This window comes from Pezoporus wallicus, unplaced genomic scaffold, assembly GCF_028554395.1.
Source record: "Pezoporus wallicus isolate ANWC-B61680 ecotype Strahan unplaced genomic scaffold, APGP_CSIRO_Pwel_v1 contig_7201, whole genome shotgun sequence".
Taxonomy (NCBI): domain Eukaryota; kingdom Metazoa; phylum Chordata; class Aves; order Psittaciformes; family Psittacidae; genus Pezoporus; species Pezoporus wallicus.
This window is the reverse complement of record NW_026637693.1, coordinates 301,025-445,203: the sequence shown is the minus strand read 5'-3', so window position 1 is coordinate 445,203 and position 144,179 is coordinate 301,025. Positions and strand designations below refer to the sequence as shown.

At 38.2% G+C, this 144,179-nt stretch overlaps 1 protein-coding gene across 1 annotated transcript; it reads right to left on the bottom strand.

Annotated features, from left to right (window-relative positions):
- Positions 1-38,159: 38,159 nt before the first annotated feature.
- LOC130598107 (T-cell activation Rho GTPase-activating protein-like) lies at positions 38,160-39,600 on the bottom strand. The gene is made up of 4 exons (XM_057407213.1): positions 39,558-39,600; positions 39,274-39,383; positions 38,635-38,824; positions 38,160-38,411 (listed from the first exon to the last, which is right to left on the bottom strand). The coding sequence occupies exons 2-4, from the start codon at positions 39,324-39,326 to the stop codon at positions 38,160-38,162; spliced, it is 495 nt and encodes a 164-aa protein (XP_057263196.1). The 5' UTR covers positions 39,327-39,383; positions 39,558-39,600.
- Positions 39,601-144,179: the final 104,579 nt, after the last annotated feature.

Below are 144,179 nucleotides of genomic sequence, written 5' to 3'. Positions count from 1 at the left end.
GCAGACTGTGAAGGATCCCAGGCTGGAGCAGGTGGATATATACTGAAGGAACCATGGACTGTGCAGAGCCCAAGCTGGAGCAGAGGAAAAGCATAAGGAGGAAGGAGGGGGAGGTAAAAACTGTAATGAACAGATCATAACTACCCCAATTCCATAACCCTGTGCACCATTTGTGGGGAGGAGGCAGAGCAGTCAGGAATGAAGAGTGAAGGTGAGCCTTGGAAGAAGGTGGTGAATGGAGTGAAAGTGATATTTTGATTTATCCTTGTTTCTCATTATGCAAATATATTTTTATTAGCGATAAATGAATCTGGGTGGGGGTCTGACAGCCAGCCAAGGTCAACTCACCACAATGCATTATATTTAATATTCTATTTAGATTCCTGTTTATGAATGCTTAAAATATTAACTTTTGTTCTACTAGTACTGATTGTCTTATATATGATTTTCTAACTTTTCTAGAGTTTTGACTGTGATTTGGCCACTTTGACGCTGATATTAAACAGTTGTTTCTAGGAACAGTAATTTGGTTTGTTTTGGGAAAAAAAATAATCAAACTCCATATTTTCTTCAAAACACTGCAGGTGAGAATATGTAACTAAGAAAAGACTGAAGTTTTCAGATTTATGTGTGTAGATTAAGTTCTGTATGACTTTTTCCTAGGCATTTATGCTGTAAGCACAATAATTAGGATTTTCAAAGTCACTGAATCAATTAATTCTGGGGAAGCTGATTTCTGAAAGACATCTATGAGCCTTTCATTAAAGGTTTTTTAAAAATTCAGATTTTAGTACCTGCTTGGAAGGGACCTCAAAAGATCGTGAGGGCCAAGCTGTTGTGAGATTATCTAGCACCCTTTCCAAACATATCTTGAAAATCTTCAGTGATGGGACTCTACCGTATCTCTGGGGAAGCAGTTATGCTGAATTATTGCTCTCTCTGTTAAAAGTACCATTTTCAGTTTGTAGTGCTGTCCTGAACAGTCACGATAAGGTTCATGACATTAGATAGTCATGAGCTGTCTAGTCAGACCAGATGGTGTATTATGACAAAATCCCTGTTTCCTCATCTTTCCACCGAGAGGGCTCTAAGCCAATGAAAGCTCCCAATCGTAAACACTCAAAGAAAAAATAGGTAGAATTTAGCCCATTTAAATCAGGATATGTCTGAGATTATGTCATTAACATGGAGCTACTTGATCTTCTTTTAAACTACTGTGCAAAAATATCAGTAGTTACTGGGATTTTTGTGGAAACATCATTCATGGTGCCGTAAATAGTGACAACTGAAACATACTGATTTGGAGAAAGCTCCAGGAACAAACTTGCCTATAAAGTTTTCAAGCTGACACGCAGGTATTCTTTATTGCAGCGCTGGGAGACATGGGGGATAGCTCCTCCTAACGTGTGTCCCTCAATTGCCACACAAGCCATCCTTTTATAGTCACTGGGCATGCATACATACATATTCATGAGGCTATGTATGGATTGCATAATTTTCCAGAAAGTTCCCCACATGCGTACAGAATTGTGGTGGTGGTCTCTGGGGGTCATTTACTTCTTCCAGCAATCTTCATCACTTCTGGCAGCCTTTAAAGCATGCACAGTAGATGCTCATACCAGTTTAATTGGTTTGTTAACACCAGAGACATAATAATCCTCCTATCCTCCTACTTATCAGTTAGTTTAACTGTAGCCCATCCTGGACACCTGCGGTTCCCAGATACTCCTTATCCCTGTGTCCTGTTCTTATCCCTGTGTCCTGTTCTTCTAGGCTGTTTTTCTTAAACTATGTCAACTATAACGATTTATCTTGTGAAAATTCTCAGTATGTTCTCTAGCTGTACTCTATTTTTTTTTTTCTCTATGTATCATGGACCTCAGTAATTTTCCATTGCTACTGTTACAAAGCCATCAAACTTAACATTACTTAAAACTAATTCTAAAGGTTTCTATATTCCATTTTGTGATTTTGTGCCCCCTTATCTCAATACACACCAGATTTTATTATTCTAGTCACTATTAGGGAAGAGATTGTATCCCATATGCAGTTTTTATCATCCACAAAAAGCTGTTAGCAATGCTAAAACTTTTATTTCCTTTGACTTTTCTTTTTTTCATTTCTAATGTAAATCTATGTTTTCCTTGGAACAGTGTTCTATAATACTTATTTTTAAGCCCCTTTATGGATGAAGAATTTGTCTCGTTTTTCTACTATGTGATGTTGTCATTTGCTCTTGTCCTGGGTTCAGCAGTAGCAGTCATGTTTCTCCTCCTTGGTAGCTGGTGCAGTGCAGTGTTTTGACTTTCGGCTCGGGAACAGAGCTGATAGAGATGTTTTGGTTTGGCCAAGGACTTTGTGAGCCTCATGCTCTGCCAGGGAGGAGGGGAAGCTGGGAGGAAGCAGAGACAGGACACCTGACCCAAACTGACCAAAGAGGAATTCCATACCACAGCACGTCATGCCCAGGATGTAACGGGGAGTTAGCCGGAAGGGCTGGGAGACTGCAGGGTTGGAGGAGGTATCGGTCGGTGCTTGATCGGGCTGAGGGGGGGCAAGTTATCGGTCTGCTGGTGCTGAGGTGTTGTATTCTCTTCCCTTGTTATTTCCTTTATCATTATTATCATTGGTGTTAGCAGTAGTGATTTGTGTTATACCTTAGTTACTAAACTGTTCTTATCTCAACCCGTGGGAGTTACATTCTTTTGATTCTCCTCTCCATCCCTCCGAGAGCAGGGGGAGGGCAAGAAGGGGGGGAAGTGAGCGAACGAATTACCTGACTGGGTTTAAACCACGACAGCTCTCAACTTTGTCTTATCTTTACTCAATAATGTCTTAATTTCTATTTTGCTGTAGTAGGAGTAATGCCTTATAGATTTATAGCTACAGTTATATTAACCTTTGAAATTTAAGCGTTATAATCTATTTAATGATTCAAAGACTTATCAATAAACAGAACTAATTAATTTTCCTACAGAGGTGCTGAAAAAAAGTTTTTACAACACAGTTAAGGATTCACTTCCATACCTATTATTTCCTGATAGTAGCACTAATTTCAAATGGGAGTGCTCTGCCAACATTGCCCTTGAAAACATTTGCAATGTTCTTCATCTTCAGGCTGCTAACAGTGTCCTTTGATGGCTCATTTTACACAGTTTAACGTCTTTTCCAGATACCATTGACCCTGGCATCATTATACATTATCTTAAGCACCATGTAAGTCTCACTGCCACTGTTATAGCCTGGCCAATATCTTTATTTAACTTGACCACAGCAGTATAAATTAATTACTATATGTATCTTCCCCCCACCTACCCACCCCCTCCTGAGCTTGTTTTTGCTTGCTTCAGGGATCTAGACTTCGTACTGTATTTTTTGTTACCAATATATTCTACTTCCTAATATTTTTTAATAGTTAAAACTATATTAAAAGAAAAAAAACTTGTTTTCTGAATGTAGTTTTGATTCTTCTTAATTGTTTTACTGTCTTTGAAAAATGGAAAATTATGTAAGTCAGGTGTTTATAAAATGGCATGGAATTTACTATTTAGCAATTTTATAGAATCATAGAATCATAGAATAGTTAGGGTTGGAAAGGACCTTAAGGTCATCTAGTTCCAACACCCCTGCCGTGGGCATAGACACCTCACACTAAATCGTATCACCCAAAGCCTCATCCAACATGGTCTTGAACACTGCCAGGGATGGAGCATTCACAGCCTCCCTGGGCAACCTATTCCAGTGCCTCACCACCCTAACAGGAAAGGATTTCCTCCTTATATCCAACCTAAACTTCCCCTGTTTAAGTTTTAACCCGTTACCCCTTGTCCTATCACTGCAGTCTCTAATGAAGAATCCCTCTACAGCATCCCTATAGGCCCCCTTCAGATACTGGAAGGCTGCTAGGAGGTCTCCACGCAGCCTTCTCTTCTCCAGGCTGAACAGACCCAACTTCCTCAGCCTGTCTTCCTACGGGAGGTGCTCCAGTCCCCTGATCATCCTTGTGGCCCTTCTCTGGACTTTTTCCAACAGTTCCATGTCCTTTTTATGTTGAGGACACCAGAACTGCACACAATGCTCCAGGTGAGGTCTCACCAGAGCAGAGTAGAGAGGCAGGATCACCTCCTTCGACCTGCTGGTTATGCTCCTTTTAATGCAGCCCAGGATACGGTTGGCTTTCTGGGCTGCGAGCACACACTGAAGCCGGCTCATGTTCATTTTCTTATCAATCAACACCGCCAAGTCCTTCTCCACAGGGCTGCTCTGAATCTCTTCTCTGCCCAACCTGTAGCTGTGCCTGGGATTGCTCCGACCCAGGTGTAGGACCTTGCACTTGGCATGGTTAAACTTCATGAGGTTGGCACCAGGCCACCTCACAAGCGTGTCGAGGTCCCTCTGGATGGCATTCCTTCCCTCCAGCGTATCAACCAAACCACACAGCTTGGTGTCATTGGCAAACTTGCTGATTTTCACTTAGGCCTGCTTCTTTAAGTGACATCTGCAATCAGAAGTACACAATAACCAAAAGGAGGACAATATATCCCACTAGGAACATTTCAGGGCATGATTTGATACTTTCTATGAGTTGTTTCCAGAAGAAAAGCGTCTTTCTGGAATTTAATGGTTTTGTAGGGGTTCACTGAGTTTTGGACCTAGGTATGTTCCCATGCCATGATATTTTCCGCCACCCCAGAAGTCAGAACTCAGACGGCGTGATCGCGTGACCTAGTGTGTTGTCATGCACTTAGTCTTCCTGTTACATTAGGTCTTCATACCCTTATTCAGTAAGTGGTTCTTTGCGCACATCCCCTGATAACAGCTTCCACCTGCTGGTAGAATAAATTCCAAAATTTGACTAAGATTTGTCAAGGGCAAACAAGTTCAGTAGTAACAGTTGCCCATAGGATTCGGCTCTGCTTTTGCATTCTAGATAGAACTCTCAGATTTCTTTTTCCTACACTTGCAATTAAGGAGAATAAGCATTTTCCTTCTAGCCTTTTTCTGCACATTTGGTAGGCTGACTCTTGTAAGGTCTGACTTAAAACCATAGAGAGCAGTGGGAAGATTTGTTGATAGGGCTACCAGGTCACCAGAATGCCACTGATACGTTTGTATAGAAAGTTTAACCCCATTCACATCTTATGCACAGATTCTCCAGCTAATCAGGGTATAAGTGTGTATATTACATCACAGGTCTCTGAATTTCACTCCTGAAACTTTGTTAACTGGATAGTAAGACTGGATACAGTCTAATGCATGTCAACTGTCTTCTGTGATGACAAACAATGAGTGTATAAGAGGACACATCCTCAGATAGAATATTTGCACATTTTAAGGAGTCTGGATGCTCCTCTGGCTCATGAGTGGTAACAAGGGTACAGCTGATTTCATATAACTTCCTTTGATTTATTGAATTAAAAGATATACTAACTGAATGAAAAGAAATACAAACTCCCCTACTGGCTAGTTTAGGGAGGTTGCTGCTTTCAGTTCCCAAGGTTCCACACGTAGGATTTATTTTTTGTTTCACATAGCATACTGAATACGATGATATCATGCTTTTCGTGCCTGTCTTTAGGGCAAATTCTCCGTAATTTTAGATCTCTCTGTCTGTTTCAGCACCTTATTCTTTAATCTGTAATGCTAAGTCCTTGTCTCTAGGAATTCTAATTAATTCCTGAACATTTTTCAATATGAAATGGAGTATAGGAATGGAAGTTCTAATCAGCAGATTGAAGGAAGACTAGGACAAAGGAAGTGACAGATGAAAAGTAGAAGTGACTGGAGAGAAAGAATGGAACAAAGAAATTGGTATAGGAAAACATGGAATAAAAAAAAAAGAAAGACAAAGTTAAAATGGCCCCAACTGCAAAAAGGATGGTTAAAAAGAAATAAGAAATATTACGGAAAACCAAAGTAAAAACAAAAACCAAAAATTTGACTACCAAGAAAAAAAGATCACGTGCAACAAGTATAGTTTTTAAAAAACTTTATTTAGACAAAACACAAATTAACCATGCAATTAATAATAGTTTTTAATCGTGTTATGGCCTTAGCAGGACTTTTTGCATTAAATGAAATATTGGTATTATATAGGATTAACTTCTTTCTTACATTCTTCTAATACTCTCTTTTTAGCATATTCATGCTTGTATCAGATGTCAATTTCACTTTGCATACAATTATCTGGAAGCTCAGCTTCTTTTTTTTTGTTATGTATTTTTTCCCATTTCCATCTCTTGAAACTTCTTATGTTTCTTCTTTTGACAGTTAACCCATTTGCCTCTCTGTCTTCCTCTGTGAGAGAGTGGAGGGAACATGGCAAGAAACACTCTGGTAGGCAGGGGAAATGTTAAGGAAGACTGCAGAAATAGTAGTTACTATAATTCCTCCCTTACCTAAATTTCACAATGAAGAACCGGCTCAAGTATTCCTGCACAATGCTACCGCTGCTGAGTGCTGCTGAGTATGATGAAGGGCAAAGAAGAAGAGTATAATCTGAACAAGCTCATAGCATTTTGAGTATATGTGTATTCATTTAGGAACGGCAGGAATGAGTGTTTACACTGTTTAATAAAGGAGCTACAACACATTGTCCATTTATTATGCCTTATAAGTTTATTACTTCCAGAGATAGCTCAGGTCTAAAAGCCACTGATCCCACTCAACTGTGTTTCTAGAATGGGGAGCATGAAGGAGAATGGCAGAAACAGATCCAAACACACCATCAGTTTCAAAGTTGCACAGCTTATTAGCTCTGGTTCAGTGTTAGCTGTGCTTGTCCATGGTCTCCAGAGCACCAAATTCTGAGCAAGCTTATTAGGTCAGTTGCAGTACTAAGACGGGGAAGAGCTGTCTGTGCGTTTTTCTTATGTCCCAGCTAATGAGCCCTTCTAACTCTGTGGAGCTTAGGAGGAAGGGCTGAGTTGCTCTGCAAGAAGCTGTCTGAGCCCTACAAAGCTGGAACTGAAGCAGAGCTGACAATCCTTGTTAAAATGAAGCTGACTGTATGTATTGGGATGTCCCTACACCTGACTTCACAGTTCTTTTGGGTCTGGGAATATAATAAATTTGTCTTTTGTATGGTGATGGATGGTTTTATTCTCTGCGTGTGGCTTATTACATGCTCATTGCCAGCACATTTTCTTACAACAGGAATAGCTGGGTGGTAGATAATAGGATTGTGTTTTGTTCCACCTGTGACTACAAAACTACTAGCTGTGTTGTTTCACAGTTGGTTAGCACCTATGTTGCTAAGAAGTGGCTCTTTTCTCTTCTCCTTAAGTCCCTGATAGCTCTCTTTGGGCACTAATATTTCTGTGGCTGCAAGGTAGCTGAATCAGATCTGGCTGAAAAGAAATATATATTTTTTTTATTTTCTTGCCCTTTTTTGAGGGCTGTGTTTCAGTTGGGTCAGTTCTTGGGTGTCATGACTGTGTAAGTGCTGGTGACAGTGCAAGGGAGGCTGATAGCAAAGTACAGAAGCACAGACTTTGCATGGCTTGATTATGAAACTGCATTTTTGGCTAACTGAACCCCTCTAGTTCAACTGAAAGTAGTTGTGCATGTTAGGCTTCAGGAATCTCTGGGGATTCTGGACAGGCTGAAAGGTAATGAATAAGATAGCAGGAAAGACGACTGCAACAGAAGCAGCATTCAGCCACTTCTTGAAAGTGCCCACTTGCCTGCTTGCATTATGAAGTAAACCCAGAGCTAAGAAATTGTGTCTTGAACATAACAGTAAAAAAGATCCAATGACCTGGAAAAGAATATGTGGCGTTTAGACAGCCTTAAAGAAACCATGAAGACTGTTGGACTAAGGAGAGTATTGATAAGAACTCATCCTGAGAAGACATAGTGGGAAGAAGGAATCCCTTTTTTCAACTATTGTTTTGTCTCATTTGGAAGATGAGTAGTCTCAATTTTGATGAGTTCCTTTGTAGTCAAATATATCTGACAACTATAAATTAAAAATGCACTAATCAGTATATAATTCACCTTGTGCTAAGAACAAATATAGACAAACTAAAATAAAGCCACCAATGTTATGTTTTTCACAGCACTAAATTGCTGTACCAGACAAAATCCATAAGCATTTTACGTAAGTATGTGTGCAATGCAACCACAAAAAAGGCAAGGAATGAAGTGTGTAGTTGCATGTGGGAGATATACAAGTAACAAAAGTTGCAATACAGAACACAGCATACAAACCTATGACTGCAAACACTCTGGACATCATGCTGAAAGCTCAAGGACAAGAGCAAAACCAAAAGCAATACAAGCAGTACAACAAGCAGTCAAGATGTTTCTTTTAGGGAGGGGAGAGGGGGGTAAGAAGCATAAATCACTAAGGATAGCCCAGAGAAAATGGAAATTAAAAAAGACAAGTCTGTTTCAGTTTTAAATTACCTCATTAAAGAGTTCTCAGGTCTGATCACCTTGACTGCTGCTACTAAGACCCACCTTGTACTATAGCCATCAATGCTAACTATGACATCAGCTCCATGGTATTGCATACTCACAGGTAATTTGGGATATATGCCTGTTAAAAACTAACAGCCTTGTATCTGTAGCAATGATGATTAATAATGCATAAGAACAAACCAATAACATGAAGTGTGTTGTTAATGAGGGAATTTAAAACTTACCTGGATCATTGTCTTCTAGAGATTCCCATAAGAATGATTTCCACTTCCTTCACAGGTATGTGTATTCGCAGACATATGTTCAGCTGCAGCTGAATTAAGTTCCAACTTAAGTTCAGTAACAGAATAATTATTTTATAACCATATCACAAATATGAAATTTTATATAAATCTCTTGCAAATGAAAACATGTATTATTTTATATATCTCCTAGCTATGGAGGCTTTAAGGTCTTTGGCATCTCTTGGCATAATAGTTTTAAATAAAAGGTTTAGCAAATATACTGCAATTCTATATTCCCATTTTTGGGAGCTGTAATTGCACCCAGTGCATGTACTAGCTGAGAAACATGCATTCCTTGAGGCCAGGCTTTTAAATTTTCTTCCATGGCTATACCTATCCTCTGAATTACTACAGTTGATCAGCTCTGATTTAAAGAGAATTTGAGCTCAGCCCTTCTGGAAAGGTTGGGAAAAAAAAAAAAAAAAGGAAGTTAAAAATATAGCAAAAATAAAAAATAAACAGAACCACAGAATCATAGGATGGTTGAGGTTGAAAGAGACCTTCAGAGCTCATGTGGTCCAACCCACCTGCTCAAGCAGGGCCACTTACAGCTGCTTTACCAGGACCATTTCAGATTCTGAATATTGCCAGGGATGGAGACTCCAGAACCTCTCTGGGCAACCTGTGTCAATGCTCAGTCACCCTCACAGTGCAAATGTGTTTCCTGATGTTCAGAGGAAACATCCCGTTTTCAGTTTGTGCCCATTGGATCTGTTTTTTTTCATTAGGCACCACTGTAAGGAGCCTGGCTCTGTCTTCAGGCACTTGTACACATTGATGAGATTCCCCCTGATCCTTCTTCAGGCTGAACAGTCCCAGATCTCTTACCTTTGACTCATTGAAGAAATTCTTCAGTCTTTTAATAATCTTTGTGGCCCATAACTGGACTGTCTCCAATAGCTCCATACTCCTTTTGTCCTGGGGAGCCCAAAACAAGGCACAGTACTTCTTCAGGTGTGGTCTCTCCAGTGCTGGGACAAGACAGTGTTGTTGTCTATTTTATTTTTGTGTCTCCATCACATCATATAGTATCTGCCCAACAAGAATTTTCTATTTGTTCTGTATCAGCTGGTATTACTATTACAGCTCCCCACAAATTTCCTTTCTAGATAATCTTATCATAGAAGCAAAAGATCCAGGTTATAAACCTACATTTTGCCCTTAGTCACTTCTTCAATGGTAGAAGTGTAAACTGTGTTACAGCAAACTGTTCCTAACCTCCTGACAAAGGAATGTTTTCCTTTCCCTTAAAATCAGTTTCCACAGTCAGCTATGATCAGGCAACATATATTAACAAGAAAGGCCAGAGGAAAACATTTTAAAAGAGTGAGAAAAAAGGTTTCTCCCTCAAGCACTGATTGTAAATGTGAAGATTCTAGACAGTTCTAGAACAAATTTTTGTGTCTTGTCTTTGATAGACAGTGTCCCAGGTAAATCTGAGGTGAGCTGGATAGAAACATATCTTGGTTAGCGTCCAGGGTTCAGCAGTAGCAATCATTTTTCTCCTTCTTAGTAGCTGGTGCAGTGCTGTGGTTTTGACTTTCAGCCTGGGAACAGCTCTGATAACACCAGTGTTTTTAGCTGTTGCTCAGTAATGTTTACTCTGACCAAGGACTTTCTGAGTCTTATGCTCTGCCAGGGAGGAGGGGAAGCCGGGAGGAAGTAGAGGCAGGACACCTGACCCAAACTAACCAAAGAGGTATTCCATACCACAGCATGTCATGCCCACTATATGAACTGGGGGCAGTTATCCAGAAGGGCTCGATCACTGCCAGGGTCGGGTTGGGTATCTGTCTGCAGGTGGTGAGCGGTTGTATTCTCTTCTCTTGTTATTTCCTTTATCATTACTATTATTGGTGGTAGCAGTAGTGGTTTGTGTTATACCGTAGTTACTGGACTGTTCTTATCTCAACCTGTTGGAGTTAAATTCTTTTGATTCTCCTCCCCATCCCTCAAGGAGTGGAGGGAGGAAAAGGGGGTTAGTGAGAGAGCAGTTTCATGGTTCTGGGTTGCTGGCTCGGTTTAAACCATGACAGTTGGTGATGAATTTTTTCTCTCTTTTCCTAGTAGCATTACTCATTACAGAAAACAACTGACAAAGAATCAAACAGAGAATCAAAGCCTTATTCCAATATTGTTGAAGTTGCATTGTTAAACTTGGAAAGAAAAAGTTTGGCTATTAAACCAAAAGACTAAGAAGATGGGGAAGAAATTATTTTCTTTTTTGAAAAGGAGAGTTACAGAACAAAAATAAAGCCAGATAAAAAAAACGTAAATCCATTTGGATTATTCTATGGAAATAACTAAGCCGAAATGTTTTTTTTGGTTAGCTTTCATTTGGTTTATTTTTTCTTGCTCTCACCTTCTTCTCCTAAAGAACTAGGTCAATTTCAAATGAAAGTATGTGGCTTTTTAATTTTAGAGTTGTGAATATATAAACTGAATTGTGCAACTACTCTAACAGTACACCAGGAAACTGATGGAGCTCTTGTTCTACATAGGAGTAATTTTCAGGAATCATGATAAAGCTATCTAGAAGTTGGGGGGGCAGGAAAGAATCAGTGGGCCCTGCTGAGAAAGCCTTGGCTATTGGCTGCCAAAGAAGGAAAAGGAAAATGTAAGAGCAAATCAACCAGACATAGTTGGTTAGACTTAGGGTACTTCCAGTGGAAGAACAGAAGATCTTAAGACTGTGTTTGAAAGTGCCTACATATTTTGTAAGATTTAGGCTTCAGGTTTCATACCGAATTTCACTGCATGATGTTGTTTTCATTTTAACTTAAAATTTTATTGATTCCTAAGTGGCTCATGCCAAATTCAGGAGATTTGAAGTCTATTTGCTCTTGGTCCTGAGCTATTGGATGTTCTATTGCTTCTGTCATTGTGTAACCATCAGTTCCATTAAGCTTTCTTCTTTGCAATTGTGTTTAAGTAGCAGGTAATCCAGAAAATTATTCAACAGTATGTCAGCAAGATGGTGTTTTCATGTTTGCTGCAAAAAAAAAAAAATAAATGTGGTATTCATTGTTAGAACTTTGCTCTAACCTCAATGTACCATATTACATAGAAGGTTACATCTATGCTGATAGCACCTATGCTGCTACATCTATTCTGGTAAAGAGGGATCAATTATTGACTGCAAAGCCAAAAATGTTCAGACTGAATACTAGGTCCTTGTACAGCAGATGAGTTTCATTCACACTTCATAACAGTTAGCCCTAGGTCTTTTCTAGGTGCCAAATGGCCGTAATCATTACCTATCAGTATTTTTTCATTGCAAGTATTGAAAAAAGTGTTAAGACTACTGAAACCTATTGCAGTGTGAAACAAAGAATATGTGCTATGTATCCTGAGGGTAGGATGGCACATAAAAGCACATAAGAGCAGAAAGCCTGCTGAGTCAGTGTGTGAGGACAATTTAGGAGCAGTCCTGATGAAAGCTTATCTCTGCAGTTGTAGGGAGCAGTTCCTGTGGTGAATGATTCCACAAAGCATGTTGAGCTATTGCGTGGGGCAAAAAACTTAACCTAAACCAGACAAGGACTAACAGCTATGAGCATGATAGGGGTCTAGCGACCAAACATGCTCCCTGGCTCACATGTTATTAATAATACAGACATTACTGTGTTTGTGAAAGGGTTTGCTAAGTATTATAAACTAACTACATGAGACTCACAACCACAAATAACTCTAGCTTTGCTTAGTTAACTGTAGAAAGTAGAAATGCTCAAAAGTAAAATAAAAAATGGTGAGATCACCATAATTTTTAGCTAACATGACTTACTCCACACATACAAAAAAAAAAAAATTAATGTAAAATATTTTTTTTTCTTCCCAATCACATTCAATGATTTAATCAAAATCAAACTGCTATCATAGTCTTTGTTTTCTTTAACATACTGAAATAGATTTGGCTAAAACATTACAACAGGCTATGGGTTTCATTCATAATAGAAAGTCAACACCACCACATCAGTGTATTAGTGCTTCACTTTCTACCTCTCAAAAATATTATCTAGAATTTAAATGCTGCTACCTATGTGTCTTATTCAGAGAGTTTTGTGTCTCAGACTGGGTCAAGTAATGTACTAAACATTAGCTAGATTAGAGGTAGCTGAGAAAAGAATATTAAGCATGCAGGTGTGTTTGAAATCCTGCTTATCCTGAGAGGTTAGGTATTTAAACTATTTGGGACAATATACCCTAAATCTTGTTATTATGATGAATATTTATATCCATTTTTGCAGGGAAAGGAAGAGTTTTCTTCCCACTTTCAAAAAAAAAAAAGCAATGCATACCTCTATTCTTTTCATTCTCTAGTACCAGTGTGAGCATGAAGTGCAAGGCCTGGTTAAATTGCTCCATTTCCTGCGTATTGGAAAAAGGAGAATTCAAGGTTATGCATGTAGCCTCCTTGTTTAGACTGAAGAAATCATCAAGAACAGACTGAGAACTGTCTATACTTTTTCTTTTGTACATGAGCATAAAAAATTGATGGGACCATGAAGAGAGAACTAAAAAAATCGTGTTCAAAACCTAGAAAGTAAAGAATTAACCTGAAAACCAGGTACTCTTGTATTTGCTCCAAGTTTTCTTTTTTTTATTTTTAATTGGAATCTGCATAAAAAGATAAAGTTTGAGACTCTCAAAGAGATCAAAACAACAATACTTAAAATGAAAATCCCATGTAATGTTCCATTTTGTAATGCATTTTTTTCTCATATTTTGACTCTTCTGGAAAAAATAAAAGTGACCGACCAGGAAAACCACCTAAGTTACACTTGTATGACAGTAAACAACATCCTAGCATACAAATATTGACTAAAGTGACTTAACAGTTCTGGGAGGCTTTGTTCTAGGATTTTATTTTTTTTTAGGTGACATAATTAAAAATAAATCTGGGATAGAGGAGCCCAAATACATTCACTTTCAAGAAAAGACTTAACTTAGACCTAGAGAGATTAGAGAAAGAAATTGTAAACAGTGTAAAATCAAGTAAGTGGGCTGTGTACCAGCAGCGTCTGTCATAAAGAGTGCAAAGTAGCAATGTGATATTCTGTTAATAACTAATCCTGTTCAAAAACAACAGGCAAATATTTACAGCTATGTGTTAGAGGCACAAGAAGGTATGCCGAAGGCAACTAAAGTGCAAAGCCATTTAAAAATGTAAACAAACACTTGCATATTTCTCACAGATTTTTATTTTGTAAGGTTCTACTGAGAAGCAACACTCAGTCCTGTCCAGGCTAGTAAGCTGTGTGCTAGATCTTACAGAAGGCTCCTGTAATAACTGCTTAGAAGATATAATCATAATTTTGAAAAAATATGCAACTGGAATATATCCGAGCATTGCAGATAGAAAAAAATAAGAAAAAATCTGTTTTTAAGAGTTAACAAACACATATATGAGATAGCTGCGAAGGGTAGATTTTCTTATCTGTGGTTTTATTTTTCCCCATTTAAAAAATAACTATGGTGAAGAATGTTCCTTACCCTTAAACAGCTGCAAAACTGCCTTTTTCTTTTTTTATTTTTAGAATTTATAAACTATTCTATTTCTGCCAAATCTTAAAAAGTTACTTTATGTACTTGTTTTGGTTTAAGCCCAGCTGACAACTCAGAACCACACAGTCGTTTGCTCACTTCTCGCCTTCTTCCGCTACACTTCTTTTGGGATGGAGAGGAGAATCTAATATAAATCCCATTGAGACCCACCCCATTGATGGGTTGAGATAAGAACAGTCCAATAATTAAAGCATAATACAAACCCACTACTACTACCACTAATAATAATGATGAGAAGGGAAATAACAAGGGGAGAGAATATAAAACCAAAAAGAGAAGGGGAAAAAAAACCAACAATAAACAGCAGTGATGCACAATACAATTGCTCACCACCCACCAACCCATACCCTGACCTGAGCTGAGACCTGGGACTTCGAGGTGACTCCCCCCCAGTTTATATACTCGAAATAGCCCTTTGGCTAGTTCGGGTCAGGTGTCCCTTCTCTGCTTCCTCTCGTCTTCTTGTGCCCCCTCCATACTGGCAGAGCATGATACTGAAAAGTCCCTGATTGGAGTAAACATTATTTTACTTACAGTAAACACTGGTGTGTTATCAGCATTGCTCTTAGACTGAAGCAGAAACAGCACTGCACCAACTACTAAGAAGGAGACAAATAACTGTTACAGCTCAGCCCAGAACAGTACTGTTCCAGCTATTCTGGAACTGTAGGAAATAAGAGATAAGAGCCTGTTCAGATGTATCACCAAAGAAATACAAACTGCACCTGATTTCAAAGAGAAAATGGACATGTATGGCTCAGAAGCAAGCTTGGATCAGTTATGTTTCATATGCAAGGTAAGTCTGTTTTATGTCCTGTTCATTAATATCCATGTTTAGATTAGGAGGTCTTCATGCTGGGCTAGAAAACTTAACAAATTATGGAGTATTTGTAAGAGTTGCTTTTCTCTTTTCCTTAATAATGAACTGTCAGCTTTTGGTGACCACACCAATTGGCAGAAAAGGTGTTCCTTAACCAGTCTTTACTTATTTTATATGTTGAACTACATTTCTTGCTGAAACTGAATATTGCAAAACAAAATGAATTATATATAAATATAGATCTATTTTGTTTTACAAAAATATTTTAGTGGTTTACTATTTTTTGAAAAAAAATATATAGACAATAGAAGGAAGATACTACTGATTTTGATCTTCTGTTTATAAAAATCCATCTGAAGGTAAAAATCTCCAAGAATTCCATTCATGTATTAGTAACTGAAGTGAATAATTTGGAATTGCCCATGTAATGAAGCCTTCTTATAATTTCATCATTTATAAATGATGAAAATTTGCAAGAATATTAATGATTATGAAAGTAATTGTTAATCAAAGCATAAGGAATTAATTAAGACAAAAAAGCTTCTTCCTGCCTATATTTTTTGTCACTAATAATTTGCACCAGATATCCTGTCACTTGAAGTTTGAGTAGCCACCTATTACTCCTTCTGCCTAAGTACTACCATCAAGAAAGAAGGAACAGAAAACCACCAGTATTTTAAAAATGTTGAAATGGCATGTGTAGGTTTAATTGTAAATAACATACATATTAATTACATTTGCTAACACATTCACTGGTAATAGAGGAAAAAAATATAATTTTTTTTTCTTATATTTTCACACTGGAATTTTATTTTTCATTGATTTCTCAATGAAATCAATCTTGCATTGCTTGCAGCCTAATGGTTTCACTTCTTTTATCAATTCGTACAGGTCTATGGTGATTTCAGGTCTCTATTATAGAAGACATTGACTATTCTTAATTTTCCTTTAAACAGCAGAATATGTGACCTTAACTAACATAAATATCGTGCATTACAATAGGCTTCTTCTGTCTGCACAGAAATCTTATCACATGTATCTTGCTGAATTGGAGACAGAATTTGGTGGTCCTTGCTGAAATTTAGTGATCTGCACCTTAACAATGTCAACTAAGAGTGAGAAATATACTTGTATTCTTTCTGAATATAGGTGGGATTGTAAGCACGCTGAATTGATGATAAATTCATATATACATGGAACAGTAATTTTTTAAATTAAAATATGCTGCTTATACTTTTGTTAAAATATTATTTGAATTATGATATTAACATTCAACTTATGCTAAAATTTTACTCATAAAAGAATGCCTTGTTCAAAGGTTTCTCAATCACCTACTGACTGGGGTTCTTTAGTTTTTATTTGGCAAATATAATGCAATAAAAGAACAGGAATTCTAAAGAGCATGTTTCTTCTGAAAAGAAGAAAGGCCTCTTGAATATAGATCAAATTCAACAGTGGATGATATTTACCTCAGTGTATAACCCCGAGGTCCATACTGGGGCAAGTACTGTTCATATACATATACATCTTCATATACAGCTAGGATGTTGGGATGGAGTACACCTTCAGCAAGTTCTCACAGATGATACACAGCTGTGAGGAGTCGCTGATAGGTGGTGATGCTGCCGTTCAGAGGAACCTTGACAAGCTGGAGAAATGGGCTAAGAGGAATCTCATGAAGTTCAAAAAAGGGAAATGCAAATTTCTGCACCTCAGGGGAACAACCCAAGGGGCTGGGACACACTGAGTACATATTGTCTGTAGAGCAGCTCTGCAGGCAGCTTTGGGGTCTCAGTGAACAGCAGCTGAACATGAGTCAGAAATAATTTCTCATAGCAAACAAGGCCAAAAGTGTCTTGGACTTTTAAGCAGAGTGTTACCACCAGTTCAGGGTAGGCAATCCTTCTTTTTCACTCAGCCCTGATGAGATTGCTTCCAGAATATCATATCCAGTTCTGGACTCCTTCATAGGAGAAATTTACAGACAAGCAAGTCAAACAGAAACCCACAGAGATGGGTAAGGGACTGAAGCATCTTTCATATGGGGTGAGCCCAAAAACTTGGATTGTTCAGCCGGGAGAAGGGAAAGCTCGGGGGAAGATCTTAATGTGTGTGAATACCTGATGGAAGGGGATGAAGATGTGGGAGTTCGACTCTTCTCAGCAAAAGGTGTACCCTAGCTGAATGGGTAAGTTGGACAAAATAACTTCAAGATGTCCCTTTGAATCTAAATGATACATGATTCTGTAATTCTTGAACCTTATGAGATTTATATTGGCCCAGTCCTCTACTTTCTGAGGTCACTCTGAATTGACACTTTGCCACTTGGTGCACCAACCATTCCACAAAGTTTAGTGCCATTAAAAGCTTTCCTGATGTTGCACTCCATCTTATTGTCCGGTTCATTGATAAAGATGATGGAAAAAATAGTTCCCAGTGGACTATCCAATGACCTCATGATACTCTGTGCCATCAGCTGCCATCTTGACCTTATGATACTGGTCATGTTCTTTGCACATGGCTCTCTAACAGGTTTTCTGCATCAGTTCATTCAGCCATTACAGCTTTCTTCCACTTCTGTTTTTCTGTATACACAGCAAAAGACTCAGTGTATAGAGATTAAATGCCTTGGGCTATGAACACTGTTTTCCTTATGAGAATAACAAAACACAGGGAAGTTAAAATATTATCAATGATTTCTTAGTGACTTTTTTTTTTAAAAAAAAGAAACCTATATACTTTCTGATGCCAAAAGTCTATGTATTGATTTTATGAAGCCTGTAAGATAGTTTGAGTATGGTTTAGCATACTTGCTTATAGAAAATATCATTATTTCCATGGAATATTATAATCAATATTAGAATCTTTGAATGGCATTTTAATTAGATGAGAATCAGGCCACAAGGGGTCTCCCTTGCTTTACTTTTCTGTATTTTCTGTACATTACTGATATCTTAAAAAACATGGCTTTCCTTGGAATTATTCGGGATATTTTTAAAAAATATATAATGTCGACTAAAAGGTAAGTTATTCTGCTCTGAGGGAGAGAAATGTCATATTACCATTTTTTTTTTGTTCAAAATAAATCATTTTTCTTAAATTCATCTTGCCACAAAATAATTACAAAAATGTAACCGTGCTAACTAATGCGTATTAAATCTGATATGTATGAAGACATTCATTTCACAAATACTTTTTAACCAGATGGATGAGATTATCCCAATCTTTGCAAACATGCTCTTTTAGATGTATGGACAATTTAAGACTTATTACGAAGAATTTCACATTTGGAAAGCACTAATAGCTTTCATCAAAAGAAATAGAATGGGTTAAATAAAGCATTTCATGATTAATTGAACAAGACTGATTCTTCCTTTGTTTTAGAGGAATAAAACCATTGCCCTTGTCATGATGTAATAGCTTTGCCAGAAGAAATAAGCCAGCCACTTCCTGTATTTCCTCTGATTGCCTGTGTATACACTGAGGATGATGACTTCTTCACAAAAGGATCAGCTGAGGGTTTTTCTTGCATGGATCTGTTTTAAACATGCAGTCCCTTTGCCTCTTTAACCTCTAGTATGGAAAAAACCCTTGTTTTTCAATGCTTTCTTCTAGTTCATATTCTCCTGTGCTTTTATTCAGGGCAGAATAGATCACATATTTTTCAGTCGTATTATTTTGTACCCTTATATCACTATGAAAAAGACAGAATAAATTTCCTCCCTAAATGTTTCAACTTAATTTCTTCCTCAGGAGGAAGAAAACCCATCAAGAAAAATAACCTGTTTTTCCTTTTACGCTCTTGAAACACTAGTTGACTAATATTTTCACAGATATATCCTGACATTTTCAATGATGCTAAGGAAAAGCAAGGATGTACATGTATAGAGAAGTGCTTCTGAAACTTATGCAATCAAAACAATTGTATCCATTTTAGGTATATTAGGTATGCAGTAAAACCAATATTTTTTATAAATGGAAAAAGATGAAATAAACAAAATATATTTGCAAGACTCTCAGATCAAAAGCAAGATCAAATTTATCCCAGGTTTACAGAGATGTTAGAGAATTTATGAATTTGAGTTTTATGATGAACTCATAACATGCTTCTAAAATGTTGGCTCACCTTGAAAGATGAACTTCTCTTTGAGAGAAACTGACTTCAAATAACTTACCTGTTGAGGTGCTGTTTGGTTTGAGGCATCTATTTTTGAAAAAGCTCTTCGAAGTTTTAGGTCCCTCTGGGCTCTTAAAGCTTGTGGTGAGCTGGATAAATTATTTTAAAGTGAGAAAAAAATTACAGTCTAATAACACTAGTTACTAGGCAAAGCCATGTTTCACCCAAGGAATGTAAGATGTGCACAAACTGTGACTCCTTTACAAAAATAAAGGTAAGCTATTGTATTACCTATCCCTGCCCCATCCTCCTGCCTAAATGAATTGAATTCTATCAATAGAAAGTAGACATGTTATGAACACTATCTTTGTGATTTACTTTTTCCATAGCAGTAAAACTCTTCAAAGGAATTATTTTTGTTTTCTGCTGTATGTAGCATTTTTTTCCTTAGACATTTTCATTAGATTCATAAGGCATTTTGCCAGAAGGAGGAGTTCAGCCTCCTGCACAATGTTTTCTTTTTTTTATTTTTAATGCATCATATGGATTTTGAAAAGTCCATTGGCAAAAAATTACACTTTAAAATATAATCTGGATTGAGGACCAAATGATGAAACTCTTACTCATGTTAATTATCTCAGCTCAGACATTGAGAACTTTCTTTTTAAAGCTTCCAGATTATAAAAAGACGATTAATCTACACTGAAATGGTGTAGCTGTAACCATATTTACTCTGTTTTTAAAGCAGTCTGTGACTTCTCACTGCAGTTTCTTTGGTTCAGGAAATGCTATTTATGTCCTGTCAGAAAATGACTGTCAAAAACAAAGCAGCATTTAGCTGATTGCATTCATACGTTTGAGCATGTCAAATGTCTGATGGTAAAAAAGCAATAGCATAACAGATTCAGTTCAAGTACCTTGTAGAATTAAAGTAGGTAATGATAGGAGTTTTAACTAAGCCTGTGGGACTTCCTTGCCACATGTCATCATAGATCATTAGATTCTTTAATGATACATAAAAATATCTTTAGCTTTCTGTAGACAACCATAAAGTGTTCCATAAATTATTTAGTAGAAATAAGATATACGTGCTGTAAAAGAAGGATAAAATTAAAGTGTTCAAGCCTTCACTTTTTCTGGGTACCTACTTAGCACACAATCTGACACAGAGATGACAGTGTAGGTAATTGTCCTGTGGTGATTTAACCCCAAGTGGGCAACTAAGCACCATACAGCTCACTCCCTCCTGGTGACTTGGGGGAGGAAATCAGGGTGTAAAAGTGGGAAAACTCATAGGGTGAGATAAAGGGAGTTTAATAGGTAAAACAAAAAATGCTTGCACAAGCAAAGCAAAACAAAGAAGTCATTCACCATCTCCCGTCGACAGGCAGGTGCTCAGACATCTCCAGGAAAGAAGGGCTCCACTAACCAAATAGAGGTTACTTGGGAAAGAAAATGCCGTAACCTTGAACTTCCTCTTCTTTCTTCTGCCAGCTTTACATGTTGAGCATAGCATCATATGGTATAGTATATCCCCTTGGTCAGTTGGGGTCAACTGTCACAGCTGTGTCCTTTCCCAAGTTCTTGTGCTCCCCCAGTCTTCTCACTGATGGGGTGGTGTGAGGAGCAGAAAAGGCCTTACTCTGTTGTAAGCACTGCTCAGCAATAACTAAAACATCCCTGAATTCATAACACTGTTTCCAGCATAACTCCAAAGCATAGTCCCATACTAGGTGTTGTGAAGAAAATTAACTCTACGTCAGCCAGAATCAGCAGTCAAGATAATAATAATAAAAAAAATAAATAAATTTGCAGTGAGGATTGATTTTATGTATTCCATTACTGTGCTCTTGTCTCCACAATCTTAGGCTCAGGTAAAATATACAGATTGGATTAATCCATCTACATCCACCTGCCAGCTGAAGAAATTGCCTAGGTTAGAGGTGGTAATAAGAATCTGTCATGTTTGCTTGCATTCGTACCATTTGTTTACAGTGTATGTACTTGGTGAGCTAAAAGAGCTCTTGCATTGCAGTCAAGCAGCCAAGCAGATCTGTGTTCAGATTTTCTTTCTAGATGGCCAATTCATAGGTCAAATGTCTTGGCTGTTTCTGTGCACAATCAGGCATGAGCTGTTCAAGCACCAACGGCTCATCAGAATGCCAGGTTTCTGGAACAAAAGCAGCTTCCCACTCAAGCCTTTTTGCCTGAAGCTTACCCTCCTTCCCCCATTATACAGTTAATTTTTTCTTATTTTCTCTCAGCCTTCTCTGTGATTACTCAGAACCAGGAGTCACTGTTGTATAGTTACTTAGAAGAACTAGCAATCTGGCAGCATCAGGACACGAGAACAGCAGGGTACTTGACTGGTCTGTTGACTTTCATTACTGAGCTAAATAAATTCTCATGAATTAAGAGAATATAATTAGGCACAATTAAAAAAAAAATAAAAATGCTTGTCACAGTTTGCCTGTGAATGATGTGCATAGGCATGATCAGAGGAGTTTTTAAGAACTGTCAGCCAGATTTAAAGAAATTGAGGTACCTCAAGGTTTATCTTTAACAATCTTAACAGTTATCTCTCTGTGACTGTAGGCATTTCTATTTTTTTCTTGAAAACTGGCTCTCAATTCTTTGCTACCAGAGGCATTGTTTTTCTTGCATATCAATCTATTTTAAATCATTAAAACTACGCAAAAAAAAAACTTTTTCAGAAATTTACCATGTTCCACTTTTGGAGCCTGTAATTCCCCAAAATGTACTGTAGTAAAGCACATAATGTTAGTAAAAAACACTAATGAACTGTTTCTAATTTTTGATTCCTAAGCAAAATATCCCTTGTTTATTGTAACGCAAATGAAGATGAACCCTCAGATAGGCTTTTCAGCCAGTGAATGACAGAACTCAATCGTTACAGCTCTGTTCAAATCCAAGGGGTTACTTATGTGACACAAGGACATCACCTTTGCAAGCATTTCAGATCATATTAGCTTTCTTATTCCTCTGGTCAATTTAGAATGATGTCACAAGACATGTCTGCACAGTGAAATATAGTAGAAAAATTTCTGAGTCAGCAAAGACCTGATATGTGTTAATGGCATTGTACAGTAACATCTGTATCAACTCCTGCCTGAAATCAGTTTATGTACCATTATTCATTGTCCTGGGTTCAGCAGTAGCAGTCATTTTTTCTCCTTAATAGCTGGTGCAGTGTTGTGGTTTTGACTTTCAGCCTGGGAACAGCTCTGATAACACCAGTGTTTTTAGCTGTTGCTCAGTAATGTTTACTCTGACCAAGGACTTTCTGAGTCTCATGCTCTGTCAGGGAAGAGGAGAAAACGGGAGGAAGCAGAGACAGGACACCTGACCCAAACTGACCAAAGAGGTATTCCATACCACAGCATGTCATGCCCACTATATGAACTGGGGGCAGTTATCCAGAAGGGCTCGATCACTGCCAGGGTCGGGCTGGGTATCTGTCGGCAGGTGGTGAGCGGTTGTATTCTCTTCCCTTGTTATTTCCCTTATCATTATTATTATTGGTGGTAGCAGCAGTGGTTTGTGTTATACCTCAGCTACTGGACTGTTCTTATCTCAACCTGTGGGAGTTACATTCTTTTGATTCTCCTCCCCACCCCTCTGGGAGAGGGGGGAGGGGAAGGGGGAGGGAGTGAGCGAGCGGCTGCATGGTTCTGAGTTACCTGCTGGGCTTAAACCACAACATTCATATTGAATATGAAATTGTACTGTATTCTTGCTTTCCCCCTAGATTAGATTTACAGACTTTAGCACATTGCTATTCCAACGTAGCTACAGTATTTACAGGACTAAGTTGTCACATACTTTAGGTATTTTGGAATAATTGAAAATTTCTTTGTACTCAGTTGTACAGATGTGCCTAAATTGTGCATAGATTGAATTTTAGTGCTATTTTTATATACCTTCACATAATGAAGAGTATCATGGCTGCATAACTGCTAATGAAATTTTTTTGTTTGAAAAGAAATATTAGAACATCTAGGAAAGATCAAACTCCTATGCCAGATGGTGAAATCTATGTCATATAATTCTCTATTTTACCGTGGGCTGTATTGCAGCTTTGAATAATTTAGCATGCATGCGGCTGGCTGAAACACATCGTCTAGAAACACATAAGTAGATATTATTGGGAAGTGGTATGGGAAGAGCTACTGAATGTTTCTAAAATCATAAAGGTTAAATCTGTCAGTTATATGCAACAGGTTGACAGTGTCACTGGAATTCTTTAGTGATGCCTCAGAGAAATTTCAACAGTATATCAGAGAGTGAAGGAATAGTGATTGAACATGCAGATTTTGGAAAACCCTGTCTAAAGCCTAAGCTGTTGTACTGCAAACAAACTTCTACCTTCCTGTCAGGATTTAAAAAAGAAATATTTTGGAAAGCTGATCTGCAGTCATTGATGACATAGTCTAAAGTAATTACAGGGTATTACAAAATTGCAGAGTGAATCTGTGTCATTTTTGGATTTTATATTCCATAGTTGCAATGGATATCAAATAGAGTGTTACAACAAAGTAAAGATGACAGACCGTAGATTATATGAACTTCAAAATGGTGTTGACTTGTTGGGAACAAGTTGCCTAAAAGTCTTAAATGCTCCATCCCTGGCAGTGTTCAAGACCAGGCTGGACAGAGCCTTGGGTGACATGGTCTAGTTTATGGTGTCCCTTCCCATGGCAGGGGGTAGTAACTAGATGATCTTAAGGTCACTTCCAACCCTAAATAATCTATGATTCTACGATTCTATGACTTCTTATCTGATTTTCCGGGCTCCATCCTCTGAAATACTCAGGGGAGGACGGGAACTGTCCATTTCTGTTCACCAGAGAGACATATATGCATCTGTTACATAGTTCATCTGACAAAATGTAGTTGCCTCCCTTGGAATAAGTTGTACTGTAGAAGTTGCAATTGCTTCCCATTTTCTGTATGGGGATTCTAGACAGAAGATCTGAAATACAAGTCTACACTAAAGTGTAAACAGTAACCTTCCTCCCCCCATGAACCTGCAAAGCTGATGAGTTTGTTCTTTCATCTCACAAAAAAAGAGAAGCACTGTCCTTCAGTTCAGGCTTCCTTCATCCCACAGACCTTCACTACTTCAAAAGCACAACTTGAAAACTCATTCATAAATCAAGATGATAATATTTCAACAATGCACATGCCTTCCAGATCTGTTTTTAGGCTTTGACCTGTGTTTGATATGCATGGATATTTCTGCACCTGTTGGTGCTACAGCGGTGGTAGAGAAGAACAACAGTTTTTAAAGTGCATGTCTAGGCTTTAAGGATGGACTGTGATTGATCTGTCAGTATGAGCTGTTGAGCCCCAACAGTATGTGAGCCATTAGCATTTTAGTCCACAGAACATCTGCCATTTCTATTCATGTGCTGATGTCATGGAAGCTGATTACACACAACCTTTTCTTTTTCTTATTAGGGAACTGTCCTGGGTCTGGGAGGGATGGAGTTATTTTCCTCATAGAAGCCTCATAGTGTATTTGTAGTCAGAACAGCGGTGATAGCACATTAACCTTTTGGCTACTGGTGAGCAGTGCTCACACAGCATTAAGGCTGAAACTTTAAACCTGGCCTCCAAAGTCTGGGGATGTGCAAAAGGCTGGAAAAAACCATAGCCAGAACAGCTGCCAAGAGAGATACCCCATACCATATGACCTTGTGCTCAGCAATAAAAGTTAAAAGTAAGAAGGAGGGCCAGTGGCATTCATTATTAAGGTGTTCGTCTTCTGAAGCAACCGCTGCACTTACTGAGGCTCTGCTTCCCAGGAATTGGCTGGACAATGCTTAATGATGGGAAGTAGAGAATAGATCTTTTTGTTTTCATTTGCTTCTGTGCATAGACTTTGCTTTTCTTTATTAAACTGTCTTTATCTGACCCAGGAGTTTTATTCATGTTACTTTAACCCCTGTGTCCTGCTGAGGAGGGAAGCAATACAGTGGCTTGGTGGGCACCTGGCATCCAGGCAGGGTCAACCCACCACAGGAACTTTTGTATTGTTATTCATTTTTTAAACAGAAGAAAAGGATGGTTTCAGTAGGAAAAAAAATTATTAGCTTCAAACAGTTCATTCAGTTTTAATTATAAGCCAAAGCTAGTATAAATCATTTAGTAAAGCTGTCATAACTGTTCAGCTGCCTTGAAGCTGTGGACACTTAAATTGTTTCTCTTTGTAATTGTCTATGTTTAATTAATAAACATATCTTACATGTATGCCCTAAATGGCTGGCTTCCTTTTATTTGACACTGTGCCCAAAGTTTATTACTTTCTAGGGCAAAAGTGAAAGATTATCACTCATAAGTTAAAATAAACAGAAAATGATGACCCTGAGACATGCAATATAAATGGAAGCAGGACAGAAAACCTAATTCTGAAAGTTGTTTCATAAATAATTCATGATTTTTCTAGAAATAGACCATGAGCTTTTTATGACATTTTGTAAGCCCTAAAGTTTTTATTACTATGAGTTCTATACTGCTGCAGTTGTAAGCAAGTTTTACAAATATATAAAGCATAGAGTTGGAAGAGCAGTAAAACCAGGCATCTTTGCCCCACAGTGCACGTTGTCTTAATTTAGGTTATATTCTCAGGCATTTTTAATTAGCAGACATATTGAACATGGAACTTAGTAGCTGATATGTTCATTAACTAACTAAGAAAAAAACCCAAACAACAACAAAAAAAGTAGATAAAAATATAAAGCTGCATCTGGAGAAAAGCTTAGAGCTGATAGAGTTGCACTAAGAAATTAGTTTTCAGGCTCTTTCTCCCAATGTAACATATCTAAGACCAGAGTATGACTTTGGGGATTTACTCTTCACTTCATGTTTATTGGGAATTCTACTTAATGAAGGTATTGAATTTAAACTCAAAGATACTGGGACACGTGGCGAGTCACATAAGGATTCATGAAGAATACTTCAATGTCTTTCCAAACATGCTTAACTTGGGAATCCATCTTTTGCATGTTCAAACTCTGAAAACTTCACACAGTTTCAGAGAGAAAGTTATAAAAGCTTTCCTTTTTTTCTTTATAGTCTTGTAGAGAGCAAGCTAAACTTCCCACTCAAAAAGATTAATATGAAATTGTATAAGTCCTATGGAAAGATAGTATTCCATTCCATATTTTTGTACATGCTGTGACCTAGATCTCAGTCAGTCTCCACTAATTTATGTAGCGGCAGCCTTGCTTTTACAGTGTCGCTTTTTTATTATTTCAACAAAAATTTATCTTCCCTTTACCCTATCTATTCTGCTTTGACAATTCTTCACTTCAGAACATTCAGATGATTTTTTCTGTTTAACATACACATAGAGACAGCTGATACATGCACAGTTATCAAAATAATGCCTACTATTTTAAGAGTCAGTGAGGCTCTTCAGACACTAGGAGAATATTGTGAATCAAGCCCTAGACCTCAGCTAAATCGTATCTTTTAGGCATATTTTAAAATTCTTATTTATTATGCAAAACACAATAACCAATGATTTCACACTCCAACACAAAAGGAAAAAAAAATGCTACAACTTCTGAACTGAGTTATTAACAAAGATGGTAGTTCAATTTTGTATGTAGGTCACTGGTAGGTGAGTGCTACAGATGTGTTTTTTGTTCATCTCTGTTATTTTCCTTACAATGCAACTTTCACACTGGGCTGCTAGTTGCTACCTAATTTCCTGCTAATTTCTATTTTTTTCAAATACACTAGAGAGCTAGGTGCAGTAATGTTGTCTGACTTGCAAGCCCTTTAACTACTTGTCATGTTATAGCAACAAAGAACAGAAATAAGTGCATTCTCCATGTTCCGTTCTCCACCCATAGGCATGGCTGCAGACAAATAAATCTATCTATAGGGCTAGTACTCTTAAAAAAAAAAAAATCTTTTCACATGATCATATGCTGTGTGTTTTAGTAATAGGGTAGTTTCTTCTGTTTGGAAGGAAAAACAAAGTACTGTGTGAAATTACTTAAATATATATATGCCTTAATGTGCTTTCTGGGCACATAACACGATCTCTGTTTTATTTTGTTTTGTATGGAGCAAGAGTTATCATGTACGACAGATGGAGAAAGATACAGTGAGAGAGATGGGAGGTGACAAGCATGGGAACCAGCATGTAAGTAATCCAGGCTGACAGACAGATTTTTCAAAAAGATATGGAAAACAAAGAGTGAAAATTGTAGTGAAATCTGTAAATGAGAAAGATAAAAATCAAAATAATATCAAAGCAATATGAGCCTTCAACTATAGAAGCATATAGAGCGCGTAGTGTTGCAGTCAGAAATAATGGGAAGTGGGTATAAAGGGAAGATGGAAAGCTCTTCATGGAATGACTAAACTAAAACAGTATTGAAATACCTGCATATTTGTCAATGCCTTCATCTGGCAGTCAAGGCTCAACAAAGCAAAGCACAAAAATATCCGCACTTGCAGAAAACATTACTACCAAGGTGTGACTCAGAACTACATGGTTTAATTCCATACTGTCAGATGTGAAGAATTGTCAGATTACTTTGTATGTTGTCTCCTTTGCCTTTTTATTAATTCTTCAGACTAAACCTTTATGCCTTTTTGTCATATTCAGTATAAGAGCAGGTGATGGGGAACATCCAGAGACACCTCACTGCTCTCCTAAAAGAAGCATGGAATCATTAAGCTCTCCTTTACAATACATAAATATATATACACATATATATACACACACATAGACAGCTTGATTTTTTTTTTCAGATACAAAAAAAGCAAGGGTTTCTCATGTTCATTATTATTATTAAAGTGATTAATTGTGCTTCCCTTTTGGTTTGTTACATTCATTATTACCTTTATCAACAAAAAGCTTTATTCTCATTCCTTCTCCATCTTCTCCTGTTTCTTAACACCATGTTGAAAATGGCAACACTCTCTCATCAGTGATGTATATAATGATAAAATTGGTACTTTTTTCTCACTGCTTTAAAATAAGTATTACATTAAATCACATGGCTATGGCATTACCTCAGCAATTAATGCTTAATTGCATGGCTAACTAGGGATTTCCAGAATATATACTTCATTAGCTTGCATTAGTTGTTCCTAAATATATTGTTTTTCACCTGAACTTCTAGAATTAATTTTGTTAGAATAGTTAAATTTGTTCAAACTTATTCAGTCTGACTTTTCTGTTCTTTTTGCTCTTTACCTTTCTCTCAGTATTTTGGCATTAGTAAATTCTTTGTTATTGTATTTTCTTCTCAGACAGTTCTGAAAACGTATTTATTGCTCTGGAACCCAGGGACACCACCCACTGATGATGATTTCTCACTTCTGACTATTTGGCAGATATAAGTCACTTCTCAAATCTGTTTAACCAAATAAATACTACATTTTTACTTTGAGGGAGTTTTTAAATAAGTCTGTTCCAATATACTTCATCATGCCTTTAAAATCATAAGTCTACCTATGTTTAGGTGAGCTGTTTTTGATGCTCCTGAAGAAAGCAACATCAAGGGAAGCCCTCCAAAAATATATACTAAAAATTATTGGAGATGAGAGAGAAATCTTTGGACATGAGGGAGTGAGAAAGAATAATAACTGGCAGTAAAGATAGGCTGAATATGAAAAAGACTGTAGTTGAAAGCTTTGTTTGTCTTTTATGGTCAGCTAGAGAGGAAAGGGTAAAATATTGTTCAGGGAGAAGACATGGGCAGTATGTCAAGTAAATATATTATGGTGTATATCATGGTATATATCAGGTAATTTACAGGCCAGTTTGAAAATATGAAAGGTCTTTTGGAACATATTTCAGTTACCCTTTGGAATATGTGTCCAAGTTTCCCTCTGTGAAAACTAGGGTCCAGAAGGAGCTGCAAGGACCCATGTCTTTTCCTGTTGTGAAGTCAGTATCTGTATGGGATAAACATTAAAGGACTAAAAACCACTGCTATTTTTTGGGGTACAGATGTTTATGTTTCCAAAATAGAGAAGAGCAGACAAATGCTCATGCGAAAGGAGAAAAAGTAAAATATTAAACAAGAAATAGTTTCCATCCAAATGCTTTTAATGAAGCAGGACTTTCCAAACATTAATATTTTAATTGTCACAATTTTAAATAGAATGCATTACAAAGTTTTCCAGGAGGCTTCAGCTTTGATTATAGAAATAGATGGAAAGAGCTTAAATGAAATGCATATCAGAGAAGTCTGAAGAAATAAAAGAACGACAGAGGCAAATTTAGATCAGGAATATAAAAAATAATATCAAGCTGCAGACTCCTAAAATATAAAGCACTATGCAAGTGGGAAAGATTAACACAGAAATAAAAATAAATCAAAGCTTGTTCCAAATCACAAAGAAGAATTAAAGCCTCTTTGGAAAATATTGTATGTCAAGTAGTTGTGGATTTTTCAAATATATATACAGTAAAGAGAGTATGTGATATTTTCCCTTATTCTAGGTGTCGACAAAATGCTAAGCGGGAGAAAAGACAAAGAACTGGCAGATCTGTCAACTACCTGTGTACATTTCACAGAATAAGAAAGTAGCAAATCTCACTGCTAAGAAGCATGTTATTTTCTCATGCTGTGGATCTCCTATTAAGGTGATCTTTCTTGTAGCTGCCACAGAAAATATTTAAATGATGCTTTATGTGCACATCAGCAGTTAGATCCTGGAACAACCAAAGATCAGGAATGTACAGATGACATGCAATTCATAGTCTCCTGCCCTTTGTCTAGTCTCAGCTGGTAGTTCTTGGAGGAACATTATACGATCTCCTCTGATTCACTGCTGAGAAATTGAGTTGGGTTTGACATAGAACATGTTTATAAAAGTTTGTTGAGAATTTCAGAAACATTTCAAATGTCAGTGAAACAGCAATGCAATTCAAAAAAACCCAGAAGATTAGAAATGAAAGCAACATAAGACTTTTTACAGAAAACAAGACATTAAGACATAATTATCTGTTCTAAACCACTGATACTCAGTATGAACATAAGAAAAATCCAGAATTAAGAAACATGGAAAAAGTCTTCAATGTCTGTACAAGTAATGTACAGACATTTGGGTTAGGAAAAGGACAGCATGCTTTTGGTCTTTTATAAATCTATGGAGTCACTGAATCACAGAATGATGGAGGTCCGAAGGTGTGTCTGGAGATCAGCTGGCTCCTCTCAGCTTTTCTTCATCTGAGATATGCTGCAGCCCCTCAGTCATGCTGGTGGCTCTTTGTGGGATTATTTCTGACATAGAACTAAAATCATCTCCTCCAGCTAAAATATTCTTTTTTGGTTATTAGGATCACTTTCTAGAATGATATTGACAATTTAGACAGAGTTCAGAGTACAAGAAACCAATCATTTTCAGAAGAATACAAACAATGACATCTGAGGAGTTAACTTTAAGAAAAGAGTAAGATTTCATAGCATTGTCATAAAAAGATCAAGAAATAGTTGCTGTAACACCTCAGAACTGGTAAGGTAGCATACTGTTAAACAGAAAGAAAATAATTTCATCAGTAATATCCACTGTACCTAGTTTCCTACAGATTCCTGTTCTTTGTTCTCTAGAAACAAACATTTTAGTGTCTTCAGGCCCCTCTACTTGCAACAGTCCCTCTTCAATGTCTATAATTACTTGCTTGTCTTTTTTAACCTTGATTGCTTCCTGCCTACTCCTTCTGCCTACCTGTATGACATCTGGTCCAGCTATTCTGTGATCATGTTCCTCAGGTTCCTGGTTTGTCTTCTATTCCTTGCCACTGGCCCTGTAAAAACAATAAGCTCTCTTCCATGTTCACTTTCACCTCCCATTATGTCATTATGTTAACTAGAGATTTGCTCTTTTGAGTAGACAAAAAGCTGTACAGAATGTAGGCATTTTGCAGATTTGCAAATTTTACTTGGGTAGCTGCAAAAAAGGTATTTTACTTCATCATTTGCATTCAATCGAATGCAACAGGTAACGATTGAATTTTACATTCCTTTCAATGGGATAATAAGTAATGACTTTGAACATCACATTATTACTGCTATTGTAGATCTTTCTATTGGTACTTGCTAGGGACATGGATCATGAAAAATGCATTTTATGTGAAAGCACATACTACAGGCACACATTTCTGTACGAATTTCAACATAATGCAGCATCAGATGTTCCATTAGATTGAAATATTTTTTTCAATCTTATGTTGCTTGTGGTTGCCTCGTGTTGCCTAAAGACAGATGAAAAGTGCTCTGTTTGCTTAAAGAAGTACTTAATAATTAATGAATAAAATTGTAAACTTCTAATGCAATGAAATATTTTTTCTAGTCGTATTATACTGAGTCTCTTCTAACAAAGAGTTTGTGATGACTATTATCCTACAAACTGCCACTGGTGAAGGCAAATATAGAATTACTTGCGTAAACAACTGCTGGAAGAGTAGGCTTGTGAGAGGTTTTCTAGATACAACAACTACAAAAGGGAAATTTTTTCATTTGTTTCAAACTGAATGTCGAACTCTACAAGAATAATTCCTATTAAAAAAATGTCATCAATTTAAAACTGTATTGTCTTTTGCGACAGTCTTTTCCTTTTCAAGTCTTTCCTCTGTGTTTTTACATGTAAACAGTATTTTAATTTCCCTATGACAAACAAACAGAACTTTTTTTTTCTGGATTATATTGGATCTTCCCAGAAGATGTGAGTCTAAAGGAATTGATTAGTATTGCTCAATTTAAGTACCTTTAAGTTTCTATGCTTTTGTCTGGCACTATGCTTCTTACCTATGCCTTATCAGAAGCAGCACAAATTTTTCATATACAATTTACTAGTTCTGCAGATTCCCTAGAGGTTCTGTTGGTGGTTTTGGTCTTAAGAAGTTAGCAATGAGGAAGCCATAAAGAAGAAATATCTGCAGTGCCCAGAGAACCTCTTCCTTGACTCCATGAAAGGTAGCTGAGTTGGTCATATTGAAAGGTATGCTGTTTAAGAGCCATGTTTCCTCATTGTTCTTTTTGGCAAATACTTTTTCTCTAAGGATGTGCTTTTAGTTAGTTACTTCTGGTATTACCCACAGGAAGGTAAGTTATTTCTGCTTGGAGTGAAGATGTTTGGCTCACTAAAATTTTTTTTCCCATCTTTGCACTGTGTTTGCCATACCGCAAGCAGTGTCCCATAATGAATATTACAGGCTTTTTCTCCTTTCTTTTTTATTACTGCCAAGGGTTTCATTTCTATCTATTCTCATATTTCTGCTTTGATTTCTCTTCACTAAGCTGCAGTATAATTATTCTCATTGCTCTAAGGGTTAAGAAATTACTGAAGAAATGACCAAGGGTATTGTTTGAGCAGACACATTTTGCGCCAATGTCAGGATAGTACTGAATATGAAACTAATATTTACATTATTGCCTGGTGTAAGGGTGATACTACTTATTAACAGGCTAGTTCTCTGAGCTGTAACATGACTACAGCATACAGCAATAATCACTTCAATAAGCAACCCAGCAAACAGGGTTGCGTAGTTTTCTTTTTCGTAAAATTATGCTTGCTCAGGGAGGATGCCAGCATCCCTGAAAATAAAAACAAACGAACACCACTGTAACATAAAAAATGTCTTTACATTCTTGGAAATGCATCTTCATGAACATTTCACTCAAAGTTATTACACTTCATTTTGTTTTTTTTTTCTGCTTTCAATTTTATACTTAGCAATGACCATTTTTCAGATTAAATTAACAGTCATTTTTGATTCTATGAAAAGATTAAAAAAATATTAAAAGGAAGCTTTTTCTCCGATTGAAATTTTCTTATCATTTTCCATTTCCAATGCCTACAGCCTCCTTTTTGTCACAGAATCTCAAGGCCTTCAGGTAATTTTATTTTAAAAGGATTTTATTTTTCTTCAGAAGGATAATTTTGAGACATTGTCTCCTTTCAAAAATAACCTGAAAAGCAGACTAAAAAAGAGTAGGTTTATTGTAAATTGCTTCTCAGGAATAGGGTGGGATGAAAGGTCAGAAATTTGAGATGCTCTTGTATTTAAACTGGAAAGGATAATGTTAGTGAATTAAAAGTCAAGACAAAAACTCTGTAAGAAAGCAAAGCCTGTGAAACATATTTATGAAAAGTTAATTCTGTTTCTGATAATATTTCTCTTGTGTTTCCTTACATAGTGCCTTATAGGAATTCAGCTTAGAGAAGAAAATGGCTTAGTGTTGTCACCACCCTTTTAGATAATTCTTTTTGTGCACAGAATCCTAGAGTGCTTTGTGTTCGCGAGGACCTTTGAAGAACCTCCTTGCCATGGACAGGGACATTTTTCACCAGCTCAGGTTGCTTAAAACCCCATCCAACCTGACCTTGAATACTTCCCATGACAGGTCATCTACAAATGCTCTGGGCAATTCCAGGGTAATTGTAAAAAATTTCTTCATATCCAATCTAAATCTAATGTCTTTCAGTTTAAAACTGTTGTCCCTTGTCCTGCAGACCTTGATTAAAAAAATATCTATCTGTCTTAAAAGCCCCCTTTAGATATTAAAAGACCACCACAACAAAGTGTCCTCAGAGCCTTCTCCAGGCTGAACAACTCCAGCTCCATTGCAGAAGGCCACTAGATTAGTCTTGTTTTGCCCATTGGTGAAGGCATGTTGGCTGTCTCCAATCACCTTACTGCCTTCCGTATGTTTTGACATGTGTTCCAGGAAAATCTGCTTCATGATCTTACTAGGCACAGAGGTGAGGCTGTTTTGCTGGTAGTTCCCATGGTCCTTATTTTACCCATTTAAGAAATGGGTGCTTCTTTTTTTTTTCCAGTCATCAGTATTTTGCCTGACTGTCATGACTTTGCAAATATGATGGAGAGTGGCTCAACAGCCACATCAGCCAATTCGCTCAGGATGCTTGGATGCATATTGTCAGTTCCTACGGAGTAGTGTACGTTCAGTTTCCTCAGGTGGTCTCAGACATGATCTTCACTTAATATAGTAAAGAATGCATTCCCAGAGTCCCTTCCTTGAGGCTCAACGACCTGAGAGATATGGGAAGAGCGATTACTAGGGAAAACCAAAGCAAAAAAGTTGGTGGGTACCTCAGTCTTTTCCATGCTTGTTGTCACTAGTTCCCCTGTCTTATTTACCAACGGGAGTACATTTTCTTTAATCTTCCTTTTCTAGCCAACATACTTCTAGAAGTCCTTATTCTTTGCATCCCCTGTCAAATTCACCTCAAACTGTGCCTTGCCTCTCCTGATCCCATCCCTACACATCTGTGCAGCATTCCCAGGTTCTTCCTATTATACATGTCCCTGGTTCCACTGCCTGTACATTTCCTTCTTAAACTTTAGTTTGATCAGTAAGCTCTTACTGAGCCATGATGGTCTCCTGCCTTCCTACACATTGGAATCAAGAGATCTTGTGTTTTAAGAAAAACATCCTTAAAGAACTGACAGCTCTACTCAGTTCCTTTATCCCTCAGGCATCTTTGTGCACTGCAATAGGGTGCAGACAGTTAAAAATGTAAATCAAATATTTATTTAGGAGCACAAAGAAAAGTAAACAGGATTTGGGCATTTCTGTGCTCATCACCCCTGATAAGACAGCCAAGAAAATTTGCTGGCAGTGCTGGCGTAAATCCAGAGCAGTTCCACTGCTCCCTGGAAGAATGCTTAGCATTGCTGTTTTCCCATCTTGCACTAAGTCTTTTGGCACTAATAGAACTGATGACACTGATCAGTGACTGACTGCCCTGATGTTTTCTTGTTTCTTTCTTTTTTCTTTTTTTTTTCTTTTATTTTTCTTTTTTTTTTTTTAATTTCCACTGACACTATTTTATTTCAGTTAATTTTTCTGAAATTCTCTCATGGGGCACATGGGTCACGAGACCTCTCTGAGGAGGCACAGCACATTACAATGGCAAGAAGGTCTCCTGACATACTGGAACGGACAGGGCAGGAATAAGAAGGCTGAATGGACTTCCATAACCAGTACCTAGGGTCTTTGTTGATGTTGGGTTTGATACTCACTTGAAGTATTGTGTACAGTTCTGGTGTCCTCAACATAAGAAGGACATGGAACTGTTGGAGCAACTTCGGAGGAGGGCCACAAGGATGATAAGGGTGCTTGAGCACCTCTTGTATGAAGACAGGCTGAGAAAGTTGGGACTGTTCAGCCTTGAGAAGAAAAGGTTGCATGGAAACCTCATAGCAGCCTTCCAGCATCTGAAGGGTGACTAAAAGAATGCTGGGGAGGGACTTTTCATCAGGGACTGCAGTGACAGAACAAGGGGTAATAGGTCATATGATAGCCTGAAGGTCAATATAGACATACATCTCCACAGGAGTATCTGAAGACACAGAGTATTCTGGAGAATCCCCTAGCCTGAATCTAATTCTGCCTCTGCAAACTTCTTACTTTTTGAAATATTTACTTAAGATCTTTAGCAAAAAAACATAACAACTGGTATTAAAGGTTTATCATTGGGCAGAGTTGGGCAGAGAAGAGATTCAGAGCGTCTCTGTGGGGAAGGACTTGGGGGTGTTGGTTGACGACAAAATGAACATGAGGTGGCAGTGTGCGCTCGCAGCCCAGAAAGCCAACCGTATCCTGGGCTACATCAAAAGGAGTGTGACCAGCAGGTCAAAGGAGTTGATCCTGCCCCTCTACTCTGCTCTCGTGAGACCCCACCAGGAGTATTGTGTGCAGTTCTGGGGTCCTCAACATAGAAAGGACGTGGAACTGTTGGAACAAGTCCAGAGGAGGGCCACGAGGATGAACAGGGGACCGGGGCACCTCCTGTATGAAGACAGGCTGAGAAAGTTGGGGCTGTTCATCCTTGAGAAGAGAAGGCTGCATGGAGACCTCATAGCAGCCTTCCAGTATCTGAAAGGGGCCTACAGGGGTGCTGGGGAGGGATTTTTCTTCAGGGACTGCAGTGATAGAACAAGGGGTATTAGGTTCAAACTTAAACAGGGGAAGTTTAGGTTGGATATAAGGAAGAAGTTCTTTACTTGAGGGTGGCGAAGCACTGGAACAGGTTGCCCAAGGAAGCTGTGAATGTTCCATCCCTGGCGGTGTTCAAGGCCAGTTTGGATAGAGTCTTGAGTGACATGGTTTAGTGAGGGGTCTTCCTGTCCATGGCAGGGGGCTTGGAACTAGATGATCTTAAGGTCCTTTCCAACCCTAACTGTTTTACAATTCTGTGATACTATGAGCATCCATTTCCCAGCTATTCCTCCTCTCCCAGTACATGGGAAGCAAATACAGATTGCAAGACAGCAGAAAGAGCAGCGAGTCATGTTTACCCAGTAGGTACTTGTTTTTAGAAATAAAATCAGAATTGCATATTTTTTTGAGTGCCTACATAAGGCACATAGTTCATAATTCAGTCATCCCAGCATATTGTAATTTGGAATGACAACCTAGAGGGCATTAGTCAACTTGGGTGCTTTAGATCATTCCAGTTTGCTCCAGTTTGCTCCAGTAGGTAAAAACCATCCATAGGGATGAGGGAACATGTTCCAACTCCCTTGCTACTCATCTTGCTGCCCCTTACTGGAGTAAGGGCATGGGAACTTTAGTTTTCATTCAACCCTTTGTTCTCAATATCCTGTATGGGTCTGGAGTTTTATTTTTCCCTGAGGAAGATGAGGAGTCTTTCCTACCATTGCCAGCTAATAAGGAATAGCTTTTAATTCATCAGCTAGTTTTTAGATGAGGTAGATTTGAAGTGGCTGTCCCCTTGTAACTTACCAGTTCTTTCTAACTTTTCCAGGTGACAAGATACAATCTCCTTTCCATAAACAGAAGTTCCTTACACTCTTTAAATTATTCTCTTCCTAAGAGAGTCTGTGGTATGGCAACATGGCCAAGAGATGTGGGGCTTTGGTACTAAATGTGAAGAAGGATGGAATGAAAGCATAGCAAGATCACAGAAATACTGACCAATGGCCTTCTGGGCAAAAGTAGTGCTTTTTTTTTTTCTCCTCAGATTTTTCTCAGGCAGCAGAGCTCATGTGGGGAATCGAAGCAGTAAATGGGCACCTACAAGGGCAGAGTCAGAAAGCGCTGATGAAGCCATGAGGGCAGGAGCAGGCAGGACTTGGCTCCTGGGTTTTTCAGAGCTATGCTGTAAAAAGAGTCATTGCTAGCACAGGAGAGAGGCCCCTTTCTGGCAACTACAGTGTTGCTTTGGTCCCTTCTCAACACATGTGATACCCTCAGAGCATGGGACATTGACAGAGAGGTGCAGTGCCCCCTTGCCAGGCAGCAGGACTCGGCAGGGAGCCTGGGAAGCTGAGATATGGTGCTTTCCAAAACCCAAGCAGCAGCATCCCTCACTTTGCCATACAAAAACCACAGGTTGGCAGGCAATGCTGGGGTAGCATGTTCCTCCTAACATACATGTTCCTCGAGGCAGGACCATCCTGTGCACCTCAGGAATGTTTCCTATACTCAGAGCTTGGCAAAAAGATGGAACACAGGCTCTGCTACACACCTGGGTGACTCGTTCTTCCCCTGCTTGAATTTCGTCAGTTGCCCATCCCTGAGAGCTCAGTTTTGCTCTTCTTCTGGGATGGTGGCCCGTCGCTGCCCTCTTCCCAGGTTGCTCTTTGCTTCCTGGTGTTCCGCAAAGAGCCAGGGAACCTTTCCATTCAACAGTATTGCTAGACAGGCGAAGCCATGATCAGCTTGAACCAATCAAAGCCAGGCAGTTTTACCTTTTCTCCCCAGAAAAGCTCCTCTGCTGCTCTCTCTCAGGAGCGATGGGAGGCACCTGCAATGGCAATGTGTAGGTTAGCAGGGGGCAAGGGCCTCCCTGCACAATTGCTACCCTGGCTCTAAAAGGCACATTCCTTGGATGGGTTTGCTCAGCTCAGCTGAGCCAGTTGTGGTGGGATCACCTCACAAAGTGGGATGGCCAACCTGCATTAGCCTTGCTCTGCACTTTGGCAGAGCTGTAGGCTGATGGATGACCGTGCTTGTCCTTGCAGCAGCAGCCCCACCTTCTGAGAGGGGAGGCTTTTGTTGTCACACTGCTTGTGCACTTCACTTACCTCTGCTGTTTCCAGCTCTGCTTGTGGTGCTGGTGTCTCCTCGTCTCCCTTGCTGGCCAACCCGGCCACCTGCTCTCCAAGGAGCTCCTCATGGTGGTCGATGAGGAACTCAACAAGCTTTGTCACCTGCACACAGCAAACCACTGGTTTCACTGAGGGGGCTGATGAGGGCTCAAACAGCCTTTCCCAGCCTGACCCGCACTTCTGTGCAGGAACGTGCAGCTGTGGGGCTGCTCTTCCTGGCTGCCGCCCCGTGGCTTTGCTGATAGGAGGAGGCAGCCAGGACCCTCCGAGCAGCAAAGCTGGGCTGGGCTTGGAATGCTGTAGCCGGGTGGTGAACACAGCGTACCTTCCCTGTCTCCAGAGCCAGGACATCCAGGGGCACCTCCTGGGGTGGGCTCAGGAGGTTTGGTGCCAGGCAGATGGCCAGGTTTCCAGCCGTCATCTTGGTTGTGGCCACGTTCCTGCTGATGCTGCTAAGCAGCGACAGCAAGTGCCGGAGCAGGAGCAGGTTGGCCCCCGGTAACTTGCTGACCATCCTGAGGGAACAGAAGCACAGTGTTAATGAAGCCGGTGTGGCCAAGCTCATCTTGCCACGTGCTGATGCCATCCTTGGCCCCCGGTAACTTGCTGACCATCCTGAGGGAACAGAAGCACAGTGTTAATGAAGCCGGTGTTGACAACACAGGCCTCTGAGGCTGATCTCACCCAAGGCCACTGCTTGCTCTACAGCAGAGGGACTGCCTTTGCTGAGATGCGGCCACCTCCTTCCCTCCCTGCCCTTCTGAAAAGGGCTCTTGTTGGAACCAGCCCCAATGCCTGGGGGAAGTGCTCCCTGGAGAAAAAAGCCTTTTGGTGCCTCTGTCCCCCCAAACATAAACCCCACAGCAACAGGAGGTGGCTTGCAGGAGCCATGGCTATTTCAGGCAGGCCACTGCTTTGCATTGGAGTCCCAGCCTGTGCCAGTCCCTGCTGGCTGCTGCCACACTCTTTCAGTGCTGCCAGCCTCTCCTGCCTGCAGGTCTTCTCCATAGCATTCATCCACTCCTCAAACAGCTGGACACTGAGGAGCTTGGAAGGGATATTCCGGAGGAGGTCCTGTAGTGCCAAGGGCTCCATGTGAGGCTTTGGCCAGTGCCCCCAGGAGCATCCGCAGCATCCCCAGCCCTCTGGCTCATGAGCAGGTGGCTGGGTTTCTGCTTGTGCTCCCGCAGGTGCCCATCATCACCAAGAGAGCCAGGAGCTGCAGGGCTCTGGGTCAGCAGGGCTCACCTTCAAGAGGACAGCCAGCAGCAGCACAGGCTGGTTTGCCAGCTGCACCAGCACCCTGCTGTCCAGGGCGTCCCTGACCTCACGGCAGGCGCGCTGGCTGACTGCCAGCCAGAAGATCCCCTCCGTGGATGGGCCATGCTCATTGAGCAGAGCCAGCAGGTCCTGAGGGCACAGAGGAGGAGAGTTGCTGAGCTGGAGACAGGTCCTGAGGTAGGTGCTGGGGACAGCCTCTTTATGGAGGAGCTGGCAGGATGGGATAGGATGGGATGGGATGGGATGGGATGGGATGGGATGGGATGGGATGGGATGGGATGAGATGAGATGGGATGGGATGAGATGAGATGAGATGTGATGGGGACCCCCCAGCCAGGCTGGCTTACCTGGATGGGCTGAGGCAGCATGCCATCCTGGCTGCACAGATCTGCCAGGGGCTGGCCAAACAGAGCTCCCACACGAGCAGGGCCCAATGGCCCCCGTGCCCCTACTGCAGCCAAGGTGCCTGGCCATGCAAATGGCCAGGGCAGCTTCCTCTTGCTCCTGCTCGTCCCGCCTGCTTCCAAAGGAAACAGAGCAAAGAGCCATGGAGGAGAAGCACCAGGACAGCATTCCCAGACTCCCTCAGTGTTGCCCCCTCACCACCGAGGGCACGAGAGAGGCAGCATCATTTGGGAGCGAGGGGCCCCAGGGCTCAGCTCTCTCCTGCCACAGAGTGATGGGGATGGACGTGTCCTGCAGGAAGGGCAGCGGCAGCTCCATCGCAGCACATGTGCCCGCCTGCAAGAGCAGGAGAGAAGGGCCATCCTGCCCCTGTCTTCTCCACACTCACCATCCACATGGCCATGTCTGCCTTCACTGGCGGAGGGGCCAGGAAGTGGCAGCTGCCTGGGACCAGCCTGCAAGAAATAGGCTGCACTCACCAAGGAGCCCCACAGCAGAAAGGGCCCCTGGAGAGCTGCATCAGCCTCTGGCTGTGTGTCAGAGGTTGGGATGAGTGAGATTGCTCCTCAAGTGACCCTGACCTTGGCCTGGCGCTGGAGCAGCTTCTCCAGGCTGCCGGCATCCAGTGTCGTCCCCTGGGCAAGGGGAAAGAGCAGAAGGTGAGGAGCGATGCAGCTGATGCTGGGCTGGAGGAGCCCCTGGGGACAGAGCAGAGGCAGGAGGGACACTCACAGCATGGCGGCCACTCAGCTCCTTCAGCAGCAGCCTTATCCGTTGCAGCTGGGTCACCCGGGCTATCTGAACTCCTTCGGGTGGTCTGTGCATGGGGAGGGGGGAGAGAAAGAGCTGTGTGAGACCCAAGCCAGCTCTTCCCTCTGCTGCCAGCCTGGGGAGTGCTTCCACACTGCCCGGAACAGCCAGGACTGCCTGGCAGTGGAGCGGGAACAGCAGCAGTGCCGAGGATGGGGCTGGGCAGGTGTTGTCTGGACACAGCTGGATGAAGCAGCTCTGCCAGCTGTGCCTGCTCAGCAGTGGTGACACCTCTGCCTGCAGCTGTGGGGGCACCTCTGCCTGCAGCTGTGAGCAAACCTCTGCCCAGCTCAAACAAGGTGTTTCAGCATTCATGCCAGACATGGAGCATCCCCCCCACGGTGGGTGCTCTGGCTGCCCAGGCTGTCCATGCTGCAGTGCCCGAGAGGGCTTACCCAAGGAGGGCGCTGACCCAGATCTCCTTCACTGCCCGGGAGCTGCCAAAAGAGAGGAGAAACAGCCTGAGCGCCTGCTGTGCCCCAGCAGATGATGCCCAGTGGGACAGAACAGAGGAGCTGCCCACCCCTCTGGTGCATCCAGCACCAGGGTGCCGGGGTCCTGGGGCTGCTTGTTGGCTGTCCCTGCTCTGGTGCCCTGGTGCCAGGGCCAGGGCTTGGGAGGAGTTCCAAGCTGCTCTTCTGCTGCACCTGCTTGACTCCCATTGACACCATTTTATTTCAGTTTCTTTTTCTGGAATTCTGTCATGGGGCGCACACGCTGCTTTCTCCACGAGACCTCTGTTGGGAAGCACGGGGTATATGGCAAGAAGGTCTCCTGAGATTATTATGATTATGTCTCTTTCCATGCTGTTTTTCATAGAATCGTAAGATAGGGTTGGAAAGGACCCTTTTTCTTCTTGAGTACTTGAGATAGAAATGATTGCTGTCTCTGTCCTGTTTCTGCCTGAGATTTTACCTTTCTTACTTTTCTATGGACTTTCTAACAACCTCTTCCTCCACACAATTAACAGTCTTCTAGTGTCTGAAGACAGCCCAAAAGGATGCCTACTGTAGGCCCCTTCAAGGGGGACCATTGAAGGGACTATTCATTCCATCAGCAGATGGAAGCTGGGGGAATTTACAAAGGAGCAGGGGGAATTTACAAAGGAGCAGCAAGGAGATAAGCTTACAGTGATAATCAGAAGTCAAATATGTTAAATTCTCACATCCAGGCAGTGAATTCTTCTGAGAAGATTAGATTCACCAGCTAGACCTAAATGTGAAACCTTGTAAATTTGTGTATATACAGTTTATTTCTGTTTATTGAGAGGTATGACACCAGCATATAGGTTCATAACAGGAGACAAACTCTGTGGCATTTCTGTAACTATTTAAAAGTTTGATTTTCTCACTTTTAGGCTAGGTACATACCCTTTGCAAAACCAGTGCCAAAATGAAGGCAATGGATCTGTTGGAACTTGAATTCATTTAGCAATATATTCAGCTATCTGGGTTTCGGTGCTATCTGCATCATTGGGTATTACACTTTTAACTGATAGAGCTTCATATCAGAGAGAAGGCACTGACGAAAGGGTACTGCAGATGCATAAGTTCTGTTAGAGTAGTCAATACTGCCTGAATGCAAAGATAAAGCAGATCTCTGTCCAGCAACTTGAGCTGGAAGTGATTAAAGAACATGACACCCCTTTCCTCCAGTTCACAGCGGTGAAGGCAGGATTGTGCTCATGCAGTTTCTGAGTAAAAAAGGCACGGTATAGAAACAATTTTTTTTTTTTTTTTTTTTGTCAAGGATAAACTGAAGCACTTAGCTATTTGTCTTCATAAAAAAGAAAGAAAGTCCCTGAGAGAAAGAAACTATATTGGCTCCTTTCCAGCTATACTTCTGTGATGAGGGTGGCTATATTGTGGTCACTGAAGAGCTTAAAACTGGGATTTTAAAAACCCAGACACAATTATTGGATCAGGAGTTCAGATTGGCCTGTGCCTAAAATGATGCTCAACATCAGCTAGTTGATTTATGTGAGCACCTTTTACAATGAAAATTCATCCTTTTTGTACGGTGAAACCATGTCCAAATTATAAAGTTGGTAGTCCTTTATAAGCATTTTCCACATTTAGCTATAAACGGTTTTCCAGGTGAAAAGAGTAATTTTGTTCTACTGGCTGGACCAGAAACAAACAAACAAAAAGATGATCTTACACATATTTGAAAATAGAACATTGCGATTTGTAGCTGGTGTTTGTATATTGTAATACTGTTCAAAACTAGACTGAGCACCCTAAGGCAAGACAAGAAAGCAATTTATTTAGCTGACATAGTCTCTAAAAGGCCAAGGAAATTTTACATTTTTTGTGAAGTACTGATACCAGCCTAAATTAAAAATACATTTGAGAAAAGAAGGCCTTATCTAGAGTCTTCTTAAATTATTTTGCATGGGCAAAATGAGCCTTAAGTATCTGTTTAAAACAAGGAAACAAAATATGACCTATCAGCATTCAGTGAATATTTTGTCCTTTTCCAGGAGGGATGGGTATAAATATCCATTATTCTGTTGCTGAGGTTTTGCCTTGGGCTTTGTGTTTTGTTTTTTTTTTGTTTTCGTTTGGTTTTTTTTTTCAATTGAGGTTAGTCTCCATTGATTCTCAAAAATGGTAAGGATTCGTAGTAGATCTTCTAATGATTTTGTAAATGAATCATAGTAAAATTTTATATACATTTTTATAAAAGTTCAGAGCATTGGAATATTTGTTACATTTTTCAGGAGTGTCAAATATTCTATCTGCTGAAGCCTTCTCCATTTTCTTCTAAAGAAAAAGTAAGTAACCTAAATAAAGACAAATCCATAATCAAAATTTCTGCTGTGCACTCAACTACCGTTTGAATAACATACATCTGAAAGACAGGAATGCACTTTGAGAAATGATCTAATCCAAACCGAGCTATTAATTCTAAATCCTTACAGTCACAGTCAGAGACATTTGACTAATCTGTCTCTTTAAAATGTCTTGTAAAGAAGACTGAGATTGGCTTTCCCAGTACTTCAGTACCCTTTCCATCACAGTTTTCTCCTTCAGTTTTCCATAAGCCTTCATGGCTATTTGTTACCAGAACATAGGTGTTGTCAGCCTCTTCTTTGAAAGAGTATGACCGAACTCCTCATGCTCTAATATCTGATTTAAAACAGTATGAGCATGGGAATGAGATTTTCAGCCAGAATAATGGAGTTCATACCCAGACAGCCTCATGAGGAATTCACCTGCCTGAGCATGTCTGTTTAGCATCATTATTGATGCCCTAATAATTTCTGACACATCTGCAGGTGCTTGAAAGATAAACCGCAGAATTTAGGAAAGACCTGTGGCTTTCTTGGTGGCAGCTGGAGACTGGACAGGGTTTAATAAGGCAGAGAAAATGCAATAGAAATTAGGTTTTAGAGAACTAAGTCTTGCCTACAATATCTAAAATGTATCTACTTACAAGACTGGGAATCTAAATTCTGTCTAGAGTGGTTTCTACTTCCTCATGAGACTAGACTACATTGACTGTACTGGTGATCTCCAGTAATTATGGTAGAGATCTAGTTGCCTAGCTCACATGTAGATATGTGTATTGACTTTATTAAATTCAGGTGAAACAAATCCCACCCCATTTACCCTAACCACAGAGCCTTAGGTACATTACAGTGAGCATATGCAAGTCACCTGGGTTTTGACATACTGTCTGAGATTGCACTTCAGTGTAAATCCCAAAGCGCAGAATAGGATTCTCAAGCAAAGGAGTTTATTTTTCATGTTACCAGAGGCCTCACTGCTATATGAATGCCTTAAGGAAGATAAAGCTAGTTATAGCACACGTATTAGCAGCAATCAAAAATTATGATAGGTAACACCTCTAGTTATTCAGCTAGATCAAAGAAAGCCAATATTCAAAACCTGCTCTGCTTTGAAAGATTGTGAACATGGATGTAGGTCTTCTAAGTAAAGTACCTAAAAATTTTCAATGGGAAGTGCAACTATTCCAATCTGAAAAACAACAAAGTGCTTGGTTTTTACATGCCTTCAGATGTAAGAGATGTGAGTTTAAATGATTACTACAAATCACTTGAAATAAAAATATCACAGTTGAAAAATAATATTCTCCAGGCCTAGCCTGCTGGTCCAACTGAATAGCTGGTATTAAAAAAAAAAAAATTGAATTAAGGACAATAGGAGGTTACTTATTCTTTAATATGATGACTGCTACATGACTGTTCATAATGGCCAATAGTACAGCAATTCATAGAATCATTGAATCATAGAATCATAGTATAGCTAGGGTTGGAAAGGACCTTAAGATCATCTAGTTCCAACCCCCCTGCCATGGACAGGAACACCTCCCACTAAAGCATGCCACCCAAGGCTCTGTCTAGGCTGACCTTGAACAGTGCCAAGGATGGAGCATTAACAACCTCCCTGGACAACCCACTCCAGTGCCTCACCATCCTTACAGTAAAGAATTTCTTCCTTATATCCAATCTAATCTTCCCCTGTTTAAATTTGAACCCGCTACCCCTTGTCCTGTCACTACAGTCCCTAATGAATAGTTCATCCCTGGCATCCCTGTAGCCCCCCTTCAGATACTGGAAAGCTGCTATGAGATCTCCATGCAGCCTTTCCTTCTCCAGGCTGAACAGCCCCAACTTTCTCAGCCTGTCTTCATACAGGAGGTGCTCCAGTCCCCTGATCATCCTTGTGGTCCTCCTCTGAATGCCCAGGTTATGACTGGCTTTCTGGTCTGCAAGTGCACACTGAAGCTGACTCAATTGTCTCATTGACATCCCCAAATCCTTCTCCGCAGGGCTGCTCTGAATCTGTTCTCTGCCCAACCTGTAGCTGTGCCTGGGATTGCTACAACCCAGGTTTAGGACCTTGCACTTGGCATGCATCAGGTTTTCATCAGCCCACCTCACAAGCATGTCAAGGTCCTTCTGGATGGCATTCCTTCCCTCCAGCGTATCAACTGAACCACACAGCTTGGTGTCATCAGCAGACATGCTGAGGTTGCACTCAATTCCACTGTCCATGTCAGTGACAAAGATGTTAAACAAGACAGGTCCCAACACCAATCCCTGATGGACACCACCCATTACTGGTCTCCAGCCGGACATTGAGCCATTGACCACAATACTCTGCATGCGGCCATCCAGCCAGTTCTTTATCCATCCATCAAATTGATGTCTCTCCAATTTAGAGACTAGGATGTTGTGTGCGACAGTGTCGAGTGCTTTGCAGAAGTCCAGGTAGCTGATTTCAACTGCTCTACCCCTGTCCATTAGTTTCCATCAGATGTCCATCATATTCTCTCCATCTCTCCTAAGCAAAAGTAATACTTTTTGTGTGGTAGAAGCAATACCTAATGTAATGAGTAGGTGCTTATTTAGTGTCTTCTACAGTAAAAAATATATTAAAGACCTTTATCTTTCTCTGAATAATTTCTGGTTTAATAGAATTAGTTGCCCTTAAATTGCATGGAAGCCTGTATGGAACTGCTCTGCAGAAAACTTCTAATAGTTTAAAATATAATTGATATAAACTGTTTATGCTTGACTGATAAGCTAATAACCGGATTGATAAAAATTATAGAAGACACACCGTTTTAGTTAAAGATGACTGTGAATCTCATAGCTTATTGAAGAAAAAAGCCTTTATGCTCTAAACACAGCAATTACTAAGCCTATTAAAATAAGTCTTGCTCCACTACACAATGGGAAAACTTATAAACCCCCTTGTTAATCTACCTTTTTTGTATGTTTTTATTAATATAGTTATCCAAAGTATGAAGTGTCATTGTAGACTTAACTCCAGATATACACAACTATCCTCTGCCATGAATGTGTCTAGAGATGAAATGAAGCTGAGGCCTGAATGGGACACAGTGTACTTAACAACTATTAATTGTTAGCCTTCTCACCCATATATCATGACTGTAATATGCAGAGATAAAAAGTTGTAAGGAGGTCTTTAGTTCTAGAAGCTCCTGCTGTAATCATTCTCAAGTTTGAAATATTCATCACTATCTATATATGCAGTTCTATGAGGATGCAAGGTAATCTTTGATAACTATGAACTTTATGCTTCTCACACCATCATAGAATCATAGAATGGTTAGACTTGCAGAGGACCTTAAGATCATCTAGTTCCAACCCACCCTGCCCTGGGCAGGAACACCTCCCACTAAACCATGACACCCAAGGCTCTGTCCAGCCTTGCCTTGAACACTGCCAGTAATGGAGCATTCACAACATCCTTGGACAACCTATTCCAGTGACTTACCACCCTCACAGTAAAGAACTTCCTTATATCTAACTTGAACTTCTCCTGTTTAAGTTTGAACCTATTGCCCCTTGTCCTATTGCTACAGTCCCTAATGAAGAGTTCCTCTCCAGAATCCTTGTAGGCCCCTTCATATTTAAAGGATCATTAACTTCACACAACACAATTCAAGAATCTTAGGCATAACTGTTTTAAGGCTTAAAGAAATATTAGGTTTTATAAATCATTCAAATATATTACTTGATAGATAAAGCATTATGTTTGGTCTAAGAGGGGGAGAAAAAAAGAACTAAAGGTCTGGTTTCTTCCACTGCAAATTGTATGGACTTTCATTCATGTGAAAAAAAAAGTCTCCAGCTCAAATTGGCCAACCAAGTACACCAAGAATTTTATAGTTACATTTACAGGCATCTGAGAAGCAAAATAATGATAAAAAATATTTTGCAATTTCAGTAACAATTGCCAGTACATATCTGCTAGTATTGATGCATCAAATATATCCTTTATAAGGATGTTTATTTATATATATATAATTTTTTAATTGCCTTCAATTTTTCTCTTTAAAAGTCCTTTGAGAACAGTCTTAATTTTAGTACAGGATTTAGGAAACTTTCTGTTAAGTTTTTAAACTTTGACAAAAAAAATATTTAAAATATTAGTCATCAAATCTGGAAGAGTTTTTGGTAGCCTCATGAAGAATTTTAGTGGTAAATTGGCCAGGCCTGGAGGTGGACAGGCGTGGCATTTGTGGGGATAATGCAGTGTCACAGCATTTCTCATCATGCATTTCTCTTCCTGAAACAAAGTATGTATGTGGCATCCTTCAGGGAAGAACTGACACTAGAAAAGGAACTCTATAGCATTCCTCAGTAATTCTTCCTCTGTGCAAGTAACTATGTCTCTGCTATATGTGTATTACTCCACATTCAGTTTGCCTACAAATTACACATATAAATAATTATGAAAAAAAAATTATTAGATTGCCTCTGAATATTTGCTGACTGCAATTGTTAATGGGTAGAGCTTGCAGAAGTTTCAGCATTTTAGCCACACTTTTTATTCTTAGGGCTAACTATTTCTGATTGTACTTTATTTCAAAACTATGCATGATTTAATCACCACAAGAGGTATCTGCATAACACAGTTGCAGGTAGTAACAAAGGGGAGACAACTAAAAACTTCTCAAAGATTGCATTAACTAACAATAGGAAACATTTGTTGAACTAACAAAATTTTTCAAGTTGGTTAAGATATGTTAAGGTACAAGTAGTATAGTCATGAATTATAAAATTCAGTGAAGTAAATAATTCTGACAATATATGTCTGAAATAAATCTATCATCTAGTATCCAGATTTAGCAGTTTAAAATAAAGGGTTTACATTTGGGGTTTTTTACATTTCTGTAAGCATGCCTTTGAGAAGCATTAGAAAAATTTCTGAAAGCAAATTTTCCAGTTTTATAAAAAATCATCTTGAACTTGGTGTAGTGGTAGAAACCCAGACTGTTCTGTACTTAGATGTGTTACAAAATAAGTATGTCAGACAGCTTCAGAGAGAAATGTGGTGGTAAAAGTAGGGTGAAAGGAATCTATAAGGATGAGTAAATAAGCACAACATCCTTATAGCTAGTACTACTTTTCTGCTGCATGGAAGGGTGAGAACAAAGTGCTAGAAGCCGAGATGGGGTAGAGAAGGAAGGCTGTTCCTTCTTTTTCTTCCTAGATAATAGGTTAAATAATGAATGCTATGCTACATCTCAGCCTGACTGCAACTTCTTTATATGGTACTAATTAATTTAACCCGTGTTTCAGCTCGACTTCTAAAGTCATGGAGGTCTGGAGAAAATGAACAGACAAAAATTGCCCACTAAAATGTGCATAGAAGAAGGATAGCAGAATGAAAAGGGCAAAGCCTCTTCCTTAAACAAAGATCCTCTCACTCATTTCTAGCCTAAACTTATGTGCTATAAACTTTGCACAGAAGAGATTTTCTTGGCAATAGGCTTCATCAACAGTTATTAGGTTGCTGCAGATTAGGAAAACTATTTAATACAAAAACTGCACACAATTCCCATCTTCTCTGTGAGATAACTCTCTTGTCCAGTCTTCCTTATTTGAACATGTACGCTAGGGAAATATGTTTTTCTGTATAACAACATTGTGGTTTTAGATGTTTATGTATTCATAGATATTCATCATGCTAGCAATTTAGATTCATATCTTGCATTTTCCCTTTTGGGAATATTAAAAGTTTATTGTGCTTCATAGATCACAGTCATAATGAAGTTTGATAAAAATATTGCAAGAAGAATCTTTAGATTTAATTTTAAGTTTTGACACATGAAAAAGAGCTTCACCAGAGTCATCATCTGCAAGAGGTGCATCAGACATTAATCTTGTCCCTTTGAGACATGTAAGTATATAAAAGGCTTTCAAAATATAATTTTAGGGGAGAAAAGCTTTTCACGTTGACTAACATATATATAACATTTCTGTTGGGCTTTGAATATCAAGCATACTGTTAGAAGTTGAAAAGCTGAGTTCCAAAAAGAAAGAACAATTAAAAGAACACTACATATATATATGAAAGATTATCTGCATTTTTTAGGAGAATTAATGCATAACTGGTGTATTTCTTTGTTTGCAATTTTTATTTTAATAACCTGTATTTTAAAAAATAGTTTTGAATTTTGAGTCTTGAATATTGATTTAGGGATTTAAAGGAAAAAAAAAACCAAACCTTAACTTTCAAATTTCCAGCACCTCTCTGACAGCTGATTAACATACTGAGTCTATTTTTGTTTCTCAGCCTGAATGACTGAAATGGTAAGAAAAGTGCCCCCTATTTCCTTCAACAGCTTTTGAAGAATTATCAACATGAGAAATTAACCAAACTATTGTCTTAATAAGTGCAAGAAGAAATTCGATCTTCTATTAAAAACTGTTTTTTTTGCTTTCTTTTTTTTTTTTCTTTCCTATGCAGTGTTTTCTACTCTGTAGCCTCTTAATATCACCATACTTGACACAGACAGTTGTGATTCATCTGCACTGTCAAAAGCCTTTGATGGCTTCAGCAACATCTGTGGTTAGGCACTGACAAGCAAGTACCCCTAACCTATCAGGAGACTCTTCAACATTTAATCCTGTAATCTTTAAAATCATTAGCTGAAGTTCTAAGTTTTCAACTTGCAGAAAGTTATTGAAACTCCATCTCCTGTAGCCACTATTCTGCAACAGAACCAAGCTTTCTTTGTGTGTGGTTTTCTCTGAACTTTCCACCCCTGCTCAAGTCACTGTAAGCACACATATTTGTTTGTTTGGGGGGGGGTGGGGGGTGGGGGGTGGACAGACTATATGAATTATAACTCTGTTTGGCATGGACTTTTCATAGAGCAGAGCTTTTTCAGACATCTAAGACAGTTCAAAAGAAATTGTTGAACAATGGTCAACATTCACATACAATAATGTCTATGTTCAGCAGCAGGTGTTTATTGATCTGTACCATTTTATTATTTCTTCAATTTATGTTTGTCATTTCAGTATTACCAATACAAAGTCTTATGTGGTAAATATCAGTGTTGGGAACTGGGTTATTCTCTGACCCTAATTAAAACATAATTCAGGCATAATATCTTTAAGCCATGGTCTCGACATTCACTTTAACCTGGCTGTGTCTTTATTCATCCTACATGGCTGGGACTTTCCTGTGTCAAATATCACTAAATTGATCATACCTTGTTTTTCTGAAGACTTACAGTTAAGCAGAACTCCTGCAATTCATATTAGTTTTATGGAGTTTAAGGGATTAATTTAGGAAAGATATAATCAATCTGATAATTGGATTAATTTTGTAATTTGATATAATACTTTTTCTAAAAAAGTGATTGCATAACCCTCCTGCCAAGACTTGACAAACAGCAACAACAGCTAGAATAAAATTTAAGGGCTTGCTTCTAAAACACCAGCAGAAGCATCTATCAGCAAACCTAGGATAAATGTATTAAGCTTTTGGTACTCAAATAAATAAGTCTCTCATGTGCAGACATTAATTAAAGTTAAAGAAATCATATTTTTATTCAAGAGATTAAAAATACTAACAAAGGTATAAATAAATAAGCAGGGCAATAATAACTAATTCTTAGTATAAAATCATAATAGTTTTGTAATCCGTCTTCTGTGAAAACAAGCCAATAGATCACCTAGTTGACTTGCTCTTCCCACAGTAATCTTCATTTACATTTTAATGTTTTGAAAACCTTTAGTGGGAATTGCTTTTGTTAGCTGTACCTACGCATATATACTCTTTTACCAGAAGCTACTTGCTCTACTACTTGCTACCACTGTCAATCCTTTATGCTGCTCCTATGTCATCTAGGCAGGGCTATATCAACTCTATACTCTTACAGCCCCTCTAGAAAACTCAAAAATATGTATTAGCATTTTTAAGCAGTTAAAAATAAAAACTGTTACTGTTATACTTAAAACAGTATGCACAGAATTGGAAAACAAATTGAAACATAAATGCCTTTTCACATCACACAAAGAGGTGCATACACACATTCTTCCATTAGCTCCCAGCTTAAAGTAGGCTTGTGGAAAAGCTGCTGTTTTCGTTGCCTCTTGGACTTTACCATGTCAATACCATAAGCTATTTCCTTAGGCTGAATGATAATTCACCTTACTACGCTTAGGTAGTTAGGTGACTTCAATTTCTGTGCATTGGTAACATTGCAAACTGTGTTCTACTATAGCTGTTTTTCTAACAGGAATGCCATTCAAGCAGAATGATGTGATACAATCAAAGCAGCCACTTCTAAGGCCTATCCATTTGTGTTGCTTTGGTTTCACAAACCCACCTGTCAAGCTACTCCTTTTTCGGGGTTGTCATCTTCTCTGGAGTTCTCTGAAATCAGGTTGGAGAATGGGAAAGGTTTGCATGCAGTTTAAACCTCAGCCACCAGGTTTACATGTAGTTACTGCTTTTGCTGTATTACTATTCCAATCTGTAAATTGGAATGCTCTGCAGTTAATGTGTCCCCTTTGCTAGGTGTAAAGAGTGGCAGACAGAAATAAAAAACAACTTAATGTTCCACATGTGAATCAAGAAATATTTCATCCAGAGAAAGTATGTATGTCACCCCCTCCCCCTTCAAGAAGCATTTATTTATAACAACAAATTACTGAATATGAGATGGCTAGATTGTAGATGCATAGTTGAAAGTCTATGGACTGCACATTTGTCAGTGAGATAAATCGGTAGAGTCTCCATTTAAATGGATTTATCATTGTTCTAAAATAAAGAAGGTGGCTTTAGTTCAACTGAGTCCATTTTGCTTCTCTGGAATATTGGAAAGCATGCCATTACCTCTTTACCAAGCTGAAATAAGGGTCTTTACAATCACTGTACCTCAGCCTGAGTCTTCCCAGTAGGACCCTTAAGATTATGACAACTTGCAATCTACTGGCCTTTTTAACCATACTTTCCCTAGACTGCTTTTCCAGATTATGTAATTCTACACTGGAGAAGGCAGTGTTTGAAAAAAAAAAGAGTTGACTTTTCTGCAAACGACGCACTTGTCTTTGAACATAGGTGTATTTTAAAAGATTCAATTCTTTTCCTGTAATAAAATACACAGGCCTGAATTGCTGTTTTATGATATTCTACATGTGTACATTTGCTGAATTTGGACCAGTACTTGTGTAAAGCAGGAGCAGCAAAATGAAGGATCATAATATTTTTAATTTCTTATCTGCCAAATTGCTTTCCATCCTTCAGCCAAATTTAGATGGTTTGTCAGCTGAATCTGCATTTTTAGTTGCAGTGGCAGATGTAAGGAGAGCTATTACTGCCTCTCAGATGTGACAGCCATCAGTGCTCAGTCCTCTAGTGTGCTTATTGTATACTGAATACGAAGCGAAGCAAAGCAAACCAAAAGGACACTGCTAAGGCTTTTGGCTTGAACATTTCTATCTAGAAGGTCAGTTCTTGCCTGATATGCAGTGTCAAGCATATGGTCCAGACATTTCCCTACTGATTTTCTTGACCTTGTTAGAAATACATGGTAGGAAGGTTCCTTTATACAAAGCTAGAACATCTGCTATTCTGCTCTATATTTGTGTACTCCTAAATCGACAAATCAACAGGGAGCACTGTGATCAGGTCATAGGACAGCCCTCAATTAATTCTTAATTAATTTGAACTGCAGTGTATGAATACGGGCAAAAATCCTCCCATCTCCATCAATGTTCTTATGGTACATTTATGCTGCATGAAGGTGGTTTTGCTTAGCATGTGCAATTGCATGTAAGAAGAAGAGCTCTATAACGAAATATTACAATAGAGTAAAACGTTATGGCTTTCTTTTCTTGTTTTTTTTCAGTAGGCATAAGAAAGTTCTGTATTGTCAGTTCCTCCTAATAATATTTCTTTTTTAGATAGAAAAGCAGAAAATATTCCCTCTTTAATAAAATGACAAAGTGAGCTGATATGTTAAAGAAATATCAAACAAACTTTATTTAAGTATGTCAGTTTGATTGAAATTAATATTATGTGATATTATACTGCTGGGACATAGGAGTTTTACTAAGGAAAAAATATTTTAACTAAAATAACATACTGTGTTACAATATGTGTCTATATCGGTGCAATTGCCCAGGTGTACATGTTTATGTGAAGTACTGAACAGCAAAGAAAATAAATAACTGGAAATACTTAACATACTTTATAGTAACAAGTCCAATTATCCTTATAATTTGTGAGAATTTTGCCCATGGTCCATCTCAGATTCCTTTACCTATATTATTATCATATTTTCATTCTGTGGAAAAAGATTTTCTGCTTAGTTTGAGAAAAAAGTTTTGACAGTTTGAGCTGTCGAATTGACAGCTCCCTGAAGCAGCTTTTTAGAAGTTGCAAAATGCATGTAAGAGCAAAAGAAACCTTGCAAAATCTGTAGTTTTCTTATTTTCATCATTACAAATGAGGCTGATGGATAGGAATGCAAAAAAGTGAGTGCCGATTGTACCAGTCATTTATATTTTTCCTGTTAAAATGCTCTTCCAGGAATAGTGAGTTTCACAGGCATCTTTTTAAATGTAGAATAGATGCAATAGAAGGTGTATTTATGGAATACAAGTGAAAACCCTTGATCCTATGTGACTCTTCTAGTTAATTGTGCATGCAATTTTGCCTGTTCTTCTACATTTGAGAGCAAAGATATATCCTTATTCCTCTATACTTCTTAGTCTATTGTATTTTGATGATTTGCAGCACCATGAACACAGAATAAAAGTGAAATCCCCAAGTAGATTATTTTTATTTAAAATTTAAAAATATGTCATTAAAGTGAAAGGGCATTTATCACATGACCAGAGTCACTTAAAACGGAGTACAATGTTTGGTCTTATTCCTTTAGTTTGAAAAAGTCAAAGTGATTTAACATTTTGTCTTGGCAAAAACTCCTACAAGTCTCTACTTTGTTTAGACTTTAGATTCTACAGTGGCTTGTATTAATCAATATCCAGTATGGCTATATGGGAGTAAAAGTGTGAGGGCAAGATTCATTTTGAAAAGAATAGTAGCAAAATATGACATGTCAACACAAGAGTATGGATAGGTATGTAGTTTATGAAAAAAGGATCTAGGAGTAGCAGCAGCAACATTTTAGGTGCCCTTGAAGTCTGCTGACTCGTTTAACACAGCATTCTGTGTGTACCTGACTTCTATTATTACTTATTCTCCATTATTGTAAATCAAGTAGTTTGGCTTCTAGCAATCACCATATAAGTCCTGATAACAAGAAATGCCAGGACTGCCAAGACTGTCAGATTGAAGATTCAATCACTGTTAGAAAACCTGACAGTCTTTTACTTTGCTAACAGTTTCACCTTATTTCAGGAGAAATTAAAGATGACTGTACCTGTGAAATACAGACATTAGCAAGGTAAACAGACTTCTTTTGCAAAGCAAACAGAAAACAGAAATAAATATCAATTTTGAAAAAGGCATCTGTATTCACAAAAAGGCAGGAAATGATTGAAACCTGATGGGAAAAAAAAAAAAATCTAAGCTTCTTAGAAAGCCAGAAAAAAATCATTTTCAATTCTCTATATAAAATGAAAATCACTGATGGTATAAAGCCAAGAGAAATAAATACTCCTGAGTCCTCTTTTAGTGTGTGCAAGATATGTGCTGAAACACTGTGACACTGTGTATGTGTCGTGGTTTAAACCCAGTCAGGTAACTTGTTCACTCATTCCCAGTGAGTGGTGCCGAGCTGACAACAATCGAGGTCCGTGTTACCCCCCACCAGGGTTCTCCCCCACTCCCGGAGGAACGGGGAGGAGGATCGAAAGAGTGCAACTCCCACGGGTTGAGACAAGAACAGTCCAGCAACCAATGTACAACACAAATCACCACCGCTACTATCAACTACAACAATGATAAGGGAAAATAACAAGGGAAGAGAATACGATACCACTGGCCAAGAAGACGAGTTCCACCCGGAAGCCCCGTGTCCTTCCGGGTAACTCCCAGTCACCCCCCACCCCGGCCATGACGTGCTGTGGTATGGAATACCTCCCCGGCTAGCCTGGGTCAGGCACCCCATCTCTGCTTCCTCCCGGCTTCCCCTCCTCCCTGGCAGAGCATGAGCCTCACAAAGTCCTTGGTCAGGGTAAACATCACTTAGCAACAACTGAAAACATTGACTTCACCAACACTGCTCTCAGGCTGGAAGTCAAAACACAGCACTGCACCAGCTAGCACAAAGGAAAAAAAAAACAAACATGACTGCTACTGCTGAGCCCAGGACATTATGTATCAGAGACAGCAGAATAGCACACTTATGATGATATTGCTAAATAAAGGAGGGCTGGACTCTGGTTCTTGGTATAAACCCATAGGACAGCAAGCTGGTTTGCACCCACACTGCTGAGGAGTGGGCTTTTCTGTGGCATGCTTGTTTTGAAGGGAGCTCTTCAGGATAGTCCAAAGTGATCCTGAGAGTGAGCTGACAGTAAAATGCTATGTGTAAGGGATTCAGTGTAGGCATTCTAAGAAGCCACGTCTGTGGTTAATTTGGGGCATGACCTAGAAAGAAAAATAGACTTATAATAGGATTGCTACTGGACTACACTTGGTACAAAAACATAATTGAGACTGAAGCAGTGTCAAGATCAGTATTTCTAACTGCAAGTGTTATTTGCTGCCACCTGATAGGAGATAGCCTGGAATATTATATTTTATAGGAAAAAACAAAATCTCTTCCCAGGTGTTTTCAAATGAAGTTCTTCAAACTCATTTATTTATTTCATTTGTAAGGATGGATCCTTAAAATCCTCTGTAGGGATCAAGTCCTTAAAAGTGTGATTGCTGAGCTCACCCATTATACAAGACTAATATTTGGTGCTAAATTGCTTATTAAATAAATCTGCTAAATGAATGTGAGTTTTATCAGATAATATAGTCTCTTGCATTTGAATTGTAGTTCAAGATCCCTAAATGGAAGAATAAAAATATTAGGGTTGACAGTTAAAAAAATATGAATTGTTTTATATTTTGCTGATACTGAATTCCTACTAAACACATCAGAAACTTAAAATTGGTTAACTCACTTAACTTTTTAATTTACATATTATGTGGATTCACAGAACCATGTTTCTATACAACTGAGATGGCTACCACAGAAAATGACAAATTGATGAGACCAGTAGGACTATATTTGATTTTCTCCAAATACGACTTCCTTTGTTGTGATAAATTGCAGTTTGACAAACAACTTATTTCACTGGTGAAGTTTCTTTTGTTATTTTGTAGTAACTATAAAAGGAATTCAATATTGTAAGTATTCTGAAATATTCAGATGATTTCATATTGTTATTGCTTCCCACAAGACCTGGAAACTATTTTCCAAATGGGTTAATGTTTAAAAAAAGAACCAATTTTCTGTGTAAAGTGATATCTAATTCCATATTCTGTAGAATCTGAAGTGGCTAAAATTGCTTATTCACTGCTGGCAGTTCGGAAAGAGGAGAAAGTCACATGGGAATTCTTGAGTAAATCATAAAACTTATCTTAGTAAAAGTCAGCTGAAAATGTAAGAAATATATTTTCTAGGTTAACTAAATTTTATTCCTTTATGTATTGAAATGGAGGTGGTAAGTTCATAAATGCCTTGTTTTCTTGTATGGGAAATCTTGGATGCATACCTCATGTTGTAACTGCAAAGACAGTAATACTATTTCCCATCCATTTAGGAGTCTACCCCTTTTCCATTACAATAATCCAAACATTTTCCAGAGCATTACAAAAAAAAAAAAAAAACAGAAAGGACTGTGAAAATGAAGAATAGTCTATATATGAAATGGTATTGTGCCTTACAGGGGGTGCTATGTATGCTTGGTTTCTTCTAACACACATGGGTTGTTCCAAATGTCCTTTCAAACTAAGCTCTCCTTTTTGCTTTCTGCCCCTGAAATAATACTTGAAATCCCAGAAGCCCTTATTCACAACAGGTTTTTTGAATGCCAGTTTTTCATCAAAAATGTCTGAGGCTTTGATGGCAATTGAGAGCCTTCTGAGTCTGCAGTCCCGGAATTTTGTGTTATCACAATTTAAGTGTTGAGTGCTAGAAGCCATCTTGTGGAATCATCTTTGTGCCACATCTGACTCAAACAGAATTTGATTTGGATGCATCCATTTAAACACTTGGGAAGAAAATACCATGCTGTAAATGTTCTTGACTAGGCTAATAGCAGTAGTAGGTTTTAATACAGTATTACATTCCATGTAGATGCATAGGGATGCACATGAGAATAGATGCATAATGCTACAGTAATCTTAGTGTAACTAAATATTTGACACATGAAAGAGAATGGATGTGAGAAATATCTCTGTGCAACTCCTTCAAGACTGAAGCACTGTATATTTAATGTTAAAGCACTTTCATTATTAAAAAAATCAAGTGGAAATGAATGATGTAGTTTGATAGAATTTTTCTGAAAAACTTTTAATTTTGTGTAATTTTGATATTTTGACTCCTCATTTAAAATCTGGAGGAAAACTAACATCAAAATATTAATCTTGAAATGGGGAGGGGGGAGGGGGAATCACTGACTCAAGTTCTTTATGGGGTTCATTACAACAATTTATGAGTACACTGAGATGGCAGATCCACACCTTTGAAACAACATAATTCAGTGTAGATGAAAGATAACTAAACTTGGACGGATAACTATATAAAACATAGCCTGTCACTGTACTCTAAATCTGAGACCAAGTCTGAATGTCTTTGTGGTGCTTGGCTTCTTCTATGTACTTCTAGGACGTATGTGATGACATAAGCACAATTGTGTGCGCATGTTATTTCGGAGTGTCTGCAATAAGTGGAAGCTGTGCCTTAGACCAGCAACCACCAGAAGAGTATTAGAGAACTATAAAAGATGGAGTGAGTGTAAACTGATATAGCCTTGTCCATATTGCCTTTTGAAAGAAGTAGTTGTAAAGATCAAAAATGAGCTAGGACCAAAATGAGCAAGGGGCATCTTGTCATCCTATAGTTTTTGTGATGTTGTGATATCTTATAATGTACTATTATGAGCTATATTGTAGTATTTTCTCATTACAAAAATGTAAAAGAAGCAAAACAAAACTTTCTTTAGAGACAATATTGATTCTGTCCCATTCTCCTAATTTTATTCACGGTACTATCAGGTTCAGAGTACTTTGAAATGTATCTATATTTTTTCAGTGAAATCTTCCAATAGAAGATTGCAAGATTACAAATAATAGTCTGTCAGTTTTTTCATTATCACATGCATATGCTTTACCTTCTCTGGAGTTATTTAACTTGAGAGTCATTTTATTTGAATCCGAGTGAAAGTAAAAGGGGTAACTCATCCTGTCAAGAAACAAATTAGCTTTTTACATTGTTTAATAACTGCATCCAGTTCCAAATGCCACCAAACAACTATTAAACAGCAAGACCCTTGAACAAAAGCTCAATGGTGTGTAACACACTTGATTAGATGTATTCTTTTCTGAAAGGGCCATTATTCTTAGTAGGCATATTTCATTACTGTTAATCTGAGTCTAAATCTATGCACCCATAACCCAATAATTCTGTCTGAACTGTCTAATATTATCTGGCTAATCTTAGAATAAGTCTTCTAAGATTTGTGAGTTATTTTGAGTGATATTTGAGGCTGGTGTTCTCCGTTGCTGTTTGTTAAAAAGAAGACCAATTGCACCAAGGAAAGAAAAGGTTTTACTATTTTAATGCATATTTTATTTTTCTTTTCATTGAAACAAAGCAGTATTCTCAGCAGTTTCCAAGAAAATACATAATTTTGAATTACTGCTAAGTATTGGTTTCTGTTCCTGGATCACTGAAGGTGTTTTTCTTTAGTCAGTTTTTGTCGTTTGCAAAGAGTAATATAGGTGCATTACTATGAGGACCTAATATGCATGTTTTTTTGTCTACATATATCAATAAACAATATCAATAAAATATGCTTTCTAAAACAATATCATATTGGATGATCTGTTTATCTTTGCTGACAATAAGAAGTTTCCTCAATTGAGAAGGAGCATTTGAGAGTTTTATTGGAACCTTAATCTAAACATATTTTCTGATTTTCTAATGAGCAAAAGTAGAAAAATGTTTGCAGCTGATTTTATTGAGCCAACCAATTTATATCCCTGTATTTTACAACTCCTAGAGACACTCTTACTTACTATTAAAAAGTTCTACATTGTTACAAAGGTGTAACATAATGTTTGCTTTAAAAATTAATTTGACATTATGTGAAATTTACTACATTTTGCTCACATTAGCCTTTTGATAAATTAATTTAGAACCTTATAAAAATGTATCTTCTATGTAGTAATTTCCTTGGGAACCAATGCCCTAAGTAGATTCCAACATTGAAAACTCATTTAATAACAATTTCACACAGCAGAGTTTGCGCAGCACAGGATTTTTAGAAGGTATGAATAAATGTCAGGATTCATGTGGCTGTTGCGGTAGTATAGACTTTCCTTTTCTGCATTACCTTCAGCCTCAAAACAGATCAAATTCAGCATGCTAGTAGAGTGCTTGTTGTGAACATGAGTGACTGCTGTGATTTCAACTTCTCTGGAAACCTTTAACTGCTTTAGTGGTTCAGTGACAAATTAGGCCTTATATGCCAGCATTCATTGAGAGGTGAAATCCGATCATTTATGTAGATTGAGAAATTGTCACTGCTAGAGAGAACTGCAATTTAAAGTGACATCTTAGTCACATGTTTATTTAGTCTTCACATTATTTCAGGAGCTCAGGGGTAGGTGCATTGATTCTAAATGAATTTTCCCCATTTTCCTTCTAGTTTTGAATTTTACATTTTGTTGGTAGAAAGAAACTGTTATGGTTAGTAAATCTCACTTCTTTAGCTGTTCATAAAAAAACCCAAAACAACATAAATAAAACAAAAAAGTTTTTTATTCTTCTATAAATTATATGTAAGGACTACCACCTTTAAAAAGTCAGTAAGTTGATCTATATAGAAAACTATATCTTGGGATAGAGGTGCCTATGTCTATCTGACTTAGAGAAGAACCTAAGGGCTTTTATTCAGTTTCTTAGCTATAGTTTTCTAGTGCTACAGATAGCTAGTATTGTGTTATATTTGCCAGTTCTGCTAACTGTGTTAACATCCACACTGTTTGGCAGTTATAACAAAGAACCCAGGGAAAACATACATCTTTCCAAACAGACTCCTGGATGCCAAACTGTATATCTTAGAGCTCTTCAGTGTCACTAGATACCAATAATTATTCATCTGAATGATCCCCTAATGTCAGCTAATTTGAAATCTAGATCTAATTAAAAATATTTGTACTGAGATTTGATGTCCTGCTATGCCTCAGTTTTATACATAATTAAAGACAATCATTTCCCCAACATAAATCAATTGAAAGTATAAGCAGAAATGTTAAAGTATAGGATATATTCTGTTTTTAGCACATTTTGAAAATTAAAATGAAGGTTCTTAACATGAGCATTGTAACTAGCATGCTGTCAAAATTCAAAATGCGTACTTAAGACAATCTCTACTCAAATTTGTACTGTCAGTGAAAACATCAGTGAATATAACAACCAGTCCCCTGTTAGGAACTGTAGGATGTCTGAAATCTTGCCCAAAGACACAGATAGAGCTAGCATGTTAGCATCATAGAATTATAGAATGGTTAGGGTTAGGGAAAGGACCTTAAGATCACCTAGTTCCAACCCCCCTGTCCTGGGTTCAGCAGTAGCAGTCATGTTTTTTTCCTTTGTGTTAACTGGTGCAGTGCTGTGTTTTGACTTCTAGTTTGAGAACAGTGTTGGTGAAGCCGATGTTTTCAGTTGTTGCTAAGTGATGTTTACCCTGACCAAGGACTCTGTGAGGCTCATGCTCTGCCAGGGAGGAGGGGAAGCTGTGAGGAAGCAGAGACGGGGCGCCTGACCCAGGCTAGCCGGGGAGGTATTCCATACCACAGCACGTCATGCCCGGGGTGGGGGTTAACTGGGAGTTACCCGGAAGGACAGGGGCTTCCGGGTGGAACTCGCTTTCTTGGCCGGTGGTATCGTATTCTCTTCCCTTGTTATTTTCCCTTATCATTGTTTTAGCTGATAGTAGCGGTGGTGATTTGTTGCTGGACTGTTCTTGTCTCAACCCGTAGGAGTTGCACTCTCTCGATCCTCCTCCCCGTTCCTCCGGGAGTGGGGGAGAACCCTGGTGGGGGGTAACACGGACCTCGATTGTTGTCAGCTCGGCACCACTCACTGGGAGTGAGTGAACAAGTTACCTGACTGGGTTTAAACCACGACACATACACAGTGTCACAGTGTTTCAGCACATATCTTGCTGAAGGGGAAGGGGAGAGCCCCGGTGCGGGGGGGGAGGGGGGAAGACGGACACGGACTTCGATTGTTGTCAGCTCGGCACCACTCACTGGAAGTGAGCGAACGAGTTACCTGACTGGGTTTAAACCACGACACCCCCCGACATGGAAGAATAGTCACTGGAGACATGACAAATATTAGATATACTCACTTAAGGCAAGCTGCCTCTTGCATGGTTAAACAAGGAAAATATTGAACATATAATATATAGTACATAGTTAAGGCATACTTAAAATTGAAGAGTTAAATTAATTTTTATATATACGTATATATGGAAATATGCATGTGTTTTTCTATGTCTCAAACCTAGTTCAATAAGAAGTGAAAGTCTGAAATGTGGCCAGTCAGGTCCCTGTAAAGAGCAGCTAGACTGAAAGCACAGTGTAGTTAGCTGACTTTTTGGGAAACCTTTGAAATAATCAAGGAAAAGGCTAGAATCTAAAACTTTGAGCATTTACAAAACTCTACTGACATGTGTCTTTTGCAATATTTTGTAATATGCAATATGTAAAATTAATAGTTTCTGCGAAGGGACAGGGGCAGCAAAAAAACAAGGAACTGTTGGAAGTCACTGTTAACTGGATAAGAATGTTTTAAGCCACTGTAGGATGATCCTTCTACACTGTGAACTAAAATAATTTTATAAGATCATGGTAAGACTTTGTTAAGGCTTTAATTCTTGATTGCATATGTATGTCAAGTGCTTTAACCTGGCATGTTATTTCTAGAATAACATAATTTGGCAGACACTAAGGACCATATATCTATATCCCAGTCTCTCCAGCCAATGAGCCGGCTTCAGCTGGAGCTCGGCTCAGATGCCTCTATACAAATGCCTGTAGCATGGGGAACAAACAAGAGGAATTAGAGATGTGTGCACGTCTATGGGGGTATGATATAATAGGCATCACAGAAACATGGTGGGATGGCTCCTACAACTGGAGTGTTGGAATGGAAGGTTACAGGCTCTTTAGGAAGGACAGGCCTGGCAGGCGGGGAGGGGGAGTTGCCCTTTATGTTAGGGATAGGCTGGAGAGTATGGAACTCTGTCTGGGGAGAGGTGAGCAGTCCACAGAGAGTTTGTGGGTCAGGGTTAAAGGGAATATAGCTATGGGAGACATTACTGTGGGGATCTGTTACAGACCGCCTGATCAAGGAGAACCTGCAGATGAAGCACTCCATAGACAGATAGGAAAAGCCTCACGCTCGCAGGCCCTTGTTCTCATGGGTGACTTCAACCACCCTGACATCTGTTGGAAGGACGGTATGGCCCAGCACAAGCAAGCTAGGAGGTTCCTCGATTGTGTAGAAGACAACTTCCTTCTGCAAGTAATAGAGGAGCCGACAAGGAGAGGTGCCGTGCTTGACCTCGTGCTCACCAACAGGGAAGGGCTCGTTGGAAATGTGACGCTCCACGGCAGCCTTGAATGCAGCGATCATGAGATGCTTGAATTTGAGAGCCTCAGGACAGTGAGAAGAGGGTGCAGCAAGCTCACTGCCCTGGACTTCAAAAGAGCAGACTTTGGCCTCTTCAGGAACCTGCTTAGGAAGGTTCCATGGGATATAGCCCTAGAGGGCAGGGGGGCCCAAGACTCTTGGTTGATATTCAAGGATCACCTGCTGCAAGCTCAGGAGTGTTGCATCCCAACCAGAAGGAAGTGCAGCAGGAGGGCCAGGAGACTTCCTTGGATGGATAAGGAGCTCCTGAGGAAAATTCAATTGAAAAAAAGAGGCTTCTAATAAGTGGAAGCAAGGACAGGTGGCATGGGAAGAGTACAGGGATGTTGTCCGAGAAGCTAGGGACCAGGTTAGGAAAGCTAAGGCCCAGTTAGAATTAAACTTAGCTAGAGGTATTAAAGATAACAGGAAGGGATTCTACAGGTACATAGCAAATAAAAAACAGACTAGGGAGAATGTAGGCCCCCTCAGGAAGCTCTCGGGAGAACTGGCTACACGGGATTTGGAGAAGGCTGAGGTTCTTCTTTGCCTCAGTCTTCACTGGCAAAGGCTCTGGCCAAACCACCCAAGTCTTGGAAGGCAGATACAGGGACTGTGAGAATGAAGACCTTGCACCCACTGTAGGAGAGGATCTGGTTTGAGACCATCTTAAAAATCTGAACGTGCACAAGTCCATGGGTCCTGATGAGATCCATCCGCGGGTCCTGAAGGAGCTGGCAAATGAAGTTGCGAAGCCACTGGCCATCATATTTGAGAAATCATGGCAGTCAGGTGAAGTTCCCGATGACTGGAAAAAGGGAAATATAACCCCCATTTTCAAGAAGGGGAAAATGAATGACCTGGGGAATTGCAGCCCAGTCAGTCTCACCTCTGTGCCTGGCAAAATCTTGGAGCAGATTCTCCTGGATGGCATGCTAAGGCACATGAAAATCAGCAAGATGCTTGGTGACAGCCAGCATAGCTTCACTAAGGGGAAATCCTGCCTGATCAGTCTGGTGGCCTTCTATGATGGGGCTACAGAACTGATGGACAGGGGTAAAGCAGTTGATGTTATCTACCTGCACTTGTGTAAAGCGTTCGACACTGTCCCACACGACATCCTTGTCTCTAAATTGGAGAGTGTCGTGGTTTAAACCCAGTCCGGTAACTCGTTCACTCACTCCCCCCCTTCTTGCCCTCCCCCTACTCCCAGAGGGACAGAGAGGAGAATCGAAATGAATGGAACTCCTACAGGTTGAGATAAGAACAGTTTAGTAACAAAGGTATAACACAAATCACTACTGTTACCACCAGTAATAACAATGATAAAGGAAATAAGGGAAGAAAATACAACACCTCAGCACCAGCTGGCCAATAACTCTTCCCCCCCCCCAGCCCGACCAAGCTCTGACCGATGCCTCCTCCAACCCTGCAGTCCACCAGCCCTTCCAGCTAACTCCCAGTTACATCCTGGGCATGACATGCTGTGGTATGGAATATCTCTTTGGTCAGTTTGAGTCAGGTGTCCTGTCTCTGCTTCCTCCCAGCTTCCCCTCCTCCCTGGCAGAGCATGAGGCTCACAAAGTCCTTGGCCAAACCAAAACGTCGCTATCAGCTCTGTTCCCGAGCAGATAGTCAAAACACTGCACTGCACCAGCTACCAAGAAGGAGAAACATGACTGCTACTGCTGAACCCAGGACAGAGAGACATCAATTTGATGGATGGACCACTTGGTGGATAAAGAACTGGCTGGATGGCCGCACACAGAGAGTTATGGTCAATGGCTCAATGTCCGGCTGGATACCAGTAGCGAGTGGTGTCCCTCACGGATTGGTGTTGGGACCGGTTTTGTTTAACATCTTCATCGCTGACATGGACAGTGGGATTGAGTGCACCCTCAGCAAGTTTGCCGATGACACCGAGCTGTGTGGTTCGGTTGATACGCTGGAGGGAAGGAATGTCATCCAGAGGGACCTTGACACACTTGTGAGGTGGGCAGGGGCCCAACCGTATCCTGGGCTGCATCAAAAGGAGCGTGACCAGCAGGTCGAAGGAGGTGATCCTGCCTCCCTACTCTGCTCTTGTGAGACCTCACCTGGAGTATTGTGTGCAGTTCTGGTGTCTTCAACATAAAAAGGACATGGAACTGTTGGAACAAGTCCAGAGGAGGGCCACAAGGATGATCAGGGTACTGGAGCACCTCCCGTATGAAGACAGGCTGAGGAAGTTGGGGCTGTTCAGCCTGGAGAAGAGAAGGCTGCGTGGAGACCTCCTAGCAGCCTTCCAGTATCTGAAGGGGGCCTACAGGGATGCTGGAGAGGGACTCTTCATTAGAGACTGTAGTGACAGGACAAGGGGTATTAGGTTCAAACTTAAACCGGGGAAGTTTAGGTTGGATATAAGAAGGAAATTCTTTCCTGTTAGGGTGGTGAGGCACTGGAATAGGTTGCCCAGGGAGGTTGTGAATGTACCATCCCTGTCAGTGTTCAAGACGAGGTTGGACGCGGCCTTGGGTGATATGATTTAGCTTAAGGTGTCCCTGCCCAAGGCAGGGCGGGTTGTAACTAGATGATCTTAAGGTCCTTTCCAACCCTAACGATTCTATGATTCTATGATTCTATGACCTCATTCTAAAGCTGGTATCTCATATCATTTGGTTCTTATGTAAGAGTTCCCAAAGATAATATGCATCCAGGTTTCAGAGCTCTCCTTAGTGTCAAGACTGAAAGGCACCAAAATAATAATGAACACAGTGGTTTACATGTGCTTTCTGTTACAGAACAAATATATTAAATGGAACAAATTAACTATTAAATAAGACCTGTAAAATTATTCTAAGTTCTTCCACTGTCTTTTCCATATGCTTCCTAGTTCTATAAAACTAGAACTTCTCAGATGAGGCTGTGTGCAACATTTCAAGTTTTTGGTACAACAATTAGGCTACTTGGTCAATCTCCACACAAGAGGATGTGTGAGTTTCAGAGTCTTTGCAGAGCTTAACTGCAGTGTAACATATGACTAATTTCTTCTTCTTTCTTTTTCTGCAAACTGGATTTTTGCCATCTCTACCGACTCAGATTTATGAGCAAATAATAGAATAAAATATCTGTGAGAATTACAAGTTTTAGTAGGTTTATTTTTTAGCCCAAGTGATGCTGCTACTAAATGTAACAAAAAAATGTTGCAGATATTTGACTCCTGACTACATGATCTACTGTTGTCTTCCAGATGTATGTGGAAGTTCTTTTTCTGAAGAGATAGATGGATAGATGCTTTTATTTTGCTGCCTCTAGCTTTGTTATGAAACAAATTTAAGTAGACAGATCACGTGAAGGTCATCTAAGTTTCACTGAAAACATATAAAAGGCAAGGTAGAAATTGGTTAGCAGTTGCATAACTCAGAGAGGAAAAGATAAATATTTACCCATTTAATTGCTGTAAAATGACTTGGCTGTACATTATATTAATTGTTCTGTGCAAGTCTGTGGAGCCAAAAACATTTTAGAGAGAAAGAAGACATAAATGATCCTGGATCCAACTAATCTATGGAACAGAGACTAAGATCCCTAAACTGCTGTTTCAGTTTTACTGGTTGTTGGTTTTGGTTTTTTTTGTTTCTTTTTAATTTAATAAACTAATGTGAAAAGTAGCTATTCATACGAAATCTTAATTTTCTTCCTTTCATCCGAGTCCCCACTGCATTTCACTTACTACTATATAGCAACTGCATTACTGCCAAGAACTATGGAAAGACTTGAGATAATTGTTTTCCTTGAAGACCTTACATTATATTTTTTTTTTTTTTTTAAGCAAAAAAGAACGACAAGAGAATCAGAACTGCAGCAAGCTGGCAAAGATTGCAGCTCATGATAGTCGCAAACTGAGGTCTAGAACAGGGATTTGTAAAGCCTCATCTTGACTGGGAAACCAAGGGAAGAAACATGGGATTTTGACATCATGTCACACACAGCATTAGAAGATACAGAAAGGCTTCCACTGCTTTTAAGCATTAATTCTACCTGTGTAGATTCTATATTAAAATTTCTATTATCTTCCAATCTTATAACATTTTCTAAAAGAAATGGCATGTTATTGTGCTGAGTCTGCATTGTGTGCATAGTATATATTTATTTAGACATCTTTATGAACTTCAGTTTTTCAATCAGTTTTTAGTTTATTCATAAAACACAGTCTTAATAATACTCTATTAAAATGACATTATTCACTAATTTATTGTTTTAGTCTCATATAGGTATATTGCAGTTGATGTTCAATGCTTTTTATGCTGCCAGTGAATAAATAAAACATTATTCTGTGGGAGTTTAAAATTACTTTGTTAACTTCAGAACCATCAGACTGATTTTTTAATCATTTCTGCATTTTTATGTAATGAAATAATTTTGCACTTTTATTTTTATAACAGTAAGAAAAATAAAAAAATATGATATTTATAAGACAATGTTTAATATTATGCTTCTTATTCTGTAATAATTTTCTTCTATTACAGATCAGAGAAGATAAAATGTTAACGTAAGTTATATATACAGCAGGTTGAATACATGAAAAGTTGCATATTTTGCTATGCATCAAAATACTTGAATAGTTTTTTTGCATTGCAAAAATAATACCATTTGTGCAATTCTACATAGTACAGCTACAGGGCAAAACTGCAAAGTCCTGCTAGTAGTGATTTGATTGACTTTGTGTCACTTAAACCAGAAGGTATATTTGTCAATGAGATCCAGGTTTATAAATATGGTCAAATTATACGTAAGCTTCCTGAAGGCTAAGCCTGAGCAAATGTTGGTAGTAATACTGTATTGCTTATTCCTAATAACTCAAGACAGAGCAGAGTCTCTTCTCTGCTGACAGAGGATGAAATCACATCTCTGACTGGTCTGAGGAATGGGCCACATGACATAGTAGAACAGCAACTTCTCAGAAGGAAAAAAAAAGTAAATTATTCTGGGTTGTGGTTTGGTTTGATTTGGTTTTAAAATCCAGAGTATCTAGAGTATCTAATTCAGGAATAACTATCTTTTCCTATAATGACAAATGCATACTATTCAGTTGCACCTCTATGCTTTGGGGGTTTGGATTTTTTTCAGCTTCAGAGTAGCAGAGAAGAGGGAAGTGACAGATTTTTTTTTACTCAAAGTGCTCCACTGCTTAAAGAGTACCTTCTTCTCTGTTTAGTCTGGAAAATGCTGAACTTCTATGCAAAACAGTTTCGTGCTATATTTGACTTTCGGGTGTTATATCCCCATTTGCATAGGGGATGTAATTCTGCATGTATTGAGAAAAGCACCTAAGCCCATGAAAGAGATCTTTGAGATATCAGTTAGTGTCTAATTTTACCTGGTTTAGGAACTTTTACTTCATCAATGTTTTCAGCTCTGTCTCCTGTAACATCTTCACAGGGAAGCTGATATATGGGCTGGATGAGCAGACAGGGAGGTGTACTTAAAACAACAGGGCTCAGTGGGTTGTTGTCAGTTGCACAAAGTCTAGTTGGAGGCCAGTAACTAGTGCCGTACCCCAGTGGTAGATACTGTGCCCAATCTGTGATCATGAGATGATCGAATCTGAGATCCTCAGGACAGTGAGAAGAGAGTGCAGCAAGCTCACTGTCTTGGACTTCAAAACAGACTTTGGCCTCTTCAGGAACCTGCTTCGGAAGATTCCATGGGATATAGCCCTAGAGGGCAGGGGGGCCCAAGACTCTTGGTTGATATTCAAGGATCACCTGCTACAAGCTCAGGAGTGTTGCATCCCAACCAGAAGGAAGTGCAGCAGGAGGGCCAGGAGACCTCCTTGGATGGATAAGGAAATGCTGAGGAAAATTCAAATGAAAAAAGAGGCTTTTAATAAGTGGAAGCAAGGACAGGTGGCACGGGAAGAGTACAGGGATGTTGTCCAGGAAGCTAGGGACCAGGTTAGGAAAGCTAAGGCCCAGTTAGTATTAAACTTGGCTAGGGATGTGAAAGAAAACAGGAAGAGATTCTACAGGTACGTAGCAAATAAAAGACAGACTAGGGACAACACAGCCCCCCTCTGGAGCCTCTCAGGAGAACTAGCTACCCGGGATTTGGAGAAGACTGAGGTTCTTAATGACTTCTTTGCCTCGATCTTCACTGGCAAAGGCTCTGACCACACCACCCAGGTCTTGGAAGGGACTGTGAGAATGAAGACCTTGCACCCACTGTAGGAGAGGAACTGGTTCGAGACCATCTTAAAAATCTGAACGTGCACAAGTCCATGGGTACTGATGAGATCCATCCACGGGTCCTGAAAGAGGTGGCAAATGAATTTGCTAAGGCACTGGCCATCATATTTGAAAAATCATGGCAGTCAGGTGAAATTCCTGATGACTGGAAAAAGGGAAATATAACCCCCATTTTCAAGAAGGGGAAAATGGATGACCCGGGGAATTGCAGACCAGTCAGTCTCACCTCTGTGCCTGGCAAAATCTTGGAGCAGATTCTCCTGGATGGCATGCTAAGGCACATGAAAATCAGCAAGATGCTTGGTGACAGCCAGCATAGCTTCACTAAGGGGAAATCCTGCCTGATCAGTCTGGTGGCCTTCTATGATGGGGCTACAGAACTGATGGAAAGGGGTAGAGCAGTTGATGTCATCTACCTGGACTTGTGTAAAGCATTTGACACTGTCCCACACACATCCTTGTCTCTAAATTGGAGAGACATCAATTTGATGGATGGACCACTTGGTGGATAAAGAATTGGCTGGATGGCCGCACACAGGGCGTTGTCATCAGTGGCTCAATGTCCGGCTGGAGACCAGTAACGAGTGGTGTCCCTCAGGGATCGGTGTTGGGACTGGTCTTGTTCAACATCTTTTTTGCTGACATTGACAGTGGGATTGAGTGCGCCCTCAGCGAGTTTGCTGATGACACCAAGCTGTATGGTTCTGTTGATACACTGGAGGGAAGGAATGCCATCCAGAGGGACATTGACATGCTTGGGAGGTGGGCTGATGCCAACCTCATGAAGTTTAACCATGCCGAGTGCAAGGTCCTGCACGTGGGTCAGAGCAATCGCAGGCACAGCTACAGGTTGAGCAGAGAAGAGATTCAGAGCAGACCTGTGGAGAAGGACTTGAGTGTGTTGGTCGATGAAAAAATGAACATGAGCCGGCAGTGTGCGCTTGCAGCCCAGAAAGGCAACCGTATCCTGGCCTGCATCAAAAGGGCCGTGACCAGCAGGTCGAAGGAGGTGATCCTCCCTCTCTGCTCTCGTGAGACCTCACCTGGAGTATTGTGTGCAGTTCTGGTGTCTTCAACATAAAAAGGACATGGAACTGTTGGAACAAGTCCAGAGGAGGGCCACGAGGATGATCAGGGGATTGGAGCACACAGGAGACTGTAGTGACAGGACAAGGGGTAATGGGTTCAAACTTAAACAGGGGAAGTTTAGATTGGGTATAAAGAAGAAGTTCTTTATTGTAAGGGTAGTAAGGCACTGGAATAGGTTGCCCAGGGAAGTTGTGAATGCTCCATCAATGGTGGTGTTCAAGGCCAGGTTGGATGAAGCCTTGGGTGAGATGGTTTAGTTTGAGGTGTCTGTGCCCATGGCAGGGGGGTTGGAACTAGATGATCTTTAGGTCCTTTCCAACCCTTACTATGTTACGATTCTATGATTCTACCTTTTTAAGTATCTTCACTGAAGATTTGGATGATGGGGCAGAGTCTGCCCTCAGCAAGTTTGTTGATGATACAAAATGTGGAAGTGTGGCTGATAAAACAAATCCTTGTTCTCCCATCCAGAGGGACTTTGACAGGGTGGAGCAACGGACTGTCAGGAACTTCATGAAATTCAACAAGGAGAACTCTTGCAGTTGGGGAGGAACAACTCCATGCACCACTGTATTCTCTGGGGCAACACCGCTGGAAAAAAAAAACAACCAGCCAACCAACCGTAAAAGTACCTTTGCAGAAAAGGAACTTCGGGTACTTGCTGTGAAGCTGGCAAATGTTGTGTCCGACTGCATTAGGCAAAAGATTGCCAGGAGGTGGAGGGAGGTAATCCTTCCCCCCATTCAACAGTGGTGAGATCTCACCTAGTCCAATTTTGGGGTCCTGAGTATGACTCCTGACCCAGCAAAGGGACACAAGGATGATTAAGGGACTGGAGAACCTATCTTATTAGGAAAGGCTGAGAGAGCTGAGACTTTTTAGCCTGGGTAAGGCTCAAGACCAACCTTATCTATGTGTACAAATATCTGAAGGAAGGGTGTAAAGAAGATAAAGCCAGGCTCTTTTGAGTGGTGTCCAATCACAGGACCAGAGTCAGTAGGCACAATCTGAAACACAGGGGGTTCTCTCAGAACATCACAAAATACTTTTCTACTGTGAGGGTGACCAAGAACTGACACAGGATACCCAGAGAGACTGTGCAGCCTTATCCCTTGGAGATACTCGAAAATGGTCTCTTAACAGTCAGAGAAATAAGTATCTTCAACTTCACATATGATTGTTCACCATATTTTGCCCAGTGATCTCTGGAAAGCGATAGTGGATCTCAAAGAAACTTGAGGAAATTACCAAGATACGATACCCTCTGACTGTTCCTTCTCTAAGTCTCTGAAAACAAATATGAGCATACATAGTAGCTGGAGCTGGGCCAAAATTCTGCCAGAAGGAGGTAGTAATGAGATGCTGTAGAAGCCACTGCAACTCTCTGGTGTTCAGGAGAAAAGCATATATTTACAGTAGGTTTAAAACTGACACAGCAACATTAGAAAGGATTATTAACTTCGTCTCAGTTCCACAACAGAGACCTAGTGAGTTGCTTTAATGCCTTCTCATTTGCTCACATTAAATTGTTTCTATTTATGTTAGTGACAATACCAGACTAAAAGCACGATTTTTATACAAGTCATGGCCAATGTGTTTGAAGAAAAAAGTACAGAACCTCTGAAAGAGATATACAGACTCGTTTGCTTACATACTGAAAACATATCTGAATTAGATTTCAAATACACTTATTTACAAAGTAGATTTTTTTAAATAGCTGCATAATCTGACAAATCACTTCACACAAGATTTTTGCATTCTTTAGAATAAATATACTTTCTCTAATATCATATGTAAACATGATACCTCTAATATCATTTTCATTTGAAAGAAAACAGATCTCGATATACACAAGCACCAAGGTATTTGCTGGCACCTAAGTATCTGGTTAAAAATCCATCTGGAAGCTTAAATCCCATGTAATTCATTCATTAATATTGAATAGGAGCAAACTAAAAAGTAAATTTGTAGATACTTACTTTTCCCCCAGTCAATCCTATGATTTATTCATGTCATAATGCACTTTTTTCTTTTGAAATTATATAGTTTTCATCTGTGTGAATTCCTCTTTTTTATCTTATTTCAAGAATTTTGACTATTGATAAAGCAGTAGTTAGAAATTTTTATTTAAAAAAATAAATAAATCACAAAATCCTTTCTAAATAGGAATTCATTATACCTGTCCTGTGAGATAAGTAAGTGATACAGTGGGATCATTTACTCAACATTATGTACAACTAAACAGCTGTGTCATAACATGCATTGTTACCACAGGCAGATACCAGTTGTACAGACTCCACTGATTTTGGAAAACTGGTAAAGTCTAAAATAGAATCCTACTGTATTCATTGTAACTCCACCCCAGAAAGTCTTGTCTATTTTGTGATTCATGGTTGTCAGATGTGATCTTCTTGATTTCTTTTCTCTTCTGTGGGAACATGACAAAAGTTGTTTACAGCTATGCTAGCTATATCTTCTTGTTATATAAAGCATGGCTGAAAACATATGCATGTCATGGACTAAAAAAATAGTGCGGCTCGAGACAGTCCTTGGCTCCTGATGCAGCTGGACACACATACAAACTTGCACTAGCATTAGGGAAAGGCATGTCTCCTGCTCAGCTAGGTGTTACTCTTCCCATAGGCAAATCTGTGGAAATCAGTATGAGAGAGAAGAATATAAAGAGAAACCAGAATAAGGGTGAAGGATAAGATCGCTATAATTTTAATCTCTGCTTAGGTGGAGGCATGCTGTGCTAACTGGAATATTTGACAGGCTAAAGCTTTAACCTGCAGGTATATTGAATTTATTGAGGCAAAACAGGGAAGATTGAGAAGGGAAACACAGATGTTAAAAAAATCCCTACCAGAAATAAAACATGTCATTGTTCCATGCTGGAGTGGAGTATTCTAGCTAAAGAAAAACAAATGTTGAAAAAGCCATCAGTTTATATTAAGTTGTTCATCTCTATCCCTGAAATTATCTGTTCAAAATACTAAATTCAAATTACATACTCAAAACACTCCTTGGGCAAATTTCTGCACTCCCAGTAATTTGAATACAAATAACCCCCCCCGATTTCATTTGTGCAAAGGATATTTATTTGGCTCAACTAATCACTGTAATTTTTGTTGTCAGAAGTGGTGAAGATATCCAAGAAGAAAATATGAAAATTCACAGAAAATAGGACTACATTGTATTATTATTGCCTATAAGACCATCTTGTAGGGACATGAGGTGTAAAGATGTTATCTAGACTAGTGAAAATTATAAACTGGAGATCAAACACATAATTTGCCTTTCTTGGAAAATGAATACTTATCTTTTATTTTTCTCTACACAAATATATGAACTCATATACAGAGTACAAGGCTCCAACATGGTAACAATTTATACAAGTTCATTATTTTACTATTGAGAGCAGATTAAAACTTTAGGTTTTAAATATAAAAACAATAAAATAAATTTATTTATTCTTAGACCTTTCCACATGATCTCTAATCTAATTTCAATGTAACCTATGTATCTTCTCAAATATCTTTGAAGGGAAATTAGAAATTTGTTATCACAGTCAATGGAGCTAGGAGAAGCCACAGCACTTTTGAATTGACAATTATGTTGTTTATGGAATACTAACCTTGTGATAGTTTCTCCAAATTTTGCATGACTGAATAGTAGTGCATTTAATAACAGCATGTTTTCTGCAGAAACAAATCCATTTTTCTTAAGAATAATTTCAGTTTGTATCATGCATATCAATAAATAAGTAAGTATTGCATTTGTCTTTTGACTGTTTTTTTCTAAATCCATTCTAAAGAAAAGTATCCCCACAAGTACCTCACAATCCTTCACTGTCCCAAAGACACTGAGATATGAGAGTTTATTCTGGGTTTGGGTGTTATTTTAGCATAAAATAACACATCACATCCTGAACATTGAAAAAACTTGCACTCACAGCAATAAAGTATATTATGCAAAAACAGAACTTTTCTCATATTCATATGAGCTGAGTACTTTGATTTTCGGGAAGTTTCTGTTTTAAGTGTTAATACTGTTAAACAAAGTAAAAAAAAAAAAAAAAAGGACTACTGGGCAATATAAGAAATACATATTGTCCTAAGTCCTTTAGAATTTTCTGAACATTTTTCCAATTCATACATATCTCCAGGATAATTTTTCATACTTAGGCACTTTAGGATCTGAAGATATGCCAAAGGTTATATAGTAAGGATGTACTGAAATAAAATAGTTAGACCTTGATTTCAGTTGTACTAAGAAGTGAATCCCTTATTTAGATGATGCTTAAAAATGAAATCCATAGTCCACTCCCAAACATATGAGACATTAGCAGGCTACGAATAAAAACAAATAATAAAAAAATTGCCCTGTTTCTTGTCCTACCTGTCCTATTGCTCTTAACATGCGCTTTAAATTAACATTCAGAAGTTCTCATTCCCCTTTTGATTGATTTATTCACCTTCATTTTCAATTCAGTTTGTGTTTGTGGCCCCAGATGAGATTGATATGAGAGTGTGTGTGTATGCAATTATGAAAAAGTGAAATTGGCATAAAATGCAAATTAAAATGAAGTAAAGCAGTTCCTGAAAGTATTCAAGAAGTTCCTTCTCCCATGGGCAGGGACATCTTTGACTAGATCAGGTTGTTCAAAGCCTCTTCCGACTTGGTGTTATGATAGATTATGATAATGTGAAAAAAAAAAAAGGAACTGTTGTGGTGTTACTTCAGAATTTTGAATAAACTCTACTATGTGTGTGTTTTTTTTAGATTTCTGTCTTTTTTTTTTAGAAGCTCAGCTTAGCACACAAGTGTTTTCAAGGATGAATTTTATATACCTTTTTTAACACTGAATTTACAACTATATCGATATATCTCTGCTCTCAAGAACTTGATTTGGTAACGCCTGAGTATGCATTTTTTTCACTCCAGCACACTGAATTCATAATTGAACATAAACTGATGAAAGAAATTAGACCAAATCTTCGCAGGAATAAATTTTCCATTTTTAATCCTTCCCAGACTATTAACCTTAAATAACAAGTGAAGCAAAGAATGCCAACTTTGAACAAGTCTTAGAGGTTCTGATATAGTCGCTGGTATATTATTTTGTACAAGTGTGTTAGGCTAAAGTTATGACTTGCTGAAGTAACAGAGAAAAATCACTCCATGTTTGGCTGCATAAATGAACATTCTTAAATGTCAATATCCCATCTGTTCAATTACAAGTCCACTTGAATGTTAATGTTGATAAGTGATGTTAAAAGGGAGCAAATGATGAAGGCTGAAATGGAAAACCAAAATTTAATCTGCAAGGTTGTGGCAAGCGAGAATACTCGCCTATTTATCCTAGTGACATTTTTCTGTTCTACAAATAGGACACTCAATGCCAGAATGACAAATGTTCTCTAGCAGGACTCCTTCGAGAGTAAAGGAAAATCCAAATACAATGTAGAAATATACTGATTATTTTTTCTTCCTACTTTCAGATGTGTTTGGATATAAACAGCAGGATGAAATAACTTAATTCCTATCAGATTTAATTTTAAGCATCTTATATTTTATATCTACTTCTGGAAGTAATTCATGTATCTGGACTTTTATTTTTAAAGCATATCTTAGTGATTTCCTCATGTCAAGGAATAAGCCAGAAGCAGGACCTGGAAAGAAATAAATTGTCAAATCAGTAGTGAGATGACGTGCTTAGACCTTGTTTCAATACCACTCTAACTCAATGTTTTCATGCTTTTTTAACACATTGTTGAAACAGCAGTGCATATGATTGTAGAGTTACTCCATCAAAATAGGCTATGACCCATAATGAAAATCTGTCTTGTATTTCAGGCCGTGCTGCAACAGAAAGGTAAAACTGGTTTTGTAAACTGCACTGGAAACAAGAATTAAGTGATGGAAATTTTTTCATTCTTTGCTTTGAAATCCTTTTTTGGGAATTTCTAGTCTCACTCATTGACTCAGCATTCTACTTATTGGACTTAGTTTAATTCATGAACTTAACTTTTATAGCCTCATTAAACACTACTGATTGCAAACATTATTAATGATTACGGTGCTTGCCTTTTAAAAATACTTTTAAGAAGTACAGCTGTAAACCACATAGAGTTCTGGTAGAAGTTATCATTCCATAGTCAGACCTTCAGTGAATTAGTAAACCACAGTGCAAATACAACACAAACATCATGTTCACATGAGTAACTCTGTGGGGATTCTTACCTGAAGCTATACAGACGTATGAACCAAAAAATCTGCAGATCAAGTGGTTTATTAGACAACGTAACAGATTTTGCTGTCTTACTTTTATTTTTTTACCAGGAAAATCCAAATGTTCATTAAAACAAACTGCCAATTACTTTGTTGTAGTAACTCTACAAGTTTATTTGAGATAACAAAATTATACAACCATATCATAAACCTGACAAAGTTTCCAGTGGTTGCCAGCTATTTGTTTCAACCCTGTAGACAGAAAAAAGCAAAAATAATGGGACTTACTGGCTGAAATTCTGTAGCTATTCACTTTGGAAAAAAAGGATTATTTTGAAATTGCTTCTGACACTATTTGCACCTGCAAAATTCTTCCCTCTTGTCCGTTATTTAAAGATGAAAAGAAATGCTAGTTGAAGCTATTTTTATATATATATATATAAAATGTATACTTTCTTAAACAAACAAAACCTCTGCATTGTGTTGCTTTAATGTCACAGGTTTAGAATACTTTTAACTGCTCAGTTTGCAGCATTAAAATTTACTTCCACTTATCTTCTCTTTCATGTGAATTTTTGAAATGCCTATGTACTGATTTTAAATAAAATGCATTTTCTTAAAGTCACAAAGATGCACCAAAATGGAATTCAATATACCAAGTTTTAATTAGTTTTATTCCACTTTTCATTCAATAAAACATGCAGTGAGTTCACTGACGAAGTTGCTACGCTGGTAGGAAGTTCAACTTTTTGACAATTAATTCTTACAAAACCAATCTTTTTGTAAAAGAGCTGAATATTCTTACTGGAATCAAAATAATGCCCAAGATTCTGTAATAAATTTAAATCAAGAGGCTGTCCTGGGTTCAGCAGTAGCAGTCATGTTTCTTCTCCTTGGTAGCTTGTGCAGTGCAGTGTTTTGACTTTCGGCTCGGGAACAGAGCTGATAGAGATGTTTTGGTTTGGCCAAGGACTTTGTGAGCCTCATGCTCTGCCAGGGAGGAGGGGAAGCCAGGAGGAAGCAGAGACAGGACACCTGACCCAAACTGACCAAAGAGCTATTCCATACCACAGCAAGTCATGCCCAGGATGTAACTGGGAGTTAGCCGGAAGGGCTGGGAGACTGCAGGGTTGGAGGAGGTATCGGTCGGAGCTTGGTCGGGCTTGGGGAGCGAGTTATCGGTCAGCTGGTGCTGAGGTGTTGTATTCTGTTCCCTTGTTATTTCCTTTATCATTATTATCATTGGTGGTAGCAGTAGTGATTTGTGTTATACCTTAGTTACTAAACTGTTCTTATCTCAACCCGTGGGAGTTGCATTCTTTTCAATTCTCCTCTCCGTCCCTCCGGGAGCAGGGGGAGGGCAAGAAAGGGGGGGGAGGTGAGTGAACGAGTTACCTGACTGGGTTTAAACCACGACAGATGCCTTTTAACTTTAGTAAAATCATTTGTACTTTTGTAACTGAGAATGCAATATAGGTATATTACAGTACTGCTTGTGGCAAAATCCTCCCATTTTACAGAATATTTGCTACCATGTACAATATCAGTAGTCTTTTGAAAAAATCCATCATTACTAAAGTTAGTTGCTGTTTTATATTATTCTCTTTGTCCTTGGAATTGTTTCTGCCTATTAGCTAATATACCAGCTGTTAAATGATAGTAACAGATTTTGAGAAGCAATTTTTAACAAACTTTTAACAAATTCTTAATGAAAGGAACTAATAGTTAATTAACTTTCATGTTTGTTAAAGATCTGAATGTTGTTTTTATACTGACATTTATTATCATCAACTTTTAATCTTAGACTGTGAAATGAGGTAATTAAATGTTTGTGTAGCAGAGGACCTGACGAGAATTCTGTAACCATGTTTATTTTTCAGAACACACATGTTCTCTCCAGCATGATTCTGGGGTTTTGGAAGGTCAATAAGGGAAACCCCAAACCAGAACTACTTATGTGTAGTCCTTTCATTCCATTAGAAAGATCATCAGAAAGGCTGTTCAAACAGTTTTTAATACTTACAGCAGACACAACATTATGTCAACAAATATATTTCAAATTCTTTGCATTTTTTTCCCTGCATCCGCTCTTCAATAAACTGTTCTTTTGGCTCTAAACTCTGAAAGTTGGAGTATGCAGAAAATACTTCCCCAATATTTTTCAAGCTGGGTAAGAGCTATTGATTAACAAATGAAATTATATTTAACATAGTATACTAATCTATGCAAAGATGTTTTTCAATGACTGCTCCAAATTTATGGAGGGTTGTTAAGTGAATAATATATTACAACATAAACCAAATGGAACATTCAAATTTGTTTTCATGATTTAGATACTGTATTTTCATTGTAGTTTAAACATTTTCACTGCTTAGGTAATATAAAGACCACCTTGTGCTGTTTGGGCACTTAAGTGTCTAATTCTTACCAATTTCAGAACAACTTTAATATGTAGTATTTTGTTGTAGGTATACGTAATCTATGTAAATGTTAATGTTTAATTTTTTTTTTTTAATCTAATTTAAAACTCTATTTAACTTGAATGGGTTTGTTAGCTTTAGATGATTTTTGAAAGTGAAAGAAAGGTCCAAACCCAAAAGCAATTTAAGTAAGTGTCATACTGAGTATCAAAATGTTAAGTATTATTTGCCTGACTGCTGGAATTTCTCACATGAACATGGTAAGAACAAGAAAAGCTATACTGGCAAAAATTCAGAAATAGAACAAGAATTTTGAGTGGGAATTCAAAGGCAAAGTAATAAGGTGTCTTAAACCCTGTCCTGAGTTAAGTAAGGTCTCCACTTGTCATTATACCTTGTATTCTTCCAAAGCAAAAGCACAAACATTTTTCCTTAAAAATTGGACAGTAATCATTCTTTGTTTTTTATAAACAAAATCTTATTATGAACAAAAGAAAATACCCCATGTATAGGCAGACAACAATTTATTGTAAATCTCATTAATGTTTTAGCTAATAAAAAAATTCAACAGTTATACTAGTCCAGACACAGGAACAATAACAGACATAGTCTGAATTAATACACAAGAGCTTCATGTAGTTAAAACTGTTGCACAGAACAATCCACTGTACCTTCTTTTGACTCTGGTATTAGGCTAACCCTTCCAAAGACCCCTGGATCCTAAGGTCAGTGGTGACTGTCTTTCTCAGGAAGAGAGGTGAGACAGTGCAGCAAGTCAGCAAGTATCCAATGGTATATGCGTGGAGGAGTCCACTACTGGTCCTGAGGGCTCATTCTACTGCAGTCTTGGGTCTGCCTGGATGACTTTTTATATGTTTTCTTAAAATAGCCTGCCTCCTTTTCGTTAACAACCTGCTTACCTTTCATTAACTGCTACCTAAACTGTGGAAGCAGCAGAACAGCCTCTCCTGCCCTCCTGCCCTCCCCTGGCACAAGAAGTCTGTTCGTTATGCAATGCCTGCTGGTCTTTTACCATACCTAAGGCACAGTTCAAGCTAAAGCAGTTTAGGCAATAGGCATAGATTTAAACTCTCACAGGCCAGCCCAGGCTGTATACTCCCAGTGTTTGAGAACTCTCATGGCTTGAAAGCCCTGAAAAAAAAGCGCTGCTAAGTGAGTGCACAGCCTGTAGACTGCAAGGATTTTTTTACATCTGGAGCAATAGGATAGACCTCTAAAGCCAGGGAACAGTGGGTTAGGCTGACAAATAAGGAGTGAGTTTGTGAGGGGTCCCATCTGCACTGTCTGAAGTTTTTCCACTTAGTCTGAAGCACATCTGGACTAACTGTTAGAGAAGAAAAGATCAGATAAAGAAGAAGTGAGTGAACAAGGACTGTAATTTAATGCTTATGACTTTCCTCTGGGACATCTGGAGTTTGGATTCAGCTCCAAGGGCTGATTAAGTACTTGAAGTGTAAAGTGCATAAATAGAAACTCTGGTTTTAAGTCTGCTCACACAGAGGAGAAATTAAACCAAGAATATCTCATGTCCTGGATGAATGTCCTAAGCACTAAATCCTTATCTAAAGGACATTGGCAACTCTTCTGGCTTCCTTCTTCAGGAATATGGTAGTTAAATCTGCTATTTTTATGGTACTCATTCAAAAAATATATTCTGTGAACACCCCCTTGCCAGTGCTCTTCTTAATCTTCTGATCTTGAAAAGTAAAATAGTAAAAAAATGTAATTTAGAAAAATAAAGCTTTTGTGAATTCTTGTGCAAGACAGGCTTGATCTAAGTCAGTAAATCACTACTGTCAAGTTCAAAGTGCCTTCAGAGAAGAAGAGAATCGAATTTTAGGTACCTGAAGACCTCTAGCATCTCAAGGATTCATATTTTTGAAACGGCTTGAGGGTCACAATACAGATTCAGCTATCCATATTGCACCTAAATTTGTTTCTGGACATTGTTTTTTCAAATTGCGTGGGGATTGAGATGTTAAGCCCAGATATGCTAAATATTTTTGGATATCTGTGTCGCTGGATCTGAGGCCTTCTTGTTTAGCAAAAAATACTGTTACTTTTTCTTTTCTTTATAAACTTGATTTTACCCTTGCTACATGCATGCGAAGACTACTGTGGATGTCATTAAAGGAACAATCTCATTCTGCAGTACAATATACACACAAAATGATTAGTATTAAATAAGAAACAAATTAGAAAATGGAAATAGTACCTAGTGATAAAGGGTAGATTAACAGTTCTGTGATTCTACTAAACTTTCTGCAACATTTCAGAACCATGTGCAGTGATATCCTTGTTCAACTGAGGAATGTGATGGCAATGCATTTCCCTGCAGATTGCGGATTTAAATATGTTGACCCTCAGTATTCAGGAATCTTAGCAATCACCATACTAAACTGATGGTGTCAAAGAAACCTGCAGTATAGAATCATAGAATCATAGAATGGTGAGACTTGAAAGGACCTTAAGATCATCCAGTTCCAGCCCCCATGCCATGGGCAGGGATGCCTCACGCTTGACCATGTCACCCAAAGCTTTGTCCAACCTGGCCTTGAACACTGCCAGGGATGGAGCATTTGCCACTTCTTTGGGTAGCTTGTTCCAATGCCTCACCACCCTTACAGTAAAGAACTTCCTCCTTATATCTAACCTGAACTGCCTTAAGTTTAAACACAAGGGGGACACATTCCCCCTTGTCCAATTATTACAGTCCCTAATGAAGAGTCCCTCCCCAGCATCCCTATAGGCCCCCTTCAGATATTGGAAGGCTGCTATGAGGTCTCCATGCAGCTTTTCTTCTCCAGACTGAACAGCCCCAACTTTCTCAGCCTGCCTTCATACAGGAGGTTCTCCAGTCCCCTGATCATCCTCATGGCCCTCCTCTGGACTTGCTCCAACAGCTCCCTTAATTTTTCACTTTTATTCTAGTGTGCTCATGTGATAAAAAATTTCTCAGCATGTATTTCCATGGATGAACTACCTGTTTTGTCTAGGTTGATGAGGGTAAATCTAGAAAGGATTAAGGTGGCTGTTCACTAAGAACACCAAGATATAATATAGACTAATTTACCAAGGATTCATTTAGCCAATTTTATATTTTATACAGTGTTCACACTCTTCCTTTCATTGTCCTAGAATTTACATGGGAAAATAGAGAACAGTTTGTTCTTGTCTATGTTCTCAAACCCACTTGGTTAACTTTTTTTTTTTTTTTTTTAATAATATACCCTTAGGTTAAGTTAGCTCCTGTAGCTCTCTGAAACTCTTCTTGCTCTCCTGTATCTTTCTCAGAGTTGAGGGCACAAGAACTGCACATCTGTGGGCAGACCCTGAGTTTGCACAGTGGCATAATGTTCTCTTTATATTCCTTATTTCTTTCCTAATAATTCTTTACACTTCATTTGTTTTCTTTTGACTTCTGCCAAGCACTGAGCTAATGTTTTTATGAAACTCCCTGTCTTGCTTCCGAACAGTAGTGTTCATCGTTAGCCCAGATATTAATATCTGAAACTGGAATAATTTCCCCATGTGTGCTACAATTTACATTAATCTACAGTCAACTTCATCTTTCATTTTATTGCTTTACAATATCTCATAATGTCCTTCTTGAACTGCTGGGTCCTTACTCCCTGGAATAACTTATAAAATCATCCAACTTCCCATTCTTTACTCACCTTTCCAGATTTTATATATATATATATACACATATATAAATGTTGTTGCTTAAAATACAGGTATTTTATTTTATATATATACACAGCTATTTTAATGTATATATATATATGTGAACCTTGTAGATCTTGGAGATGTCTAGGTGACTTCCCTACACTGTGACAACTAATGTTTTACTCATAACCTCTGTTTTCTTGGTTTTCAACCAACAGCTTTATCCATATCTATAATGGAGTAGTGGTACATGCCCCGTTTGATAAGAACCTTCATTCTCAGCTGATAGCAATGTCACTAGCTCTTTGACTACAATCATTGAACATGTGGGAGCATAATGTTGCTGCCAAATACAGTCTTGTTCTTGGGTGACACTCAAGCATAGGTGATGTAGCTAATTCAGCTTCCAAAATGTCCAAGATCTGACTGTGCCACCTGATTACAGAGACACATTCCAGACTAATTCAGGATCAGAGCAATTTATTGTATAGTATGGATTTATCCTTAGGTTGCTCAACATATTTTCACTGTGACTTTAGAAGTTGCTTTTTGCAACTGACTGCTCCCCTTAGGAAAATTGGACCTATTGATTGTAATCAAGTCCAAGCATTAAATTGGTTGTATAATTTATATAATGAGTTCATTTTTCATAGAATCATAGAATTGTTTGGGTTGGAAAGGACCTAAGATCATCTAGTTCCAACCCCCCTGCCATGGGCAGGGACACCTTACGCTAAATCATGTCACCCAAGGCCTCATCCAACCTGGCCTTGAACACTGAGGGATGGAGCATTCACAACCTCCCTGGGCAAGTTATTCCAGTGCCTCACCACCCTAACAGGAAAGAATTTCCTTCTTATATCCAACCTAAACTTCCCCTGCTTGATTCTATCCCCACATCACTTGTTTCCATCCTTCAAGAAAGACCTTTGGCAGTTAGAAGACAAGTCTTATGCACTAGAAAATAGTCTCTTGTCTTTTTCTCTGGTAAGTAGTTGGGAAGTTGCAAATTTAAGAATAAGAGGATGAAAATAAGAGCAGGAGAACAAATACACTGATCTATAGTCTTAGCAGTAAAGTGATAAAGGTTTTGAGTCCTCCTTCCAGGTGTATCTCTCTTTTTCAAAGACTATGGCTCTGGGGGCCACATGTGAAAGCTGTAAATGCGGTTGTTCAAAATATAATTGTGTATGTTTCGTTGTGTGCAGTGCATGTGACTGTGTATGTGATAAATGCTCTGGAATCTGGCTAAGTGCCATCCGGTGTAATAATATCTGTACCCACCCCTCAGATGACTACCTATTTCCAACCTGAATATCAGGTCATCCTCAGAGATAGAAGATGAAATCTCTAACCTCTAATCTCTATTGCAATTACATTAATGTTTGACAAAACTCACAGAAATGTTCTCTTCCTAGAAGTCTAGAATCAAATAAAATTAAATAAAAATATAGAAGATGGAAAGTGGTTTGTGCACCCTCAGAAATTTGTACCCTCTCACTCTGGAACAATCCCTCACTTCAGTGGCACAAAGGAGATTTTTTCATTAGCCTGTTTTCCTTCAGTTAGGAACTGTTTTCCTTCTATTCTTTTCCTTCTATTTTCCTTCTATTCTGAAGATCCACTACCACAGGAGGTGAGGCTCAGTAACAACCTCTAGAATATCCCACTGTCTTCCCAATATGTTGTCCACCCTTTTGTTATTGTAAGGTCTCAATTAACTTATGAGACAGGATTCAGCCATACACCATAAATATAACGCAATGTAAGTTAAATTATCTGCCAAAAGAAATCTGGCAACAAATAGCTCCTAGCTTATGCACAGCATAGATATTTTTATTTCACTATTTATTAAATTAATATATAGAAGTAGACAGAGGAGTAAAAAAATGTTCCTAATATTAGTAAATTTTATTTCATTATACATCCTATTTCCAAGTCTGACAGTAAGATGAATCTGCATTTAATATTCGTTGCTAGTGCCTCACAAAGTAGATGACTCATTATTATTTAGGATTCAAGAACAACTGTATTTCTCTGTAGTATAAAGTTTTCAACATTATTTTGAAAGCTCACTTTTTCTGTGGAATGGAATTGATACTCTCAGTAACTGAGAGACTGGTTCTGAGAGTATATTAGTTCTAATTTGGAAGTATAATTACAAATGCTGCTGGGAAGGTCATATTTCAGAAATAATGATGTTAAATCTCTCCTGTAGGAAAGGTCTTATGGTTTGAGAATCTCTTTCCTTTTACTTGACTGATTGGCAATTCCTTGCCATCATTGTGAACATATAAGCATTTTAGGTAGCAGGATAAAATATTCAAGGCTTCTGGAATCAACAGTTTTCTCTTACTACTGGTCTAAACCATAAAGTTGATGTATGCCAGTTCTTCAGTTTTGAAAGGTTTGAACAAACAAAAAAGAGATACAAAACAATGCCACAAGCTTAGTATGCTGATATTATCAAATGCCTTTAGACAGAAATTAAACACTAGTCTTCCTCTTTATTTAGAGCACTATTTAGTGGATGGATATACATTTAGAAGTAAAATATTCCTCCTTGAATTTTTGCTTTAAGATTCACACTATTTTTCAATTCCCTCACTGAACAAAAAAAGTACTGATCACACAAAGATAGTTACAAAGATATTAACTTTGTACCAAACTCAGCTGTCAATATTTTATCTAGGGAAAAATTAGAAAAGTTTTTCAATTTCCACATTTCAGATTCAGAAGGGAAAAAAATGGGTCATCAGTCCAACTGTTCAGCCTATTGTAATGAAAACTGTATCCAGACTGAAATAATGTGTGTTATCTCAACTTTTTCTTAACAAATGTGACAATAATAAACTTCAAAGAAACACATCTTGCAAAACGTTGCATAATTTTTACTCAATCCAGAAATTGAAGATACTTATAGATACCACAATATTAAAAAATAAAATACTCTAAAGTATGGCTTCTTTTTTTTTATGTATATTTTTTAATGGTATAATAGTGAAAAAGGATAAGGTCTGATTTTTTAATAGTGGTTTCTAGAGCAAAGTAAAATCCTCAACTGGCTTTATAGGTACTAACCTTTCTTAAAAGCAAAAATCTGTATATAGCAAAAATACGAATGTATTTTCATATGAGCTCATGAATGTTGAAGTTGCCTTTCTAGTATTTAGTAATGTAGGTTAATGCAATTTTTGTGACAGCTTATATATTCTTATCTCTCTAAGGCCTTCCCTTTTCCTTCTGGAAGGATCAGAAAGGTACCAAAATGTTATATTGTAAAGAAAGATGACAGAAGTATTCATTTCTGTTTCCAGAGCAGTGAGAAAAATAGTGAGCAATCAAGAGGGCTTGAAGTTATCTATTGATAGATGTGGAGCTGCTCTCAGTCCCCAAAGGAAGCAACTGAATGAATAACATGGTGATTAAAAATGTAACTGTGGCCTTTGTGCAAAGCTCAAGGAAAGCAATGAGAGATTTTTATTTCTCTTTCTGTGATTTATACCAGGTTCTATGTTTCTTGCCTCCTATGTTCAATTTCCTTTACCAGCTTGGAGCAGGAGGGGTTTGTAGCATTTACAATATAAACTTCTATTCTTGCCCTTTTTGATGACATAGTTTATATAGATAAGGAGCTTATATAGTTTAGATGGATAAGGAGCTGCTGAGAAAAATCAGTTGAAAAAAGAGGCTTATAATAAGTGGAAGCAAGGACAGGTGGCATGGGAAGAGTACAGGGATGTTGTTCCAGGTTAGGAAAGCTAAGGCCCAGTTAGAATTAAACTTAGCTAGAGGTATTAAAGATAACAGGAAGGGATTCTACAGGTACATAGCAAATAAAAGACAGACTAGGGAGAATGTAGGCCCCCTCAGGAAGCTCTCGGGAGAACTGGCTACACGGGATTTGGAGAAGGCTGACGTTCTGAATGACTTCTTTGCTGCGGTCTTCACTGGCAAAGGCTCTGACCAAACCACCCAAATATTGGAAGGCAGATGCAGGGACTGTGAGAATGAAGACCTTGCGCCCACTGTAGGAGAGGATCTGGTTTGAGACCATCTTAAAAATCTGAACGTGCACAAGTCCATGGGTCCTGATGAGATCCATCCACGGGTCCTGAAGGAGCTGGCAAATGAAGTTGCGAAGCTGCTGGCCATCATATTTGAGAAATCATGGCAGTCAGGTGAAGTCCCCGATGACTGGAAAAAGGGAAATATAACCCCCATTTTCAAGAAGGGGAAAATGGATGACCCGGGGAATTGCAGACCAGTCAGTCTCACCTCCGTGCCTGGCAAAATCTTGGATCAGATTCTCCTGGATGGCATGCTAAGGCACATGAAAATCAACAAGGTGCTTGGTGACAGCCAGCATAGCTTCACTAAGGGGAAATCCTGCCTGATCAGTCTGGTGGCCTTCTATGATGGGGCTACAGAACGGATGGACAGGGGTAGAAAAGCTAATGTCATCTACCTGCACTTGTGTAAAGCGTTCGACACTGTCCCACACAACATCCTTGTCTCTAAATTGGAGAGGCATCAATTTGATGGATGGACCACTTGGTGGATAAAGAATTGGCTGGATGGCCGCACGTAAAGAGTTACGGTCAATGGCTCAATGTCTGGCTGGAGACCAGTAACGAGTGGTGTCCCTCAGGGATCGGTGTTGGGACCGGTCTTGTTCAACATCTTTGTTGCTGACATGGACAGTGGGATTGAGTGCACCCTCAGCAAGTTTGTCGATGACACCAAGCTGCGTGGCTCGGTTGATACGCTGGAGGGAAGGAATGACATCCAGAGGGACCTCGACAGGCTTGTGAGATGGGCCAACCTCATGAAGTTTAACCATGCTAAGTGCAAGGTCCTACACCTGGGTCGGAGCAATCCCAGGCACAGCTACAGGTCGGGCAGAGAAGAGAGTCAAAGCAGCCCTGCAGAGAAGGATTTGGGGGTGTTGGTTGATGAGAAAATGAACATGAGCTGGCAGTGTGCGCTTGCAGCCCAGAAAGCCAACCGTATCCTGGGCTGCATCAAAAGGAGTATGACCAGCAGGTCGAAGGAGGTGATCCTGCCCCTCTACTCTGCTCTTGTGAGACCTCACCTGGAGTATTGTGTGCAGTTCTGGTGTCTTCAACATAAAAAGGACATGGAACTGTTGGAACAAGTCCAGAGAAGGGCCACGAGGATAATCAGGGGACTGGAGCACCTCCCGTATGAAGACAGGCTGAGAAAGTTGGGGCTGTTCAGCCTGAAGAAGAGAAGGCTGTGTGGAGACCTCCTAGCAGCCTTCCAGTATCTGAAGGGGGCCTATAGGGATGCTGGAGAGGGACTCTTCATTAGAGACTGTAGTGATAGGACAAGGGGTAACGGGTTAAAACTTAAACAGGGGAAGTTTAGGTTGGATATAAGAAGGAAATTATTTCCTGTTAGGGTGGTAAGGCACTGGAATAGGTTGCCCAGGGAGGCTGTACATGCTCCATCCCTCACAGTGTTCAAGGCCAGGTTGGACGAGGCCTTGGGTGATATGATTTAGCGTAACGTGTCTGTGCCCACGGCAGGGGGGTTGGAACTAGATGATCTTAAGGTTCTTTCCAACCCTAACGATTCTATGATTCTATGATTCTATATATTTTCTGACTCTTCCCTAATGTTCAAAGATCTTTGCTCCTCAGGGCTTACACAGAAGGTGCAACACTGAAAGCTCTTTGTAAGTAGCCTGTAAGATCTTCAGGGTAAACAGTTTTTCTTGATTCTGCCTGAAAATATAAAGCACACTTTCCACAGTATAAAAAATAAATCTTCCCACTCATCATCATCCCTGGTAGGCACCTGGACAAATTTCTTACTAAGTAATTGTCTTTGGCTTACTCCTTTTTAGTTTCCTCAGGGCAGGGAGGATGGTTTCTCAGACTCCGGCTGCAAACAGCCATTATCTTTCAAAATTCAGTGCTCTCCAATAATATTTTATCTGTAAAAAAAAAAATCCTTTGTTTACATTTAAAATATTGGTGGCATTTGTGAAATTCAAATATGCATTTTAATCATCCTTCTGTTTTGATATGGCTACCAGTTCTAGGTTAGTGAAGTAGCAGCCTGTTATACTACATTTTCTTTCTTCCCTTCTGGACATACAGAAGATGATTGAATTCATAGTTCTACATCCTGAATGCATGTATTTCAGAGTAGTCTTTCTGGATAAATTAAGGCTTGATTAGAAATAAAATTCTTAGAGAGTAGCCAAATGCTGCTGTTAACACAGCTGAATTCTAATAGGGGCTAATATGGGCTTTGCATAACATTCACATTCAGCTTAGAAGATGCCTTGACATTGCTCATGACATTGCGAAATCATTATTCGTGTATGTGTTAAGTTTTAAATCAAAAGAAATGAGGTAGTGAAAACAGTAACATTTACTCACAGGATCCACATCACAGAAGTATGTAATCTGTGAAAGATACAGTAAATAGAAATCCTTTCATATTCTGTAACAGTATAGAAGATATAAAATTAAGATTTCAAATAAAGGTTACAGATATAGGAATAGATAAGTAAGTACTGAATTTAAATGCTCTTAAAATAAGATTTAAAACCAGGTGATTTTTATTCACAGATATCCCAGAAGCCTGTAATCATTTTCTAGTTAGGATGGTTTTCTCAGAGTTATCAGTGGATCTGGTAGCCAGTCTAAACATGCACAATTACCTTATTTATCTTAATGTTTTAAAGTAACTTTCGGCGCAGAGACTGCCTTTGCCCTTATGGTCAAAGAATTTTTGACCACCTAGATTTAAATTCTGAAAGATTTTAGATGAATCAAAAAGACCCACTTCTGCAACCTTTTCTTCTATCTAAGGTTTCTGTTGAAAACCTTGAGAGAGATGGATGGATATCTGGACAAGTATCTTCTGTGTGGGGGTGTCTGGGATGTACGAAGTAGAAATCCTTCCGTCTAGGTCTCTGAAGTACGGTTGTGCTCAGAAATACTATTCAGAAATACAGCAGTTGAGCAGTTGATAGAATCTATGTTTTTTCTAATGGTCTTAATAGAATTGAAATCTACACATTTTCATTCCTGGAGTAGTCTTTGCATCAGCAGGGAGTATCTGATGAGAACCCTGTCCTTTTGTCAAAAGGGACTGCTATGATGCCAGGAATCTAAAAGAGCCGTTTGTCTAAAATAATAAGTGCGTAAAACTGTTGACAGTGTAGACAGTATCCAAACGACATTGATGGGAAAGCTTAGAACCCCATTCTGTGTTTCTTCTCAGATCCATTTGCTGATGTGTTAAAAATAAAAGAAATAAAAAATAAAATAAAAATAAAAACCCTGCACAAGTAATTGTATATAAGCTCTTTGTTTGGCTGTCAGTTATGGCCCAATTTTATTTTATAGATATGACACCTGACATTGAAATAGTTTTAGGAATATCATGATGTTCCCTTTAATTTTCCCTGTAGTCCACTCTCATGAGATCTCACATGGAAGACTGTGTTCAGCCCTGGGGCCCTCAACATAAGAAGGATGTGGACCTGTTGAGACAAGTCCAGAGGAGGGCCATGAAGATGGTCAGAGGGCTGGAGAACCTCTCCTTTGAAGAAAGACTGAGACAGTTAGCCTTGTTCAGCCTAGAAAAGAGAAGGCTCCGGCGAGACCTTATTGTAGCCTTTCAATACCTAAAGGGGGCTTACAAAAAAGAGACATTTTACCAAAGCCTGAGAGGCAATGGCTTTAAACTGAAAGACAGTAGTTTTAGATTTGATATATGGAAGAATTTTTTTACAATAAGGTTGATGAGACACTAGAACAGGTTGCCCCAAGAAGTTGTGAGTGCGTCATCACTGGAAGTATTCAGAGTCAGGTTGGACGGGGCTTTGAGAATCCTGAGCTAGTGGAAGGTGTCCCTATCCATCGTGGGGGGTTTGTACTGGATGATCTTTAAAAGCTCCTTCCAACCCAAACCATTCTACCATTTTATGACTCTGTGGTTTATCTAAGGTAAAAAACATGATCCCAAATGCTGTTTCCCATGGACTTGTTCATATGAAGATTAGTGTGGTCTCTTTTACAATAAAAATATTATTTTCTGATGCATCTTAACATAAATTTGTGGGAGTCAGAGGATGTCAAGTAGAAAAGAGAAGCAGTTAAAGGAAGGCCAGGATTAATTATGATATAAATGGATTAGATGCATGTTTGGAGTCAACTGAGAGTGGAAAGAAGCAGGTAAAGTGATTGCATTCAAAGAAGTCTGAAGACCACATCACTATCAATTTGCTACTAAATATACCACAACTTCTAGACCTGTCACTTGCAAATTTTATAGACTTGTTTTGCATAAGCAATCACTTTTATTCCTTTTCAAAGTACAACTATTTTTATTTTTTTTTGCTCTCTGTATGAAGTCTCAGTCAGGATCAAAGTCCTGAATGTAGTATTTCATAGTGTGATTCAGTACCCCATGTAGTGCTACATTATTATTAATGTAGCACTATTATTATCAGTTTGCTTTATTAATTAAAATTAATAAAGTGTTCCTTTACATTGTCCTTAATTAGCCCAGCTAAACTACTTGGGCATTATTTGCTCCAGAAATTTCAGTCACAGCAGAAAAGGGGGAAGGTATTTCCTTTTAACTACATTCAGAGGTCAAGCACTTACACAGCTAGTATGTTTGAGGTTGAGAGTTCCTTTGTGTAGTCTCTTCTTGATCACTGAGGCCAATCAAGGGGTCATGAATTATCTGTGGCTGGTTTTGGCTGATAAGGAAGAGAAACAGGAGTCCCAAAGCTTTAGATGCTGGTTTGGAATTTCCTACAAACATAGACAGCATTTATTTTTCATAGTAAGCATCTACTTCTTCAACAAGAAACCTTCCACAAACTATCTGCCCTCAAATGAATAATTAGTATATACTGTTTGGGGAAATGTGTATACATACATAATTTTGATCTAATTATTTGGAATGTCACACTATGAGAAACAAGGAGAGAGAGTTTGCAAGTGAAAGATGAATAAAACAATCTTAAATGATTCACATCTTAAATGATTTAGATTTGGATTAAAGCAATCAATGCATATGACAGTTATCTTTCATATTATATCTAAGTGCAATCCTCATGCATTTAGGGCCCATACTGGCCAAATTACAGTCATTAGACTGCTACCATAAGTATCAGGTTTTGTCTATTAACCCAACACTTTCCTAAGGTTTAAAATTATTTTTCCTGTTTTTAAATAGTAACACATCAGATAAAATAATCTATTACAAAGTCCTGTCTCTATTTTACATAATATCCATTAAGCAAAGAGTATAATTGCTGAGTGCAAAGGAAATATAACTACTTTTCCAAGACTGCATCATCAAAATGGGATTGTACAGCTGAAAAAAACTGATAAATTTGAAAGTTAGACATGTCATGAAAAAAATTAAGACCTCCAGAGGGTTGGAAGGAAGAAAGGAACATGACACTGCAAAGAATCAATACTTTACTCCAACTGCAAACGTAGCAACTTTAATAAACTTTAATAAAGTATTTACATTTTTCAAATTGTTTACTGTGGTGCATCAGGTAGCTTCTCTTTTAATTAAATAGGAAAGATGCAAAATGAGTTAAAACTCAATTAGAATCATAGAATCATAGAAGAGTTAGGGTCGGAAAGCACCTTAAGATCATCAAGATCCAACCCCCCTGCCATGGGCACAGACACCTCACACTAAACCATCTCACCCAAGGCTTCATCCAGCCTGGTCTTGAACACTAACAGGGATGGAGCATTCACAAACTCCATGGGCAACCCATTCCAGTGCCTCACCACCCTTACAGTAAAGAACTTCTTCCTTATATTCAATCTAAACTTCCCCTGTTTAAGTTTGAACCTGTTACCCCTTGTCCTGTCACTACAGTCTCTAATGAAAAGTCCCTCCCTGGCATCCCTATAGGCCCCCTTCAGATACTGGAAGGCTGCTAGGAGGTCTCCATGCAGCCTTCTCTTCTCCAGGCTGAACAGACCCAACTTTCTCAGCCTGTCTTCGTACGGGAGGTGCTCCAGTCCCCTGATCATCCCTGTGGCCCTCCTCTGGACTTGTTCCAACAGTTCCATGTCCTTTTTATGTTGAGGACACCAGAACTGCACACAATACTCCAGGTGAGGTCTCACAAGAGCAGAGTAGGGAGGCAGGATCATCTCCTTTGACCTGCTGGTCACGCTCCTTTTGATGCAGCCCAGGATACGGTTGGCTTTCTGGGCTGCAAGCGCACACTGCCGGCTCATGTTCATTTTCTCATCAACCAACACCCCCAAATCCTTCTCTCTTCCTTGTCCAACCTGTAGCTGTGCCTGGATTGCTCCGACCCAGGTGCAGGACCTTGCACTTGTCATGGTTAAACTTCATCAGGTTGACATAAGCCCACCTCACAATCATGGCAAGGTCCCTCTGGATGTCATTCCTTCCCTCCAGTGCATCAACCGAACCACACAGCTTGCGCATTGTTGTCCCAAAGGTGCTAGGAATCCAGCACTGGCAAAACTCTACACTGATTAAGGAAAGCAAATCACTAGCTTCTCTGAGTTCCTCCTTGTAGATACCTGCTGAATTCAGAAGTGATTTTGGCATATAGAGGACATGGTTAGACAACAAGATCACTGAGATTACAAGCAGCCTCTTTCATATCAAGGAAGTGACTTTGAAAAAAGTCAAGTTGCAGCATGTCCTGAAGCACTGCACTGGTCTATATATAGAGATACCTACTCACACACATACACACAAAGCTATGCACACACATAAACATACGTGTCCAGCTTGCTATCGCTTGTCTAGCAATTCTAATGAGTCAGGTAATGGGAGAAGTGGGATTATACTGCTGAGCTCCTGTTGACTCAAGATCTGCTTTCTGTAAAAAGATAATGCTAGGCTCTTTGTGCAAAGCAGCCTGTCACTTACTGACTTGTGATCAACTACTTGATAGTGTCTTACCTGGCAGGACTCCTGCTGAGTTCTTGACTTTGGGAATACTGCTGCCTTTCATACCAGAAGCTGTCATTCTGTTCAAAATGGGAACTTTATAGAAAACATTGAATAGAGCAGGCGCTTTGTTAGATACAGACAATCATCTGTTCCTGGAAAAGGAAAAGCTTCCCACTCTTCCCAAGTTCTTGCAGTTCCTGTGAAGCAGACTGCCTTTCTCTTTGTGAGGTAAAAGCTGGGTGCTGTCAGAAAATAAATGAAAATTATAGAAATTGTAATTGAGAATCCAAATCTTTGTTTGAAAATGCAGTGAAGTGACATATACCACCATGTTTCACCTCCTGTCCTGAATTCTTTTAGATTTTCCTTGGCTTCCATATTTAATTTCAGATCTCTTTCCATATGTCTAAATATCTTATAGAAGTATGCTTCTTCATTTTTCTCTTAACATACTTTTGATATCCTTTAATTCTCTGCAGATTATTTCCATCTACAAATGAGTTTAGTGTCTTTTATTTGCTAATGTTAAGATATTGTTCTCTGAGCAATGGGCAGGCACTCAAAGGCACCTACCTCTCCCCTAAAGCCTCCTAAAACTAGAAGCATACTCCATAAGCTCTTGAGAAACAGAAAATTAAAAATAAATTAAAAGATATTGCAAGACCTCATCTCTCTTGTGACCCAGCAGGAAAACAGCATCACCTGTTTAATCCAGAACAGTTTTAAAAATTCAAAATAGGAAGCACTGATGCTCAGCCTGTTTAATAGTTTGAAGGAGGTGCGCCTTTCCTATTATAAAAGCAACATGTGTAATTAGGGTACTCTTAAATTCAATGAACAACCCACGGAAGATATTGCAAAGATTTTGTCTGAACATCTCATTTGATGTTAAGACAATATTTCTTTCTAAATTAAAGAGGACTTATTTGGGGAAGCCTTAGAAAAGCTTTAGTCAATACTTTAAGCTGATTTTTTAACCTTCTGTGAGTTTTTATCTCGGAAATAAGCAAGGCCTTTTGAAAGCAGATTGGTTTGTATTAAGGACGGTGTTTTGTCCATCTGTCACTAGTAAAACTGAATGTTGTAGCACTGGATAAAATATGTCAGTAGTCCTAGCCAGTATGGAGAGCAGCCAGATTGCTTTTCAAGCCTGCTCCATCTTATTTTATGAACCAAGCATACCTGCTGAGATATATTAACTAATTTCATTACTAAGAAGCTTAAGAATGTGAAACTAATATGAAATGAGCAAAACATTATCATTTATTCATAGTGCTTTCAACTGTATCTCATTCCCTATTATTTACCTTTAAAATGTCCATCTAGAGTAAAAATATTTGAGATAAAGACAGTGAATCTAATTCCTAAATCTGCTGCTGCAGTGCAACAAAATACCCAGTGGATCTTTCCTTTGTGGGATAATTCATTCACTATAGCTTTTAATGAAAAGGATAGGGCCAGATGATAGCGTCAACTTTATTGCACTTGCCTTTTCAATGAATGATGCTCTACTGTATGGGGATTTTTGAAAATGAGTTTTCAGTAGATGTACTGTTTGTCCCTAGATTGGAAGACCACTAAGACAATTTTCTTTGCACTCTCTCAAGTCATCTGTAAGCCAAACATAATCACCGGGGCATTCTTCCAATTCACCTTTGGGTAATATCTAGTATATAATGATTCCCACGTACGCAAACATGTAATTAAAATGGTCATCTATTACAGAAGCTTAACTTTGCCTGGCAACATGAGAGAGGACGGAAAGATATTATGCCCACTTCTTTTTTTTTTTTTCAGCTGTCATGTTTATTTGTGCATGCAAGGTCAATAACGATCTAGTAAATGTTTAGGACTGTCTCCAACCTTAAGACTCCACTGGAAGGTGGTTTCAGCAGAAGCTGCAGTCATAGCCATCAGCTACTACTTCAAAGAAGTTTTCTTGCCAGGCCACACCATGTCTTTTTAACACGATTTAGACTAAATCAGCCAGCTTTCCCTCAGGAAAGGAGGGATCTATCTATGCCAGACACAGATTACCAGTCAGTTCTGTTTGGTTTTGATGTGGAAACAGAGAACTGAACATCCATTACTGGAGTACTGATGATAAAGGTTATTATCTCACTTCCCACCTGTGTCTTAAAGGCTTGTGTAGCAAATGACAAGACTAAACATTACACAATGCTACTTACATGAATCTTAAGAGTGGAAGAAGAATGAATGAATGCATACAACTCTGATTCTGTAAGAAAAAGTATGAATGAAGCCACCCTAATTCCATAAAATTGTCAAATCTGTAACTTCAGCTTCTGTAAGTCATGATTTAAAACATGAATACTGTTCTTGCACTTAATATTAGTAGAAATGTCACACTGGTTACTGTATGAACATATCTACGAACCGGAGTTAGTTACCTCTTTTCTGTAGTGAAGTCTGAACAAATTCCTTAGTCTCAACTGCTGGAGATAGTGTTTAAACACATATTAAAGACCTTCTCCTTCTATAAACAAACAAATAAGTAAGCAAACAAATAAACTGTGTAGTTGCAGACCAGGAGATAATTAGAAATACCATTACTATCAAAGACCAACATTTAAGAGTTCGCATGTAATGCAGAAATATTTTTAATAGGATTGCATTTTGAATAATGTTGATAATTAATAGTGGATGACAGAAATAAAATAAGAGTGCTTTATAAGAGCTAGGATTGTGTGATAACGTAATGGATGGGAACCTAGCTGAGAGTTGGTTCCCTCTCATGACCGACAGGCATAATGAATTCTCATTTTGTCACAATGTATTCAGTAGAGTATGTATGTTTATCATGACTGTTTGTCGAAAAGAGGCAGGAAAACATAGGTGTGCATCTGTTCTATGACCTTCATATTTGGCTGTACTGGGGCTCCTGGCCAATGCTCTCAAAGTGGGCAATGGTGAGATCATGAGAAACTGCATGGTCCCACAAGTAAACAATTGGAGATCTGGCATAAAGCTGGTTGTTTTGATAAGGGTATAAAAGTGGGACCCTCTTGTGGCCATGAGAGAAGCCTCGGTGAACGCACCGCATAGGAGTTTTCCCAGTTACCTGAGACTCCTGGTATTGGCTGCAACCGGGCTTCACAGATGGAAGTGTGGGCCTGGATGATGGTTCAGTGATAATTGGTGATGTATTTCTTCTTAATCCCTTTCTGTCTATACAGTAATGATTTACTGAATTCCTAACTTTCGTCAGTACTTTAATTATACACCTATAGTCCTGATTTGCTTTATTATACGTATTCAGTATATATATAGAAATACTCACCAAATTCCCATTAGTGTGCTTGCTTCAGTGTGCTTACTGGCTTTAAGGTTCTTGCTCAGTAAACTGTGCATATTATACAACCAGCATGTGGTCATTTTGTGGTGTACCCAGCCTGTCATCAGAACACAGTCAAACCTATTTCCTGAAATCATATTATTTCTAACAAACTTTATTTCCTATGTTTCAAATATATTTGCTATGTTGCATCATCAAAGACATAGGCTATCAAAAAGTATAAATCACATCATGAAGTGGTTCACTCAGAACATAGAAAAAATCCAGTTCTGGTGTTAATCCAAGGTGTGGGTGTTACTTGCTGGATTTTACTAGTCATCTAGGGCACAGATGAAGTTATCTGAGTAGACATACTTCAGGGAACCTCAAGTCTCTGCCTGTGCTATTGAGTGAAGGTGAAATAAGGACAGCAACGCATTAGCACTTTCATGTTCTTATAAAGTTTGTGACAACTAATACATCACGTCAAGTTTGGTGGATTTCTATTTTGTGTGTAACAAAAGATACTTGCACATTCTCCTCACTTAGAACTGTCTAATATAATATGTAATTTAAGTATATCTTTCAGAGTATATTTTTTCAGTGTACAAAATCACACTTTTAATTAACTATCTTCCACGTAATTCAAACTTTTCTCCTCACTTAGAACTGTCTAATATAATATGTAATTTAAGTATATCTTTCAGAGTATATTTTTTCAGTGTACAAAATCACACTTTTAATTAACTATCTTCCACGTAATTCAAACTTTTTATTTAATGTAAACTACCTGGAAAACAGGGCTTGTCATGTAAAACAACAAAAAAAGCTTTCAATTCTTCCTTTGAAAGACTATACTTATTCAAATACTCTGTTTCATTAAAAAATCAGCAGCTTACTTTACTGTTTTAACCTAAGTTTTAGAAGCATTTTTATCCAGCCATAACTAATGTGTATTCATACCTGCAATGCTGGGAGTTGAAATGCTGTCAGCTTTCATTGGGGCTGCCCTCCTTTATCCATTAAATTACCTCAGGGGAAGCTAGAAATTTCTGAAGCAACCTAAATTTCAAGCAAACTTCTGTCAGGCAACTTTTTCAGTAAATGCAGTGTGGCTGAGCACTGGGCACAAGACATACTGGCTTGTCAAGTTTTGTCCAGGTTTAGAGCAAATGCTGGGAACCCTGAAAATTGCAAGCAGTGCTGTTGACATTGTTCTACCCATAATATAAAGGAAATATTTATGAATTTATTTCTGTTCAGCTCCAGCCACTGGCTGCTGGATAAACTGGTTGAAGGTTTGCTTTCACAAACTCTGTACCTGTAGTAGCGAGACATAATCACAGAATGCACAGGCTTGGAAAGGACCTTAAGATCATCTAGTTTCAATCCCCCTGCCATGGGCAGGGACATCTCACACTAAACCATGTTGCCCAAGAATCTGTCCAGCCTGGCCTTGAACACTGCCAGGGATGGAGCATTTACCACTTCTTTGGACAACCTGTTCCAGTGCCTCACCATCCTCATAGTAAAGAACTTCTTCCTTATGTTTATCCTGAACTTCCCCTGTTTAAGTTGAAAACCATTACCCCTTGTCCTATTGCTACAGTCCCTCATAAAGAGTCTCTCTCCAGCATTCTTGTAGGTCCTCTTCAGATGCTGGAAGGCTGCTATGAGGTCTCAGAATCTTTAAAGTTTCTTCTTTAAGAGGTCTGATATTACCTGAAAATGCTTACTTTTGAAGATGTCATTTCACCTTCGTTTTACAGTAGGACTGATAAAACAGTAAAATCCCTTTGAAGTGAAAATAGCCAAAATTAAAGCTTCTTCTGTTTAACCCACTTTTTAGAAAATATTTCAATAGACAAAATGGTTTAAAAGCTGACATTTTGTCAGGATCCATGAGTTTCAGAAAAGATGAACACTAGCTCTCTAGCACACTTGTAATTAAATATGCAATTAAAAAGCTTTCAGTGGCCCCTAAGGCTTCCCAGCCTAGTTAACAGAAAACTTCTCATCTTACTTTAACAAGCAAGATAAAATTTTTTTTAGAAAACATCATCCACTGTCAAAGAAAATGCCTTCCTAATTTGTTTCCTCACTATGCTTCAAAGATTGTATGCTGAATCAAGTGTCCCAGGATTGTAGAAACAAAACCAATAAAGATAATGAATATTAACAAAGTTTTTTTCAAAACTTACAGTAAAAAGTTGCACTATATTTTAGGTAATTTGTGGAGTGAAGCAATATGCAGGTTAGATGAAAAAGTACAGTGTATCAAGTAATCATTTGGTTATGTTCAAATATTTAAATTTTTGTATTTTAATAGAAGAATTCAGCCTAGCCCTTTAGAGAAAGTATTTTGATTTTGCTTGAAACTACCAGGATTGTTCCACCTTTTCTTGATGGAACAGGTATGGTGCAGATAGGTGCAGACAGAAGTCTGATCGTGGGGAGGGCTAAGGTTGGGAGCCGTGGTGGTTGGTGGGGTGGGATGCTGTTTTAGGATTAAAGCACGGATGAAAGATACATGAAAATGACACACAGACATCAATGATGAATGAGGGTAGTCAGAGTAAAAGGGAAGGAATGGTGATGGGCCTGGTTTCAATGGGGAGGTCAAAGTGGGGCAGTATACACAGTAATGCTGGGGAGCAAATCTATCATAAAGGAGCCTATTGAAAGTATTCAGGAGTATACTGAAAACACTCTGTGTTGCCAAAGAGGCAGTTAAAATTAATCTATGCTGTAAAAAGTTATACGATATTGCTGCTTTTGGATTGTGTTGGTTGGAATGTTTCTCACATTAGTATTAATCATAATAATCAATGCATTAAGTTTGCTGGAAAGGCATATATTTCATGTGTTAATTTCTTTTCTTCATTTTTAATGCTTCTTTTTCACATGCAAATCCTTCTTTGTTCTTAAAAACAGTAGACATCACCTGAACCCAGAAACTTTTGGTGAGACATGCAGTGACAAAACAGAATATATGTTACTTCTAATTCTTGAACTTGTGTGAAGATGACTTTTTAGGTACTGCGATAAATGTTTTGTGCTTTAATCAATTTTTAGTATCAAAAGATTTTACGCAAAAGCTCACTAGAATATAATACTCTTTTTTTAACATGATAAAATTTTAAATAATAACGAAAAAGGAGCCTTACTGACAGATTTGTTTAGCATAATAAATATTTGAGATGTTTTTCCATTAAAAACCACAGTCACTTTGGAACGTGAATACTTTGGCAACTGTGTAAAAAGATTTCTGTAGTGTCTCAAAGCACAACAGAAGAGGGGACACGGGAAACAAGATATTGGTGATTTATATCTCCTCACATTTTTATTCCCCAAAGCTTCTTCTTAGTGTTACAGGTTTGCCAAGAGAATTTTTCTGATGAGTGATTCATGTCTTCATGTATCTACATAATTTCAATATAAAAGTAAGATAGACACAGGTGATGAAGTAATAATTAATTTATTAATACTAAACAGCACCAACACAAATATCTATCTTAAAGTGCACACTTTAAATCAGTGATGATTCTGAAAGGGAATTGCATAAATGCATTCAAATAAATCCAACAGAACTGATTTATGATGCCCTCAAGAATGAGGGCATGTCAAGACAACTTATTTTAAAGATCTAATTTCCTACAGTTTTATAGTAGTACAAAACCAAGCAGCACATTGTAGCCCTGACCTAAAGAGCCTTCTTCAAAAGGTATCCTTCTCCATTGTGACTCTTCTAAAAAACACACACACACACCACAAACAAACACCAGCTTTGGGTTTTGTTGGCTTTGCATATATAAAAACGTCTCTGTAACCTGAAAGACCAGCTGCCTGTGATTAGTCTTTTACAATGGTTAGAGATTTAGACTCTCCCATTTTCAACTTATTTGCAATTGAGTTCAGGAGCAAAATACACCAGGAAATCATAAATCAAGCGTTCCTTCCTGTGTTCTCATGTGTGTGCCTGTGTGTGTGTGTGTGTGTGTGTGTGTGTGTGTGTGTGTGTGTGTGTGTGTGTTTGTATGCATATACTTACACTGTGATTCTGTCTTGCTCAGTATCAGAGTCAGGAACACATGGAATATTACTCGTTTCCTTTGTTGATTGATCTATTATGGGTTTTACCCAGGGAGAATAAATAAGTCAGTGCTAAATGAGTTTTCAGTTACGCAACTCTTCAAATTCCTTAGCCAAAGAAGTAAATTCTTGGGACTGTATTTCTCTATTGAATGTTCATGTTACTGGGTTCAAAATCTATGTTTTAGCAGCATTTTCTAATATTCCCAGAAATATTCTTGTACTCTAATCATTTATTAAAATTCAGTTTTAAAAGATGAAATCAGCTAAAACAATTTCCTTACAGAGCTCAACTTCTGAGATGCAAGAGACATGGGTATAAAGTATTATTTCACTGTGTATCTTTAATCAAGACTTATTGCCATGAAATTTGTGTTTTGGTTTTGGAAAGACACCTTGGCCAAGGTTAATGTTACATAATTAAGAGAACTATAGTCTGGGAACCTGTACCTCAGTGACTCACCTGAGGCCGTATTTATTGCTATGGGAGGAAAATAAACACTTCCACAGTAAGTTTAATTTGCTCCCTCTTATTCTAGCAAAAGGTAAAAATACGTAGGAGATTTCAAATGAGAAGGGAATAGAGACACATAAATGAATTAGAAGTAAACTGTTTCACACACTGAAAACTACAGAGGTTTCTGCAACCGCACCAATAGGACTTTTGCTAGCCAAAGGGAAATACTAGAAAAAGTCAGAGTCAATATATTTGAAAATGTGCCTACTACTTTTATGTTTTCTATGCCTTTGGGGATAGTTGTAATTTGCTTTTGTATGGATGGTGGTGTAAAGTAATAGCAAAAACCTGTTGTAGGTATAAGGAGATGGATAATATCAGCTGAGTTGTCTTTAAGGAAATGGTACAAATAGAAAGTATTGCTCAAGTAATATATAGTTTAATTAGACCTATATGCAGAAAAGGTATTAGCCTCATTCCTTTTGAGGACTGTGTCTCAATATCTAAAACATCCAAGTCACAAACAGTGCTCAATATCAAGTAGTACGATGCCGAAAGAAATACCTCAGCTGTTGCACATTCAATATTACTGAGGTTATTCAGAGAATGGGATATCAGGAAAAGGAATTTGATACAGTATGATAAAGTAATGTCCAGCAGATTCTTTGCTAAGTTGAGCTATTTCACAGAAAAACACGGGCAGCCAAAGAATTATAAGAGACCATTCCAAATATTTAGAAAAAAAAAAAAGACAAACCACCCCACCTTTCCTCACTACTAGCTATTTATTTAACAGGAGTCACAGATTGCTATTATTTTAAAAGAGAAGTCTTGACAGAGTAATGCTTTCTTGTATCTTCACAGGATTATTGGTTTGCCATTATTTTCATCTTTGTCTTCAAAGTTGTTAGATTTATAATGAAAAACAGTGGTCTGATTTAAACAAGATGCCAGATTCTAAGCCCTGTATAAATTACAAACTTAAATATAAAACATGACTATAATCCCAAACACATTATTTTTTTTTAAATGGAATTATATAATAATAGCATTATTTGCACTATCCAAAGAAACATTCCTGGTAAATTTAGCATCCCACTCTTTAGAAGAAGGAAAAAAAAAAAAAAGTAATTTTTTCTTCTGTACAAAAGGGACACAGTAACTTTAGGTCAAAAAGTTGAAGCCATTTATCCATCATAACAACTATGGTACTATTATGAATAAAAGCTTCACATACCTTTATTCAGTGTTTTACTTTTCAAGATTCAGAGATTTATTCGCATGACTTCCATTAGAATATCACATATCTAAATAAACACACTTGTCCTGGGTTCAGCAGTAGCAGTCATTTTTCTCCTTCTTGGTAGCTGGTGCAGTGCAGTGTTTTGATTTTTGGCCTGGGAACAGAGATGATAACAAGGATGTTTTGGTTTGGCCAAGGACTTTGTGAGCTTCATGCTCTGCCAGGGAGGAGGGGAAGCCGGGAGGAAGCAGAGACAGGACACCTGACCTAAGCTAGCCAAAGAGGTATTCCATACCACAGCACGTCATGCCCAGGATGTAACTGGGAGTTACCCGGAAGGATACGGGCTTCCGGGTGGGACTCGTTTCTTGGCCAGTGGTATCATATTCTCTTCCCTTGTTATTTTCTCTTATCGTTGTTGTCGTTGGTAGTAGTGGTGGTGATTTTTGTTGTACATTGGTTGATGGACTGTTCTTGTCTCAACCCGTAGGAGTTGCACCCTTTCAATCCTTCTCCCCATTCCTCCGGGAGTGGGGAAGGGGAGAGCGCCGGGGGGGGGGGCTCGATTGCTATCAGCCCGGGACCACTCACTGGGAGTGAGTGAACAAGTTGCCTGACTGGGTTTAAACCACGACAGTTCTTTTTGGTGCCCAAACAGGGATGTGAAGGGTTGAGATAACGACAGATCTGACCGGATCTGTCACAATGCTGACTTATTGGCTCTCAGAGTTGATCCTCTTGATCTCACAGCTTCAGAATCTTGCAACTTACTTAGAGCCGGTATTTGCTGTGTTAGTGTTTATCAAGTGTGGGGCTTGGGCTAAGGTTCTTGTCTCACTGTGCTTTATGGCCATGACTGGTAATACGGGCAGGCTCCACCATCAGGGCGGGACGGACGTGGCCGTGGACTTGTACCTGGCCGTCCGGCTGCTCTTCACCGGCCTGGCCCTCGCCCTCGCCTCCGTCTTGGTGAGGCCGCGGGGAGCCGAGGGGGAGCGGCCCCGGGAGCCGGCGGCTGCTGAAGAGGCCCGGGAGAGCGGCCCCGGGGAGCAAGCGGCGGCGGGAGCGGGGCCGGAGGCCGCGAGGGGACGGCTGCCGGTGGAGGAGGCCGGGGCGGTCGAGGAGCAGAAGGAAGCGGCTGCCGAGCAGCGGGAGAAGGCGGCGGAGGAGCCGAGCCCCGCGGAGGAGCCGAGCCCCGCGGAGGAGCCGAGCCCCGCAGAGGAACCGAGCCCCGTGGCCGAGCCCAGCCCCGCGGCGTTCGAGAGCATCCCCCGGAAGCCGCTCGCCGAGCCCCAGGAGGATGCAGGAGACCACGCAGCATTTCCCAGCAAGGCAGAGGAGGAAGAGCTGGACTCAGGAAAAGAGAAGCCGGTGGTGGGAGAGCCGGCAAGCACAGCAGCTACACCAGCCCCAGTGACAAGCACAGCAGCATCGTTTGAGAGTTCTGAAGGTTTTGAATGCCCTTTGGGTATCCTTGGGACCTGCCTGCTGATTGTGATGGGGATCAGCATGTTGGCACACATACAGACTGTGTTTTACCCACCACCATTTTTTCTGATCTCAAAAGTTAAGCAGAGTCAGGTTTGGGTCTTATCTGGGGTTAAACGACAATATAGGGGGACCAAGAGGTTTTCTCCAAGGCTGGACAGTCATGAGTGGCAGGGTGTGTGGGACAGTATGGGCAAGTATCTAGTCCACTGGGCCCCTCCAGTGCTTTGGAAGCATCGGAGATGGAAGGCAGCTGTATGGAGTCCCCAGCAACAGCCTGCAGAAACTGCTGAAGGGGACAGTGAATTATTTTGAGCCTGGTGGGCCCATGACATTCAGGCCATCAGGGCAGAGATGCAACATAGAGATGGACTCATGATCGAGGGGTGGACGTAGCAATGGATGCTATTGTCCAGGTGATTCGTGAGTGTGAACACTGCACACAGTCTCTCCTGCTCTGAAAGACTGTTACAAGAGATGGAGCCTGACATCATGGACCAGATGGACTCAGCAGTTTTATAGGGACTGGTCCATGCACTAAGATAAGAGTGATGGTATATTGAAAATGTGGGATCTGAGCGTGACATGAATGGTATGGAATAAGGGGTGGATAATGTCCTGGGTTCAGCAGTAGCAGTCATTTTTCTCCTTCTTGGTAGCTGGTGCAGTGCAGTGTTTTGACTTTCAGCCTGGGAACAGAGCTGATAACAATGATGTTTTGGTTTAGCCAAGGACTTTGTGAGCCTCATGCTCTGCCAGGGAGGAGGGGAAGCCGGGAGGAAGCAGAGACAGGACACCTGACCCAAGCTAGCCAAAGAGGTATTCCATACCACAGCACGGCATGTCCAGGATGTAACTGGGAGTTACCCGGAAGGACACGGGCTTCCAGGTGGGACTCATTTCTTGGCGGGCGGTATTGTATTCTCCTCCCTTGTTATTTTCTCTTATTATTGTTCTCGTTGGTAGTAGCGGTGGTGATTTGTGTTGTATGTTGGTTGCTGGACTGTTCTTGTCTCAACCCATAGGAGTTGCACCCTTTCGATCCTCCTCCCCGTTCCTCCAGGAGCCTGGGGGGGGGGGGGGGGGGGGGGGGGGGGCAGGTCTCGATTGTTGTCAGCCTGGCACCGCTTACTGGGAACAAGTTGCCTGACTGGGTTTAAACCATGACAACACTCTATCCTGAAAATTGAGATGCTAGGACCTAATTCAGCATTCAGGCAAGTAACATAACTTACATTTGCATTTTCGTTATATTCAGTGGAACTACTGAATTCTGCATTTTTAGGATCAAGCTCTTAAATGTAACACAGGAAAACAAACAGCTTACAAATCATAGAATTGTTAGGGTTGGAAAGGACCTTAAGATCATCAAGATCCAACCCCCCTGCCGTGGGCACAGACAACTTACGATAAATCATATCACCCAAGGCCTCGTCCAACCTGGTCTTGAACACTGCCAGGGATGGAGCATTCACAACCTCCCTGGGCAACCCATTCCAGTGCCTCACCACCCTAACAGGAAAGAATTTCCTTCTTATATCCAACCTAAACTTCCCCCGTTTAAGTTTTAACCCATTACCCCTTGTTCTGTCACTACAGTTTCAAATGAAGAGTCCCTCTCCAGCATCCCTGTAGCCCCCTTCAGATACTGGAAGGCTTCTATGAGGTCTCCATGCAGCCTTCTCTTCTCCAGGCTGAACAGACCCAACTTCCTCAGCCTGTCGTCCTACAGGAGGTGCTCCAGTCCCCTGATCATCCTCGTGGCCCTTCTCTGGACTTGTTCCAACAGTTCCATGTCCTTTTTATGTTGAAGACACCAGAACTGCACACAATACTCCAGGTGAGGTCTCACAAGAGCAGAGTAGGGGGGCAGGATCACCTCCTTTGACCTGCTGGTCATACTCCTTTTGATGCAGCCCAGGATACGGTTGGCTTTCTGGGCTGCAAACGCACACTTCCAGCTCATGTTCATTTTCTCATCGACCAGCATCCCCAAATCCTTCTCCACAGGGCTGCTCTGAATCTCTTCTGTGCCCAACCTGTAGCTGTGCCTGGGATTGCTCCGACCCCAGGTGTACTTGTCATGGTTAAACTTCATGAGGTTGGCATCAGCCCATCTCACAAGCGTGTTGAGGTCCCTCTGGATGTCATTCCTTCCCTCCAGCGTATCAACTGAACCACACAGCTTGGCGTCATCGGCAAACTTGCTGAGGTTGCACTCAATCCCACTGTCCATGTCAGCGACGAAGCTGTTACACAAGACCGGTCCCAACACCAATCCCTGAGGGACGCCACTTGTTACTGATTTCCAGGTGGACATTGAGCCATTGACCACAACTCTTTGCTTGCGGCCATCCAGCCAATTCTTTATCCACCGAGTGGTCCATCCATCAAACTGATGTCTCTCCAATTTAGAGACAAGGATGTCATGTGGGACAGTGTCGAACACTTTACACGAGTCCAGGTAGATGATGTCAACTGCTCCATCAGTTCTGTAGCCCCATCATAGAAGGCCACCAAATTGGTCAGGCAATATTTCCCCTTAGTGAAGCCATGCTGGCTGTCACCAAGCACCTTGTTGTTTTTCATGTGCCTCAGCATGCCAGAGACCAACAGCAAGAATATTATTGCTTAAAGTCTGTTGTCCAAGTGTAAACATAACCCTAAATTTTCTGATTATCACTATGGCTTAGAAAATCCAGGTATTTTCCTCTTGTCTCCTTTTTCCTGTATGTCTCAAGTCATGTAATGTATACTGAGAAAGAATAATTTCCTGCAGGTACTCTTTCTCCCAAATAAAATCTCTTACATAATCCCTTTTTTCATAATATCAATTCACTATTAAGAGCTTTCATACAGTGGGAAACGTAAAGAAATTTACTGATTTATAAACCAGACTATTCAAATTGCATTGATTTATCAACCTAAATCTTTCTCCCAAATAAAATCTCTTACATTATCCCATTTTTCATATTATCAATTCACTATTACAAACTTTCATACAGTGGGAAACATAAAGAAATTTACTGATTTATAAACCAGACTATTCAAATTGCATTGATTCATCAACCCATTCAGAACTATGCTATTTAGTTTATTCCATTTCCAAAGTGAATGAGATAAACTGAATATTTGATTCTAATTATCATATTTATTATAGTTCTGATTAAAAATATTATATAGAATATATCAATATCAAATATACCCTAAATAAATGCACTTATTTAATTCCCATTCATGTTCCTGTGTAAAAGGGGGGGAAAAACCCTAGGCAGTAATGATAAGCGACGCCAGCTGTAGAAAAGTGACATTACAGTAACTCTTTATTACACCCTTTTGCCTTAAGCAGAACAAAAGCCTCATCTATCCAGAAATTATAGAGTTAATATTCTTTAATTCTTTCAGTGATATGCTTTCTCTAGCCTCAGTCATTATTTAATGTCTAATAAGTACACAGAAACTGTAGCTCCTTGAAACTGCATTGCTTAATTTTGAAGGAGAAATTGATCCTTATGCAACTGTATCTCAAGTGGGGGCATTTTAATTCCACTGAAGGCTACATACTTTTTTTTACTGGCACCTTTACTCTTTGAGATTGACATAGAAAGCAGTCTGCTATGTAGTCAGATGGGACCAAAACAAAGGACATTGGAAAGTTAGGATTCCCACAAATGCACAAATTTTGACAAAGTGGCAGAGATTTTCATTCTACACTCTGTTCTCACCACAGTGAAGAATTTCAACTTCTTGACATACCTAGAGAGGTTCATTTTGGAACAGAAGTTGCAATAATAGTTCTACATTTGGTTTTATTTTAAGGACTTTTTGAAATAGTGCCAGTATTGGTTTTGTCTTTAGCGGAAAACAGCAGAACGCAGAAGAATTGTGCATCAGTGTTCCTATCTATGATAAGAAAATAAATCAAAATCATTAAACCTTTTTTTCTACACAGCTATAATCCAATAATTCAAAAAGAGACTCCTTTCCTCTTGAGCCTTAAACTATGAACCTTCTCCTTTGTTAAAATAAGGATTCTGGTTAAAAATTAATAGGAACAATACCATCTCTAAAAATAAGGGTGGGTGTTCGGTCCTCAAAACAAGTACGGAGAATAGTTTAAAATTGTGAGAGGAAAGAAAGTTTCAAACGTGAATATGGACAATGTAGGAGCAATTTATCTAGAAATTAAACAAAACCCAGGCAAACTATCATACAAGAAATCTGAAACCACACTAGTAAAGAAGGAGGATTAATATAGAGAAACATAATTAAGGACAAAACAGACCCATGCAATTGATACAAAACAAAAAACACCACAAAAAAGACAGGCCACAGAATGAAGTTGAATGTAAAAGAAGATGAGAAAACCAAAGGTGGGGAGGTAGAAAGAAGGTCACAACACAGGCTGTGATTAAGAAGAAAATTTTCAAGTATGTGAGCAACAAAGGGTCAGCCAGAGAAAAAGCACACCCTGTGAAAGATGACAAAGGTAATTTATTGTCAAAAGAGGCAGATATCACTTAAAAGAAAATGGATTTGCTTCAGTGTTTAAAAAGGGTGACGAAGGGTAGCTCTAAGAAAGACATATATTTCCCAGGGGATGAAGACGTAATACTAAGGGTAATCACACCAGGAAAGCTGAAGCAATTAGGGCATCTAGCAGTTGATAAGACTGCAAGGCAAGATGAAGTCCATTAAAGAAATCTTTACAGAAAGTAGCAAAAAAAATAGCAGAAACAGACCTTTTCTGTTCCAGTCCCTGAGAGTTCTGAACTAGAGATAAGTAGCATCTGCATAACTAAGATGACAACAGCAGACAGAAATTAAAACTATTTTTCATTTCTGTTATTTTCATCAGTAACTCACAAACCTTTCATATTTAAAGTTTATTCTGCCTGCATCACTAAAAAGTCAGTGCAAAGTTAAAGTGGGAGCTAAAAAGGTGTTTTATCTTCAGAGAATCTGATGTAGGGTCATGGAGAGAAGTATTTTGAAACTGTGATTACCAATCGCCAGTAAAAAAAACAACTGATTAACATTAGGTCAGTTAAAGAGGTTGTCATCCTTTATTTCATTTTTGCACAGAAGTTTTTATTAACTATCATGAAAAATAGAGCAAAAGGGTTTACCCAAACCCAGAAATTTTTAGAATTAAATGCCCAGTTTTGATGAAGGTCAGAGTTAAAGTTCATAAATGGCTACAACTTACACTGGATACATTTCTCCCATTCAAAGGGATATATGGCCATACGAACGAATACAAAATCCAGTGAAGTGAGCAGGAATTTGTCAGTTAACCTCAGTTGCCTTTAAATCACATCACATTACATAGCTGTGTACTGAGATGTGCCAGACGTGCTAAAAGGTTTTTCAAAAGTTTTACTTTCCAAAGAATTAAGAAACATAAAAGGTCACAGAAAATGCATTTTCAGGAATATCTCATTGGGATTTACACAAAACCACAAGATTTTGAGTTACTTCATATGTGACAGCCCTGTTAGCCACCAGCTAATGTACCAGCTTTCAACTTCTATGTAAATTGTACGGCACAGGTTTCAGAGTGTCAGCCTCACCTAGGTTACTATATATGTAACTCAAGCCTGTAACTTCATGGCAATATATAATTTGTGAGAATCAAGGGGTGGAAGTGACATTCTGCCTCCTGATAGGCAAGACTAATGATGCCTGCCCTTTCACTTAGCATACCTGGCAGCCCGCCCGAGCCACGTCATTGCTTGTGTCCCTCTGCTATTGGTGATTGAGTCACCATATGCATATGCTGTTTGGGCATGTTGCTGGTCATCTTTACTTAGCAAAGCTCCACTTTATAACACCATAAGACTTCATTACTGTTTAGAACACCTTTTTTTTTTTTTGAAGGCATTCAAAATTTGTTTAAAAATTCAAATTTGTTTTGATTTTTAAAATCAAATTTTAAAAATACTGGTAATTACAGAAAAATTGTCATTTTTAAGAAAATACTAAATATGAACTTGTTTGACATGAAGTCAATAGCTACTGAAAATATTACACTACAGATCTCATACAAGTAAATCCACTAATCAATGTATGTTTTAGAAATATATTTTTTAATGCTTTGGACAGCTTTATTTTAAGTATATCAAAAGATGTCCCATTTTTATAATCTCCGATTCTGTAGTCAGTTTACTGTTTGTTGTTTTTTTTTTCCTAAAGCCCACCTTTCCCCTGTTCTTGCACCTAAATTGCAATAAGACGCATGTGATATTCTGATTTTGTAGCAATTTTTTTTCTCTCTTTTGTGTAAGAACTACTGCTAAATAGGTGTTTTTTCATAGCCATGTCCGAGTACTGCAAAAAACATCAAACCAAAACATGGAGCAAGTCTTGACTGATTTTTGGATGTAGGTAGTTACAAGAACATATGAGCAAGGAACTATATGAAAGAATGATGTCTTTAACAAGGGAAAATAAAAAAATGCAAGTTCTCTGGAACTTGCCTCTTGTGAATTGTGATATGAAGATACAGCAAAGTACAGAGTAATGGATGTCACCATTATTGGAAGTGATCAATAATTTTGGAAAAATAAGATTGGGCAAATTGCAAGCATCCTTCCTTATTCGTTCAATCACTCTCAGATGGCAATGACAAAGGATCCCTTGAAATGATAAAACACACAGGAAAAAAAGCCACCAGAAAAGCAGTTGTTTCTACCCAGTAAGAATTTCTTACTTTGAAGAAGATGAGCCTTGTACTATTAAAAAAAAAACACAACAAAACAAACTAAAAACCCCCAAAGCAAACCAAACTCAATGTACTCTGGTCTCTTGTGAAATGGGGGCTCGACTACTATGTTAGTTGCCAAGAAGGCACTGTCTTCTGCATACCCGTGTACATATTTCAGTTTCCTGAAAAAACTTAAAGAAAAGTATCATGGTGTTTCTCAACGCATGACGTCTTTAGCTATATTTATTTTGGTTTCTGTAATTCACAAATAATTTGTTGTAAAGATTAATATGAAGTCTGTTTGCTTTTCCATGGTACACAAAATGATCACAACCTGTCTTAAACAGTGTGATAAATGGATTTTATGCATAAATGCCTCCTTGAAATATAGGGAGAAATTTCTCTGAGGTAGATATCTGTGTATTGAACTCATTTATCAAAAGCACTTTACCTGCAACAGTATGCAAGCAGCCTTTTTAAAAAGCTGCACACACCAATACAATGTAATAAGTAGCAGGAAACTATATTCCTTTCTTCATTTTATTGTTTGCTTGTTCTTTTAATACCCTGGGTTTCAATGTTGCACTGTACAAACAGTATGAATGACAATGAGATCATCTGGTTTTTTGGTTTGTGTTTTGGGGGATTTTTTTCGGTACCATACTGCAAACAAAATTTAAAGGTTCATAATGGGAAACAATTCGTATGAAACCAGAACTAATTTTTATTTGCGTGCTCTTATGCACACATACTGAAAACTGTATTTAGCCTGTACTAACTTCAAAAGCAACATCAAGCATATTTCCGCTTCTATGAAGCCTGAGTTTTATCAGCATCTTTCTTTCACATATTTAATCTTCTCTTATTTCTTCTAGATAAGAATCCCTAATGCTGTGTTTCAAATGTAATGGAAAAGATTACCACAGGTCTTTTGTTTTCTTATTTATTTCAGAAGGTGAGCTGTGAATGTGCAGATACAGAAAGAAATACAATCTCTTCGAAACATAAAACACATGAATACTACCTAGATCTCCATGCATGAATGAAACTTACGGCACCCTGACAATTAGAATGAGAAAAAAAAAAATGAAATAAGATTTTTCCTTAGTGTATGTGAAAAGTTCACTTCCACATAGAATTACTTGAGGATGATCACTGAAGTACAGTATGTGTGGACTAGATCATGTCACTCAGTCATCTGCAGTAATAATGTTTCCTGCAAGTTGTCCTGATAATGGTAGTCATACTATTTATGGGCAAACACACTATTAGCTGAGGCAGGAGAGTCTAAATATGTTGCTAATTACAGATTTTTCAACCGCATTAAAATCATGTTTGGAATGCCTTTTTGTTTAGAAATTGTAAATCAAAACAATTTTATATTTTTGATTATAACTGATGTATATTTTTTCTTTATTAAGAAAGTTGATCCTGCATATTTAGAGAATGACCTTTGCATGCAAGTATGCTGAAAAGAATGGATGCTTCACTTAAATTTTCACATACTTATTGTACAATATGATGCTCATCACCAAGAAATCTGCAATTAGCATATTCTCAGCAGAAAAAAGGGAGTGCTAAATTTATGGGGACCTCAGGGATCCTATAATTTATTTAAAAACCTCAATTTGAAAGCTTGTGCCAATCCCTCTGGATCAAACACAAATAAATACATAGTTGTATTTTCTTCAGCAACAACATTTATTACCCAACTTTCACAGCTCCACTTAAAAGACAGACTGTTAATCTAATGAGTCTAAAGTTTCAGTGCAGAGCAAGAAAAAGGTTAACAGCATTGCAGCATCATATTACAGTAAAGTTACTATTGGCTACATCCAGGCAGAGTTGAGAAAAAGTCTCAGGATATTTTTGTTCTGATTAACAGTCTCAGGATCAGGCCCAGCAGTTGCAAGAGAAAACTGTTTACATTTTTTTGCATTTTTTTAATAAGCTTTCAGATGGCAGATTATAATATCCCTTTATCTAAGAGACCTAGCTCCATCTTATTTTTATATTTAGCACCTTCTGCAGAACTAAAAAAAGTATTACAAGAGTATCTGCTTGTAACTGTGGTTAACATATTTATAAATAATACAACATTAATAAGCTTTCATAAAAGTAAATTGATTTACAAATAGAAAATCATTTGTCTCTAGTTCTGAGCCTTTCTGCATTGCCCAGCTGCAGAAATTTCGTAGACTGCGAAAAGGTAAGCAGTGATTTGAAACTAAGATCAATGTCTTTTTACTTACAAGTAAGTTCTGCTTAGTTCTTTATTTAAAGACCTGGCTTTGCAAAGTCAAGTATGTTCCTTGCTACCTGTTCATAGAGTATCAGTCTCCTGCTGCAAATTCTCATTTATGGCAATACTGATAGCAGTAAAACATTCCCTTCACAGGGTTTAATAGATTCATCTGCTCTTCTTCTAGGAAATGAGGACTGAAACAATGATGATGGGAAAGGAACAAGAGAGATTTTCTCCCCTGCCCCTGTCCTGTCCCAACTCCGTAAAGCAGGTGAATTCCTATTGTATTCCTGCTTGAATCTGTGTTTTCAACTTCATGCATCAAAGACCTGCTTAATAGTCTGATAATTATTCTGAGAGCACATGCTGTAGTAAATTGACATGCAGTTGTGTTCAATACTGCCCGGAGGGTGAAAGGAGGGCTGATCTTTTACAACACTATAGCTCGTGGGAGAAACCACAGACCCTCCACAGTAATAGATTTTATCGTAAACTTCCCTAACACTGTGCTAGAAGGAACAAAAGTCTTGGCATGTTCTTATAGAAGACGTGATGTAGAAGGAGACCAGAGAAAGAAAAGAAAAGGAAGGAAAGAAAACAGAAATAGGCTCACCAATCCATAGGTCACCAACATCTTGGTCGTTGAGTGGAAATTCTTCCAGCTGTAGTCCCACTAAGGTTTAGGGTGAAGAATCACACACTACATAGTTGAAGGACATCTCTGTTTTAAAGGGTCAGACTCTCTTGGCTCCTCCCACAGGTGAGACTCACCCGCAGGAGATCTGGTGAGCCCCAGGCCCGGTTAAGGCTGTGCCCTCACCTCACCGACCCCATAGTGTGTGTGCTGCTGTCTTCGGGCAGTTGATCTTTGCGGCCTCAGGGCAGGCCCACAGGAAGCCAACCTCTGCCTTCCTGCAGTGCTCCCCGTGCTCTGTCTCTGGCCATTTGCACAAATGATAAGGAGCTGTCAGTGCCCTCTGTCTTTTGGGTTGTTTTGAGATAAACAGAAAAGGGTTCTCTTGACCATCACAAGTTGTACCCGCTAAAATCACTAACCTGATTCACACAAGTGCAAAAAACTCAATCAGCAGCAGCCTGAAATAAAACTGGCCTCCTGTCTTCACCCTCAGTTCAGCTCGATGAGCTAAGGGAGAGACAAAACCTCTTCTAGTGCAAAATATGTTGCCATGCTCACCTTGCCCTGTGCCCTCTTTGTATTTATCCTCCCCACATTTGGTAAGCCCTGATGATGGCAGAGCAGATCACTTTAGCTGCAGCTGGGCTGTGTGTGGTGGCAGTGAGGGGGACTGCTGTTGCTTTAGAGAGCTGACCCACCTGCCCTAAGGTTCTCTGTTGGCTTGTAGTTTCTTTCCTGGGAAGTGCCTGATGGGGTCATGTCCATTCTTGGAGAAGGCCACTTGAAGCCAGTCCCCAACAGAGGAGCCTGGAGGTGCTCTCACATCTCTCAGCTAAGATGTACCATGCTGAGCTAATGCATATGACTACGCAGACTGCCTGAGCCTTTCCTCACCTGACAGCGTGTCTTGTAGTATGCCTATTGCACCATACCATCTGCAGTAATAGGCTCTTGTGTACTGTAATGCTGACTTTAATTGCATAGTGTTGTCATCTTTCCTTTTAGACTGCTGCCTTCTTGCCTGTAACTTCTACATGATACTGAAGTCACTACCCTATTCCTAGAAGAAGGTAGGAAAGAAATCAAAGATGGAAGAGAGAGAGAGGAATGGAGGGATGAAGAGAAGATGGTTCAGAACTTGAGACAAATTTTGAAATATTCTGCAAAATGGATTATGTGGTAAAACCTTTTGTAAATATCTGATGTGATACTGAGCAAATCATGTTTTTCCCTTTGCTTTAATACAGTAGGTGTGTATTTTTCAAGATGACATACATAAAATTTCTTTTCAGAAATGTTTCATCTTCACGACTGTAATCTTAAATCAGTAAGAGCCAGGAGGGCTCTAAAAATGTGCATGCAAATCCCCTTTAAAGAGAAGGGGTTTTAGTGAGAATGTTCCCTTTCTTAGAAGAATTCCTAACTACTAATTTATGCAATAAAAGAAAATGTTATTGTTCTGCCAGCTATGTTTTTTGTGAAGTTAACCATCTCTGAAAAAAACTGCTTTTCACCCTAGGTGACATAATGGGTAAAAACCTTAATATTAAATACCAGTGGTGTCTGAGAAGTAGGCAAGGTCTGTTCACTGTTGACAAAACACAGTAATTGAAACAGATACTTAGACACCTCAAAAAAATGTTATCAGGGAAGGTAGGCACCGCTAGGGTTGAATAGCAACTGAGCAAATGGCTTGAGAATCTTAATTTTGGAACTAGTATATCTCCTTGCAGTGTACATAACCTAGCAAGGAGCAGAAACACTTACTACTTTAAAAAGCAACTGTTACCGAGATCTCCTTCTGAGAACCAGGATTTAGTGTCTCAGGCAGACTGCCTTTTTCAAGACTGCTGTCTTTGCATGGCAGTTTGCTCCTTTATTTAGAAATGTCAGCCTGGATTTGGGGCTTGCATAGGTGTCTTTGTGGTGAGGTATAGGCTATGCTAGTGGACATTCACACTCCTGAATTGCAGTCCTCAAAGACACAGCAGCATTTCTGTGCAGTGTGTAAGTTCCCACTGCGTTAACTGAGACTTGGATATTAAATGACTTTTGTCTATCCATCCCTTAAATCCTTTGAACGATCTAGCCCTCAGATACAGAGGGGAACACTATAAAAAAGCCAAGAGGAAATGAGTAATTCCCTATTCAGTGCAGGTTTGCATAGTATATAGGGACATATTGCAGGAGGATAAGGGGATATTGAGCCACTGTTGTTACATTCTCTGGGCAGTAGTCATCATCCTGTGCACAGAATGGCCTGTGAGGAAAATGACAGTATGTGATAATGTCATTGTTAATTCTAATAATTTGTCACAGTAAGTTAGAATTTAACCTGGGACTAGAATTAAGCTGAACAAAATGATGTTGTGAACTGTGTACTTCTTGATGATTTGATTTATTTACTTTGGTATATATATACATATATAAATATTTACACCAAATTATCACTTTCTACACTAACAACAGCATGTACTGAATAAGTACGCTCACAGTGCACTGCAGATATTTTCAGACTGCATAAGGTGCGCAAGGTAGCCTCAACTTCTGCCCTTTTTCCTTCTACCTGTTCAAGAAATTCTAAAAACCTTCTAATCGTCAGCTTTTTTAAGCTGCAGGGCAGTGTCTAAAGCATTCATTCATTTTCAGAGCCTTTGATTATTATTCTAAAACAAATGATTAATTGTAACTACAGAAAGAATGGGAAAAAAGAAAGTTGGTAAGAAAGTGTTAATTTTTGCAGACTTTGAGCCAGCAGGAGTCTCTCTTGTTCTGTTCTTCAGAGAAGCACATGCAGTGCTTCAGAATAAAAAGGTTTCCCATCTGATAAACAACAGTAAATTTTAATATGTTTCTTACTGCAAAACTGATTACAATATTGTAATATTGCTTACATGTCTATGTTTTCTTATTCAGCACAAAAACTCAGAGCTACAACATAATGAATGTGTTTTTGTTTCTCCTTTTTAACTCAACATTTTAGGGAAGTTGTCTTGACGCAGGCTACATTAGTCACAGTCATACCTGCTGTTACAAGGAGGGTGTATAGAATAATTGAAACACTGACAGATCTTCTTTAGGCTTTTTTGTTTTATCAAAAGTGCATAATGTATGTAAGAGAAGATGTTAGGATAGTAAACAGATATCAGCAAACTTCAAAAATGTTTTGTCTGACTAGATAATGACTTCTGCTATTTACAGTTAACCTGAAAAGGAAGAAAATAATCAAAGGCACATATTAAGAAAGTAGCTTTCTTCTTTCATGAAGAAAACCTAGGGCAAAAAAATCTGTGCTTAGTAATAAAAGTGCAGTATGTATCATGTTCTGCGGAAATTATACGTAGGTTTAAAAGTAATATTGACAAATTAGTGACAAGATTTTTTCATTGCACATATGAATTTGGACACTTTTAAAGACAGGTTATTAACTTCTATCAACTTTTCTTGTTTGCAGATGTGAAAGTAAATTATTAGGCACTTATTTAAAGGGATAAGATAGTGTGAGATTTTCCAAGATTTTGTTGCTGTTGTTACCCAACAAGTGCTGTGAGAAACCCAGGCCTGTGAAAGGAAAAAGAGTACAACCAGGCAAAATTCGAACTTAATCAGCATTCAGGTAGCATATCAAGCATGTTTAAGCCAGAACATGCAACATAATGTCAACTGGCTTTCCTGAATGTGTATACCTAGTAATGGTTCTCAAAACAGAATGTAATTCCCCAATTACGTAAACACCAAAGAGAGAGAGAAAGCCCACACACTTTTTTAAATAGGTTTTTGAAGGAGGCAAGGGACAGGTGATTGACAGGAACATAAAGTTATGAGTATGATGGTAGGAGATAACAACATTACAGCTACAGCCATGTTAGTGCTGCATAATAAGAGATTGTTGAGGGACAGAAATGAGGCAATTGTTGAGTAGAGGGAAGTGGCATATGCTTTTCATGACTTAAAGATGAATGAGCCAGAAGCCTGCATTTCATGCATCTAATACAGAGAAGCTTTTATTTAAAACATTACATTAGGGCTTGAAACATGCAAGAGCCCAACTTCTTTTCCTTCTGCAACAACTGAATACCTGAGGTAGCTCATCTAGGTGATCCAAATGCCATGGGCACTATTTCCCTGGTGCCCCTACCCATTTGCACTCTTTATTTGCACTGTTTAAGCACTCAGCCCCTTCCTCACAGGAGGCTTTCCCAGCCTGACACCCCTTTCCCTCTACCTCCTCAAAGCTGTGTAAGTCACAGCCACAAAAATCCTCTAAACTGTGTCAGAGGAGCCAGACAAAAATTCAAAGCAATGTCATGTCCACAGGCAGAAATATTCAGAGTATGCACACACAGGTGATTAACACAGACCCTGTTATGCTAACCTTAATTCCTTGAATAGTGAACACTGCAGAAGAGAAGAGTCACAACACCCAGGAAATGTAGTTTGGGAAAGAGCAGGTGTTCATGCCAATATTGGAATGAGGAGGAAATTCAAAAGCAGCCAAGTTCACAAGTGTGTGTGTGTGTTTTGTTTTGTTTGTCAGGAATGGCGGGGTGTGTGAGTGTGTGTGTGTGAAGGGGAGGGCAGGGATATCATTGTGCATTAGAAAATCCACTATTTGTCTAAATGCCTAAATGAGCCAGAAAAATACCCCATGGAAAATTTGTCTTCTTAGTTTTATTCAGCTGTTCACATTTTGCATGAGCTGTGAGGACATCAGATAAAGCCTGGAAGTCAGGCAAAGCCAAAAGTGACTTCCCAGATGCATTTCATTGCAATGCCCAATATGTGCTTCCAAAGGACATTCTTTACTTTTCATTAACTTTTCTATGAGCATGTCTTATTCAGCAGAGACTAGATCTACTTACATTTAAATCACTTCTTTCTGTAAGAAAGAACTGCAGAAAAGATATTGAAGAATTTCAAGGAGCAATGGAGGCTATTTTATTGGATGCAAGGCATAGGATTGTTTTGGTTTTGATTTTGTTTTGGTTTTAATGAATGACAAAGAAGATGTATTACAAAAGTATTCAACAGTCTTCCAGACATCAAACTAAGCACAGGCCCGAGCTTTTAAGTGTCCACCCAGTATTAACTTGAAGCATGAGCTTCCAGAACAACAATACATCTTGTGTCTGGTATGCATTACAGACTGATTTAGAGTACATACTTATAATGTAGATTGTGGATTTGTACTGAAGAGAGCCATTAGTCTTTGATGGACTGTCTTAATAAACTCACTAAGCATACACTTTAAAGCACAGCATAGGTTTAAAAATGAATAAAAGGCAGTATAAACTTAACTTGATCACAGTGGTAGTAAGCCTTGTAGATCTAGCATCAGGATCAATTTTAGCTGCCTTCATTCAGTTTGCAGGATACACAAGTAAGTGCTGAACTGCCTGACTTATTTGCCTTTACCCTTTGGGTAATCACTATTATTTTAGTGAACTTCTGACTGTAGCTTAGGATATAGGTAATGAAAACCAGTATCAGATGCATACAGTATTAGACAACCTTATTGCAGTGCTGCCATCACACATCATTACTATCAATTTGACCTTGTCAGCACACTGTGCAATATGTTCTTTGCTTTAGGTTTTATTACTGCTATTCTCACTGTCTGCAGGAGTTACGTGATCTAGTTGATTTCAACAGCACACACACCCATAACTAGAATAAGTGCTCTGTCTTCAGGCATATTATTGTAGTGCTTTCTTGCATTTTTCCATAGCTCTTGTCTGAGCTGACCTGTTATGTGCATTATTATGCACTGTAATGTACTTTGACTTTTAGATAAGATCTTGCACTCCCTGTCATTCACTCTCCTTTAACATAAGAAAAGAGCTTATTAGGGAAGTACACTTCATCCTCTGAGATTAGCTGCTGTCAATGCATTTATGACAGTATTTATTCTAAAAATGTTGTAGGGAAAATGCTATTCAAGAAACATACATTTTATGTTTATGTATGTGCAAAAACCAACATTTTGCATGCTTACCTTCAATATATTAAAATAGTATTCAGGTCACTGAGTCAAACTGAAGAGTTCCCAAGACTGGAAAGATACAATTTTTTGTGTCTAGTGCTTTCTAGTTCCAATAGCAGTGCATTAAAGAATTAAATTAATTACATAAGGAAGATTTACAGAATTGCAATAAATATCTTATCACAGTGATTTCAGATTGTGAGAGTGCAAGGAGCAGCCAGACTTGATGTTACAGAATTTGGAAATCTTTTCAGGAGACAGAGGAAGACATTTTGTTAGAAACAAAGATCAGAATTTGTTTATCACCTGTGTGAATTGAGAGAGGGCAGAATGGAGAAAGTTGACAAAGGAGAGAGACCAAGACAACTAAATAGCAAGGAGTTTTAAGAATTAAACCAATAAATAATGAAGAGACATAGAAAGAGTTCGGATAAGGAATAAGTAAATTATGATAAAGAGTGGCATAAAGAGTGAGTTCCAAGTTATTTACTTTACCCTTATAAAAGCTAGGAATTTCATCTAATGTAATCATTTAGGTTTCCTCAATAGTCTTGTGGAGTGGGCTTTTTGAAAGGCTAATTCATATCTTCTCTCAGAGACACTTACTGTTAAACAAGATGAATTGGAGATGGCTTTGTTCTCTTTCTGCAACGACTATGATGGGAGTTTAAACTGTCAGATTTTCACATGGCTTCAGTTAAGAGGGATGCATTTCCTTAACAGCATCAAGATGGTTTTACACCTACAGTGGTACAGCCTAGCAGACAGCAGCACCTGAGCTGATGGAACAAAATGTGACAAGGAACTAAAGCTAAAAAGGGTAAAACCTAGCATGAAGCCAGGTTTTTGCCACCATGCAGCTGGCAAAAAACTATGGAATAAGGATTCATCTGCAACACTTGAGGAAAAGCTGCTAAAAATAAATATTTTTTTTTGAGAAGTCTTCAGTGAATTTATTACACAATCACAGCTGGATGTTAATTTTGGTAAACAGCCTTGCACTGCACAGAGGAAGACTTTAAGAGTACATTTATTTAATCTCACTTTGTTCCAGAGGAAATACCATGTTTTCCCATAAACAGATTCTTCCCTTTGACACCATGTATTTTACAGCCAAAACTTGTGCAGGTAAATGTGTGCCTGTGCATCTAGAGGCAGCATGTTAGTGGTGGCAGCACTTCAAAAGGACAGTGGGAAGGCTTGAGCCATAACAGTTCAGCATAAGAGGAAGCCTGGATATAAGTATTCCTAAGGTCTGAGGTATTTTTTGCTCCTAAATATGCACCTTTTTTAATTAAATCAACATTTATTTTTGCAGGCATTAAAATCACTAGTGACTCTAATTGTTCTAGCCTTAAGTCGAAACACCTCAGAAAATTAACTTTGCCTATTAGATCATTACATTAACATAAATCTTGTGGCTAGAAAATGGAAAAAAAGATCATAAAAGGATGAAGTCCATAAATACAAGTGAAAAAAAATACCCAACAACATAGCTTCATACAGTAAAGCATTTTACACATACTTTTAAGAATCTTACATATTAACTAGTTTTTTCAAGTGCAGCTATATTTTTGATAGCTACATTAACCCTGTTACTATAATACACATTTTACATTGACTTTTTATAAAACCATGCAAACAAAATTTTATCCTACTTTTACTGGTGAAAATATTGCATTTATGAATTTCCTCAGTGCTGCAGCATGATAAATTAATTTATAGATTATCACTGGAACAGTGCTACTAGAGTGCTCATTATATAACAAGCTAATTTGGAAATCAAAATTGATTTAGGAGGTGCAAAATTAATTCTGCTGTAAATACACTCTGTGCTATAGTTAAGTAATTGTTGCTTTTCTAACATCATTTCATTAGCAGTGTTGAGAAGCTGCATAAAGAAGCATGCAACTGTGTATGCTCACTAAATCGTGGCTCTGGTTGAAAAGAAATGTATTCAGTGATGGTAATTCATTTAATCTTTTAGGGCAGAGTTACAATTTTTGACTTAATAACTCCAACATGTAGTAACCGTCATAGGTTAAAATATTACTTAGACAAAATTAACAAGACTCTTAAGACACCCCACGTATTTCCAAGTTAAAATAAACAAAGTAAGTGGAATGATGAATTTAAAAATAGAAAAAGTGTGTCACAATGTGAAATTGCATTAAACTAGCAGAAGTTGAATTAGGTATCGGTATGCTACAAGTAATAACATTACATTTAGGGAAAAAAAAAAAGAAAGAAACTAAACAATAGAAATAGCAACCCTTCCCCCCCCCCCCCCCCCAACCAAACTGATGTAAAGTTGCAAAAATAGTTTTTTGTCAATATTTTTTGAACTGCATATGGCTTTTCTTTTCACCGTGGCTCATGTACCTTTTAGTCCCTAATAATAATATTAAAATATATGTTTGGAGGAATGGTTACTTTTTGTTAACATTTGTTAATGTGGCTTATTACAGTTCTAAATATAATAGCTTACTTTTACATACAAAAGTTATTAACATAAAAGGAAGAACATCTGTTATTTTCTGTGTACACATTACTATGCTTAGTAAGAGCTGCAGTGAGGTTTCAGAGTGAGTCCTCTGGCCATCTCTGAATGCTGATTCCATTTGAAAGTGATATACATTCAAAAGAACTTAATCTTTTTTTGGAAGTAACCACAAGAAAAGCTCTGATTTGATATGCTTCAGATGCACTTAAATTCTGGGACAGATCTTAGTGTTTGAAGCAATGGTTTGTCCTTTTGGACATCTTCAAATCACAAATATGCTGGTGACATTTATCCAGGGGAACAGACAAAATCTAATCTAGAGGGGGAAAAACCCATATGAAATACAAAACATTGCACATAATATCAGTGTAGTCACTTTAGCTTTGGTATTTTGAGCTAGACAGACTCTAGATGGTACAAAATTTATTTCTAATATGAACACTGCAGTTTTCATGCACTATTTATTATTTATGTCTCACCTAAATAAGACAAAGCAGTCAGAAACAGAAACAATTAAATGTAATTGGTCATCAGAAACCAAGAGCATGCAAATACTTAATGCACATAATTTGTGAAGAGTTCCAGAGATTAAGTTGCTTTACCTATACTATTTAGTGAATAATTTTGAAAAGTAATTCAACACATGTGAAGAGTCCAGAATAATTTTACAGCTCATTATTAAATGAGGAAAAAAAAAAAAGTACTTGATTTACTGTAATGTATAATTTAAGCAAATCTCAGTTGTTTCTATAAACACCTCTACTCATGACCTATGGGATGGAATTTCATTTTCTTTTAAATCATAAGAGGTGTACCTGATGTTACCACTTTACGCCTAATCACTGTGGACAGACAACCCACAGAATGTGACTTCCCTACAGGGAAGACTGAGTCGGATTTATTGATTTCATGTGCTAGCTCAGTATCAAGAAATGAAAGGAAAATTAGTATCAGTAGAATTCCAAATATTATGTTTAATTTGTACTTTCATTTCTGCTTCCACTTCTGTCTCTTTCCATTTTCAAACAGCCACATCCCTTTCATTCAGCACTCACCTTTGCTCAGCCAGGACTCTTCAGTGCGACATTAATCTCCTTGGCTTTTGATGTTGAAGAGTCCCTGATGTTATAATCTGCTTTTTATTTAAGAGGAATGGGAGGCAAGTCACAAAAGCATAGACAGGGATGATTTATTTTAGCAAGCTAGCAAGACTGAAGGTTTTCTGTCAAAAAAAACCTTCAAGGCACAAGAACTCAGTGCATCTGAACTGCACACCTATGATCTTTGTCCTTACTGCTCCTCACAATTTACCACTATGATCTAGACCAAATTCTAGAGATAAGCTTTGAAAAGAGGAAATAGATACAAATAGCACTTGCTAAAGTCCATGAGTTACAGCAAGAGAGAAGATCAGAAGTTGGAGGTGTCTACTGACCCTCTGTAGGGAGATACTGTCTGAAATTCCTTTGACAGAAATGCATAGCTAGAATGAAGAGGCTTTTCTTTTGTTTTGAGAAGCTTCTGTGTTCCACAGCAGGCACAAGGACAGCATACTGCAAGTAATCGTGGCCAAAACAGAGGCCCATGACATCTAGAAATTATGAATGTATTGATGAGGATATAATTAATACTAACCCAAATATAAGCATACTGAAAAATTATAACCAACTACAGTACATAAGCATTTTGTATCACTGTAAGGGTATAGCCAGACAGTATTTAAGCGTTTTACATAAATATGGGGATTATGTGACCACCAAAATGAAAGAGACAAATTCCACACAGGAGGCATCCAAGTAAGAGAAAGTAACTGAGGACAATAAAAACACAAGGAGCTGCAAACGCACAGGTTTTCCTACCACATAACTGGAAAGACACCCCTCTTCCCCACATAAGCAGTATCACTAGCAGATATCCCCTCTGAGGGTGGGATGGTGAGGGGGAACGGCAAATAGCATGAAATCATCAGGCGCAAATGAGGAAATCTGTAAAAGAAACAAGACAAGATGCCGCATTTCTGACTTAGCCTACCAAAGAGCTCTAAACCCTGATTACCTTGGTTTCACCAAGGATCACCATGAACCAGAGTCATTAGTGGCTTCAGTATATAGCATCAGTGATGTGGTGTTGTATACGCACAGCTAATTGAGAATACATGTTGAACACACTTTGTTTGTGTTGACACTTTGTTGAAAATTCTGATACATTTCTTACCAATATTGATGGTTTTTAATGTAGTTAAGCATTAGCACAAACTATGCTGTTAATTTAATGAATTTAGCAGAGGTTTCAAGGTGATCTGCCGTATCTGTCTTCTAAGCATTCTCATCACAGCAGTTATTTTCTTTCTGTGTGTGTATATATACACATATTTTCAGTTGCAAAATAACATAGAATTGTAGATTTTCTCAAACTACTTTATACAAAGAAATTTTTCATAACAAAAGAAGAATTTTATTTTTTTTTATTTACAAGACGTGTTCACCTGTTATGCCACATCATAACACCTAAAACCTTTTCACCTGCTATTCCTTAGCTTGCATTTCCACTTTATTTTCTCTTGACATGATACAGATTGGTTATCTCTGGGAAACTGGCTAGATAGATTCTAGCTCTTAAGTTTGCTGGGTCTTTTGGCTTCCTTATATCAAGTTATCAAGTCAGTTCAACTGCTGAAACAAATCACAAAAAGTTCTTGTTTTTTAATGATTTAAAGGGACATAGACGAAAGTGTTCTCTATTTTGGCTCTGAAAATAACAAATACATGACTCAGTCTTACTGAAATTATTTATGATGTATAAATGAAAACACCTTAGATATTAGTGTTCTTTGTTCTTTCTTGATTGAAGAATGAATTTTAATATTACCAGTCAGAGAGTGACTCAGGAGACCACTTTTAACTCAAAAATATTAGGCCTAGTTTGTTGATTAATGAGTTCATTCTGTGTCTTTCGTTCCTGATTTTATCCCCACACATTCAGTATTTCTCTAAATATTGCCCATTTCTTCCTTTTAAAAAAATAAAAATAAATGAGTTCTTAAAAAAGAAGAAATCCTATCCAAGACACACACTGAGAAACAGCGAAAGCCAACATGCATATCTGAATTATTTCCCTTCTGGCATAGAAAAAGAACTTCACATAAACCGAGGGCAATCAATTGTATCTCATAAGGCTTTTTAAAAACAAACTAGCAGTGAAGGTGATCTTACAATTTTTTACCCAGCTTTATTCTTAAAAGTTACATATGGAAACCTCAGTTGAATATAATATGCATCAGCTGCAGCTACACACAGCTTATCAGAAATTTAAATAAAGCTTCAAAAAATTAATCCAGAAAATAAAAAAGCACAAACATAGCTAAAGAATGCAGCTGGCTTAGATATCTTAAGTCAGATATTTCCTTTTGAGCTAGAAATACTAGATTCCCTCCTTATCAAGTGGAGAAAAGGCATAGCTCTAGAAAGGTTGGGTTTTTTTTTCATCCCAAAATGAGTGTCCAGGATGGCACCTCTACACAGAAGCAAGTTTAATCTCAGTAGATTAAACAAAAGAACCTAGAGTGATTTGCAAAGAAGTTCAACATATTTCTCCAAGTTATCTAGGTTTTAGGTGCATAAAGTCAGCTGAGAGGAATCACCTCATAAGTGTCTGTGATTTTCAAAGTGCTTGCATTACAGTAGAAAATGTGGAGGAGTTTAGTCAACCAATGACTACATAAATATGAAGATTGTAAAAGACTGCATAGAAAAATGTTAAAATAAACATGACTTTGAAATGGAAGACTTTGCTTCACTGCCTTGCTCTCTAACAAATCAAAGGATTCATACCATATTGCATTCATACCTTTGTTCTATAAAATGATGCTTTACAAGTAAGAAAATAGCTTAAAGAACAGAAACTTGAAACAAGGTAGTTTGAAGAACAAAAGCAATGCTGTCATGCTTGTAAAAGACTAAAAGAAGTGCCAACTCTTTTCTAGAAACTAAACAAATATATCAATAACAGGAAGTTGATAAATGTCAATGAATAGTGGTAAATTACTGCAGAAATCAAGGATAATGTCAGACAATCTGGGCAGAAAATGCATATCACAGATTCTGCTCTTTAAAGAACTGAGAAGTTGTTAGCAGTAGGGTAAGAAAGTGAAAGCCTAGTGAAGTGATACTGTGGAAGAAAACAGAAGTTATCAAGGCATTGGAAATGTCAGCTGCCTGCTCTCTCATCTTCTCAGGTGCAATAAAGAATTCTCTAAACAGCTTTGCACTGTGTATCACTGATATTATTCTGGCCATCTGGAAAATAATGATATTTTAGAATACACTATCAAACTTAACCAAAAAAGGAAGGTCACATTAAAGTTTTTACATCAAGTGAAAGTGAGAGATACTTTAGTCTTCTTTTAAAATACAAATACCAATTTAAAGTTTACCTAACTTTTTTTTTAAGAGATAATACATTTTAATAGCAACTGATGTCTAGTCAGCTGACTAGGGTATATTGTAGGTTCAGAGTCTTAAACATACACTCGTACTATTTTTTTCCCAAGATTTTCAAATATATAGTGAGACAAGAATATTATGCATAGAATTTCAAACTGTTGCAGTCATTCTTTATTTTTTTACAGAATATATATTTTTGTATTCTGTATTTTGTTTTGCTAAAACTTATATTGGCATATGAGATTGGATTATTTGTGGTATGAAGTTTAGACCACCTTTAAATCATATGTGATTTCTTCAATTCCTGATTTTAAGCAGAAGATTCCACTTTTAGATACATTTTTGAAGAAAAATAATAATAGTGACAGGTCCTGCTAATAAGAATCCTGGTCAAGTTTCCTACTCAGCACCAATACTGCGTTGAAGCAGAGTGTTACACAACTCCTTGATCTAGAATATAGTTTTAGGTGATTGATTCTGACTCAGAAATTGCTCAGCAAGCCTCGTTTTACTTCTCCCCTCCCCCCTGCCCCCAGTTGTAATATTTATATTTTTCCCATTGTTTGTTCTGGAAGACTTTTAAAGTATTCAGATTTTTGACTATGATGAAAATATTGAAAGTTGAATGAATTAAAAAAAGGGTTCAACATAACACAGATACTAAATCTTCTTCTCTTTCATCCTGCTAACAGAATGCCTAATGTTACTACTCTTAGGTGAAAAATCATATAATCTAATGAATCAGAAGAAGCAGCTGGGACAATGAATGATATATAGTAGTGATATCAAGCTGATTTGGTAGTGATATTGTTTCAGCTGATTTCACAGATGCTTATACCATGGCTGAATGCCAAACCCCTAAAAAGAAAATGCTTATAATGTGTATTTTCTGTATTTATCCAACAATCAACCTAAAATGCTTCATATTTCTTACAAGAAAAAATCTATTAAAACAGTATATAGAGAGACTTTACCCTCTATATGGAAGTGTATCATTCCCTTAGGCTGAGCACGATAGAAACAAATCTACTAGGTAGTTTAAAAAAGGTGATGGTATATAATAATGTTGAATTCTGTAGGAATCTGAAGGGGTCTATAAAGAGATATTTGGGTATTCTATTTTGGTTTGGAGAAAATATATGGTGTGTAGATTGTTAACTCTCATTCAAATATACTGATTGGGTATGACTTGGTGTAATTGACCACAGAATATTTCTTCAGCAATTTTAAGACAGAGCAGGAATAGTGAAGTCACAACAATAACTTGATAAAAAGATCTTGAGTTTAATTAAATATAGCAGAATCTGTACTGCGCTTTACCACACTGTTATGTGGTAAAACACAATGTGCAGAACTGAAGGAGGTGCTGATTTTATACCCTGTAGGCTAGGTGTAAGCATGCACCTGGGAATGGATAATGTGAATTGTTTAGCTTATCGAGTAAGTAAAAGTTATAATAAACTTTAATTTTAATTGTGGGGATCTTATCCTAAAAGTATAGTCTTTACTGGTATCTTTAAGAATATCCCTTTCTTAAAGTTTATCCTTTTTGAAATGTTTTATTTTTCAAATTGCCAAAGTAGCAATGTTTTTTTTTTGTGTGTGTTTGTTTTCTGTCACTACATGTGACCACAGCACTAATTTTTCTTGTCAGCTGCTCCTGGGAATCCTAATACATGCACAAAAAAGCAAAGGGCACAATGCTATCCACACTTCCAATCAAAAAAAACCCCCAAAACTAACAGCTTTATGGAAAGATGCAGAACTCTGTCATATCTTCCACACAAAATGTCATCGTTCAGTCTCGACCTCCTTGAAGAGATTTTGCATTCTGGTTGACTGTCAGATCTTAAAACTAATGTACATAAGCAACAGGTATTTTCATGTCATTGGAGCATGCTGCTGTTGCCACCTGAGGATCTAATTACACAACCTTGGGGACTGCATTATAGAGTCACAGAGTCATGTCAGAAATACCTGTCTGATAAGTAAAGTTTAAATTGTGTTTAAATTTCTCAGTGTGGCTGTTGAGAATAATCTCCATCTTAGTATTCTCATTTGTGGCAAGTACATTCTTCTCAAGAATTTGGTGGGTTTTTTCTCTTTTAAACTCTTAAATTCTTCAAGCACCCAAATATGCTGAAAAGGGGGTAAACCCTCATTTTAAATCCTGAAGTGTTTCTATGTTTTTTTCTCCTGTTGTTACAGAAAACAGTGATCCTTCTCTGAAGGATCCGGCCATTGTTTTGAGAAAATAGAGTTCTCTTTTTTTCAACCGTCAATGATAACAGCAGTGTCAAGACCCCAGATATTCCTTAAGAGATGCCATATTTCTTAACAATATTCTTGGTTTTTTGGTCAGCTGCAACCATGTGCTGCCATATTTCAGATACCAAAGAAAAGCACACTGGTAAGTACTATTTCTACAGTGTTCCTCTCACACATTACATCATACTAAGCAGACAAAGTTTCCAAGTGCATACCTTTAAGTCTTAGGTATAAGTAACTAGTGTGGATTAAATTCCAGATACAACTTTTTTTTCTATTTGTATGTATGCGGTGCACAAATGTTAAGACTTTGCAATCATCTCCCCACTGATATTAAATCCCACTGAGATAAACACAGCAACCTTTTTTAGTCAAGAAAAAATGTAAACACTTTTTTTTTTTTTTGTCAATGTAAGTTATAACTCTGTATCTGATGGACTATCCCTGTTAGAAGAGAAAGTTCTCGTAAGAAATTCATCCTGCATGCGAAAGGTCAGAGTTGGAGGCTAAGTGATCTACAGCAAGCCCCTAGGCTTCTTGTTACAGAAGCCCAGAGGAGCAAAAACATGTTCAAGACAGGCAATAATGGGAAGGTAAAGCTGTGGAGTAAAAAATAATACCCACCTCTGTGTTCTCAGAAGAACAGACAGGAAGTAAAAAAATCCAGAGACAAAAAATCTCTATTGTACAAGATATAAGTGCATGAGCTGTATCAATGTCAATTATATTGAGCTGTACCAAGTAATTTATATAAACCCCCAGAAAAACAACTGTTTTTATCTCACAAAATGATTATTGGAATATATTATAATTATCCATGAAATAAAGTACAAAAAAATAATTAAAGATTCCAAAATTATTAAGCACAGTGAAATCATCTATACAACTTAACCTTGCCCCAAGATGAAGTTATGCAATAATCATAAGATTGTTTTTTTAATTGTGGTCTTGAGTGAACCTGAGGACTCATTTCACTTGTGAAAACACTACTTCTAACCCCCTCCCAGTCTGCATGGGCAACAGTGATTAAAATATATCCTCAACCAATAAAATTTGGACTGCTGCATTGAATAGAGAAATTACTGCTGGCTGATACTTGTCATATATATTTCATTGCAGATGCAAAAAGATAATGATTTCTTACGTGAACACACTGGGGTTTCTTTTTAAGTCATTTCCCAGACTTGCCATTTCACACTACCTCTTTTCTCTCATCCTGTCACTGCCAGCACATATCATGACCATTATTTTTATGGATTACAAAACTAGTGTTCAAGGGTGGTTGACACTGCTACAGTGAATTATTCAAAGAGAGAAGGCTGGTTTATATCACTAACTCCCATAGGAACTTGAGGTGGTTTTGGAATGTGTTAGGACATACCCAAGGACATCTGCACATGACAGCTAGCAACTTGCATACTTTAAAAGTAATATCCTGATTCACAAGGAAACAGAAAAGGCAAAGGAATAACAAGGATGATACTTATGATTCTTACATGTAAGCGATTTTGCTTACTACTGCAGGTAGTCTATCTGCCATCCTAAGGCTGACAGTAGAACCTGTCATAATTAAATTACTGGGAGTATAAACAGTACCCAAGCAGCTGACAGTCAAACTAGCAAAATCCCGTCCACTATTACAGGGTTTTACACTTTACATGCCTTGAACCAAGGTCACGTCACATTGCCTTACGAAATTATGAGATGTAGAATCATAGAATCATAGAAGACCAGCTTGGAAAGGAGCTTGAGGATCATTCGGTTCAACCTTTCATGGCAAAAGCACATTCTAGACTACATGGCCCAGAAGACCATGTCCAGACAAACCTAAAAAGTGTCTAATGTTAGGGTATCTACTACTTGCTTGGATAGATTATTCCAATGGCTGTTTGTTGTCATGGTCAAAAATTGTTCTCTTGTGTCCAATCAGAATCCTCAGTAGTAACTTGTACCATTGCTCCTCATCTTTTTCATGCAACTCCTTGTTGAAAGGGAGTCTCCATCTTCTTAGTAGCTATCGTTTAAATACTAGAACATTATGATAAGGTTTCCCTTGAACCTTTTTTTCTCAGGGCTGAACAAACCCAGCTCTCTCAGCTTTCCTCAGGCTTCCCAATCTTTTGATCATCTTTGTGGCCCTTCTCTGGACCGTCTCCAGCCTTTCCACCTCATTTTTTGTATAGCAGAGAACAGAACTGCATACATATGTATTTTCTTATCCTTATAAATGTAAAAGACATTATAGTGGCTACTCTGAGTGCCATGACCATGTAGGTATGTAAGATATAAAAGCAGAATATGAAATTGTTTTTTTATTTCCTAAATACAAGACTAATTTCTATTTGCTTCTACTGAATGTAGGGCATACTTGACAGCTATTAAGCTGTACAGTAATTAGCATTAGTATTGCAAACTGAAGATAATATAAAAGCTTTTGCTGAAATATAAAAGCTACCCTGAAATATAAAAAGCTGAAATGGTTCACAATTAACAACACCTTCAGTTTCTGAAAAAATAATTCTCCCTATTATTACAGGTTGTTCCTAATACTGTGAATGAATAAAAATTTATTATCCTGTCCAGATAATATGGCAATATTTTTGACACAAACATTTCTCTTCCCCCCCGCCCCCTTTTTTCAATAAAATTTTGAAATATCCTTCTTTAAACACTGGTAAGGAATTTGAATTTAATCTAGGTTATGAACACCTGGATGAAAGATGGGAAGAGCAGTGATATGGCTAATGTTAAAAAAATAAATCAGAGTCTTGAAAATTAGTTCATACTCTGGAATATGATTCTATATACCAGAATTTATGAAATTTCCTGATACTGAAAATAATCTTAATTAGTACATCATTTTCTAATGAAATAGTATGTCTCTCATTCTGTTGCTATTAGAAGAATAAGTAGGTGCAAACCGCCATAGCTGTTGGAAAACACAATTAAAAAACATTCAGGATATTTTTATCATCATTTTGAAGGTTTTCTGTGATGGAAACAAACTTGTCCAGTAATTTATATGTAGTTGAGTTTCCAGCCACTATCTTAATTATGAATTGCAACCTCCACTATATATACTTTGCTTATATAAATCCTATATATGGCATGGCAACAAATAGTCTTACTTATAAGTGGGTTTCATCAGACCGTTTGTATGTGGTTAAAAGCATGAAAGTTGAATATCCTGAATAATTTAGGGCTCTGCATGTAGAAGTAAAAGTCAAATTAATGAAAGCGTAGCCCAGAATAATGACCTAACTAGCCTAATACATTTTATAAGGCAGTAAAACTAGTAAAGGTAGACAACTAAGATAGACAGCATAAATTATCTTCCTTATATAGTCTGTCTTCTTATTAAAAACTTGATTTATCCCATGTTATTTTCCTTAGAAATAAGGCTCAAACCAAAATGAAGGTGTTTCTATACGAAAAATGAAATCTGCTTAGAATTTATTTTTCTGCAACATGAGCTTTATCTTCAAAGAACAGTAATTTGAAAGAATCTCCTACAAGTGTGCCAAATAAATAATTCTCCTCTGAAAAGTCAATTCATCTCTAAAGCAAGTTACTCCAAAACCTAGGCTTTTACACCCATGGAAACATTACAAGTTTCTATTAAGATATAAACTACAGTATGATTCAGCATCTAACTTGCTCAGTGGGTCATGTAACTAGGACAACACCTAGTCATGTAAGTGACAAGTTTTTTTCTTATTTTGATTCCTAAAGAGATAATTAATATAAATATTTAAACTTCTCCTGAACTTCTCATTTCCTGTACACTGAATGACTTACACATGGAACTAATTTAAATTTTACCTTTGTCCCTTATTCTTCCAATTCTTAGTACAAGTTAGGTGAGTCAAACTATAGATTTATTTTTAAAAATCATCTTCCCACCACTTCTAAAGCCTTTCTGATAGAGTTGGATGTGACAATGTAATGTCTGTTGACAAGAACTCATGCTATTTCTAGAATAATGTGTCATATATCAACCCACAAGTTGTCTATGCTCTTTTTTTTTTTTTTTTTTTGTTTAAGCCCCCTGTATGGTTGATGTGATGTTGTATTTGTCATCAGGTGAACATATTCCTGATGTCTTAGCAGCTAATGAGAGGGCATCTGTTTCAACCATCCAGCAGTGGCAGCACTGAGAGTTTGGAAAATACAAAAAATCTAAAATACCACCTGGAAACTTAAATAATCTGATGACATTGAAATAAAAGTACAGATGGGCTCTGTTTCTTTAACAGAAAATACAAGAAAAGCTTTATTTTCCCAGTTTGTCATGGTTAACTCTCTTCCCCTCCTTCTCAGATAACCTCAGAATTTGCAAGACCTCAAAAAAAAAAAAAAAAATCCTTATTCAAAAAGCAAACCACTCACGCCATTGATGATTTAGTGTGTCCTTTACTTAGTTATAGAATCATAGAATAATTAGGGTTGGAAAGGACCTTAAGATCATCTAGTTTCAATGTCAGTCTTCTATGTGCCAACCTGAAGTTTGAAGAACTGGGCTTTAGAGGAAGCTTAAAATTTAATTTTCTCCTATTTTGGTTACCTATTCATGTCATCTACACTGCCATCTCCATAACCCTCTCTTCCTAACGATTGAAAGCAGCAATGCAGCTACCATGCTCCCTGTCTATAGCTACAGAGAGATGTTTCCCCAATTTATCATCTACATGTTTTTCAGTGACATTTGGACTTTCTTCTGCATAAAAATATGTTAGTTCTGCTGGTGTTCTGCAGCATGAAGCTTAAGACACTACATCTACTATCCTGAACAAGAACTGAAAGTTTAAAATAACAAAATACATTATAGATTATAACATTATAGAGAAATTATAGAAAGCAGACAAATGTTCTGCTGTAAAATCGTTGATTATATTTCACTTCAAATCAGAGCCATACGGAGTGCCTCTGTTTCATTTCAATGTAATATCAGAAGTACTGTACTCATCTCTGGAACAATTTCAGATAAATGGAATACAAGTCATTTCAGGAGAAAAAAAAAAAAAAAGGGAGAGTGTTCATATTTTGCACATCAAGATGTATTTTTGTCTGTAATCATATATCAAAAGAGCTACCAGTACAGAAAATGTGTGAAAGTATTTTAATTTTCTATATAAGTTGGTCCCTCAAGATACTGAGTAAACTCCAAGTTGTTTTAATACTTCCAGAACAGATCACACAATATAAATGTGCATAGACAAAGACAGGCTGCCAAATTGTTTATTTCATAAGGAAATTCTTAGAAAAAAGGCCCTAATGACAAATGAATACTTTTAGAGGGAAATGTTACTGTTTTATTTCAAAAATGGAAAATTGTTCTTCTTATGAGGGAATATTAACCAGCCTCACTTTAGTAAATGGAGTGAGAAAGACATTCAGGAGAAAAGTAATTTCTTATATACTGTGAATGGAAGTATCTAACTCGCTTCACTGAATATGCATGAAGCATGATGAATCAGTAAACTTAGCAGCCTGAATTTATGGACCAAAATTGATAGATCATGTCTTCTGTGTTTCTTAAAAAGTTTTCTTTCTGCAGTTTCTATCAAGACAGAAAAAAAGTACATTGATGAAATTATGACGATGGGAAAAAGAGATATAAATAAATGTACAGAAAGACTGTTTTCTGTTTTTTAAACTACTGTTTTAAATAGATACTTGTAACCTCAAATAGCTTTTACATAAAAATATGATAGAATGCCAATGTCATTGCATCTCAAAACTGAATGCATTTTCTTGCAGAGTGAGGCCTGTAATCACTTTACCTGGTATTATTAGTGACAAAACTAGGAAATCACTTACAAGTATAGGGTTTTTTTAGTTAGTTACTTATATCTAAAACTTAAAGGTATGCAAAAAGTCACAGCTGTGAATTACTTTGAAAACTTCTGAAGCTAGAAAAATTGTCAATGTATATTGTATTCTGTCCTTTCACAATGATTGAGTCTATAAGAAACATCTTGTAAATATAGCTATACTTTCATGAATATGAAATACTTTCCAAGATTCCTGAACCAATTTAATTAATGTTTTTAATTTCATATTTACTTTAAAATTTTACTAGTTTCTTAGAAATAATTATGTAAAATCTCACATTAAGAAACTGTTGTTCAGTGTTTTAATTTGTAATTTAAATATGGTTTTCAGTTGAGATTTTAATGTTTTAGAGTGAGTCCAGTGTAATTTGTAAGTAATGCTGTAATACAGTGTTCTGATCAGAGTACAAACAAGAAACTTGCGAAAGGGTGCCTAATGGAAGGCACAGACCAGATACTGCAAAATGTAGTTGTGTGCCCATCTGGAAAGGCATTTAGTCTTCCTTTTCTATCAATTTATGAACTTGTTTTATCAAATTATTTATAAGGTACCAAAATATAATTTATTTTTTTTTTATTTCATTTGCTCCAGTCCATTTGCTTTTATTCAGATTTTATTGTGTGAAGGTGCTAAGCAATCTCGTACCTCATCAGTTCTGACAAGAGATAAGATCATTTAGTATTAGAGAAAGTAGTCACAGGTTTAGGATCTGGAGAAAGGAGAAGTAGCGTAGACTTACATTTCTTTATCAGAGGCACTAGCATAAGGAACACTGCACTGGAGTTTTGTAATATTACATAAACAGCTGTAGTGGTTAGACAAGAAAGGCAGTAATGAATTATTAATATTGATCCATTTTAGAACCGGTCTAGAAGACCCATGTGACATCCGCTGAAAATCCAGGTCACTGGGTTGAGCAGCTTCTCAGCTGCGTGAAGCTGAGTATCAGGTCTTATGCATGACTTAAGCTCTTCAGATCAACCTTTTCCCCATCAGTGAGTTACCTCAGTAAATTCTCATGAGTATGGCTTCAACTGTAAACAGGGAATGACAATATCCCTTTTGTAAAACATAAATATATTCATTATATTCTCACTATTTAGATTTTAGATTTTTGCTTTCAGCTGTGTTGAGTAACCATTTTTCTAAAAAAGGTTAAGATAGGAAAATTGAAGCAGAAAGTGAAAAGCAGAATGTTAAAGCATTATTGATGCTTTATATAACAGGTTCTGATTATTTTTTAATTTTTTTTTGAGTTTGATAAATAGATCAAAGTCTGCACTTAATCTGTAATATAGTGGAGTCATACTGGTATTGTAGAATAATTTGCGGGTTGGGAGCTGCTGTAAACCCACATTTATTTAAGGATAAGAAGAACTACCTTTCTTAGATATAAGGAATATTAACTGGCCTGGCATGTTTGAAGAGCAAAAAGGACAACGGCGCAGAAATCAGAGGCAATAAATAGTCCTTCTATGCAGCTTTCATCACAAAAGCAAATCATCAAGCAGACAGAGATATTATTGAATGTTATAAATACAATTTTATAAAGTCGTGGTTTAAACCCAGTCAGACAGCTTGTTCACTCACTACCCCCCCTTCTTGCCCTCCCCCTACTCCCAGAGGGATGGAGAGGAGAATCGAATAGAATGCAACTCCCATGGGTTGAGATAAGAACAGTTTAGTAACTAAGGTGTAACACAAATCACTACTGCTACCACCAATAACAACAATGATAAAGGAAATAACAAGGGAAGAGAATACAACATCTCACCACCAGCCAACTGATAACTCGACCCCCCAGCCCACCAAGCTCTGACCGATACCTCCTCCAACCCTGCCACCTCCCAGCCCTTTCGGCTAACTCCCAGTTACATCCTGGGCATGACGTGCTGTGGTATGGAATATCTCTAGCAGAATTATAGCTACCACTTAGTCCTTGATGAGGATCCTCAAAGTAACTCTATTACTATTACATATTTTTAGGGTGAAGAGACTAAGTCCATGACTTCCTTTTCCATTTTACCAAGTGCAGACCTCAAATTTAGTCAGCCACTGAGGTGCACATACAAATACGCGTATTTCTGTAAGTACTGTTGTAATGCTGAAGCCAAGCCAGTTGATTACAATAAGCTTGTCTTTTCAGTTTATGTTGTTGTTTATACTGTACAAAAAAGAGTGACAAAAACCTCACAAGTCTGTACCTGTTAGGCACATTTATGTGCTGTATAGTCTTGCTCAGGTGACAATTAACTCACCCAGTACAATACAATGAGAATTAAACAATAGTTTTTCCCATTTAACACGAGTTAACACCAAATTGTGTATATGGTTAATTTGTTCTGATTATATGATATACACTGGAATTGTTCATGATCCAGACACAAGTTCCAAGTCTGAAAGACCCTCCATGTTATTTGCAAGAAACCAAGTGGATATATGAGGAAAGGATCCACTTCTAAAGCACAGCATTGATAATTTGGACTTTTAGTTTACCAGCAACTATCACGCAGGCTTACAAAGCCACTTGTCCATGTAGAGCTCAAAGGCAGAAAAACACACTTGGTGTGTAATGACACATTCTGTCCTGCTGGTGATGGTGGTGTCATTTTTGTCAAGACAACAAAGCTAAAGACTGGGTGCAAAGGCAGTGCTTGCAGGTCTCAGTGAGCAAGTGATAGTACTCACCTTGCTAGTATTAGGTTTGTTCCTTGTTTTTATCAGGCAATTCAGTTAATTTCTTGACTCATGCAAGAGAACAAGATAGTTAATAGAATACAAATCATCAAAGATCAGGGGAAAGCTTGGAGAAATAGTACAGTAATATCTCTCAGCCACCAGCTGTGGAGGCAAACTATAAATTATGCCAGGTAGGAGAGAAAAGCATGTTCCCTTTTTCTTAGTGGCAGTGTAATTGAAGACAAAACAACCTACCTGCTGTTTGTGTTTTTCTTCTAATCAGCAGGAGGACCCTGCAGCAGCTGTGCAAAAATGCCAGATGCTGCACATGTGCTTTTTTTTTTGGCCTATTTAATTTTGTTGAGTATCCTCTCTGTTTTGCCATTGATTGTTCTCAGTAATTCTGAGATCCTTAAAGCAGTCACCTGTGCAATTACATCTATCTCCATTATCATCTTCTCTCCTCTCTTCTCCTCCTGAGTCCACATTTCTGTTTTCTTCCATTTACCTGCTGCTTTAGTATCACATTGCATTGTATAATTCAGTAAAGCTCCCACAACTACACCCTTATCCTAACATGAATGTAGGGATTGGGTGTTCAAATCTGGCACATAATCTCATTGCACACTGCTGATAGTGTTCACACTTACAATGTTCACATTAGACAAAGCTCAGAACTGGACAACTTAATTCGACCAAATGTATCATGGTTTTGGATGTAGCATCACTAGAATGTAGTCACTGCATGAATTCTCAGTTTCAGAATATTCACACAGGTTACCTTGATTTATTATTCCACACCTTTCAAGGCTTTGCTTTTCAAAATCGCCTAGCTTTCCATATATATTTAAATTAACAGTCATTATCAAAGTATCTGAATGACTTCCTAGTATATCCGAAATACCAAGGAGTATTGATCTTTAACTCCATTTTGTTGGGGGATATTTCCTTGAATGCTATGGCATTAATTGTGGCAAATTTGACTGTAAAATGCCTCAATAGCTAAATCTATTGGTTTCAGAAATGTATGAATACTTTTCTATTTCGTAGTATAACAAATATTGTGGGGTTGGTTTTTTTTTGGGGAGAGGGAGGGAGGGTCACAGGATACACAAACGACCTGAAAACTCTGGATAGATCAGTAATGAAACATTTAATTTATTCTGTGTTTAGTGTAATTATTATAAAATTTATTTGAATAGCCAAAGGAGGGAGTGATTTCGCATAAAAACCTGATTATGAACATTCATTAGAGCAATCCCAACTCCGAAATGCAACAGAGGTGTTTAAGATGGTTTATACAGGTAGGACAAATATCATATATCAAAGGAATAAATGATAATTGTGAATAAAATAATATGGAAGAAAAAAATGTTAATTGCTCTTTTAAGAGAGTTGTATATTGAGATATGTATTGTATAGTTCCCTTGTGCTATAAAAGGAGAGGGGAAAAAAGCATATTAAATCAGCTATTAAGCACTTAAAATACTTATTAATCAACATGTCAGCAAATATATGTAAAAAATCTTCACAAATATTCAACAAAACATTTTTTTAATGAAAGGGAGGCTGAAATCCTGTATTCCAAAGAATTTTTTTTAAAAAAGGACAAAATCCAAGTTGGATTTATATTTATGATTGCTGGATATTGCTTCAGTAAATATTTAGTAGGATGCTTGCATTCCAGCAGGAGAAGTACCTGAAAGAATTACTACATTTGACATTAAACAAATGATAAATTGGGGCCTGCATGTTCAAATATGCAGTATTTGATTTTGAGCAGTGATTGCAAAAATATTCGATACTAAATGATGTATTAAATATTTTATAGAGACCAAACCTTTGTAAATGTTAACTGAGGTAACATTGGGCATAAAAGCTAAATATTGATTTACCTTTCTTTTCAAAATCCATAGAACATTTTCTAAAAGACTTGTGCCCTGCAAGTTAGTTAGATAGCAGAAAGTTCAATTCAGACTCCCAAGAGTCTGAATAAGACAGGAAAATGTCAATTTTTACCCAGTGTTCCAAGTTATGTTTCATTTATGAAAAGTACACATACCTTTACTGCTATAATATGCTATTACCAAGCAGAACGTCTTATAATATTGCAAATTTTGAAGAACCGGAACATGCTGAAATTTTTGTCTAGGAGAGTATTTTTGTCTAAAAGAGAAAAGAAACTACAGAAGATAAAGTTTATGCCAGGCTTTTAGAATGAGCACATCCCTTATGGAACTTATGGCTTCTGTCAAAAATTGTTTATCTCTGACTCATCAGATTGTAATGTGATGCTTATATAAAGCATAAGAAAGTATACTCATGACATGCAAAAAGTGTTTGATACAAAGGTTTTAAATTATTTTTACTTTAGGTTTTTAGTACCAGAGTATTTTGAAACTTCATTCTTTATTTCCCTCCATCCTAACTTAAAATTAATTAGAGCTCAGAGATCTGCATTTTAAATATAATAAAGAGGATTTTAGTTTTATCCTGTTGTTTACCACAAGAAACTCAAAAGCTTTGCATAAAATTTATTAACCAACGTACTCTGATGTACTGAGCTAAAATCTTGTTCCAGAACTCTAAAAAGGTACTGTGACGGTATCATATGAAATGAGGAGCAAAACTTGCATAGTGGTGAAGAAAACTTGTGGTGTTACTCTTTTTCTTCCTGTACGTTCTTAGAGCGGCCAGAGGTTTCTTCCTTCCCGCAATAGATGCAGTAGGGGAGGATGGAAACTGGAACACTCAATGACAGAACACGATAGTGAGGAGAACATTGAAATTCAAAGGATTTTATGCAAAATTAGTCTTGAGCTGTGTAGAAAAGATTGTCATTCCTGCTCCTCAGAAACTGCCAAAACATGCAGAAAAGTTTTCAAAGGCCTTGTCAACCTGGATTCCACCCTGCCTCAAATTCTCTTGAAAAAAATGTTGTCACCACTATGAACTCCTTCCCAAATGTATGTACTTGCAGAATTAATTCAAGTGATGTGTGCAAATGGCATACTTAACTTTGTCAGGATGATCAAAACTAACTGAAAGAATCTCACTATTCCATTTTATCCTGTAAATTGAAGATACGAGCATTACATAGAAAAGCAATCACAAAGTAATATTCTCATTTGAGAAGTTCAGTTCCCCAAGTTAAGTTTTCAGTTCTCAAAATATTTTGTTTTTAATGTGGTAAATTTAATTAAATCTTTCTAGAATTGATATATTCTTTGAGTTCTGAATAAATATGTGAGACCAAATTGTGGACGCTTTATGCATGCTGAGCAGCAATTAGCACAAAAATGTAGTTATTTTTCTTTGAAAGATGTTATCCTAAAACCAAAATACTATTCAGTGTGATTAAGGTATCAAACTCTGCTGGAAGTAACTACCAGCTTTTGCTCTTCCTTTTTGTGAGGTATGGTACATTGCAACATTCCATATTCTTCCAGAATTAACTGAAAGATATTATCTATACAAAAGGGTGGATGACTGAAATTATTTATATGCACATGTTTTGTACTTACTTCCCTGATATTTCAGACTCTCTATTGCTTTGTCAAGAGAAAACGAAATCCTTCAGAATGTGTTTATTTAACAAAAAATAATACAGTACCTAATCCTCACCCAAAAAAGAGAGAGCTATATGAGAGTTCTTTAATTAAATTCTAGACTGTAACTGTATGAAATTCTGGTGATGGAAAGGGTCCTTTGTCTAAATGAACTATGGTTTGCAGATGACAATGATAAATACTGTTTTTAATAAATTGGTCCACTGGATAAAACTCCTTGCTTTCTCTAGTGATTGCTTTATCACTCTGAATGTATAATTTCTAAAACTCTTCAGAACTGTTTTCTTTACATGGCAAAGATAAATTTTTTGTTGATTTGCTTTAAACAGAAGCTCTAATGTTTAAAGTCTATACAATCAATCTAGATTCAAGAGAAATACAATCCTGTAAAAAAAAAAAGACACATAAATGAAAGGGGATTTGCTTGTTTGTTTTTAAATGCTATACCTGTCCTTTGTTAGGTATGGTGTGTTTCTGAATATATTTTTCCAATACTTTCTCACTTAATAACATCCTTGTTCACTCTTCCACTGTCCCTCCAGGTCTTAAGGGCAATGGCCTCAGTTTGGTGTGTCTATGGGAGGGGTACAGGGAGTCATCAGTATCTCAAGTCCCTTGCTGGAAAGAAGCATAATATTGATGTCAGCTATTTCTTTTTCCACCTTCTAGGATTCCCTCATGTTTGGTTTTATATATTTAATAGCATGCTTTTGAACCTTGCTCTGGGTCTCTAAGTTACGTCCAAATTTACTGTATGATGTGGTGTGTTTACATATGTCAGTCTTGTTTGTTGTTCTGTCATGCCTAAAACTTGGTCAGATCCTGGTTTGCATCTCTTTAACTAGGCATGAGTGTTTTTCTGGGGTCTCCAGTGTCAGCCTCAGTCCTGTCTCCTATCAGCCCATGCCTGTGGATACTACACAGACTGTGTCCCCAGTTCTCAGGGCTTTTGCTCTCAGACCAGGACTTCTATTTCTTTGCACAACTTTAGTACGTCAGTCATAACTTCCTCATTATAAAAAGAGTAGCTGCTTACTACTACTATTCATACAAAAACTCTGAACTATTTGTACAAAAAGCTATTTGTACAAAAAGTCTGAAATAAGTAAACTAATTCAGACACAGCCATTAGGAAAAAAAAATAGAAATAAATTAAAAAGAAAAAAAAATTGTTGTCACAGTTAACCCAAGGAAAAATAAAGATGCAACTTTCAAGACAAGTTCAAACAAGTCTGACAAGCTTTCTCTCTGAGGACCAGCAAACTCAGCAGCTTGTTCTTAACAAACGCAGTACTGGGCTAGAAGGCTACTGTCGCTTTCGGTTTACTTCTGCATAGCAGCTGAGGCATAGCATCCCTCTGTGAACTTGAGATTGGGGAAGTTTCCAGCTTCCATTTCCTGCACTACCACATTTTTATAAATACTATTATTTTTAAAGTAACTAAAATAGAACCTGTAACTCAGAACTGTCCTTTCACCTATGTGCAGTGATATAGGGTATTGTGAGTTATTACAGCAAAACAGAATACAGAAGACTTCTGTTCAGCTGTAGTGAATTAAGAATCTTCTTTTCTCTGTCATCTCACATTAGCCTCTTTTTCCTGTATTTTCAGTGAGGATAACTCCCTTCACCAGGGGTAAAAAAACCCTACTTCATCTGTATCCTCTATGAAATCTTTAAGCAGTCAGACATTGGTTAAATTAAATTAAATTAAGAGCACATTACTGTGACTAAGAGGACTAAAGCGTCTGTTTATTCACAACTATGGTAAATATGCAGGTAAAAATTATTACTGTTATTATATTTTAAATATATATGGGTACTTGAATTTTTAATATATTTATGCATTGGCTGCAATTTCTTTGACCTAAACTGGGGGTCTGCAAAGCATCAGTTGAGCAAGCAATTTCTAATCTTTTACTTTGAAATATAAGACACATGCTTGTTTCTGAATACAGTTATTTGTTATAAGATTTATTACTTACATTCCCAGAAGAACAAAATAAATATATTTTTTTTTAGAAGTCTGTCCTTGATTCATACTAGGAAAATTATTAGACAGAGTGGTCACATGGTAGAAGATGCAGGAGGTAATGTAATGCTTGGCAGTAGTACCAAGTATTCCTGTAACTCCATTTTTATTCATAGCTTTAGATTCTGTGGACAGAAGTGTTCTTCAATAGAACTCATATTTCTCCCATTAAAATAGCAACTGTTTTTGTTTCTTTTTTTAATTTTGACAAAATTACACCTGCTGTTATTTTCAACTGGTAAAGGGGATTAGTGATTATGAGTTTGTTATAAACATGCTTAAGGTCTAGTTAAAAAAATCAAAGTAATATTAAAACCCAGAATATTTTCAGGTTTTGGTTTGTACTTACACTGATTCTCACAAGTGAGAACACAAACAGAATATGTATTATGTCTAAGACTAAATCACACTGGTGTGGTAGTATGCTAATGAGTTAGATGCACTAAGTAATATTGTTGTAATTTGTGGTTGTTTTTCTTGTACCAATCTATTTGGATCCTATAAACTTATAAACTTTAAGAGATATATATGATTCCTTTTTCTTTCCTTTTTTTTAATTTTTTTTTTTTTAAGTCGAAAGAGCAACAGAGGAAAAGTATATATACATCTTGTTTACTTAGTCTTTCTTTTATTTACTGATTA

Excerpts from the sequence above, each read along its gene's own strand:
- LOC130598107 (XM_057407213.1), bottom strand. The coding sequence starts at position 39,326 with ATGAATGCTATGGAGAAGACCTGCAGGCAGGAGAGGCTGGCAGCACTG. Across the intron at positions 38,825-39,273 it reads AGGCTGGCAGCACTGAAAGA|GATGGTCAGCAAGTTACCGG; the intron begins GTGTGGCAGCAG and ends CTGTTCCCTCAG. Across the intron at positions 38,412-38,634 it reads TGGCTCTGGAGACAGGGAAG|GTGACAAAGCTTGTTGAGTT; the intron begins GTACGCTGTGTT and ends TGCTGTGTGCAG.